The sequence below is a fragment of the Schistocerca piceifrons genome, chromosome 8 (genome assembly GCF_021461385.2).
Source record: "Schistocerca piceifrons isolate TAMUIC-IGC-003096 chromosome 8, iqSchPice1.1, whole genome shotgun sequence".
Lineage (NCBI taxonomy): Eukaryota > Metazoa > Arthropoda > Insecta > Orthoptera > Acrididae > Schistocerca > Schistocerca piceifrons.
In genome coordinates this window covers 274,152,787-274,296,965 of record NC_060145.1, presented here as the reverse complement: position 1 = coordinate 274,296,965, position 144,179 = coordinate 274,152,787, and the positions used below count along the sequence as shown (strand labels likewise).

Genomic DNA, 144,179 nt, shown 5'->3' with positions numbered 1-144,179 from the left:
ATACTGTGACTTGTGGATCAATAAAATGAAACATTTGTATAGTACTTAGAATAATAGGGACACTACAGAAGCATTAATGGGGAAGTTATGCCCTAACAAAATATGTGAATTGATAGGTCACAATAATAATATTAAAGACTTCTTGAATAGAGTGAGAGATATAGATAAATGGGAAACAAATTGTTCATTTCCTGTAAACAAAGATTCTTGAGTGGTACCAGGAGAACTGAGAGCTGACCAACAGAGTGAAACAAGTAAATGTGAGAGGTAGGGGAGCAAGAGATTGAATAAGTTCTGGAGATAACTGTAGAGGCCATGATAGAACAGGAGAATTTCAGATGAGAAGTGATATCCCACAACAGAGGGCCCATACTGGGGTAGGTCAAATGTTCAGATCTACCAATGTTACAAGTTGCCCTGGTGAGACAAGAAGTTTGGAGATGGGGAAGTCTGAATTTGGTGATGAAAGAGATAGTGCCGGAAGTTAGTTGTAGAAGTTTATTTATTTAATTTATTTAGTCCTTCAAATCCTACATGTATAGAATGTATACGAGGATATTGGAAATGGTAAGGTATTTACAAGATAAAATACAGTTTTTCTGGGTGTCTGTCAATATATTGTTTGATGAAAACTGATGTTTCGTAGATAAAAATGCAAGGAAGAGGAAGAACTGACAGTTTTTTTAATATGGATCTGCATGATTTCGTATTGTTTACCCCTTCAATAATTCTTAATATTCTTTTTAGCATCCTGAAAAGTTTAATATTTGTTGTTGCATTACTCCATAGGAGTAGTATACATGTAACAGGCTGGCTTTGCCACAACAAGTTTTTAAGAACCGTTTCATGTAACAGGTTTTGCTTAGTTTTCTTTGCAAATATTCAATGTGTACCTCCCATTTTGTGTTGTTCTGGAGCCAGAGTCCCAGAAATTTTGTGCTGTCAACACATTCAAGAACTCTGTCCCTAAGTTCTATTTCTATGTTTGGGTAGTGTCTTCCTTTTACATTATAGAAGTACAGTGCTACTGTCTTTTCTTTGTTTATAATTAGCTTGTTATAGCTGAACCACTGTTCTACACTGTTCATTGTGTGGATAGCGGAGTCTTTTAGTTTTTCTTATGTTTTACCACTAGTAAGGAAGCTTGTATCGCCTGCAAATTGGAAGGTAGTTTGGCAATACTTGTTGTACATAAGATCATTGACATAGAGGAGAAACAGAATGGGTCCTAATACTGATCCTTGAGGGACGCCATATTTCACATTTTCATATCCTGAATAGTAGTACCGGATTTTGTTATGGTCAGTATATTGCACTTCAACCACCTGTTTGCGACCACATAGGTATGTCTTGAGCCACTCATTGGATATACATCTAATTCCTAATTGGTCAAGCTTCTGCAGTAGGGCATTATGGTCAATGACGTCAAAAGCTTTAGATAAATCAAGACATATGCCTGTCACAAACTCACTTGCATCCAGTGTAGTTTAGATTTCATTAAGAAATTCAAATATTGCACTTTCAGTTGAATAGGCTTTCCTGAAGCCATGCTGTGAAGGAGACAGAATTTTATTTTTCTTTAGGAAATCGGACAATCTCTTATAAAAAAAATTCTAAAATTTTTGAAAATACAGGCAGTAGGGCTATTGGCCTATAATTTGAAACACATTCTGGATTTCCTTTTTTGAACAGTGGTTCCAGGCAATCCTGGATAATTTTGCTTTTGAGTGTTTGATGATAATTTCTTCAATTTTTCCGACGAGCAGTTTTTTCTCCATGTTGTTAACGTGCAATCCATGTAATGTGTGGAATCTGCGCCCAATATTGGTAACATTTACGAGCTCTGCATTTCTGAAATGTTTGCAAAGTAATGAAATTTGTTGGTTGGCATTGATTATTTCTTTATTTACACATGACCAAGACGGTATGTCATGCCGATTTGGGATGTTCAGCACTAAAACATTTGTGTGTGTCAACTGTCCTAAGCACGTTTTTAGTTCTTGTTTCGTTTTTATATACGTCATTTGACTCACCAATTAGCACAACAAAGTCTTCAGAGGATAAGTCAGCAACGTCTGCAGATCGTACATGCTTACAAACTTCCGACATAGAAGCACCAGGCTTTATGCAAGTGATTGTTTGTACACTGGACTGACCGTTCAGAAGGCGAGCAATTCCACGACCATGACTGTCTGCCATCACAACTACTTTTCTTCGTTTGGGTTTCTCTGCATGTTTAGAAGGCCCACCGGCGTTACAGCCAAACAATTTAGTATCAGCGCTGGACAAACACTTGATATTTAGGTCACGCCAGTGTTCAGGTCTTTCAGTTTCATTTTCTTTCATAACAGTACTTGAGTTGTTAGGCATTCTTTTGAATGTATCACTCCGCGTACTTGTAGTTTCATATTCAGCTCGGATGTCTGGAATTTCGTGGTTACTGTGAGGCAAGTTTGATGTAGGTTTACACTTCCCGGGCGTAAGTTTTTTTTAGTTCGCTCATCAGAATATTAATGGTTAATTGCAGACTACTTACACAATCATTTAACTTTCTTATTTCATCACTACAATTCGTGTACACGCTGTTTTTATCGGTGTAATTTTCACTTTTTTTCGCATGAACACTATGTATATCAACACTACCCGCCATCTTGCTTCCTTTGTAGAGCTAGTGGTTTCATGTATGGAAATGCTTTCCCAGATGTATGATGCAGTTGAAAAGTATGAAGAGGTGTTGGGAAGTGAAAGAAGAAGATAAAATAATACAGATTGAAAGTGTTGATAGTGAGGAAAGATATAGTGGTGAATGTACACACATCAAAAAAAGTTTTGCATCATCCCAATTCCCAGAACTCCTGAAGATAGACGTTGACTGTGGATATTGTATCAGAGACACAGTCCCTTTAACTGTTCAGAGATGTCAGTAAACTCACTCAAAGATGTAAACAACCATGCACGACAAAAAATGGTTCAAATGGCTCTGAGCACTATGGGACTTAACTTCTGAGGTCATCAGTCCCCTAGAACTTAGAACTACTTAAACCTAACTAACCTAAGGACATCACACACATTCATGACTGAGGCAGGATTCGAACCTGCGACCGTAGCGGTCACATGGTTCCCTACTGTAGGACCTAGAACCGCTCGGCCAACCCGGCCGGCCAACCATGCACGAGCACCGCCTATTAGACGATGGGGGTCCAACAGCTGATCAGTTCCAGTCATTCCACCAGGAAGGAGGTACTCGGCTCATCTTGTCTGTAGTTCAACCATGCCTAGATGGTCAATACTGCAGTTAGATCATATCCACATTGTTACTTTGTGCCAGGAAGGGCTCTCAACAAGGGAAGTGTTCAGGTGTCACGAAGTGAACCAAAGCGATGTTGTTTGGACATCGAGGAGAGACAGGAACTGTCGACAACATGCCTCACTCAGGCCGCCCAAGGGCTACTACTGCAGTGGGTGACCGCTACCTACGGATTATGGCTCAGAGGAACCCTGATAGCAATGCCACCACGTTGAATAATACTTTTTGTGCAGCCACAGGATGTCATGTTATGACTCAAACTGTGTGCAATAGGCTGCATGATGCGCAACTTCACTCCCGACATCCATGGCGAGGCCCATCTTTGCAGCCATGACACCGTGCAGCACTTGTACAGATGGGCTCAATAACATGCCAACTGGACTGCTCAGGATTAGCATCACATTCTCGTCACTGATGAGTGTTGCATATGCCTTTAACCAGACAATCGTCGGAGACGTGTTTGGAGGCAACCCGGTCAAGCACACTGTCCAGCGAGTACAGCAAGGTTGAGGTTCCCTTCTGTTATGGGGTGGCATTATATGGGGCCGATGTATGCTGCTGGTGGTCATGAAAGGCCCCGTAACAGCTATACGATATGTGAATGCCATCCTGCGACCAATAGTGCAGCCATATCAGCAGCATATTGGCGAGGCATTGGTCGCCATGGACGACAATTCGCGCCCCATTGTGCACATTTTGTGAATGACTTCCTTCAGGATAATGACATCACTCGGCTAGAGTGGCCAGCATGTTCTCCAGACATGAACCCTATCTAACATGCCTGGGACAGATTGGAAAGGGCTGTTTATGGACAACGTGGCCCACCAATCACTCTGAGGGATCATCGCCATTGAGGAGTGGGACAACCTGGACCAACAGTGCCTTGATGAACTTGTGGATGATATGCCGTGACAAATAGAGGCATGCATCAAGGCAAGAGGATGTGCTACTGGGTATTAGAGGTACCGGTGTGTACAGCAGTCTGGACCACCACCTCTGAAGGTCTCGCTGTATGATGATACAACAGGCAATGTGTTTTCTTATGAGCAATAAAAAGGGTGGAAATGATGATTATGTTGATCTCTATTCCAATTTTCTGTAGAGGTACCGGAACACTCGGAACCGAGGTAATGTAAAACTTTTTTTGATGTGCATAGTTGTGAAGTTGAAGAAGAAGAAGAAGAAGAGACACAAAGGGATGCATTTCTGTTGCACGGTAGCTTGCAGGAAAATAATCAGGAAGGAGAAATTGAAGGGGAGACTTTTACAAATTCCGTGAACAGTGATAGAGATACAGATGTGTAAGAAGAAGGTTAATGTTTTCATCATTGGTATTGCTAAGGGAATGGTAACTTGTAAGGAGATGGAAATAAGTTTCTGTGCAATTCAAAAAGTCAGTTGAAGAAGTAAATTCGAAGTTAGATTTTAGCGATTGGGGACATTACAATACTGAGAGAGATTTATTACACGAGGAAGAGGAGGTTGATGATGTTAAGGCTGGACAATAGTTGGTAACAATAATAGCCAATGATAGGGAAGAAAAAGCTCTTTTGGACTTAGGTAGTGAAATTAGTGCACTTGCTAAAGAATTTGGTAATTTAATAAACGAAAATAATGAAGTAATGGATGTGCCAATATCAGGACTGTAAACAGTGGTGCTACAGGTAAATTGAGTAAAGCTGTTTAGTATCAAATTATTGTGGAGTTTGAACTTGGGGCATAAGTCTGGTCCACAATTTTGTGTGCTAATTCGTCTAAGTGTTAATTTTATTTTAGGGAAGGGATCAATTAATGGAATTCAGAGCAGAGATAAATTGTGGAGAAGGTTTTATCAGTTTTGTTGGTGAAGAGTCAGAAGTGAAAGTAAGTTTCAATGGAGTGGTAATGGATAATAATAGTTTAGTAGGACTGTTAAAAGTAAATGTAATTACAATTGAGATTGATGTTGGTGATTTAGAATTGAACCTAGACTGTCATGGTAGTGGAGACGAGGTAGGAATAATGGAAGAATTGAAGAACCAATTGCAGAAAATAGAGGGATTGAATGAGCAACAGATAGAGGAGTTGTGAGAAGTTTTATGCGTGAACAGAGAGATATTCTCTGATAAAGTAGGTGGCGTTAAGAACTTTGAGTGCAAATTAAATGTGAAACCATGTGAACCTTTTGCAAGAAAACCTTTATCTATACTGTTTGCCATGACAGGAGCAGAGTACAAAGAAGCTGAGAGGATGACAGAGTGTGAGGTTACAGAGAGAAGTAAGAGTGAATACAATAGTCCACTGGTCATTATGGGTAAAAAGGATGGTAGTGTCCGTGCTAGAATGTTGAATATGATAGTTAGTAGAGAGACTGATTGCCCAGAGAATATAGAAGGGCATTGCAAAAATTCTACAAGATAAATTACATGACCAGTCTTGATTTGACAGCCCTTTACTGGCAAGTTCCACTTGCAGCTGAGTATAGGAAGTATACTGTCTTTCTGGTGAACAGAAAGAGTTACCATATACTGTGGTTAGATTTGGGTTGAATATTAGCGTATCAGTGTTCATATGAACTCTAGACCAAGTATTATTATTGGGGTTGATTTTCAAAATAACAGAGTATATGTGTGACTTTTAGTTGCCACTGAATCTTGGGAAGATCACTGTGGCTTGTTGAATGAACTATTTCATGCTTTGAGAGAAGGGAGCATGGCCATTAGCCTAAAATATGTGCATTTGTGAGAAATGAAACAAAATTCTTTGGTAGGATTGATCCTGAGATGGTGGAAGTAGTTAAGGAATGTCCATCTCTGAAGAATTGAAGACAGTTAGTCATATCTGTGTTTTGCGTAATTTTTATAGAAATTTTGTATCTGAAAAAGTGTTCAATAACCCATGTTTGAATAGACTGTTAAGTCCTAAGGTAGCTTTTGTTTGGACAAATGAGTGTCGGGTAGCTTTTAACCATCTTATGGAGGCTTTGAATGAGGACAGAATTTTATATCATCCTGATGTTAGTTGGCCTTTTTGTCTAGGGAGTGAATCTATTGGATATGACATTGGAGTAGAATTGTTTAAAGATTTTGGGGATGATGAGAAATAAGATCGTAGGATAATTGCCTTCACATGCAGGTCACTGATTAGACATGAGAGAAATTACTGCATGATGGAATGTGAAGCTTTGGTAATAATTTTGGGAGTCAAGAAGTTTGGAGATTATCTGTAGGGAGACAAAACTATCATTTACACTGACCACTGAGCCTTTATATTTTTTCAAGAAATTTAGACAAATCCATTGGCAGTTGATGGGGTGGACAGTGTTTATGAAACAATTTGAAACTGAGATGAAATATATGAATGGTGCACAGAACAAAGTAGGTGATGCATTACCAAGGCTACCACTGGGAGAAAATGGTGAGTTAGGACAAGATGTAGATGAGGATGATGTAAAACTATTTTGTATAAAAGGGTCAGGGAGAGAAGAAAATAGAAAGAATTTGTTAATATATGAGAATGTATCAGAATTATGATGAGATATGGAAGATGATGAAAAGTGACTTTTGTAAGCCAGATGGTTACGATAAACTGTCAAAATACTATAAGGTACATGGTGGAGCTTTGTTTAGGTGATCTAATGAACATTCCAAAGATTGGAAGGTGTGTTGGCCAGTGAGAACATAAATGATACAATTGATTCCATTCCATTTGAGTTTTGGACATGTAAGTACTAAGTGTACACAAAAACTAACTGAGTGCATAATTTTGAAAACATGATAAGGAAAGTAAACGACCACATTAAAGCATGACAAGTGTCATAGAGCCAAAGTTACTAACCAAATATCTAGACTTCCCATGCTAATTCCTAAACCAAATGGTTTGATGGAATTGTTGCAGTGGACTTTTATGGCCCATTCCCAAAGACAAAAGGATATTTCGCATATATCTTTGTAGTATTGGAAGTATTCCCTAAATTTATAAAATTCTATCCCTTGTGTAAAGCAATGGGCAAAACGATTTTGATTAAGTTAGAAAAGGACTATTTTGTCGAATTTGGTAAACTAAAAGCCACACTTTCGGATAACAGGTCATAGTTTATATGTAAAAAATGGAAGGAAGGTGTTACTGGCCACATAATAACACTAGTATATACCTCAGCATACCATCTGGCATGAAATCCTGCAGGGCATTGTATGAGAGAAATTGGATGGTTGTGCCACAAGTACTATAGGCACAATCACAGCTCTGGAGGGGAGGGGGATATTATAGAGCATATTGAAGATATAATGAATAATGTAGTTCATGATCTAACAGGATTTATTCCTTATGAGATTATGAAAGGAGAGAGCTTTGAGTTTTATGGAGAAGAAACTGGCTTTCCCTGTAGAGATGAACTATGTTGGCATGAAAAGAAAAAGGGGTGAAGCAGTTGGTGGAAAGGAAACTAGAGGAGAGAGAGAAGACATGGTGAGAAGATAAAGAAACTTGACATGAAAACAGGAGATTTAGTGTTAGTTAAGAAGTATGAAAAATCCAGAGAGATAAATAATGAAATATCAAATTTTTTTGATATGTATGGAGGTCTTTTTGAGGTAATGAGCATACCACCCCCAAATGCACTCTATTTAGTTTACCCAAAGTGAAGGAAGAAATTTGGTCTTAAGAACTTAGTGGATCTGAAACCTGTAAAGTTTGAGTGACACAACAATTACAGTGAATACAGTGAGTACCATAAATTTTCTCCTTCATTGGGCCAAATAGATGGAAGCCAGAAGGTGTGAAATCTGGGCTGTACGGTGGATTTGGAAGAGCAGTCCAGTAAATTGCAGTCTTGTGTGAGGCCTTGTGTTATCATGGGGAACAAGAACATTGTTTGCATTCTTGTGGTGACAAACACACTGCAGGTATTTCTTTGATTTCCTGAGGCTAGCACAGCTGTGTGATGCCAGCTGGCATGTGGGAGTTTGGACAGGTTTGTGTGACATGGTTGTGATGATGACGGAAGCCTCATCCAACACCTCACCACTCCTTTGTTCACTGCCAGGTAGACATTCTTCAAGCACTTATGATCTGCAGTGCTTTGGTCTTCAGCCAAAACAAACTCAACACCAGCAATCTGCTTTGAATGCAACTCCATTGTTGATGTCATTTTGAAGGCTACATATAGTGTCACTACCTACTGGAACTTCATGAATTCCACAATGTTCCATAAAAATTTCTGCATTTTTCCAGCGAAACTGGCTGAGGGAGAAAAAGTTGCATCGCTTATTGAATACCGCTCATATAATGCATATAATGGTCCATTTAGTTATCTGGGTCGTGCACCATCAATAAAGATAAATTTAAATGTGAATGTTAGCATTTTGGATGCAAACACAATCAACCTCTCCAAACCAAGTTTTGTCTATGTGATAAAACTGTGCCTATGCCATATTTGGGAACATCTGAAGAAGTAGCTAACATGTTATTTGGACAGTATGTGGTTGGCCATTTTGCGTCTTGTGAACTTCATTTTGTCAAATACCCATTTAACTCACTGGTTGAATTCGATTTAGTTCCTTTTCATAGACGTTTTCTTAGCAGTTTATGAATGAGTGCTGTATGTGAATGAGTTTTGGGTAATAATTTGGGATAGAACAGCTTGTAACTGATTGAGATCTTTGGGAGTTGGAAGGTTGTTAATTGCTTCAATGTGTTGCAATGTAGGTCTGATATCTGCTTATGACAGAATATGTTCTAAATACAGTGCTTATGGCTGGAAGAGTATGCACCTTTCTTTGTTACATTTTAAATTGCATGCCAGTAGAATCTTAAATATACATGTGGAGTTATGCATTAGTTGTCCACGATTTTTCCCTGAAGCAATTATATCACAGTATTAGTTGTTTTCCTAATTAACTGCTGTAAGTATGGCTGGTATAAACTTGGTGCACTGCCAATGCCAGAGGGCAGTCTCTTGTACATCCAAATAGAGTATTCATAACAAAGAGATTTTCCTCATGCAGAGCTATTTGTAAGTAAACCTCCTTTAATTTGGTCTTGCAAAATTTATGCTCCTAGCTAATTTAGATGCAACATCCATTCTTCCAGCTTCAGAATTGGATATGAATCTCTAGCTGATTGCACATTGACTGTCACCTTAAAATCACTGCAAATGCGGGGTGTGCCATTGGGTTTGTGTACCACAACAATTGGATACTAGTAGCTGAACTTATGATGCCATTATATTCACGGTGATCTAGGTCTTGTCCAACTTAGGCTTGCAACATTCATAGAATTTTGATACAGCATCTGGCTTCAGTGTTTTGCACTTTGGAGTTTTAATGCTAGTTGTTACTTCAGAAAAAATAGCACACTATTTTTGCAGCAGCTTTTGAATCTCTTCTTTGGAAAACAAATCACTATATGTGCTTGAGCATTGTCCTGCAAAATGATGGTCAGGTCTTGCAGAAAGTGTCAGCACTTCCGTCTCTGTGCTGTTCATTTTTGGACTACAGCCTACTACCAGCTTAGAGACAGAAGTAATGACATTTTCTTCAGGACCTGACCATCATTTTGCAGGACAATGCTCAAGCACATACAGTGTAAGCTGTTACTGATTTGTTTGACTAATGGGGCTGCTAAGTGCTATACCACCTACTGCACTCCCCTGACTTCAGCCCTCATAAGTTCAACTCGATTTCTAAGCTGAAGCAATCACTTCATGGCATTCACTTCAGAACTGCTTCAAATTCATTGGGCAATAGACCGCTCCACTCGAACTGTCAACACAACTGGCTCTGCTAAGAGTGTCCTACGACTTCCACATCACTGGCAACGGGTTATACACAATGCTGGTGACTACTTTGAAGGTCAGTAAATCTTTGAAAAATGTATCAATGTAGTATGAGCTGTAAATAAATAGTTGCCACTATTGAAGTTCCAACCCTCATATAAATTACATCACCACTTTTATCCCTACTTGTTCCCCAACATCATACCTATCAGTTCAATGATGCTAAGTGAGATGCAAAATATTTGCATAATTAACAACAGCTTATCAGTTTCAAGATTCATAGCAACTGAATTTACAAATGGTAAATCTAATTTACTTCTGAAACTTCTGATATTTTGGCAAAAAACAGTAATGAGATTGATAGGGTTACCTAAACTGCTCTGACATGTGTCACTTTGTGTTTTTGCAACATATAACACTGTTTCACTTGGAGCTCAGCTTTCTATATTATAATCTATGTTGGAGATGGAGATTTGTCCACTTCATGATGTTGCTGTGGTCATGTGGATGACAGAAAAGAGAATAAAATAAAAATAAAAATAAAAAAATAAAAAAAAGTAAAATAAATTTATATTTTGCTCTCTTTGAAACACATACATAGTTTTCTCAGCTATGCTTACAGTAGCAGAATTACAGGTCCTTTTGTATTAAGTGAGAAAAGCTGTTCTGTACCATGACAGAGGGGGAGAAGGGACTTAACATTCAAGGTATTGGTAATACAGTTTAAATTTGATAGAGGTAGGATTCAGTTCTGGTGAGGAAGGAGATTGAAGGGGGAGGGAAGTGGCAAGGTTCGTTAGTCTCTCCCCTGTCTCCTGGCGAACTAGTTACCCCCAGCCTCATCTTTAACATGCCACAGATGCCTGTGATTTTAATAACAATTATTATAATTGTAATATTGCACCAGTAACATGTTTAATATGATGTTGATGATGAAGTCCCATACTCTTTGACAGAGTGTAGGGGACGATGCAGGAGACCCACACCGCTGTACTAGGCAAGGTTCTAGTGGAGGTGGTTTGCCATTGCCTTCCTCTGATGTTTAATGTAATAACTATAAATTTGCAATTCAAAAAGTAATTAATTTTTAATGTAGTAATAATAAGAGAAATAATAAGTTCTTTACATCTGTTGATAGTACATTAATTTAGCATAACTTTCAAGAAATAGTAATTCAAAGAAATACAGCTTTTGAAAGGGATTCTTACAAAAATGTTAGAAAAACATGTGTAATGTGATTGAGTTAAGAACTATAGTAGCAAGAAACTAATGTCAATAGTCAGGCACTGTAAAATCATAGAGTGCACAAACCATTATCAACATTTCACTTAGAACCACTATTGTAACACAAGTCTTCAATCTACAGCTATATGAGTGGAATGTAGTGTCTTTCAGTGATTTCTCTTTGTTTGGAAATCAGTCTTTCTGTTATTTTTTTCCTCCATGATGGCTCTTTCCCTTTGAGTATTGCCTTACTCAACAGCCTATGGTTTGCTAGTCGTACCTCTGGACTCACAAACCATGTCAGATTTTTTGGCAGCAGATAAGGTTAACCTATGAATGAATGCTTTCCCTGTCTGCAATGATCTCTGCAGGGAGTCAGGCCACAAGCCGTCCGTATGAGCAGACCTACACCAAGAAACTAAAAAGTCCCTTGTGTTAAGTGTGGCTCGTAGTTGTTAGAATTTCTTGTCTTTTTCAGGACTGTTAACTTTCATTCTATTTTATTCTCTGAACACTCAGTGAGAAATTTGGAAATTTATATATTAAATAGTCAAGTTAGTCAGTAGCAGTTTTCAGGGTACATTAAAACAGTGGTAAATGCAGGAATTAGAAGATTATCTGATGTGGTGTTCAAAATCTATGAAGTAGAAGATGTTCCATTGGGATTCCACAAATTTATTGCCAGAATACTCCAAAGGTTGACAAAACAAATAAATGTTGTATTTTGTCATCAGTGTATCATTTCACAGCTATAAATTTATGTGTAAAATAATGGATGGTAAAAACTAAAAAAGGAAATACTGGAAGGACAAACTCCAGAAATGCAATTACCAATATGTTCTTAACAACACTAGGAAGAGGGGAAACTGTGAATTGAAATTAAATGTCATAAATACTCCACATGGGCATAGATTTCACCACGAATATATTCCAGTATTGATCATTTCTTCAACATTACATCACATCTCACTGATCAGAATTAAAAATTTAACTTGGAATGAAATTGTACTCCCGCTTTCTGTCTTGGTTCTTGAGTGACATTGCATACTGTGGTAGTTATAATTTGAATACAGCTGTCTTTTTGGTGCAGGACTGTGAAAGGATTTTCTTGGACTGTAAAATACATACTTTTTCTAGGACACTGGGAAAATCAAACCTTGGATGAAGTATACCAGGAAAACAGTGTAGACTGTAAGTTCTGTAAATTCTGTAAATTCTGTCCATTGTTTAAATTAATATTTGAAGAGATCTTTCCAAAAAATACAATTGAACTGCAGCAGCTAAGGAAAATAGATGGATAACAGTGGATATTAGAAAGTCCTCTCAGACACTTAAATCTTTCAGTTCTTTACAGCAACAGTGACCTAATACACACTTCTAGTCACAGGTATAAAAAATATTCAGGGAGGTGCTGTTTCCTGATAAAAACATCATTCAGTGAGCAAATAACATTTAATGCAGGAAGTAAAAGCAAGGTTGTGAGACATTTTGTAAAACACAAAACTGGAAAAAGCAGATACAAATATAATAATATACAAATAAACTCTGAGGGTAGAATAATAGAAAATCCTCAGGAGTTGCCAAACTTTGTAAATGACTATTCTGGTATTGCAGAGAGGTTGCAACAAAATCTTCCTAAAACTGATGTAGCATCCACAATGACTTACACATCAAGCACCATGAGGCTGTTTCTGACAACAGAGGTTGAAGGTAAGAAGGCAATACAGAAATTGAGAAAATAAGAAGTCAGCAGGCATCAGTGAAGTTGCAGTTTCCATTTCCAGAGTACCTAAAGTATGCAAGAGCTGTCCCTTTCTAAAGAAGGGTAATGCAAAGAGTATTGAAAACTACAGGCTAGTTTCACTGTCTGCATTCTCAAAAATAATCACATGTGTGATGTGTTGTGGAAGCAAAAAATTATGTAAATAATTAAGCCCAATTGAGCTCTGCAGTGTTCCATTCCTAAAGTTAATACATAAACTGGAGAACCTGGATCTCTCCTCATAAAGTAAGAATGAACCACATAGATGCTCGGCCAACTAAAACAAACTCTGTGATGACTACATACAAGAGACAAGCTATGTAACTTATTCCTTATCAAACAGGACTTTTTCACCATATTGCAAAAATTTGCCTCATGCTTATATTTTGTCATATGCATATTACACCAATGCACGCCAGGGATGTCTCTTGATGTATTTCTGCCTTAAGTCTAAATGAAGGCAGAGATTAGAGTGAGAAAATTACTTATAGTAAGACAGAACACAAGTTTAGGAATATTGAAAGTAGTAGATTTTGTAGTGATCAGCACATAGAAATGCATACTGGTGAATTAATACTAGAAAATGGTTAAATTTTCATTGTAACTGTGTATAGATCCCCATTACAAGGAAATACTGGTTTCTGATGCAGAGTGTAATATTTACAGGGCTTATTATTTTGGTCTTTCGAAGGTTAATTTTGAGGCCAGTAGCTCGGAAGGCATCTCTGGGTTCTCATATAATTTTTAACAGTTTGTTTGTGTTGCTGTTAAAGAAGGTGACATCATCTTCAAAGCAAAGATGCTGAGACATGTTCCATCTATGTTTTTTATTTAATTGGGACATGAAATTAGACTTGGAAGAGATTGGCAGGTGTAGAGATCACACAGTGAACTGGTCTCATCTAAATGGAATTTGATAAACTTTATTACATTCTTCATAAACTGACAATCCCTGTTAATTTAAAAAGTAAGGTTTATGACACCTTCATCTTGCCAGTAGCAACATACAGGCTCAAAATGTTGACACTTACAAGAAGCTGTACAAATTGACTGCAGGTCTATCAAAGGGCAATAAAGAGAGCAGTTCTTAGAGTGAGCCCAAGAGGCAGGATCAAGAATGATGAGATAAGGAGATGCATCCAGGTCTATGATGTTGTCAAATGGATAGTGAGACTGAAGTGGCATTGGGCAGGACACATGGCCAGGAACAACTTCAAACTGACCAAAATGCCCCGCTAAGATCAACATGGAGATCTTTGGAAGAGACTTATATCCAGGAGTGGATGTCGAGAGGATGAAGAAGAAGATAGATCACCACTGGTAAATTCCGAATTGTGAGGAATATGGATTCCCTACTATGCTATCTATCAAACATGAGTTGTGTTGTTATGGTCTTCAGTCCAGAGACTGGTTTCATGCAGCTCTCCATGATACCCTATCCTGAGTAATTAGCCAGCCATTGTGGTCAAGCGGTTCTAGACGCTTCAGTCCGGAACAGCACTGCTGCTACGGTCACAGGTTCAAATCCTTCCTCAGGCATGGATGGGTGTAATGTCCTTAGATTAGTTAGGTTTAAGAAGCTCTAAGTCTAGGGGACTGATGATGATCTGAGATGTTAAGACCCATAGTACTTAGAGCCATTTGAACCTGAGTAATTACTGCAACCTACATCCTTCTGAATCTGCTCAGTGTATTTAACCCTTGGTCTCCTTCTGTGATTTTTACCCTCCATGATTCCCTCCAATACTAAATTGGTGACCCCTTAATTGCTCAGAACATGTCCTACCAATCGATCCTATCTTATAGTCAAGTTGTGCCACAAATTCCTCATCTCCCCAATTCTATTCAGTACCTCCTCATTAGTTACAAGATCTACCCATCTAATCTTCAGCAGTTTTCTGTAGCACCACGTTTTGAAAGCTTCTATCCTCTTCTTGTCTAAACTATTTATCATCCATATGTCACTTCTATATGTTGCTACACTCCATGCAAATACTTTCAGAAAGGACTTCCTGACACTTAAATCTATATTTGATGTTAACAAATTTCTCTTCTTCAGAAATGCTTTCCTTGCCATTGCCAGTCTACATTTTATATCCTCTCTACTTCAACCATCATTAGTTATTTTGCTCCCCAAATAGCAAAACTCATCTACTACTTTAAGTGTCTCATTTCCTAATCTGATTCCCTCAGCATCACCTGACTTAATTCGACTACATTCCATTATCCTCCTTTTGCTTCTGTTGATGTTCATCTTATATCCTCCTTTCAAGACACTGCCCATTCTATTGAGCTGCTCTTCCAGGTCTTTTGCAGTCTCTGACAGAATTTCAATGTCATCAGCAAACCTCAAAGTTTTTATTTCTTCTCCATGGTTTTTAATTTCTACTTCACATTTTTCTTTTGGTTCCTTCACTGCTTGCTCAATATACAGATTGAATATTGTGGATAGGCTACTACCCTGTCTCACTCCCTTCCCAACCACTGCTTCCCTTTCATACCCCTCATCTCTTATAACTTCCATCTGATTTCTGTACAAATTGTAAATAGCCTTTCTCTCCCCATATTTGACCCCTGCCACCTTCAGAATTTGAAAGAGAGTATTCCAGTCAACATTGTCAAAAGCTTTCCCTAAGTCTACAAATGCTAGAAAAGTATTTTTGCCTTACCTTAATCTATCTTGTAAGATAAGTTATAGGGTCAGTATTGCCTTGTGTGTTCCAACATTTCAACAGAATCAAAACCGATCTTCCCCGAGGTTGGCTTCTACCAGTTTTTCCAGTTGTCTGTATAGAATTCGTGTCAGTATTTTTTTGCAGCCGTGATTTATTAAACTGATAGTTCAGTAATTTTCACACCCTTTTAACACCTGCTTTCTTTGGGATTCGAATTATTATATTCTTCTTGAAGTCTGAGGGTGTTTTGCCTGTCTCATACATCTTTCTCACCAGATGGTAGAGTTTTGTCATGGTTGGCTCTCCCAAGGTTATCAATAGTTCTAATAGAATGTTGTCTACTCCAGGGGCCTTGTTTCAACTCAAATCAGACAGGAATAAGCAGCTAATAACCTGCGGTGATTTCAAAGTGGATTTCCTAAGGTATTCTGATAGGAAAAATGATATTGGATCCTACAATTTGAACCCGGTAATTAACTTTCCAATATAAATGGATAAATACATTAGGGCCCTAATTGATAATGTTTTCTTTGATGAACCTCGAAACAAGAAAATAATGTATATCCAGCAACAAATGCTCTCTCTGAGCATGATGTACAGTTAGTTAGGATCAATAATAGAATGCCCTGCAGTATGGATACTCCTCACTGGAAATCAGTGAGAATAATTAGTGATTTGATGACAAAAATGTTTAAAGTTGTTTGACCAATGATGACCATGGCGAAATTTATAATGAACCGTGTTCTGACATCAACTTTAATCTACCCCATGATAAATTCATATCATTGTTTGAAAGTAGCTCTCTACATAATCTTATCACAAAGGTCACTAAACAATTGTGTAAAGAACCATGGATTACTAGAGAAAATAATGTATCTTGTGAAGGGAAAAGGGAGATGTATCTATTGGCAAGAACAAGTAATAATCCTGCAGTTGCACCATGACACAAAAACTACACAAATTTGCTATGAATTTTTTTAAAGACCAAGAAAAATGCACATTATGTCAGACATTAGTAATTCTGACAACAGATTTAAGGCTGTATGGAATGTAGTAAAACAAGAAACAGGACACCAAGCCACAAACAAGATAAATCCACTATTAACTTAAATGGAAGAGCTATAAAGGATCAGTGATGTGTAGCAGGCACATGTAATAATCATTTCTTAAATGCACAAAAAAATATAGGATGAACAGTTAAATGGAAAAATCAGAACAGTATGTTGGAAAGCATTACATAAAATTCAAACATATGTAGACCTCACTCACTTTTCCAGATGAAATTAAGAAAATTATATATAACCTCAAAAATTAAATCTTATCTGGATTTGGTAGTGTTTCCAACAGAGTACTAAAGACTTGTTTCCATATAACAAGCATTGTCTTTTCTGAAATATACAATGTATCACTAACGGAATGCATTTTTCCAGAGAGATAGAAATTTGCCATTGTCAAATCCTCCTTGTGATGGAAGAGACGTCAGTATCTACTGGCCCATTATAATCTGCCAAAATTTTTGAGGACATGAATTCTAGGATAGTATCCCACATGAGCAACAACAATATTCTTGGTAAATCATAGTTTGGTTTTCAGAAGAGTTGCTCAACTGAGAATGCCATTTATACCTCTAGTCATGAGATTTTACAAGCAGTACATAACAAGACAGCAACAGTTGGGATTTTTGTGACCTGTATCAGGGCATTTGACAGTGTGAACAACAATATTCTCCTGAATGAACCGAAATTTTAAGGTATTGATGATATAGCCAACCAATGGACAATGTCATAGATAACTAAAAGATTGCAGAAAGCTGTACTTAATAATTCGACCAATGTAATCAGAGGAGATCCTTGTGACTGTGGATGAACCACTTACAGGGTTCCAAAAGCTTGATCTTAGGCCCACTATTGTTTTTCATATATGTAAATGACATTCCATCCAATGTACAACAAACAGAATTAATTCTTTTTGCAGGTGACACTTATATTGCAAAACATACATACAGCAACAGAAGAAATGGGAAATAGTGTTATTGAAATAACTAGTGACTACTTCTCTGAGAATTGTCTCAAATCAGTTTTCAAGAGACAACCTATTTCATTCTGCAGATCTAGAGTTACCACTCCAGTGATAGGCATAACACATGGTGAGGAAATAATAAATAGAATGGAAACTTCAAATATTTTAAGTACCCATATTGATGGCAATTTCAACTGGAAAAAAAATGAAAACACATTTTGGAACTCTTAAGGTGACTTACAGGTACTTCAATCACATATACAGCTCTAATCATTGAATATCTTGAGGAGAGACAAATCAGTAAGTTGACATATTTTTCCATACTTTCTTCAGTAATGTTACGTGCAGTAGTGTTTTGGAGTAATTCAGCTTTCCTTCTTAAAGTGTTCATCACTGAAACATACGCTGTATGAATAATATGTGCTGACCCACAACCACCTTGTTGACATCTGTTTAAGGAGTTGGGCAATTTTAGTACTGGCTGAAAGTAAATTTATTCCCTCAGGAAGTGTGTTCAAAAGGAACAGTGATGTACACAATTACAATCACAGGATAAAAAATGATGCTCATTACTTTACATTAAGGTCATCATAAGCATAAAAAAAGTGCACAATGCTGCATCAAAACTTCTGATCACTTACCGAATGAAAGAAGCCCCACAGCTGTCAAAGATAAAACCAAAATAGTTGCTCCTTAGCAACTCCTTCCATTCTGTAGAAGGATACGTAAAAAGTAGTGAGTTGAAATTATTAACCAATGACTGAATAAAAAAAGGAAAGAAAAGAGAAAACATTTGTAAATAGTCAGCATATATCTATATTTACATATGAATGTGTAATGTGAATGTAAAATGACTCGTTTCACACTGTTACAATGATGGCACAAATTATCCATGGAACATGAAACTAATGAACTAAATAATACTAAGTATGACTAAAGCACAAAGTATAAGAGGAATAGTGAACAAGTAATCACAAGCTTGTCTGGAAAACAGGGTGCAAAATATAGAGATAGTTAACACATTTGCTGATGTTACAGTTTTAGTAAAACAGTTGTCAGACATTAAACACATAAACATAAGTTTTCTAAAGGGTAATGTGTTAGGTCCAATTCTGTTCTCAGTGTACATATAGCTCTCATTCCAGAGAGTATAAGACATGGAGAAAAAGTTCTCTTCCTGATGATAGCAACATTATAGTCGCTGATAAAACAGCAGAACTCCTATTAGACAAAGCAAATTAAATCATGAAGGATGTTTACAATTTGGCAATATCTGATAAGTTAACACTGAACATAGAGAAAACATAGAGTGAACACTAAAGCATGAAGAGGGTAAACAACACTGCTGTGTAAATATAGATTATAAATCTGTTGATCATGTAACAAGTGTAAAGCTTTTAGGGATAAATATGGATTTTCAATTAATGTGGAATGAACACAAAGATACTGGTAAAAATATAATCAGTGTGTTGTGCTCGTACAGTTCTATTGTTATTTTGTAGCAGCCAGTGTGTTGTGACCTACGATTCCCACAAACTATTCTCAGCTATGGGGTTATTTTCTTGGAATAAAGCACAGAAAATGGACACAGTTTTTAAACTGCAGAAAAGGGCATTAAGAATGACAACTAGTCATAGTCAGAATAACTGCAAAGAGCTACATATAAAAACTGAGTATATTTACTGCACCAAGTGACTACATTTACCAATCTGTTGTACAATTCAGAGAAAACATTTCTAATTATTTCACTAATAGTTCTATATATGACAATGGAAAAAGAGCCAGTTCAGAATTACATTGACCAAGGGGAAAAAAACAAAAAATTCAAAACAACATTTTCTGTGAGGGAATAAAATTGTTTAATAAGTTATCCAAGGAAATGAAAAACATGAATCCATAGATCTATCACAGCACTGCACTGAACATATATTTGAATGTTTTGCAGGGGCAGTTGAATTTAGTGACACTAAACTTCTAATTGTTGTTGATTATACATCCCCTAACTCTGACTTCGATCAAGGTAGAGAGGGCTCTTGATTCACTTTGTTGGAAGTACGTGTAATTAGTTATATGTGGTGACTTCAATGTAAATGGTGCAAGAAAAAGGATGTTGGTAGAGCTCTTAAATTCATATGATATGATGCAGACTGTGTGTTCTCCAACTAGGGTGCAGGGGAACAGTAGCACAACCACAGACAATATTTTTATTCATTCTTCATTACTAGATGGGCATTCTGTTAGTAAAAGCGTGAATGGCCTTTTAGACCATGATTTACAAATTGTAACACTAAAAGGTTTGGCACATGTAATTAAAAAGTATGTATGTATCCAACAGCAATAGAGAAATTTTAAACCTTGTCAAGGAACAAGAGTGGCAGGATATTTATAGTGCCGATAACATAGATGATAGATATAATGCATTCCTTAACATTCCACATGCTCTTTGAGAGTTGCTTTCCATTGGAACATTCTAAATGGTGTACTAGCAGTAATAGGTAGCCCAGGTGGCTGACTGGTGGGATAAGGATATCATGTAGAACAAAGTGGGAATTATATCAAAATGTTAGAAGTAGTCACAATTAAGCTGCAATAGCCCATTACAAACAGTATTGTAAGATGCTTAAAAATGTTATTAGGAAGTCAAAGAGTATGTGGTATGCAAATAGAACAGCTAATTCACAGGATAAAATTAAAATTGTATGGTCAGTTGTGAAGGAAGTGTCTGGTCAGCAACACAAGGCCGACGATATAAAGTCAGTTCGTAGTAAAAATATTTCTGTTACTGATAAATTAGATATATGTACAGTATTTAACAATCACTGTCTGAGCATTGCTAGTGAATTAAATACCAATTTACCTTCTACGGGGAATCATATAACTCTTGGCAAATGCCTTTCCAAGATTGATGTCTGAAATACTCCACTGTGATACACACACGCGGGAGATGGAGTCAATAATTAAATCACTGAAGACTTAGAACTCTCATGGTTATGATGGAGTGCCTAGCAGAATATTAAAGTACTGTGCTGCACATATTAGCGCTGTATTTAGCCATATTCATAATTTTTCCTTTAGGAATGGTCAGCTTTCTGAACGATTAAAGCACTCAGTTGTAAAGCCACTTTATAAAAAGGGAGAAAGGGATAATGTAGACAATTTTAGACCTATTTCTATGCCATCAGTATTTGCTAAAGTTATTGAAAAGGCTGTGTATGTAAGGATAATTGATCATGTTATATCACATGATTTGCTATCAAATATACTGTTTGGCTTTAGAAGTTGCTTAACAACTGAAAATGCTATATTCTCTTGTCTCTGTGAGGTACTGTATGGGTTAAACAAAAGGTTTCAAACTGCTAGGCATATTTTTTGATTTAACTAAGATGTTTAATTGTGTTGATCACAAAATATTGCTACAGAAGTTGGACCAGTATGAAATATGGGTAGTAGCTCACAGTTGGTTAACTTTAGGAACAGGCAGCAAAAGGTCATTACTCACAATGTAGAGAATGGCTGTGATGTAGGGTCTGAGTGGGGTATGGTCAAGTGTGGGGTGTCCAGGGGATCAGTGTTGGGGCCAGTACTGTTCCTTATTTATATGAATGACATACCCATTAGTATTATGAGTAACTCTAAAATATTTCTGTTTGCTGATGACACTACTTGGTAGTAAAGTATGTTGTGTGCAACATTGGCTCAGTTCCAAATAGTGCAGCTCATGACCTAAGTTCATGGCTTATAGAAAATAAACTAACTCGAAATCACAGTAAGACTCAGTTTTTACAGTTTCTAACACCACAATTCAACAAAACCTGACGTTTTAGTTTCACAGAATGGGAATATGATTACTGAAACCGAACAGTTCAAATTTCTGTCGTAACTCTTCCCATTCTGAAAGAATATTTTTGGCAATAAGTGGTGTAAGTCCATGAAACTCTTGTCGACCCCTGTTCACAAGTCTGGATAATTTGACATTGGCCTCTCAATATAGATATATATTCCTTACTGTCATTTCTTGTTAAAAATATTGGCTTATTCTCAAGAATAAGCAGCTTTCATTCAGTTAATACTTGTCAGAAATCAAACCTGCATTTGGATCGGACTTCCTTAACTATTATGCTGAAAGGTGTGCAGTATACTGTTGCATCCATTTTCAGTAAGCTACCACTCGAATTAAAAAATCTTAGTAGTAATCCATGAGCTTTCAAATTGAAACCGAAGAGTCTCCTCAAGAGTCACTCCTTCTATTCTGTCAAGGAGTTCCTTCAAAAAGTATTGTTGATTGCATTTACTTAAACTTATGGACTCACTTTTTTAGGCTTCATAAACATTTTATTTTTATCTGTTATTACTTTTATGTTGTAATTTCATGTACTGACATGTTCAGTGACCTTGGAGATTTGCTTCTCAATTTGGTCCTATGGAACTTGAAGTGGTAATAAAAAAATAAATGACTAAATAACACCTTTTTAAAAAAGGTAGCTAAAAGATTCTTTATTGGCAGTGCATACTATACAAGGAAAGTTGTGGTTAATAATGAAAGGGGATAACTACAACACTACACTTCAGTACAATACGTGATCACAAAATAATGATTTTACAAGAAAATCATGTGGCAACATCTGTAGGGCATAAGAGTAATGTCTTGTCATTTTCTTAAGGTTGACATCTCACTTATCATGGGGGGATGCTGTCTCACTTTCCCTGGTGGAATGGGGAGAGGATGTGGTGTTGCTGGGGTATAGTTGCATATTAACAGGCCTGGTGTGAGTTTTCTGAAGAGACTGGATAAGCTGCATGTTCGTGGTCCAGGAATCATCCGTGAATGCCCTTAGTGTTTGCAGCAATGAAGAACAAAACATTGTTTTTTATTATAACTTATCTGGAGCAAGTTATGTATAAATCAAAGAAGACTGTACAAAAGGGACCAACAGGATGGGAGCAATGTAATTGTTCTGATAATGACCAAGCGCTTGGGAGGATGGAGTTTGATCTGACTGGCAGTCCTGATTTAGGTTCCCCTTGGTTTTCCTAAATCATTTCGGGCAAATGCTACGAGGTTCCTTCATCAGTTTCACAGCTCATCTATCCTACCCTCATAACAGCATACTTCAATGTTCTCTCTCTCTCTCTCTCTCTCTGTGTGTGTGTGTGTGTGTGTGTGTGTGTGTGTGTGTGTGTGTGTGTGTGTGTGTGTGTGTGTGTGTGTGTGTGTACTTGAGATATTTAGTTTTGTTATAGTTGGTTGCTTGCTTGGTTTGGGAGAGGGGACCAAACAGCGAGGTCATTGGTCCCATTGAATTAGAGAAGGAAATTGGCTGTGCACTTTCAAAGGAACCATCCTGGCATTTGCCTGAAGTGATTTATGGAAATCATGGAAAACCTAAATCAGAATGGCTGGATGCAGGTTTGAACCATCATCCTCCCGAATGTGAGCCCAGTGTGCTGACTACTGCACCACCTCACTTGCTAGTTTCGTTATATTGTGATGACTGATGCCACATTATTGGGAGAAAAACCATGAATGAATGAATAAATAAATAAAATACACCAAAAACTTCCAATTATCTTGGATATTTTAGCATAATGCGGTGCTACATTTTCTCTTACCATGTAATGCTTGGTTATCAACAATTACTAAAACACATCTGCAGAAAAGCTAAAAAGATTTGATTCTTTAAATGCCACACGGTTCATTATTTTTTCTTTCTTACAACAAACACAGATGCTGTATAAAAATATATATAAAATAATTATTTTCAATGAATATTCACAATAATAAACTGTCTGTCATGTTGTACAATTCTGAACAGAAAATTAGAGGAAAAATGATTTATGTCATGTACAGGATGTGGTGATGATGCACATATTCACAAGTCTGCTTCACTTAAATAACTCACAATACTTTCTGATTTAGCGGAATAGACCAAGTGTTACTTGCATGACATGATGGAAATACAAAATGCAAAGATAGAAGGGAACAAATTTCAGAGAAGGTAAGTACTTACTGTAGCTACAAATATTAAGTCAGAGTTATAAAAACGGAAACTCAGTCATGTTATTTTTATCAGAAATGTAAGATGGGGCTGAATGTTTTCTTGGGGTCTTTAACTTATGGGTCACAAAGGCTTAAGGGACTAAAAAAACAAAACAGAACATGAAGTTAAAAGAGATAGTAACAGGTACTAATTTTTCTAGATGAGACTAAAAAGGTGGTAGAACTATTGAATGGCATGGAAAGATTGCCTAGCAGAGAGTTTGATTTTGAAGGAATGATTTAAAGGTTTACTACTTTGCTCCTAAAGGCAACATGTTAATAGAGACATGCTAATTAGTAAGGACACAAACAAATAATGAGGTGTACTGAAAGATGTATGTGAGCTGATTTGTGGGATATTTATTTCTAAAAGCTAACTACTACAATATAATTCAGTGAAATACAACCTCTTAATCATGGCAGGGGGGAGGGGGGGGGGGGAGTGGTTCCTTGCTCTTGGTGGAGTCTCTGAACAGGGCAAACTACAATGCAGTTAACACTATTTTGTCTGGGATGTCATCTGGTGGTACGAGAAGAAAAGCACTGTGAAGTGGGTGTTAACGGAGGCTTTCACTGGGATGACATTTGTAAGCAAGTATTATGTATCCATTGGAAAAAGTTTGAGAGTAAGCCAGACTCATGTTTCTGTCAGGGGAGCTAGTGCGATTGGAGAGAAAACTTGTTTCAGTGGCACACTTGGCAATAAACGTGTGCCAAAATGGCAGGGAATGAAACAGTAATAAACTCACCTCGTTGAACTACGCCACACAAAAGTATATTACACTGCACACAATAACGCATGAATTGGGCATCTGGCATCAGACTTTTACAGCCAGAGTCAGGGAAATTTGCTTGAGGGAACACAGCTCCGGAAGATGCTGTGGAAGACAAATTACCACTTCTCTTTTTATCAGGACTTAGCAAAAACTTAGGAACTCCTTCTGTCTGCATCCATCTTCAGCAGCAGTTGTGGAATTGTGCTGTCAGCATGAACTGGTGAAGATTTGACAGCTGATGACATAAGTCAAACAGCACTGCATTGGACAGTCTGCAGGGAGATGTTGCCTCACTGAAGCAGAAGAAGAGACTGCTCAAGTGACGGTTCAGTGTGCATGGCCCCCACAAAGCATTTCAGTCTAAGTTCTACTTGTGATGGAAGTGACCAGCGAGGGAGGTGTGGTAGTATCATGGCCAGCAGGAGCTTTGCTGATAGCTGGTTTTTAGTTGGTGCAGCCCATTGTCTGCTGCTGAAAATGGATGCAAACAGAAGGAGTCACCATACATTTTCCCCTTTCTGAAAGAAAAACACCAGTGCCAACCATTTGGATGTGTGTATGGAGCTGACCAAGGATGCTTTATGGGGTGCATGCATGGATTGTTACTGTTGTGCTTGTAGTCATGCTGTGGTTTCTGGGGAGATGAGGGGCATAGGCAGCTTCTGTGGGAAATAGCAGCGCTGCTCCTATGGTGCAGATGATAGCATTAGTGGTGACAGCACTCTGTCAGGAGTGATGGGTGCCTGTGGGGAGAAGAGGCGTCTGCATTGAACAGAAGTTGTGAAAAGGCCAGTGCAGTTGTGACATAAGTGTCCAAGGCACTGAAAGGCACGTCAGTCTTGCAGTCAGACAACAAGAGACTGGAAGCAGCGTCAGGGGTGGTGTCCACTAGCGGTGTATTGGACACAGCCTCAGGGTGGGCGTCAGCCAGTGGCATGTTGGGAACATCGTGTGGGACTGTGTTGGCCTGTGTCATTTCAGAAACAGTGTTAGTGGTGCTGTGACTAGGGCCAGTGGTGGGTGGGGACAACTCCACCTGAATGGTGCTGTGCTCACTGGCTGGAGGGATCTCCAGGACATAGGCTGGCTTGAGCCTGTCTGTGGCTATGGTTGTTGCAGCCCTGTTCAGATGAATGGAGAATGCCTTGTCAACTGCGGGCCTGAATACTGTGAGTGGAGCAGTGACTGGTGTATGTCCAATGAAAGCATTACGTGTGTGCATGCTGTGATGTCATGGTAGATGATGTTATGGTGCACACCATGCTGTTGCAGAGTTGTTGGTCACAGCTGGGCTATGAAGCTGTGGAGCTGCTGGATGAAATGTGGTATGATGCTGTTGGTGGGAAGGGGGGTTCATTCTAAAAAATTTGCTGAGAGTGGCGAGTGGCTGTTCATATAATAATTGCTCAGCAGCAGAAGTTCCCAGGTTGGTTTTATGTGCAATGCACAGGCCTAGAAGTGTCATGGATAGTGCAGCAGACCATTCAGAAGAATAACGTGTAAGAGCAACTGTAACTGTATGGTGAAACCGCTCCAGCACTTAGTTAGCTGCAGGGTTGCAGCTGCTAGTACAGTAGAAACTGCAGCCACAGGAGACTATCAGTGATTGGAAGAGGATGGAGTTGAACTGACACCTGTAATCTGTAGTGATGTCATCCTGCCATCCAAAGCAGGGACACCCAGTTCATAACTAAGGCTACAGCTATAGTTTCAGCTGAAAAGTCAGGGACAGTGGTGGTCTCAGGCCAGAACATAAATCAGTCAGTAATTGTCAGCAGACATCAAGAGCCATCGGAGGAGGGTAGTGGACTGACAATGTCGAGGTGTACACATGTAAACCAGTGTTGTGTGGGGGAAAAGGTGCCTGCAGGGGAGTAAACATGCCATCCAATGATGACATGTGGGTACAGAATACAGGACCAGGCCAAGTTGCTGTACGGTCTCCAACCGCGCGACCGCTACGGTCGCAGGTTCGAATCCTGCCTCGGGCGTGGATGTGTGTTATGTCCTTAGGCTAGTTAGGTTTATGTAATTCTAAGTTCTAGGGGACTGATGACCAAAGAATTTAAGTCCCATAGTGCTCAGAGCCATTTGAACCATTTTTGAACCCAGTTGCTGCAGTCATGTTGACTGCCCAGTTAGATAAAATGTTGTTTCAGAAGGGTGACAGAAATGTAGATGCTTGGGTATGCAAGGGCATGGACATTGTCAAATGCCAGTTTTTGAAAGGCAGGAGGGCGAAAGTGTGGGAGTGATCGTTGGAACCACCAGATTGTGGAGGATCCATGAGGATGTCATACCAAATCTATGGTCAGAGCCAGGTATGGATCTTAGCTGTAGGTTCAGGCCAGAGTCAGTGTTCTGTAGGGCATGGGTTAGGTCTGGGTCACTCTCCTGAGCAGTGGCTAGAGTATTGTAGTCCAAGGGCTAGGTAGTGAATTGTGTGAAGTACTCCTGTAGCTGAAACTGTCAGGGTGAGATCTGGTCTGTGTCTTTCCTGCGAAAACTGCAGCTGAAGGTTGGAAATAGCAGGCAGCATTGGACTGTGAGTAGCTCACAGCTATGTGCACCCCAATGGCGACATGCATCAGTGAGCTAGAATGAAAAGAAGACTAGCAGTTGCCAGATATTGTCCATGCATTGCTGTAAGATCGCCAAGAGAGCTGTCTGGCTCACATCCACCACAATTACGAGGGGGCACTAGTGCGGTGGTGGGTCACAAGAACTACATTGACAAAGTCCAATGGCCTGGGTCCAAGGGACAAGTTTGTTGCTTTTTTTCTATTGCCACGGAGTGCTGTAGTAATGGGCTCTTGGGTGACAGCAGTGTCCTTCAGATGGTGACAGAAAGGATCATGCCGATGCAGTGCCAGTGCCCTTTGAACATAGTATGGAGTCGAAAGTCCATTACTGCCTATATCAATGTCAGGGTGGGAGTGGTAGCTGGTGGTAGAGGATAAGTGTTCCAGGAATTCGACTTCACTCGCCCCGAAAACGCATTTTTCAGTGTTGAGAATCACTCCAGCTTTCTGTAGGCGGGGAAAAATTTCGTCTGGGTATTGGTGGTGTTCAGTAGGTCCCTGGGGTAGATGGGTATATCATCTAGGTGGGTGTGTAACACTACCATCTGCTACTGTTATACTATAACCTCTAAGAGGGCGGCAGTTCATATAATGAAATTATTTTTATTCAAGCAAGTATAGTATAAAGAAGCAGAGCAGTGTTACCCTCTGAGAGGAATTTTGTTATGTTGACCATGTTGTATCTAACAGAGGTGGCTTATCGGAAGTGAAAGTCAAAATTATGTAAGTATTTAAACAGTAACAAACAATATTCAAAAAAATAAAGAAAATGGTCGCCAGCCTAATTAGGCGAGATAATGATTGATATTCTTGTTCAAGAAACTAGGTATGAGTAACTTTAACGGACAAACCCAACCTATACTTTGCCAACGCGAGTGCAGTGAACTCTGGCACCTGAATACAGTATGTTCACGTTAAGGTTGGAGCTACCAGATCAGAACAAACTCTTTGCATATACATAACAGATAACAAAACACACTATTACCTTGAGGACTTAGTCAAAGTGAATGGTCTCGAGAACATTACTATTAATATTCACTGTAGAATCATAAAATGGACATAGGTTCAATATTATGTTTCAAACATTTTCTTATCTGAAAAAAAAATTATATATGTAGTTCACTGCAAAATTATGAACTGGTCATATGTTAAGTCTCTCTCAGCTAAATACTTTTCTATTTAGAATGAAAGTTAAATGTATTCCACTAACATATAATTTCTCATTGAATTTTGAATAAAAGAAGTTACTAGTATCATAGATAATGGTCTTTCTATTAATTGTTATTTATCATGAGCATAAAGGATACACTGTGGATCCTATTACACTATTTATATGCACTTTTAATACACAAGAAGAACCCAATATTGTACAGAATTTCACTTGAATAGCAAGAGTAATTGAAACTTTCTATATTTAAGTAATTTTGTGCATTTAAACTACTTTCAATGGAGGGGGGCCTTAATCTTGACCACTGTAGCAGAGCGAACTTACCACACTTTCAATACGCCAAAGAAACAAGCTCTTAACGAGTATGAAGATATAACTTTTAACAGTAATAGTCCTCAACTTTTACTGCAGTAGAACACAACTTGATGTGGTTATAAGACAATAACTCACTTTTGGGCGATTTTCAGCAGATCGTTTGATTTGCAAAACTCTATAAGCCACAGTTGTGAGAACATTCACTTTAGAAGGTGGCAACAAAATATTAATAAGCAGTTTTAATAGAAAAATTATTTTCAGCAAGCATTATTCACTATATTACTCAGTTCTGCTAAAACATTGAGCTTTAATGTTCTTTCAGTAAGGACACTCGGTAATCACTTTAGCATGGGAAGGACCCTAAGTGGTTGTGTGACTGAGGATAAAAAAATCAAGGTTGGTATAAGAGTTCGAGTATAAGTTACCTTATGTTTGTGCACACTAAAACAACCAATGAGCTGATCCTTCACTGTACATTACAGTGATTGCACAATGTGGTGGCGATTGCATGTTGGTAGGTGGATTTGCAGGTCGAACTGCTGGACTCTTGTCATTTCTTGATGGCGATTATAGATATCAATTCCAGAATAATTCCAGCTATTTATCCATCCATTCGAGGCATTGGAAAGCGGCAAGGAAAGCCTCTCTCGGCACCAGCACATTATACAACTTTTACATGAGCAGTTGACAGTTTGGTGGCTCGTCCCCGACTGACTCTTGGTTCCACCTTTCCTACCTAGGCCAACCACAATTTGCGCTCGCTACACAGTTCTGTTCCCGAGGGGAACCACAACACCTTTTACATACAAAATAACTAAGAACCCTAAGTGAAGGTCAGTAGTTTACATAAAAGCAAACAAACATTTTAAATATAACAGAACATTTGCATATATTGGTAGTTCTACACAAAATTATTTAAATAAAATTATTTAATTTTAAAGATAACCAAAGAGATTATATGAGGAAGACAAAAGATCATTACAGAGATTATACTTCATTACAGCATTGAATTAATCGTACACTAATTACAGAAGTTCAATTGTGGGATTTTGAACAAAATAGAAAGCTAAATGAATCAACAAAAGGTATGTAATATCTAAGCTATTATGTTACAGATGGAACACCCCAGTGCGCCCTGAGGATGCTGTACAAAAGTCTGTCAAGTTCGTGCAGCATTTTGGAGGCTGAATGTCATGAATGCACTCTCAAACAAACTGAAGATGTGATTATAGCTGTCTTCTCAGTGTCCTCTGGAGTGACTGGGATTTGTTGGGTTGTTTAGGGGAGGAGACCAGACTGCGAGGTCATTGGTCTCATCAGATTTGGGAAGGACAGGGAAGTAAGTCGGCTGTGCTCTTTCAAAGGACCCATCCTGGCATTTGCCTGGAGCAATTTAGGGAAATCATAGAAAACCTAACTCAGGATGGCCAGACCCGGGATTGAACCATCGTTCTCCCGAATGCAAGTCCAGCGTTCTAGCCACTCCGCCACCTCGCTTGGGTTGGGATTTGTGTGCAGGCTTTAGCACAATCTGTCGCAGTGAAAATAGTGACTCTGAGATGGCATTGTTGTAGGTGTGGAGGAGTGGGACAGTATAGCAATCAGTGCAGGCGTTAAGTTTACAGTAATCACTACAAGGGCTCCTGGAGTCTCGCTAGGAGTGAGGTAAAGAGCTGAGGCCCTAGGGCTTTTGGAAGGGCGAAGAATACCAGTGGAAACCAGCTCTTTAAACTCCTTTTATGCAGTTTGCATTTTTGTGCTTGTGGAAGTGGAGGGGGCGAGTCTAGCAGAAAACTGGGGAAGCAGGGCTAGTGGCGATGTAATGCACAGTATCATGCTGAATGTTCTGGGGGCCACTGGGTGGGTGAATGAGGAGGCAAAATTCTGCAAGAAGCTGAGTGTATTGGCCCGAAATTGCCAGAATGGGAACTGCAGCAGATTGATCTACCAGAGGTTCTATAGACTAAAGGACACTTCGCTAGGTCGGTCAACAGATGTAAATCAAGGAAGTTGGCGCCCAGCGTGAGGTCAGTAACGTCCACGACTGTGAAGATCCACAAGCATTCAAGCTGAAGGCATAAATCGAGTGGGTATGCACCCAGTAAGTAGGGATGGTTGAGTTGTTGCCGACAGTGATGAGGAGGGGAGAGGGGGGCCGGGATTTAGGAGTAGTTTTCGCAAAACATGGATATGTTACACTTGGCATTGATGAGGTAGTGGACAGGGGAACTAGCATCATTCAGATCCCGTATGAATGGGCGCTGTGAAGTGTTACAGGAACCGCGTGTGCCTGCTGCCAGTGGCTGCCGAGATTTGGGAATGAGGAGCACAGATGTCTTCAGTTGGCGGTGCTCTCACCAAACCCATCCTGGTACCAGCAAGCTGTACCTAGTTGACAGTGGTCATCAGAGGGGTGGTTGAACTGCGCCGGTATGTGCAGCTGTTTTCATCTGGACCAGTATTATGTGGGTGAGAGCAGTCAGTACCTGGCAGTGATTGTGTAAGATGTAGGTGGGTGATGCTTAAGTGCTGCTGTCTCAGAGCTCAGGCACATGAGAATCTGGTAGACGTTAGGAACCTGTGTGCTGGGTGGACAGTCGTTAGCAGCAGATGGTGCGAGTGACATCACACATGCAGGGGCTTGGGATGAGGCAGGAGGGGTGGTTAAATAGCTGTGAAGCTGGGAGCTGCCAGACGAAGCTGCAGGGTGACAGCTGGTCTTCTGCACTGCAGCCAGAAAGGAATTCAGGGTTCTGAACAGCTTTTTGGCCAAGAATGTTGCATCGCCTACTGATAAATGGATGTGCAAGGCCAGGGCAGTCTATATGGGGGCGAGAAGGGGCACAAGCCAGTAATTTAGGAGCAATCCCCTGTGGAGGATATGTAGTATGGCAAGTACTCTGATGTGATCCATCAACAGGGACGGGCACATGTCACCATACTGCTTGGATGATAACAGATTACATACCTGTTGCAGCTCTGAAGGTGCAGAGTTGGATGTGAGGTGCCCTTTCAGTTAAATGTAGCTGCCAGAGGGAGTGGGTGTTACAAAACATTCTGGACTTCAGTGGTGATGGTGGTGCTCAGGTCAAGGTAGCCAACAACCATCTCAAATTTCATTTCATCACTTATGATAGAGCACCCTTGGAAAACTGCCTCAATGGAAGCAAACCATAGGTGTGGATCTGCAACTGAGCTGTCACACAATGTGGGAGTCAGTCTGCATAGTCAGTGTGTTGCCCAGTTGGCCAGCTGAGTCAACTGGTTCTGACACCTCCGAAGTGCTCATAGTTGCTGTGCTGGGAGAGGTAATAGTGGGTTGCTGGTTAGAGACACTATTGGGCATGAAAACTGCAGGAGTAAGAACATGTGGCAGTGACCTTATGACCTAACAGTACAAACAACGTGTCTGTATGTGGGTTAGTGCTGGTAGACAATACTGCGGAGAAGGAAATAAGTGGGACATGCACAGTGTGGGCCAAGTAATACAATCTCCACTGTGTGTTGCTGTGGAAAGCAGGGATCAGTACGCTGCATGGTAAAACTGTGATTTGTCCTAATGTGCTGTACAGGAGCGTATGGTATAGCACGTCGCCCACTTTGCAAGCAGTAAGGGTAGTTGGAAAGTGGCGTTGTGAGCTGTGTGCAGGGCTAAGGTGGCAGTGTGTGTAGATGGAGTGCATGCATGTGGGGATGCGGAAGGGAAGTAACAGTGTGTTTGGAGGGTGGGGGGGCATGCATAGATGATGTTGTGGGAAAGGAAGCAGTGAATGAGGGAGCGATTGGGATGTAGGACTGAAAGTTCTGAAAGTGAACAAATTACCAAATCTAGGCAGAATGCCAATTTGTTTTTACAAAGAGGATTCTATGACATTGTTCCCTTGCCTAACTTACATTTATCATAAATCTCTCACCCAGCACAAAGTCTCAATTGACTGGAAAAAAGCATGGATGACTCCTGTATGTAAGAAGGGTAAAAGAATGGGCCCACAAAATTGTGAACCAGTATCCTTAAATTCTGTTTGCTGCAGAAGCCTTGAACATATTCCCAGTTCCGATATAATAAACTGTCTTGAGACTGAGAAGCAAACAATACCAATAATTAATACACCTGTACAATAGTTCCACTGCCGAATTTCACCAGGAGTTTTTCTCTGTGTTGCATAAAATACAGATCAAAACATTTAAAAGAAATATTTTGCAGTGAAAGTAAAACAACAAAACAGCCAATAATGAATTTGAACTGTATTGTGTATTCGGTAGTTGGTGTATCTTCGAATCTTCTAGATTGTTTAGTTGTGATTCATTAATTTTTTTCATTTCTGACACGATTTTATTTATTTATATTTTTATTTATTTATTTATTTAATTTTGATTCTGTGACATCTTGTATACACTTAGGACAAGTCAATAAAGACTGCAAATGAGATAAAGATTATATATACACACACAATAATATACAATAATATGATTTATCACATTTGCTACTTTGGACAAGTTTGATGTAAACACAAATATTATATACAGAACCACAATAATAGAATTTTTCACAAGTTTGGAGTAAATGCAAATGAAATACAATATCTTCCATACAAGTATTGTGATTTGCCAAACAGGTGATTGGTACATTATGTTTGATAAATTTATGTTATGAGATTCCATTTAAATTGGAGTACAAGCTGTGATTTATCAGATACGACTTCAGCTTTTTTTATTAACAAGCTTTCTTCCTTGAATATGGATTCACTACAGGGTGCATTCCCCCAGAATACTATTCTGCATCTGATTGCTGACTGGAAATGTGCATGACATGCCTGTATTGCTGTTTCTCTGTCACAACTTGTGTTAAGTATCTGTTGGATATAAGAGACTGATGACAATTTTGCTTAATAATTTTAATGTGTGCTCTATTTTATGTTGCTCTGCAGATATATTCCTAAGAATTTCACATCATTAACCAATTTTAAAATTTCGTAATTTCTTTTCATTGAGTGGTCTTTTGTTGCATATGAAAGTTTCTGGCTACCATTTTTTCAATGTTTATAATAAGTTTATTTCTTTCAAAACACTGTGTTAGCTCCAGCCATGATGTGTCTGTAGATGTGTGAAGTTCTTTTTGAATTACACCGGTAATCAAAATACTGTTCTTATCAGCAAATAAATCTTTCTGTTTGGAATGGACAGTTTCATTCAGGTCATCTATATACAAAAGGAAAAGAATTGGGCCCAGTGTCAACCCTTGTGGCACACCATATTTCATTGTAGCTTTTTTGAATGTGTATGATGTCATTCTTATAATGTTTCCAGTAATTTTATCCTGTTTAAGAACAACTTTTTGTTGTCAGTTAGTAAGATATGGCCTAATCCATTCAATTGGAATACCTCTACTTCCCTTTCTTTCCAATTTATATAATACAATCGAGTGATCTATAATATCACATGATTTGGATAGGTCTGATAAGATTCCAGTAGCCATTATTTTTCGTCTATAGCTTTTATGATAGCATGCAGGAATTCATAGATTGCTGTGGGTGTAGATCTTGCGTGCCTGAAAGCATGCTTATGATTTGACAGCAAGGAGTTTATGTTAGTAAACTCTAGCAAACTGTTGTAAAAGAGCTTTCCAAATCTTTGAGAAGCCACTAAGCTAAACTAATCTGAAGCTCTAATTGTTAACATTGTCTGTGGCCCACTTTTTGTGCAAGGGCATTACTCTCGCAACCTGAAGGAGATTTGGAGATGGACCAGTAAAGAAGGAGTAATTAATAATATGCTTCAGTGCTTGTACAATATAATATCCTTTTTTATTTATAACATGGCACAGAATATCATCAAAGCCACATGAAGGTCTCTTTAATGATCTAATTGCCAGTTTGAGCTCATAATAACAATAACAATAATAATAATAATAATAATAATAATAGCTTTATTCAACATTGAATGGTACACTGCACATGTACAAAGAAACAGTAATGATTAAAGTTATTTGTACAATACACAAGACAATGTTTCTGAATATCTCATTAATTTACAACAAAATTACAATCAGATATTTACTGATTTCTATTCACATAATTTCACAAAGCATTTGCTGTTCTTCATATAAGTATTGCACTCTTTTCATTTGTTGAAAGGGTGTTTTACTAAAAATTTCTTAAGCTGATGTTTCAGTTTAACTGTAGGAAGAGCCATGACTGCACTAGGCAGTGCATTAGCTAATTTTATACCTGCGCACTGTGGACCTTGTTCGTAAAGTGCTGTTCTGTGGCTGCCAATGTAAAATCTTTCTTTATTTCTAGTATTGTACTGGTGGAAATCTGAAAAAGTGTGTGGGTGCAGTCTTTTCATGAGGAGGAGGAGGAGCTTAGTGTTTAACGTCCCGTCGACAACGAGGTCATTAGAGACGGAGCGCAAGCTCGGGTGGGGGAAGGATAGGGAAGGAAATCGGCCGTGCCCTTTCAAAGGAACCATCCCGGCATTTACCTGAAGCGATTTAGGGAAATCACGGAAAACCTAAATCAGGATGGCTGGAGACGGGATTGAACCGTCGTCCTCCCGAATTCTTTTCATGAGCAATATGGATTTTAGAATATATGTGTTTATAACAGTTAACACCCCTGTTTTTGGAAACAAGTTGCAACAAGATTCCCTATATTTTATTCACACCCCTTTTTTGAAGAATGAGTAGCTTATCTAGCTTGCCCCCAAATTTCAATACTGTAGTTCAAGTGAGAAGAGAAATGAGCATGGTATGCAGTCTTTAGGACTGCAGCGTCTTTACAGAACTTGCTACTAGTAATGATTGCAAATATATATTTTGACAACTTAGTTGCTAAGGAGTCAATATCTATGTCCCCTTTCAGGTTGCTTTGGATTGTTACACCAAGGAATTTTACACTAGGCTCTTTCTTTACCAATTCATTGCCATTGTATAATTTCATTTCACTATTCAAACTACTTTTGTTAAACTCCATCAAACATGTTTTATTCGTGCTTACATTTAAGGGGCTTTCATTAGAAAACTGAACAATTTCTTTTGTCACATTATTACACTTGGCCTCTAGTTCATTACATGATTACTTTTTACACACAATGGACATATCATCGCCATACAGAACAATTTTGGAATTTATAGTACAGTATTTAATATCATTTACATAGATCAAGATCAGAAGAGGCCCAACACCGCGTAGACCCACTGAGGGGTTTGTAGTTTCCAGTGTGGTGCATATTAAGAGTTTAAAATTTACTTTGGATGAAATCATTTGCTATTTTGCTGTAGTATCACTTTTTTGCATCTTTAATAACTTTCTTGTATATCATACTGTACTCTCTGATGTAATTTTGCATCTCTAATGAAACAGTATTTTGTTTTTTGTATGATTGCAGAAATCTTTTCTTTGCACTGGAGATTTTTATACCTATAGTGATCGAACTTTTGTTTCTAGCAGGTTTGAATTATGCTGCTTAAATGGGAAGGCTATGCAAAAATAGTACTGATATGTTCAGTGGAAGTTACTAAAAATCCTAATTACCTCTGTTTTGTTGAACACTTCATCGCATGTTTCCTGACTTAATAGCTGGCAAAAGTTTGCAATATTACCATTACTGAGATCCCTGCACTTGGTCATTTTGATCACATCACTTCAATGTTAGCTACAGAGCCTCATGATCATTGTAGCCATGTTTAGTACTTTATTATTGTATGAAGAGTGGGTTTCTTGGATAAAAATTTGGTCTAGTGCTGTTTTACAATGGTTATAGATTCTTGTTGGTGCATTTACTGTGGGGATTAAATTGAACCTCTTTGCCTCTTGTTCAGTAATTCATCTCTTCATTTTGATGGTTTCAGAAAATCAATATTATAGACACCATAAATCAACATCATTTCAAATTTACCCAGGAAGTCCCCAAAGTCAGCATCAGATGCTTTCTATACATTTACAATGGTAAGCTGGATGTCAGTAAATTCATTTGAAATACTTTTTCCTTAATCAAATCAGAATGTATTTGGATTTCTTTATACCTTAGATTCCGCTTTGCAGAGATAGATGTTTATAATGAGATCTGTAGAATGAACTGCTTAGGAGAAAACCAAGTATATTTACAGTTTCTGTGATTCATTACACAGATAACATCAACCTTTAGCCCAGAGCCTAGTATTGGTTCTAGTTCTTGTAATTTGTTTGTAAGTGATTGAACATTATGATGTGTTACATGAATTGGGAGAAAATTGGTTTTGTTTTTCTTATTAATACTACTTTGTCATATCCGATGAATCATTTGCCTCAGATAACACCCTGACTCTCTTTATTTTGTGTTCTACCTTGTCCTGCTTTCTGCTAAAATATCATTCAGATGGAAAAGAGGCTCTTATTTTTCTTCTGCTCACCTCATTGGACACTGCTGCCGGTGTTGTTTCTTGTGTGTTTGTTTCTGTAGGAGAGGTTGGAACTGCTGACTTCAGCTTCAAAGTGTTAGCATGAATTTTCGTGGGACACATTGCTAGAAAGGTATGTGGTATCGACACTGTTTGTGGACTGTCAGTTTGAGAAGAATTCTCTGTTGATTTTCCTGAGGTTTGGGACACTTCAGTGCACTTTGTATGAACATGACTAGCACTTTCTGGAACTGTTGGGATTGTCTGGCAGCTGAACTAGTTGTATGATGAGTATTCTTTATAATTTCCATGATTTTTTTAGCAGTTTTCCCCCCTCTCATTAAGATGCATATCATGCCCGGTAAAGGGTTCATGGTCCATATCCCCTGTGAGTAGAAAAATATGCTGTGAAAGGATAGGCAGACTTTGTAATATGAGTACAGTCTTATATGATGTCTTCGAGAGTTGTCAGCCGAGTAATGTCGTCGTCTCGTAACAACGTTTTGATGGAATGCATCATCATTTTCAGGCAAAGATGATGGAGATGCATTTCATCGAAACGTTGTTACGAGACGATGATGTTACTCGGCTGACAACACGTGAAGAGTGAAGGCTTCATATATGAAATTCACCGAGGAAGTCTGCACTCACGAGTGCAGTCTGTTTGCTTTCTCAATCTCTTTGTTTACACAGGAGAAATTTGGAAGGTCATATCTGTGCAGAATTCCTACAACATTTTTTTTCTTCTCCAGTAACATCAGCATTTTCCTGAAGTATCTTGCACTTCCTTGAGATAATTTTTAAAAACATCATTGGTACCTGCTATTAATACCATGCACCATCTGTTATTGGAGCAGTTCTTGATAATTTCACTTATAGGAGCTCCTGGTTTATTAAAACTAGTGGAGTTTACACTTTACTATATTTACTGGTCAAAAGAGGAAAGCTGGTAATATTAAACTCGTTGCTATTAAACTAGAGTGTGTAGTGTCTCTGTTTGTATGTCTGTGAAGTACTATGTTCCGTACGGCGTCGACGGCCCCCAACAACGTACATAATTTCGTACACGTAGACAAGTTACTCTCATGGTGTAGAAGCAGCTACCGACCCCGACGGTTGCCTGGAAAATTCTTGAAATGTAAGAGGAATTGAGACTTCTATACGATCTTTTTGAATTGGAACACTGCCATTCGCATTTGGTCATTCGATGATTGTCTGCGAGTGAAATGAGTTCTTTTTAGTAGAGAAAACCTTCTGTATGCTTTTGACCATGTTATTGAAGCATGTTCTACGGCAAACATCGACCACCAAATGTTAGAAGTCCTATACAAGTTTGTAGTACATAATAGTTCATCACAGAATCTTTTGATCAAAATTAAATAAACGCAATTACCTTTGGAAAACAAGAGATTGTATTATAGCCGTTACTAAAATCCACATTAACATTAAATATCGCATGTGAATCTCGAAAAAACACCCACACAAATTATACAATATGGCGGCTAACAATGACTGTTTCATCGCACACACTTCCTACACGTCCTCTCGTTATCCCGTCTCGTAAAAAAGTCCCGTCACATTCCTATTTTCTTACTTTCTTCACTTACCATGGAGCAACTCTAATTCACGGAATAAATATTTCGCTCGCGCAGGCGAAACGTGCCACCTCGCGATATGTATTTATTTTTTTAACCAGTAACACTAGGAAGGTCGTTGAACCATGACTTTCATCAGCTATTACGGGCCAAGGGATATTATAACACGTTGATCATTTTTCGTGATTCCTCTGCCATGAGTTAGCCTTCATCCACAGTTGTATTGGTCAGCCCTTCAGATGCACCAAGTTCTTCAAATCTCCAAAGGATAAATGCCCTTCTCTGCCGGTATGTGGAAATATATACAACTCCATGGATGTGTGTTCACTAGGAAGGTCGTTGAACCATGACTTTCATCAGCTATTACGGACCAAGGGATATTATAACATGTTGATCATTTTTCGTGGTTCCTCTGCCATGAGTCAGCCTTCATCCACAGTTGTATTGGTCAGCCCTTCAGATGCACCAAGTTCTTCAAATCTCTAAAGGATAAATGCCCTTCTCTGCCGGTATGTGGAAATATATACAACTCCATGGATGTGTGTTCAGGTCTACGCTGGAACTACAAATAGAAGGTACACAAAAATATTTTTGACTAGGAAACCTAGACAAATCAGTTGCAGTAGAGCATGCTCTTTAGCCAGGAAACCATTTACAATGGCTGTGTGGCTACACAGAAAATCTATCGAAATACGTACTGATGGGGAGAATTTTAACAGAAAAGAAGAAGCTATGAAAAGTAATGATATATGGACAGTAGCTCTACAGAATCAACAGGTAAGTTTGATAGTTAAGTTTGATCTCTGACAGGGATTACCTATGCCAATAGCCTATAACCTTCTAACACACTCCACTTTTATGCTATTTCTGTCACTCTCTAATGTCTGTCCGTCAGTCAACAATGCTTAGTGTAACCAGGAGCAACTCTGAAGATGTCCAGCTCATCTCTGGTTGAAATGCCAGAAATGGAAAAGTGTTTCATGTACAATGAACATATAACCTGAAAGATTCACCACATACTAAAAAGTTGGTTGCAAACTTCATCATTATATTATCAGTGTGTGTTCAGTAAAAATGTTTATCACTAAAATCTGGTAGCTTGTTCTGTTCATGACAGAAATATTTCCCAAATATGCTAAATTACATAGTGAAAATTAATGGATAAACTGATGCATTCATTAAATTTCACCTGAATGCATGCATAATTGATGTAATAAATCTTGCACTGCTCATTGTAAACAAAAACAGTTTGACAGTTTATTGGTATAAGATTTAACAAGTTTACCATGAACAAGTTGCTTATTACATTTACAGAAACAAACACCGCTTCTAGAATATTTTGATGCTGTACTTCATCTCCTCCTATCTTTTAACATTTTTTCAGTCTCTAGTTCTACTAAACTGAACCATCTGATGCTTCACAACCAAATAAAGTATGATAATCTGGGACCTGACTCCAGAAACATACATTGTTCCTTAGTACAGTGCAATGCAAACAATAGACATACCACAGCAGAGAGAAAGGCTCTTCCTGGAACCAACAGTTTGTTTTACAGAATGATCCACCCTCACCTCCTTCTTAAACTTTCCAACACTGTGGTACAATTCCACTTATCCCATCCTCTGATAAGACTTTTGCACAAGTTTTCCTTTTACATTATTATTGGCTTTGTCCATAGTAGTGGTAGCTCATGGAGCTCAGTCTGCAGATTTTCTGGGAGATACACTACTGGGTTACAAATAAACAATGGAAAATGCCTAAAAATAACATACAAAATACTGTATTCTTGTAGGGCTTCACAATGTCAAGTTTGTGGAGTACACAGTCTTTATTTTCAATATACAATGGAAGTGATATCATGGCATTACTGAGTGGGAGACTGATGTATTTCAGCAGCCTAGAGCAAGTGTTTTTGGATGATGCCACTTCAATGACTTACTTGGGATCTGTACTTGGTTGAATCGAAAGAAGACATCAAAGCAGTTCAGTGGTGGGCTACTAGATTTGTTATCAGTAGGTTTGAAAAGCATATTATTGTTATAGGGATGATTTGGGAAGTGAAATGGGAAGCCCTGGAGGGAAGGCAATGTTCTTTTTGAGAAACACTGTTGAGAAATTTAGAGAACCAGCATTTGAAGCTGACTGCCACATGATTCTACTAATGCCAACATGCATTTTCGTAAGGACCATGAAGATAAGATACGAGAAATTAGGGCTCACGCAGAGGTGTATAGACAGTCATTTTCCCCTCACTCTATTTGTGAGTGGAACAGGAAAGGAAATGACTAGAAATGGTATAGGGAACCCTCTGCCATGCACAGTACTCTGGGTTGTGGTGTACCATTGGAGGGATCATTATGGCACAGTTGAGATGGATCAAGGCCTATAAAGCAGTAAAGGAGAAGGAGGGAGGAGAAAACACATCTTGCCAGTCTGAGAACCAGGTCCAGAGAGTGCCATCTTGCTGCTTTGGCAGTATCTCTCCATACAATATGTGAGTCTGTTTCCAAACAGGCTGTTACCAGAGACACACAAAGAGATGTGACCTGTGAGAAACCCTTACCAGGAGGAGCTGCTTCTGTGCTGAAATATATAGGCTGGTTTCATATGCAGGCCATGCAAAAGATTGCCAGTTATGGACTACAAAACCATTGAGAAAATAATTTTAAGCTATCAATCGCCTTCAATAGAGGGAGACTTGTGAAGGGTATTAATACTTATGACTTGTACAAAATGTTTTTGGGACTTGAAGTGAAGAATGTGACAAAGTGCACTGAAGGGTAGAGTACTTAATTTATTACTGACCAAAATTTGCACATGATTCCAGGCTGATGAGGAGCTACATCCAGAAGCAATTAACAACTTCCCTTGACAAGAGTGGGTGGATGTATTACTCATTAATGGTTCTTTTACTCACACACTGCTGATTTTTATTGTTAAAGTTTTATTGCTATAGTATCGGAACTGAAGTTTGCCCTTTGATGGCATGTATATACCTTAATATGCATAAGTCGATATGAGCTTGAGCAATGTACCAATACACAGAAAGTGGAACGTAGTAGTCCTGTTCACTTGTGTGTCATTTAGCACTGAATTCAGCAGATGGTACACAACTTCATGGAGCAAGGACATACGTACCTGGGATGAAGGGGGGGGGGGGGGGGCTTCCCATAGCTGTCAGGTAAAGGAAAGCATATACTGTAGTCAGGTTTCTTCTTTGAAGAAAATGAAGGAGAAGTCAGCATTATATAAGTCTTAAACATGGTCAGCAATGGAATTTTCTGATGGCTACTTAAGAGTCATCATTTCTCTTCCAAAATATTAAAAATACTCCATGCCTGCAGATCTTACTCATACCCCCTCCAAAAAAACCTATTGTGCTGGTGCCCTTGTCATGCAGTGCATGTCAGTATTGTGTGCATGACATGCATTGTGTGAGGCCTTGTTGGTATGACTCAAATGCTATTTTCAAACGTCTACATGAACATTGGCAGAGTGTATCAACTAATAAATAGTTATTGATGACAGAGACAGATGAATGAATGAATAAAGAAAAAACTGTTTTTTTATATATTGTTAAATTTTCTCAGGATTGAATGTTACATTGGAGGTTTATTGCTTGGTAGTGTCACAGGACAAATCACATCATCATTACACATATTGTTTCTCAAATTGAAAATCCTTGTATGTATAAAGTACATAGTAAAATAAGAATAGAAACCCAATTGTTTGGAATGACTACTGCTGAAACAGACATCTCTTATCATTTTGAAGATGTATGGAAAATTATGAATGTCTTTTATTAATGAAATAACTTATGTGACATTAATGACCATTATTGCCGATATGCAATGGTGACACAAATGGCTGATCTCTGTTGTAGTATTTCCTAATTTTACCCTTTTCCTTGTGAGATCTGCCTTCAAAAATGTGTGAATTTGTCAATGAGAAATTGTGTGAAACTCATTTCTTACCAATACTTCATATGAAGCTAATTACATATTTTTCATGAATACTATATTGACATAATCAACTAAATATTATGATTTCCTACCAGTGGAAAATAAAACCATAGGGAATTTATTATAACTAATAAGGCAACACTTTTTTATAGCAGCAGCTTTATTTCTGTTTCACTTCTCATGTAGCTGTATATGCTAGTACATTTTAATAACTGTGAATTATTTCTCTGTTACCACAGTGAATAATATGGTTAGTAAATTATTTATTACAGCACAAATTATCTGTAATTCTGGGACCCAGAGATTCCAACAATTTAAGACTATTTGTACAGTAACCAAGATACGAACCCTACCTGAAAATAGTAGTAGTCACATACGAGTCACGTAAGCTACAAATATTTTAATAGTAATGGTAATGCACATAACAAAAACAGCATTCTCACTAGCTTTAGAGCACTAGTTTTTTTCCAGCAATAACACACACACACACACACACACACACACACACACACACACACACACACACACTCACATTATCAGTGCCTTCTCTGCCCGATAAGAATGGAGATACTATCGAAGACAGCGCTGCTAAAGCAGATTTACTAAACACAGCCTTCCGAAATGACTTCACAAAGAAGATGAAGTAAATATTCCAGAATTCGAATCGAGAACAGCTGCCAACATGAGTAATGTAGAAGTAAATATCCTCGGAGTAGTGAAGCAACTTAAATCACTTAATAAAAGCAAGTCTTCTGGTCCAGACTGTATACCAATTAGGTTCCTTTCGGAGTATGCTGATGCATTAGCTCTATTCTTAACAATCATATACAACCGTTCGCTCGACGAAAGATCCGTACCCAAAGACTGGAAAGCTGCACAGGTCACACCAATATTCAAGAAAGGTAATGGGTGTAATCCACTTAATTACAGGCCCATATCATTAAAGTCGATATGCACCAGGATTTTGGAACATATGTATCATGTTCAAATATTATGAATTACCTCGAAGAAAACGGTCTATTGACACACAGTCAACATGGGTTTAGAAAACATCGTTCCTGTGAAACACAACTAGCTCTTTATTCGCATGAAGTGTTGAGTGCTATTTCAGATCGATTCCGTATTTCTAGATTTCAGGAGGGCTTTTGACACTGTACCACTCAAGCGGCTTGTAATCAAATTGAGTGCTTATGGAATATCGTCTCAGATATGTGACTGATTTCGTGTCAGAAATGTCACAGTTCGTAGTAATTGGCGGAAAGTCATCGAGTAAAACAGAAGTGATTTCTTGCGTTCCCCAAGGCAGTGTTATAGGCCCTTTGCTGTTCCTTATCTATATGTATGATTTGGGAGACAATCTGAGCAGCCGTCTTCGGTTGTTTGCAGATGACGCTGTCGTTTATCGACTAATAATGTCATCAGAAGATCAAAACAAACCGAAAACGATTTAGAAAAGATATCTGAATGGTGCGAAAAGTGGCAGTTGACCCTAAATAACGAAAAGTATGACGTCATGAGTGTTAAAAGGAACTCATTAAACTTCGGTTACACGATAAATCAGTCTAATCTAAAAGCCGTAAATTCAACTAAATACCTAGGTATTACAATTACGAACAACTTAAATTGGAAGGAACACATAGAAAATGTTGTGGGGAAGGCTAACCAAATGCTGCGTTTTATTGGGAGGACAATTTGAAAATGTAACAGACCTACTAAGGAGACTGCCTACACTACGCTTGTCCGTCGACTTTTAGTATACTGCTGCCCTGCGTGGGATCCTTACCAGGTAGTACTGACGGAGTACATCGAAAATGTTCAAAGAAAGGCAGAACGTTTTGTATTATCGCGAAATATGGGAGAGAGTGTCACAGAATGGGCTGGAAATTATTAAAAGAAAGGCGTTTTTCGTTGCGACGGTATCCTCTGACGAAATTCCAATCACAAACTTTCTCCTCCGAATGCGAAAATATTTTGTTGACACCCACCTACATAGGGCAGAACGATCACCACTATAAAATAAGGGAAATCAGAGTTCGTATGGAAAGATATAGGTGTTCATTCTTTCCGCTCGCTATACGAGATTGGGATAATAGAGAATTGTGAAGGTGGTTGGATGAACCCTCTGCCAGGCACTTAAATGTGATTTGCAGAGTATCTATGTAGATGTAGACACGCATGACTGCTGCAAGGGAGTGCAGGGCAAAGACATTAACATCAGATATAACAACTGGAACATTTGTGTCATGACTTTAGCACAGCTCAGTGACCTGAAGATGTTCTATGAACAAAACCAATAGTAACATAATAAATGTGCAATAAACGAGCTGAGGTGGTTTTCATACTCATTAACATTAGTGCCAGTTGTGGTGTTCGTCATGATCAAGGTTATCAGTTGTTCCCATTTGCTACCAAACTTAGCTTTCAGTATTGTGTGCAATAAATATCTTCATTGAATGTATCAAGAAAATGAAACCATTTCAAATTCAATTACAAGTGACTTTCTGAGGTCTTTTAACTAAGTGTGTTATGTCTGCTCAGTTTGACTAGTTTTTCATTTTTTATTTATGTTTTAAGCTTTCTTTGGTTTTATTTTCATTTTCCTTTTGGTGCCCTGGGCCCCTCAGCCTTGAGGGGGGAGTAGGGTGACTCCAGATACAGTGCAATGGTTGCCCAAGCCTAGGTAAGTATTTGAACTATGGAAGAATGCTGATACTTTGGAAAAAGTTATTGCCTACTCAGTTTTACTATATAGCTGCGGTTCATCAGATTAGTGGGTTGTGACAGTATTTTTGAAAGAAAATATATTCCTACACCTGTAAATATTAAGTTTGATTTAAAATAAATTATTACTCGTTATGTAGCTTTATAAAAATATTGCTACTTGGTTTGTTGCAAACTGAATCTAGATATTCAGATAATTTACCAAAAGAATGGCTAATAAGTGACACATAAAGATTTATTTCGGTGACATACATTTAAAAAACTTAAAACAAAGAATACGAATTAATTCAATACTGACACCATCTATTTGTATCATTTTACAGGTGCTAACAGCTTTTGTCATTCATACGCAGAAGATGCAACAGAAATGAAACACAACAATCACATTGCCATAGACAAGCAAGTGAGCAGCTCACTAGGAAAGAACCTAATGCCAATTATTGTCCAACTGCTTAGGTTTTGCCCTAAACTGGCATTTACATTTTCCTATAAAATATCCCACAACTTCTCTGGAAAATCAGGAGGATGTAGTACACATCAAAAAAATTTCATTCTAGCAGACAAGTTAGTCAGAAGGGCAGTTGCAAAACAGTATCTGAAGTTACATTGTTACTTTTCTGAAAAACTATGAAGGCCATGTGATCTGAATACTTCAGCTTTTGTTTTGTAAATTTCAAAAATCCAGAAGATTTAAGAAACAGTCCTTAGCAGTAGTATCAACACATATTTATTGACGCTTACGTAAAGTGGGAACGGCCGTTTTTGCCATTACCATAAATCAAATTTAGCTGACTATAACCTTCAGATTTTAATGTCCAAAAGGGCTTAAACAGGCTACCTTTCACCCAGTTTTAATGGTGACCAGCACTAACAGAGTTTTGTACAGTACACAAAAGTTGAGGAAATTTAGTTGTGGTACTTCAAAGCTACAAAATTATCATTACATTAACAGTATATTCTGATGTTTTTACAATCGAGATATTTTCGAAAACAGGAAGCTTAGACAATAGTGAAAGTAATTTCCACTAAGCTTACCCATAATAAATTGTAACTAAACATTTTTGGTGGGACGTTCAATTGAAAATTTTAAATTCTGTCAATAGGAGACGATTCAGCGAGAAAATGGTGACTGTGTCCCGTTTTTTTTCTGCTCCTCCTCTCACCTCCATGCGATTTGACAAATGAAAGAAAAATTTCTTGACATCAGTAAGATTTCGAGTCTGATTGCTCAAGTAAGGCCGTTTTCGTGTACATAGCAGGTGTGCCCTCAACTCCTGAGTTCTTCCTTAAAATATATTTGTGTTGATGAATAGTAGACGATGCACAAACACGATGGGGTGTGTGGGAGAGCACGTCCGCTGCCATTTCAGTCGAGCGATAGCTGCCTGAAGGATCCTTCCAATCCAAAGAGGTCGGTCATTGTCTTGGGCTTGCCGGGCCTCTTCGATTCGTCCACGCCGAACTGTGCGTCTTCTTTGAAGAAGCTGCTGTAGCTCTCCACCTTAGCCTTCCAGGCCTCTGGAATGAAGCAGAGTCGTCACATAGTGGGTAGTAAACCTGAGACACGACACCAAAACATTGTTGTTGCCTAGTAATATCACTAGCACAAAAAAAAAACGTGCCAAATATTGTCACAACAAGGAGAGATAACTCTGAAATGAGACCTTAATAATACGTGGACGAACAAGCTGGACTTAAAAAGAAAAACAAATATTTCACAATGGTCATCAGAGTAACTAAGAAGGAAACGGGAAAGACATAAGTGAAAAAATGGCTGTTATGGGTCCTGTCACAAATAACTCCTATTTTACTTTATTTTATTACACATCATTATATCAACGTAAAGTTTGCAGCTTTAGCCGGTGCAGTTTTGGGCAAGGAGCGGCATGTACTGGGTGATTGTAATTAAACTGCAGCTACTCAAAGAAGTTCATTGTGCACTGTAATTATCGTATGACTGCGAAACTTGGTAGATATTCTAATGCGTTAACGTAAGTACAATTTACGTTGGGAAAAAATTAGTTCCACTTTTGACCACCAAGTACAAACTTGGCGCTGCGAATGCAAGAAAGCGTATAGAAATGTATCCATATGTGTTTGATTAGAACTGGGACGTGCGCAGAAAAGGACAAACAAATGAGAGAGGCGTACCGTTGATTTCACTTTTTAACTGCCACTTACGTAATTTGTTCAATATGAGCACCGGAGACGTTGATGATATGCTGCGTCCAAAAAACGAAGTGATCAGTAGTTGGAGGTCATTAGAGACCGAGCACAAGGTCGGATTAGGGAAGGATGGGGAAGGAAGTCGGCCGTGCCCTTTCAGGGGAACCATCCCGGCATTTGCCTGAAGCGATTTAGGGAAATCGCGGAAAACCTAAACCAGGATGGCCGGAAGCGGATTTGAACCGTTTTCCTCCCGTATGCGAGTCCAGTGTGCTAACGACTGCGCCACCACGCTAGGTGATCGGTAGTTGCTCGCAGTAGCTGCGGTGGAGTACAAGCAGCGTGTTCATGTATACTGGCCTTCAGGTCAGGTAGACATCAAACGTGCCGCTGGTAAATGCGTTCTTTTAGGTATCCCCAGAGCCAGAAATCTCATGGATTCAGATCAGTTGATGTTGCACGCCATGCATTTGGAAAATCTCTGGAGATAAGACCTTCGTGAAATGTTGCATTAACCAGTTCTCTCCCTGGGTAAGCGACATGAGGCGCTTCCCCATCTTGCATGAAAACAGTGGTTCCCACACAGCTGTGCTCTTCCAAAGCAGGCATAACGTGCTGTACAAGGAATTATTGATAATGTGCAAACGTTAAGGTACACCTCACAGCTGCTCTGGGTGTATTCCCTTGAAAGAAGAACGGACCGAGGATAAAGGGGCTTGTGAATTCACATAACACAGCCAAATAAGGCGAGTGCAATGGCTCTTGGCGCACAACACGTAGTTTAACAGAACCACAAATTCGGTAGTTCTGTATATTCACTGCACCCTGTAGAGTAAAATGTGGCTCCTCAGTTCATAGAATACCCAGCCACATGTTATGAGCTTCGATCCATGCCAGAAACCGAAGGGTTAATTTTAAACTTTGCTGCGGATTGTGTGGTTTCATTTGCCGCACTGTCTGGAACTTATGCAGGTACCAGTGTCAAATAGACTGCAACACTTTCTGTACTCTTTGACCATGGAATGAACAATTCTCGCCGACCATTGTGGCCGAGCGGTTCTAGGCGCTTCAGTCCGGAACCGCGCTGCTGCTACGGTCGCAGGTTCTAGTCCTGCCTCGGGCATGGATATGTATGATGTCCTTAGGTCAGTTAGGTTTAGGTAGTTGTAAGTCTAGGGGACTGATGACCTCAGATGTTAAGTCCCATAGTGCTCAGAGCCATTTTCATTTGAACAGTTCTCATGGTAGTTAGCAACCTCGTAGATCTTATGCAGGTACAAAACTTTTCGTAGTGTTGACCACGCAATGGACAGCTCTCACGGCAGCAACCGAGATCTCGCAAATAACCTCCACTTGTATAGGACGCTTTCCTCTTCCAGCTGCCACAGCAAGCTTACCTGTATTTCTGAATTTCATTATCATCTCCTTTAAACCATTTAATGACATCGGGCCTCTCCAGTTCCACTAACAGCGCACGGTCCCTCTTCTCGATAACCACACTGTTCACTCGCGTTATAGCTTGTGAAATGACAGTTGGATGTCGTACAGTGTACAGTGACAAATTCGCTGCTCATACCCACAACCTAAATTAATTTTTTTCAGCTTAAGTTGGTTCAGCATTAACATATTAGCATATGTACCAAGTTTCGCTGTCATACGGTAGTTATAGACCACACAAGACCTCTGTGAGTAACTGCTCTTTATAAACACCCAGTGTAAAAGGGTTTACTCAGATGGCGAATGTCAGATGTATTAGGTGTGTACTACAAAGTATTTATCGAGGCGGATAAACACTGAAACTCATGAGCGAGAAACGATGTGAGCGTCATGTTAACGAGTCAATTACAGTTATCTCTTTTGTTTATTACGCTATTACGTAACATAAACACTGTATTTCGTAGTTAACGTAGGCATACTAACCTTTTGTAGTATTAAGTAATTTCATTGAGTTATTCTTAAATTAAAGCTACATCTTTCCCCTTCGCAGACACCCTTCTCCTCGAAAAGGCAAATTTAAAGCTGCCCCTCAAACACTCAGTATTACTGACACAATAATATTGTGTCAGTATTTTGCACGGAAGTGACAGGCCAAGAACGAAACAACAATACTGCGCAATATTTACTTCCGGGAAGCATCAGTTAGTACTCATCCTTCATCTACATCTACATCGATAGTCTTCAAAGCACTGTGAAGTGCACAGCGGAGGATACGCCCCATTGTGCCAGTCACAAGGATTTTTTCTCGCTTCCTTTAAGTACGGAGCGCGGTAAGATCGATTATTTAAATGCCTCCGTGCAGGCTGTAATTAATCTAATGTTTCCCTAGTGAGCCATACGGGCGTAATGTGTGGGGAGTTTTAGTACATTCCTAGTCATAATTTACAGCTTGTCCTTGAAACTTTGTAAGTATGCTTTCTTGGGATAGTTTATGTCTGTCTAACTTCAGGAGTCTCCCAAATCAGTTCCTTCAGCATCTCTGTGACACCCTCCCAGGGTCTACATCTACATCTACATCTACAATGATACTCCGCAAGCCACCCAACGGTGTGTGGCGGAGGGCACTTTACGTGCCACTGTCATTACCTCCCTTTCCTGTTCCAGTCGCGTATGGTTCGCGGGAAGAACGCCTGTCTGAAAGCCTCCGTGCGCGCTCTAATCTCTCTAATTTTACATTCGTGATCTCCTCGGGAGGTATAAGTAGGGGGAAGCAATATATTCGATACCTCATCCAGAAACGCACCCTCTCGAAACCTGGCGAGCAAGCTACACCGCGATGCAGAGCGCCTCTCTTGCAGAGTCTGCCACTTGAGTTTATTAAACATCTCCGTAACGCTATCACGGTTACCAAATAACCCTGTGACGAAACGCGCCGCTCTTCTTTGGATCTTCTCTATCTCCTCCGTCAACCCGACCTGGTACGGATCCCACACTGATGAGCAATACTCAAGTATAGGTCGAACGAGTGTTTTGTAAGTCACCTCCTTTGTTGATGGACTACATTTTCTAAGCACTCTCCCAATGAATCTCAACCTGGTACCCGCCTTACCAACAATTAATTTTATATGATCATTCCACTTCAAATCGTTCCGCACGCATACTCCCAGATATTTTACAGAAGTAACTGCTACCAGTGTTTGTTCCGCTATCATATAATCATACAATAAAGGAGCCTTCTTTCAATGTATTCGCAATACATTACATTTGTCTATGTTAAGGGTCAGTTGCCACTCCCTGCACCAAGTGCCTATCCGCTGCAGATCTTCCTGCATTTCGCTACAATTTTCTAATGCTGCAACTTCTCTGTATACTACAGCATCATCCGCGAAAAGCCGCATGGAACTTCCGACACTATCTACTAGGTCATTTATATATATTGTGAAAAGCAATGGTCCCATAACACTCCCCTGTGGCACGCCAGAGGTTACTTTAACGTCTGTAGACGTCTCTCCATTGATAACAACATGCTGTGTTCTGTTTGCTAAAAACTCTTCAATCCAGCCACACAGCTGGTCTGATATTCCGTAGGCTCTTACTTTGTTTATCAGGCGACAGTGCGGAACTGTATCGAACGCCTTCCGGAAGTCAAGAAAAATAGCATCTACCTGGGAGCCTGTATCTAATATTTTCTGGGTCTCATGAACAAATAAAGCGAGTTGGGTCTCACACGATCGCTGTTTCCGGAATCCATGTTGATTCCTACATAGTAGATTCTGGGTTTCCAGAAATGACATGATACGCGAGCCAAAAACATGTTCTAAAATTCTACAACAGATCGACGTCAGAGATATAGGTCTATAGTTTTGCGCATCTGCTCGATGACCCTTCTTGAAGACTGGGACTATCTGTGCTATTTTCCAATCATTTGGAACCCTCCGTTCCTCTAGAGACTTGCGGTACACGGCTGTTAGAAGGGGGGCAAGTTCTTTCGCGTACTCTGTGTAGAATCGAATTGGTATCCCGTCAGGTCCAGTGGACTTTCCTCTATTGAGTGATTCCAGTTGCTTTTCTATTCCTTGGACACTTATTTCGATGTCAGCCATTTTTTCGTTTGTGCGAGGATTTAGAGAAGGAACTGCAGTGCGGTCTTCCTCTGTGAAACAGCTTTGGAAAAAGGTGTTTAGTATTTCAGCTTTACGCGTGTCATCCTCTGTTTCAATGCCATCATCATCCCGTAGTGTCTGGATATGCTGTTTCGAGCCACTTACTGATTTAACGTAAGACCAGAACTTCCTAGGATTTTCTGTCAAGTCGGTACATAGAATTTTACTTTCGAATTCAATGAACGCTTCGCGCATAGCCCTCCTTACGCTAACTTTGACATCGATTAGCTTCTGTTTGTCTGAGAGGTTTTGGCTGCGTTTAAACTTGGAGTGGAGCTCTCTTTGCTTTCGCAGTAGTTTCCTAACTTTGTTGTTGTACCACGGTGGGTTTTTCCCGTCCCTCACAGTTTTACTCGGCACGTACCTGTCTAAAACGCATTTTACGATTGCCTTGAACTTTTTCCATAAACACTCAACATTATCAGTGTCGGAACAGAAATTTTCGTTTTGATCTGTTAGGTAGTCTGAAATCTGCCTTCTATTACTCTTGCTAAACAGATAAACCTTCCTCCCTTTTTTTATATTCCTATTAACTTCCATATTCAGGGATGCTGCAACGGCCTTATGATCATTGATTCCCTGTTCTGTACATACAGAGTCGAAAAGTTCGGGTCTGTTTGTTATCAGTAGGTCCAAGATGTTATCTCCACGAGTCGGTTCTCTGTTTAATTGCTCGAGGTAATTTTCGGATAGTGCACTCAGTATAATGTCACTCGATGCTCTGTCCCTACCAGCCGTCCTAAACATCTGAGTGTCCCAGTCTATATCTGGTAAATTGAAATCTCCACCTACGACTATAACATGCTGAGAAAATTTATGTGAAATGTATTCCAAATTTTCTCTCAGTTGTTCTGCCACTAATGCTGCCGAGTCGGGAGGTCGGTAAAAGGAGCCAATTATTAACCTAGTTCGGTTGTTTAGTGTAACCTCCACCCATAATAATTCACAGGAACTATCCACTTCTACTTCACTACAGGATAAACTACTACTAACAGCGACGAACACTCCACCACCGGTTGCATGCAATCTATCCTTTCTAAACACCGTCTGTACCTTTGTAAAAATTTCGGCAGAATTTATCTCTGGCTTAAGCCAGCTTCCTGTACCTATAACGATTTCAGCTTCGGTGCTTTCTATCAGCGCTTGAAGTTCCGGTACTTTACCAACGCAGCTTCGACAGTTGACAATTACAATACCGATTGCTGCTTGGTCCCCGCATGTCCTGACTTTGCCCCGCACCCGTTGAGGCTGTTGCCCTTTCTGTACTTGCCCAAGGCCATCTAACCTAAAAAACCGCCCAGCCCACGCCACACAACCCCTGCTACCCGTGTAGCCGCTTGTTGCGTGTAGTGGACTCCTGACCTATCCAGCGGAACCCGAAACCCCACCACCCTATGGCGCAAGTCGAGGAATCTGCAGCCCACACGGTCGCAGAACCGTCTCAGCCTCTGATTCAGACCATCCACTCGGCTCTATACCAAAGGTCCGCAGTCAGTCCTGTCGACGATGCTCCAGATGGTGAGCTCTGCTTTCATCCCGCTAGCGAGACTGGCAGTCTTCACCAAATCAGATAGCCGCCGGAAGCCAGAGAGGATTTCCTCCGATCCATAGCGACACACATCATTGGTGCCGACATGAGCGACCACCTGCAGATGGGTGCACCCTGTACCCTTCATGGCATCCGGAAGGACCCTTTCCACATCTGGAATGACTCCCCCCGGTATGCACACGGAGTGCACATTGGTTTTCTTCCCCTCTCTTGCTGCCATTTCCCTAAGGGGCCCCATTACGCGCCTGACGTTGGAGCTCCCAACTACCAGTAAGCCCACCCTCTGCAACTCACACAAACCTGCGACCATTCGCTTTAACCTTCTCTGCATAAGTTGAACATCCCCCGTTATTCTCGTTTAGCATGGGTCGCACATATTTGGGCAATATTCTAGGAAAGGTTCCATGAGTGGCTTGTGAGCAATCGCCTTTGTAGACTGGTTGCGTTTCCCTAGTATTCTACTAATAAACCCAAGTCTGACACCTGCTTTGGCTTTATGTGATCATTCCAGTTCAAAATGGTTCAAATGGCTCTGAGCGCTATGGGACTTAACTTCTCAGGTCATCAATCCCCTAGCACTTAGAACTACTTAAAACTAACTAGCCTAAGGACATCACACACATCCATGCCCAAGGCAGGATTCGAACCTGCTACCGTAGCGGTCGCGCGGTTCCAGACTGTAGCGCCTAGAACAGCTTGGCCACTCCGGCCAGCCATTCCATTTCATGTCCTATAAAGTGTTACTACCAGGTACATGCATGAGTTTACTGGTTGCAACTGTGAATTAGTGATACTATTAGGATAATTACAGCCCACACTGGACCTCAGTGAGTAGCTGCACTTTAATTATAAGCACCAGGTATCAAGATAACTTGCTACGTTGTCCCTACCAAATACTATCGCACTTTTGATAATACTCATAGATGTGGAACTGAGCGAAATGCATTTCGGAAATCGATAAACACTGATTCTACCTCGCTGCCTTGATCCAAGGCTTTCACTGTGTCATGTGAGAAACGCGTGAGTTGAGTTTTGTATGGTCACTGCTTTCGGAATCTATGTTGGTTGGCATGGAGGAGGTCACTCTGTTGGAGATAACTCATTACGTTTGAGCTCAGAATGTGTTCTAAGGTTCTATGACAAATAGATGGAAAATGATAATTAAATGGACACCCTAGCTGCAAACAGGCGTTGATGTACTTCATTGGGGACATGTTGAAAATGTGTGCCCCGACAGAGACTCGACCCCGGGATCTCCTGCTTACATGGCAGACGCTCTATCCATCTGAGCCACCGCGGGCACAGAGGATGGTGTGTCTCCAGGGACGTATCCCCTGCACGCTCCCCGTGAGATCCACATTCCCAACATGTCCACACCACTACATTCATAGTGCGCCTAATAGATGTTTGCCCATAATACTCATTACTCGTGGCAGATTAATCTACCAAGTCCCGTACGAGTTCGGGCATAGCGTGTGCGTTCGCACAAGAAGGTCAATGGCCGGGAAGCCAACATGTCCCCAATGAAGTACATCAACGGCTGTTTGCAGCTAGGGTGTCCATTTAATTATCATTTCATTTCTAGCAAAGCTGCATGGTCATCCACGGTAACTGTTCTTTCGGGAACAGATACTATCGTCATATATAGATATCAAGGACAATGGACGGTAGTTTTGTGGAACATGACGACTACCCTTCATGTAGACGGATGTAACTTGTACTTTGTTCCAACTTCTGGGCCAGGCTTTTTGTTCGAAGGATCTCCGATAGATTATGGATAAAATTTAGAAAGCCGCAAATTCACTACAGAATCTGATGGGGATTCCATCTGGCCCTGGCCGGCCGGAGTGGCCGTGCGGTTCTAGGCACTACAGTCTGGAGCCGAGCGACCGCTACGGTCGCAGGTTCGAATCCTGCCTCGGGCATGGATGTGTGTGATGTCCTTAGGTTAGTTAGGTTTAATTAGTCCTAAGTTCTGGGCGACTGATGACCTCAGAAGTTAAGCCGCATAGTGCTCAGAGCCAGAGCCATCTGGCCCTGGTGCTTCAGTTTTAATGATTTCAGTTGTTTTTCAATGCCATTACAACTAACACTAATTTTACTCACCTTTTCTGGGGTAAGAGGATTAAATTGGGGTATATCGCATTGGTTTTCCTTTGTAAAGGAAGCATGTCTGCTTTTGCTTTGCTACCCTGAATTTCAGTGTTTGTCTCATGCACAATTGCTTGGATGCTATCTTTGGTGCCATTAACGGCCTTTGCATATGACCAGAATTTCTTTAGGTTTTGTAAAAGATAGTTTCATAGAGTACAAGTCGGTAGTAAACTATCTGGACCATTCATATTTTGCGATAGAGTTGCTTGTGTTTTGTAAAAGATCATTTCATAATGTACATGTCGGCGCTGGACGACCTGGAACTGGCATACGTTGCGCTAAAGTTGCTAGCTTCGCAGAACACAAGCAGAAATTATGCGGAACTGATGAAACAAGTCTGAAAAGCATCCAGTGAACATTTCAGTGCACGAACATAGATTCTTAATCCACAAGAACAACTAATTACAAATTTAGAAAGAGAACTTTGTAACTCATCATGTAAGTGCGCTGTTTTCAATGAATTTCGTTGCTGTAATATTTGTTTTGCAAATGAAATAAAACAATTATGCGGAATAAAAACTTACTGATCTTATGTCTGCGCTGTGACAACTGATGCAAAAATAAATAAATAAATAAAAGTGTATGCTCACTGGACAACTGACCGGACCTTATTAGCCAGTTTTGACAACTGCAACAAATAATTTAAACATTACTGCTTACTGCTATGACTCCATGATCTACAGTTTATTTTATTATTTTGGACTACGAGGTACCTGGCGTTTCCTGATAAATCAGGAATTTTATTTCTCACGCACCATAAGCTGGTTTCACTCACATAATCCAAACCAATTCCTTCTCTTTTGTCATTTACTTTTGGCAATTCTTTACGGAAAATCATTCGGAGCGAACTGAATTTCTCACAGTCTCGGCAGAAACTGCGCGGTACCACCCACATCACTTTCACGATACAATATAACGCACAATGCATTGAGCGAGCATTAATATTTTTGAATCACTGCAGTCTTCACTAATAAGGGCATCTTAATACACTGTCCAGTCACATTGGACCACCGCCTACGTTCGACGTCAACGTGGAATGACCACTCACAGGTGGCAGGAGGTAGCAGTAGCAGTGGAGAGTATATAAAGCCTGTCGAAGGGACGTGCAAGACACTGCAGTCGTTGTCAGAATGCGGTAACGAAGCAACTTATCTGACGTCCATAAGAGCATTATCATTGGCTTTCGGCCTGAGGGTGGGAGCATTTCTGAAACGGAAAATTCTGTAAACTGTTCATGAGCCGCTGTGCTTAAAGTGTACGAGGTGCATTCAAGTTCTAAGGCCTCCGATTTTTTTTCTAATTAACTACTCACCCGAAATCGATGAAACTGGCGTTGATTCTCGATGTAATCGCCCGTCAGACGTACACATTTTTCACAACGCTGACGCCATGATTCCATGGCAGCGGCGAAGGCTTCTTTAGGAGTCTGTTTTGACCACTGGAAAATCACTGCGGCAATAGCAGCACGGCTGGTGAATGTGTGGCCACGGAGAGTGTCTTTCATTGTTGGAAAAAGCCAAACGTCACTAGGAGCCAGGTCAGGTGAGTAGGGAGCATGAGGAATCACTTCAAAGTTGTTATCACGAAGAAACTGTTGCGTAACGTTAGCTCGATGTGCGGGTGCGTTGTCTTGGTGAAACAGCACACGCTCAGCGCAGCCCTTCCCAGACGTTTTTGTTGCAGTGCAGGAAGGAATTTGTTTTTCACAACATTTTCGGAGGATGCACCTATTACTGTAGTGCTCTTTGGAACGCAATGGGTAAGGATTACGCCCTCGCTGTCCCAGAACATGGACACCATCATTTTTTCAGCACTGGCGGTTACCCGAAATTTTTTTGGTGGCGGTGAATCTGTGTGCTTCCATTGAGCTGACTGGCGCTTTGTTTCTGGATTGAAAAATGGCATCCACGTCTCATCCATTGTCACAGCCGACGAAAAGAAAGTCCCATTCATGCTGTCATTGCGCGTCAACATTGCTTGGCAACATGCCACACGGGCAGCCATGTGGTCGTCCGTCAGCATTCGTGGCACCCACCTGGATGACACTTTTCGCATTTTCAGGTCGTCATGCAGGATTGTGTGCACAGAACCAACAGAAATGCCAACTCGGGAGGCGAGCTGTTCAACAGTCATTCGGCGATCCCCCAAAACAATTCTCCCCACTTTCTCGCCGACCGCGGTGGTCTCGCGGTTCTCGGCGCTCAGTCCGGAACCGCGCGACTGCTACGATCGCAGGTTCGAATCCTGCCTCGGGCATGGGTGAGTGTGATGTCCTTAGGTTACTTAGGTTTAAGCAGTTCTAAGTTCTAGGGGACTGATGACCACAGATGTTAAGTCCCATAGTGCTCAGAGCCATTTGAACCATTTGAACCAACTTTCTCGATCATGTCGTCAGACCGACTTGTGCGAGCCCGGGGTTGTTTCGGTTTGTTGTCACACGATGTTCTGCCTTCATTAAACTGTCGCACCCACGAACGCACTTTCGACACATCCATAACTCCATCACCACATGTCTCCTTCAACTGTCGATGAATTTCAATTGGTTTCACACCACGCAAATTCAGAAAACGAATGATTGCACGCTGTTCAAGTAAGGAAAAGTCGCCATTTTAAGTATTTAAAACAGTTCTCATTCTCGCCACTGGCGGTAAAATTCCATTTGCCGTACGGTGCTGCCATCTCTGGGACGTATTGACAATGAACGCAGCCTCATTTTAAAACAAATCGCATGTTTCTATCTCTTTCCAGTCCGGAGAAAAAAAATCGGAGGCCTTAGAACTTGAATGCACCTCGTACTGCCCATTGCAAAACGGCGCTATCGAAAAGTGGCGCCGAGGCAACTGGTGGTGCACCACGGGCCGTAGATGACAGGGCTGAACATTATCTGCAGAGATGTGTATGGGCGAATACACGTGCAGCCATTGAGTAACTGAATACACCTATTAAAAAAGCAGATAAAAATTCATTTGCGCCTTCCTGAGAGACAACCTCCACTCATTTCAAATTAACAATGTAAGTGTAGACCAGGTGTGGCTTAAATTCAAAGAAATAGTATCATAAGCAATTGAGAGATTTATACCAAATAAATTAACAAACGGCGGAGCTGATCCTCCTTGGTACACAAAACGGGTTAGAACACTGCTGCAGAAACAACGAAACAAACATGCAAAATTTAAACAGACGCAAAATCCCCAAGATTGACGATCTTTTATAGAAGCTCAAAACTTAGCGCGGACTTCAATGCGAGATGCTTATAACTGTTTCCACAACGAAACTTCGTCTCGAAACCTGGCACAAAATCCAAAGACATTCTGGTAGTATGTGAAGTATGTTAGCGGCAAGAAATAATCAATGCCTTCTCTGCGGGATGGCAATGGAGATACTAACGAAGACAGTGCTGCCAAAGCAGAGTTACTAAACACAGCCTTCCGAAATGCCTTCACAAAAGAAAACGAAGTAAATATTCCAGAATTCGAATCGAGAACAGCTGCCAACACGAGTAACGTGGAAGTAAATATCCTCGGAGTAGTGAAGCAACTTAAATCACTTAATAAAAGCAAGTCTTCTGGTCCAGACTGTATACCAAATAGGTTCCTTTCGGAGTATGCTGATGCGTTAGCTCCATTCTTAACAATCATATACAACCGTTCGCTCGACGAAAGATCCGTACCCAAAGACTGGAAAGCTGCACAGGTCACACCAATATTCAAGAAAGGTAATGGGTGTAATCCACTAATTACAGGCCCATATCATTAAAGTCGATATGCACCAGGATTTTGGAACATGTATTATGTTCAAACATTATGAATTACCTCGAAGAAAACGGTCTATTGACACACAGTCGACATGGGTTTAGAAAACATCGTTCCTGTGAAACACAACTAGCTCTTTATTCGCATGAAGTGTTGAGTGCTATTGACAAGGGTTTTCAGATAGATTCCCTATTTCTAGATTTCCGGAAGGCTTTTGACACTGTACCACTCAAGCGGCTTGTAATCAAATTGAGTGCTTATGGAATATCGTCTCAGATATGTGACTGATTTCGTGTCAGAAATGTCACAGTTCGTAGTAATTGACGTAAAGTCATCGAGTAAAACAGAAGTGATTTCTTGCGTTCCCCAAGGTGTGTTATAGGCCATTTGCTGTTCCTTATCTATATATACGATTTGGGAGACAATCTGAGCAGCCGTCTTCGGTTGTTTGCAGATGACGCTGTCGTTTATCGACTAATAATGTCATCAGAAGATCAAAACAAACCATAAAAAGATTTAGAAAAGATATCTGAATGTTGCGAAAAGTGGCAGTTGACCCTAAATAACGAAAAGTGTGAAGTCATGAGTGCTAAAAGGAACTCATTAAACTTCGGTTACACGATAAATTAGTCTAATCTAAAAGCCGTAAATTCAACTAAATACCTAGGTATTACAATTACGAACAACTTAAATTGGAAGAAGCACATAGAAAATGTTATGGGGAAGGTTAACCAAAGACTGCGTTTTATTGGCAGGACACTTAGAAAATGTATCAGAGCTACTAAGGAGACTGCCTACACTACGCTTGTCCGTCCTCTTTTAGAATACTGCTGCGCGGTGTGGGATCCTCACCAGGTAGGACTGACGGAGTACATCGAAAAAGTTCAAAGAAAGGCAGCACGTTTTGTATTATTGCGAAATAAGGGAGAGAGTGTCACAGAAATGATACAGGATTTGGACTGGACATCATTAAAAGAATGGCGTTTTTCGCTGCGACGGAATCTTCTCACGAAATTCTAGTCACCAACTTTCTCCTCCGAATGCGAAAATATTTTGTTGACACCGACCTACAAAGGGAGGAACGATCACCACGATAAAGTAAGGGAAATCAGAGCTCGTACGGAAAAATATACGTGTTCGTTCTTTCCGCGCGCTATACGTGATTGGAATAATAGAGAATTGTGAAGGTGGTTCCATGAACCCTCTGCCAGGCACTTTGCACTGTGATTTGCAGAGTATCCACGTAGATGTAGGTGTAGACCGCCCAGATGAAGCAGGGGGCTTGAAACATCGTGTTCTCAAAGACGACAGTCTCCTGGTTCATGCACCCATGCTGACGACCCTTATCAGCGACGAAGGCTGGAATATGCACGACAATACCGCAGCTATATGCCCACTGAGTGGCAACAGGCGACCTTTTCAAATGAACCACGTTTTATACTCCGTCGGGCAGATGGCCACTGGCTTATACGGCGTGAAACGCCTGAAAGCAAATACCCTGCAATCGGGAGAGAGCGTTATGAGCTATGGAATTGTTTCGTTGCGTTCCCTGGGTGATCTCGTCATTTTGGAAGGCACAATTGACCAACACAAGCATGCATCTATCCCTGAGCGGCCATATCCACTGCTATATGACGTTTGTTTTTCCTCAGCACAATGTCACCTACCAGGAGGTCAATGCAACGTGTCATACAGTTCGCGGCGCACGTGCGTGGTTCGAAGATCACAGGGAAGAATTTACCGTACTACCTGACCAACAAAGTCCCCAGATAAAACCCAATCGAGAAACTTTAGCACCACCTCGATCGAGCTATATGCGCCATGGATCCTCAATCGAAAAACGTAGGGCAGCTCTGGCCACAGTATCCGAATCGGCATGGATCTACATACCTGTCGGTACTTTCTTGAACCTCTATGATTCTCTTGCTGCACGTCTCGCGGCAGTCTGCCCTGCGTAATGTGGTTATTCAGATTTTTGACAGGTGATGACACTGATGTATCTGGACAATGTATAATGCAAAGGAGAAGTGGGTAGTAGAAAGGGTCCACTGTCTGTCTCTCTGATCTTGCAGTACTTAGCAGCACTTTATGAATTTTCCCAAGTGGTGCCAATGTCGATCTGTTTTACAGGCAACTAATTGGATGCATTCAGTGTTGTTAGTTTGTGCATGCATCTGTTATCTTGGCTTGCATCTATACTCTTGAAACCATTGTGAACTGCGTGGGAGTGGGTACTTGACAATGTACAAGATATTAGGGCTTCTTCCAGTGCCATTCGTGTACTGAGCGCGGGCAGAATGATTGTTTAAACGTCTCTGTGCATGCTATAATTAATGTAATCACGTCTACATCTACACTTACCTCTACATGGTTACTCTGCGATTCACACTTAAGTGCCTGGTAGAGGGTTCATCGAACCATTTTCATACTGCTTCTCTACCATTCTACTCTCGAATGGCGCGTGGGAAAAAGGAACACCTAAATCTTTCCGTTCGAGCTCTGATTTCTCTTATTTTATTATGGTGATCATTTCTCCCTACGTAGATGGGTGTCAATAAAATATTTTCGCATTTGGAAGAGAAAGTTGGTGATTGAAATTTCGTAAATAGATCTCGCCGCAAAGAAAATCGCCTTTGTTTCAGTGACTGCTACCCCAACTCGCGTATCGGATCAGTGACACTCTCACCCCTATTGCGCTATAACACGAAACGAGCTGCCCTTCTTTGCACTTTTTCGATGTCCTCCGTCAATCCTACTGGTAAGAATCCCACACCGCGCAGCAGTATTCCAGCAGAGGACGGACAAGTGTAATGTAGGCTGTCTCTCTAGTGGGTTTGTCGCATGTCCTAAGTGTTCTGCCAACAAAACGCAGTCTTTGTTTCGCCTTCCCCACAATATTATCTATGTGGTCTGTCGAATTTAAGTTGCTTCTAATTTCTAGGTATTTAGTCGAATTGACAGCCCTTAGATTCGTGCGATTTATCGTATACCCAAAATTTATCGGATTCCTTTTAGTACCCATGTGGATGACCTCGCACTTTTCTTAGTTTAGTGCGAATTACCACTTTTCGCACCGTACAGAAAATCTCTCTAGATCATTTTGTAATTGGAATGGATGGTCTGATGATTTTACTAGACGGTAAATTACAGCAAACAATCTAATAGGACTGCTCAGATTATCACCTAGATCATTTATGTAAATCAGGAACAGCAGATGGCCTATGACACTACCTTGCGGAACGCCAGATTTCACTTCTGTTCTACTCGATGATTTACCGTCTATCACTAAGAATTGTGATCTCTCTGAGAGGAAATCACGAAACCAGTCACACAACTGAGACGACACTCCATATGCACGCAATGTAATTAATAGACGCTTGTGAGGCACGGTATCAAAAGTCTTCTGGAAATCTAGGAATATGGAATCGATCTGAGATCCCTTGTCGACAGCACTCATTACTTCATGTGTTGCACAAGAACGATATTTTCTGAATCCGTGTTGGTTATGTATCAATAAGTCATTTTCTTCACGGTGTTCGAGTGCAGCATATGCTCCAAAATCCTACTGCAAATTGAGGTCAGTGGTATGGGTCTGTAATTCAATGGTTTACTCCTATATCCTTTCTCGTCAGGACAGTTATGGGAGAAATACTGTGGAGTTGTAGCACAGTCCTCACTTAAATCTAAGTGATCCCCCTCCCTGTTCTACTCGCGAATGGGGCGTGGGACAGAATGATTGTTGGAAATACTCTGCATTAACTCGTCATGAAGATTTCGTGAGATGTATGTGGGAGCAGTAATATGTTGTCCCACTGTCTCGAAATTTCAATAGTAAACTTCTTTGTTCCGCACAACGCCTCTAACGTCTGCCACTGGAGTTTGTTGAGCATCTCTGTAACGCTCTCGCTCCGACTAAAAGATCCCGTGACAAACGCGCCGCTCTCCGTTGGAGCCTCTCTGTCTCTTCTATCAGTCCTACCTGGTGTGCGTCCCACACTGATGAACAGCACTAAAGAAGCAGTCGAACAATCGCCTTGTAAGCCACTTCCTACGTGGATGAATTACATTTCCTTGACCTTCTTCCTATGAATCTGAGTTTGGCAGCTGATTTTCTCACTATTTGTTTTGTGTGGTCATCCCACTTAAGTAGTCCGCTTCGATAGCTGAGTGGTGCCGACACGGTGGCTCAGCGTGTTCAGTCAGAGAGCTGGTTGACCTCTGTAATAAAAAACTGAGTTGAAGGATCAACAAACGAACTTTAACGGATGTCATGTGACGTCCGCAACGACCAAACACAACGATCAACAACGAAAAAAAAAAGTGTTCAGCGTGACGGATTGCCGTCCTACCGGTCCGGGCTCGATTTCCGGCTGGGTCGGAGATTTTCTCTGTTCAGGGACTGGATGTTGTGCTGTCTTCATCATTTCATCCCCATCCGGCGCGCAGGTCTCCCAATGTGGCGTCGACTGTAATAAGACCTGCACCAAGGCGGCCGGACCTGCCCCCCAACGGGCCTCCCGGCCAATGACGCGAAACGCTCATTTCCATTTTCCATTCCACTTAAGGTCGATCTGGATAGTTACTCTTAGATATTTTACGGCAGATACTGTTACCAGCGATTTTTCAAAATAGTGTAGCTGTACAGTAGTGGCTTTCTTTTCCTCTGTACGCGCAATACGTTACATTTATTTACGTTCATGATCAGTTGACAGAGCCTGCATCATTCATCAGTCCTCTGCAGATCATTCTGCAAATCGATACTATCATCTGGCACTGCAGTTTTGTTATAGACAACCGCATAATCTGCGAAAAGCCTTAAAGAGCATCCGATGCTTTCTACTAAATGATTTATATATATATTGTAAACAGTAACGGTCCTATCACACTTCCTTGGTGTACTCCGCAAATTGCCTATAGACGTATTGATATTGTTCCGTTAAGAGCGACCTGTTGAGTTCTGTCTGCAAGGAAGTCGTGTATCCAGCCACAAATATCGTCCGACATTCGGCAAGCTTAATAACCGGCAGTGCCGGACGATATGAACTGCCTTCCTGAAGTCAAGAAACAAGCTCTCGTAACTGATTGCCGTTATTTACAGCGCTATGGATGTGATGGAGGAACAGAGGGAATTGAGTTTTGCAATATCTCTGTTTGCCAATCCATGTTGATTTTTATAGAAGAGATTTTCTTCCCCAAAAACGACATAATTTTGGAACATAAAACAAATATGTTCCATAATTCTACAACCCATTGTCGTCAAAGATATTGGTCTATAATTGTGTGTATCTGCGTTTCGACCGTTCCAGAAAACAGGAGCGGCTTAGCCTTTTTCCAGTCGCTTGCTCCAGCGAACGACGATAAACTGCTACTAGTAGGGGAGAAAGTTCTTTCGCATAACGTTTGTGGAATCTTATAGGTATCTCATCTGCTAATGATGCCTTTTCACTGCTAAGCAACTGAAGTTTCTTTTCTATTCTGAGATCGGTTATCTGCAATATCTGCTATTCCGACGTTCGTACGACTGACTGACTGAAAGGAGGGGCCGTGTTCCTATCTTCTGCGGTGAAACAACTTCGAAAGCCCGAATTCCGTATTTCGGTCTTCTCTCTGTTATCCTCCGTTTCGGTGCCTGTAAGGTCAATGAGTGACAGAGTAGGTGATTTCTAACCGCTGACTGATTTTGTATGAGACCAAAACCTTTTAGGGTTTTTAGTCAGATTGGTTGACAAATTTTTGCTTTCAAAGACATTAAACGCTTATCTCATCCCCCTCCCTTCGCTCATTTTCGCTTCTTTCAGCATTTGTTTGTCTGATAGGTTTTGTCTATTCTTGAACATGTGACGAAGGTCGCTTCGTTTACGTAGCAGCTTTGTAACACGGCTATTAAACCACGAAGCTTCTTTGCACTGAATGTGGGGGCTGATGTCTCCTTACGCACATTTTTACAACAATAACAGCTACTACTGCTAGGATTGTCACAGAAAACTGTCGCTAGTCTGTTACGTATGTACGCTCCTAAAGGTTCTTGTTTTTAAAAACCAATTACTGAAACATACTGTGTTTGCACTAAACTAACACTAATTATTTCCGCGCACCATACTCGTATGAAACCGCAAGAATAATAAGTAATACAAAGGGAAGTACCCTCTATGATGCACTTCACAGTGGTATGCGGAGTAAAGATATAGATGTAGAATTCAAAGGAACAACAAAAATATTAACTAATTCTTGAAACACGACGTCTCAAACGAAAAGAACTGCCTGTAGTACCATATTAGTCTACTGTTGGAATATCTTCTACGGGTATAATTAGTTTCTGGATATTACTGAAAACTTTCAATGACAGCTTTTTTGAGGGAACATCGCGTCAGCGTAGTTTTAGAAAATAAATTACAAATATTTAGAATTAACTTAAATGCACAAACTTAATTTTAAAAAGGAAAGTCTCTACTTATTTAATCTGAAAAAATTAATTTTCTGAGTCAGGTATCGCACAGAAATATGCTTCCAGTAAACGGTGATGCAGTCAGCCAAAGAAGGTGAAATCTCCCAGAGGTTCTGAGCTATGCGATTTCGCCGACAGCGTCCATCATTGTCTAAAAATGCTACCAAGTTTTTTCTGTGAATGCGTTTGATAATTTCCAGAACAGACAGCAGCACGAAGAGAAAGACACTCCTCCGCCTTCTTGCAGGAAAAACTTTAACTAAAAATGCCCTCACTGGATTCAGCAGTCAAAGAATAAGTAGCCACGGCTTGTCTGTGCTTCTGACTCTCTTACTGCAGCACACTGAGATCCCTTTGCCTCCAACAAATGGTAGTTCACGAGGCGCCGCATTTTGAGAACCGCTCGCTGGATTAGCAGTCTTCTATTTTCAGAACTAAGCTTCCAAATTATCTCTGCTATTTGTTGTATGTCACGTTGTGCTGCTCGAGATAAAAGTACTTAGGCTGATAAACACTTTGAACCTCTTGGCGAAAAGCTACCGGATAATGAAATCGACAAAAGGATACCAAGACAAAGCGGGGTAACTTGACCTTAGATACCGGCGATGTGGAACTGATAGTTGTAAGGAATCCCACACGATAACGGGAAGTAAGTGTGTTTCAAGCCACTGAACGAATGCTGAAACAGACAAACAAAGCTGTTAAGATACGGAATCTGTGCAAAGGGTCTGAGAACTGTTCACTCGTCTGGCCGTGTGACCTGACGCCACGAGATGACGGAATGCTGAATCACGGCAGTGAACTTGTCTCGCAGCTATCAAATTTCGGTAGTTCCAGCAACGGAATTTATGAGGAATATCCGGGAAGGGCGTAAGCCACTGTTAGCTCGTTTCTGTCTAAATAGCAGAAGTGTGTGTTAAATAAAATCTTGTGTTGTGTTAATTACAATAGACTCGCGCTGATTATAACCTCTATGAATTGAATTTCTCGGTAAATCGAACTAGTTGTCCAGTTCCTTGAAAGAACCTCAATGAATCGAACAAATTCTGTGTGTTGTGGTACAATCGATAAATCGCAGCGATTATCTTGACAGACCGCCCCAGACTCACTATATTTCGAAGACAGAGGACTGTCTAACACTTGTAATAACTTACTACGTCACGATCGCATAGGCACATAAAATAGTTACTTCGGCTAGCAGTTACTATCTTCAGAGGTGCTTCACACACTAAACAGTTTTTTTTAATCATGTGACGAATTACGTACTTTCATTCAAGTGTTAGATGACTTCATTATGTTTAAAATGACTAACAATATTTATATATGCGTCTATACGATGTATAAATAAATGTTAGGCATCTATGCAATCGTGACGTAAGAAATTATTATACAAACATTTATAAAGATCGCATACTTCAAAGTGGAAATACATTTTTTTTTTAATTCGATAATTCGAACAAATAGTGAAAGCTGCTAACAGTCTATGTTCCATGAGTATAAAATCGTTTTTATGTCTTATGGCTGCATCAGAAAGGCGTGGATGACAACAGAATTGCTCAGTGAGCGGTCATTGAGGTTGAACAAAAAAACGAAAAACTAGAAGCTGAAAATCCTGTTTTCTTCTGGACATTTGCGAAGTTCATAACAACTCTCAACATTTATATAATGTGATTTTATTCCTCATGAGACGACCACATCGAAATTAAAACATTTGACAAACGAATAATTCAAAACAATAAAACTTTGCACCTCAAAAAGTTCTGACGTGTTAGGTAGCACTAAGCCCCAAAATAACAGTATGGCCGTTGCTAGTAAGGCATGGAAAAATGTTACTCTGATGAAGATTTCTAACAGTTTTAAGAAAGGTAGGTTCATCAAGGAGTAACAAAATCAGCTGCAATGCATCTATTACACCAGAAGAAGCAAAGTCGTCACTGGGAACGTTGCGCTGATAGATCCTTAGAATGGAAGTAGACTGGTATATTTTCAGCTTTGGCTAGAATAGAAAATGCGCTTGACCAAACATACTGGAAGTCCCTGTGCTAAAGAAAGACCACTGATTCCTTGCCAAAATAAAACTGAAGTATTTGCGGAAATTTTGTTTTCATCATGTCATGAATAACACAGTTGGTTTAGATGTCTGAAATTTTTGTAATAAGTGAATTTCATAATTTTTTGACTCTTCTCGTGTTTTACAGTCCTTTTTTGACAGCAATTAGAGTTTAATTTTTCAATAACGTTTTTCCTTAAAGTAAAACTGCTCTCCAGCATTCTTTAGTAGAGTTTTAAATTCTTTGTCGTGTCCGCATTGCACGTTACGACACACGCAGCCACAGTTTGTTTCTGACGAACAAAGAAAAATTTTGTAGTGAGTAGATTATACTTTACTGCTGCATTTGATGATTTCTGTTTGCTTTCGGGAACTTCAGTACACCAGAAACAAAATAGCATGCTGAGCAAGAGGTAAGTTACTTTTATTTCAGGGCAGATCTGACTTTCCATTCTTGTAAGCAAACAGTACGTGGCCAGAATTTTTAATTGTTGTGCTAAGTAAGCAGATTCATTTAGAGTGAACATTGAAGATAATCACAACAGTTATTTTCTTCTGAGTTGAGGAGTATTTTTATTTTCTTATATTTCAAGTCAGATATTCCACTTCATGTTACGTAGCTTTCATGACGTGCTTCAGTATTGAGTTTGTAACATAGTTTTCCCTGAATACACGACTAATTTCTTTTGGGATTTAATTAGATTCATTGCCATTGTTTAAAATTCAGCGTTTCACTAAGATTAAAGTTTTTTTCACAACATTGTTCACAAGCGTAATACAGGACCAACCAACAGTCATTATTGCTCAGCAGGTACGTACAACCGGAGAAAGTTTTTGAAAAAGAATATTCAGCATTTCATGCACAGATAAATTACATAAAAAGCTTACAAATTAATTGACTCCCTGCGACATTCTGTCATCCCGCAATGTTGGTCGGAGTAGCCCGAAGAACTCCCGTCCCACGCGTAGGCTGCCGATAACACCACAACACAAACGGCCTCGTCTCGAGTGGGGTCATGATCAAGAAATATGGACTAGATATTAATGACGTCGCGTTGTGTTTAGCGATAAACCCCAGTTCAGTACTGTCTTGGATGACCATCGTCCCTGAGTATGGAAAAATGCAGGGGGCCCATTCTTCCAATGTTTTGGAGCGGCATAGTACTCATACTCGTGGAGTGATGGCGTTGGGAGCCATCGGGTATGACATTAGGCCAAGAATGGTAGTGGTTCAGCGAACTCTGTTGGCACACGGTACGTCTCGGACATACTGCATCCTCATCTGTTACGTTTCATGCGACAGTACATTGGTACTATTTTTCAACAGGACAATGCACGTCTACACACGGCACACGTCTCTGCGAACTGGCTGCATTATATTGTGTTGGGGTGCTCCCGTTGCCAGCAAGGTTCGCAGATCTCTCCCCATTAGAACATGTGTGGTGCCATTTGGACGTCAACTCCGTCCCACTACCAGTATCCAGGATACAAGAGGCAGCTTACATCAGGAGGGGGTGCAACGGATATATGACATGCTTCCCAACGGAATCAGTGGACGCACCCAGTTAAGAGGGCTGCAACGTCATACTGATAAGTGGCGCAAACTGCAAAGTTCATCATAAATTTAATTCCATATTATTGCAATAACTGAAATAACACCACATATTCACAAACTGCGGAGTTTCAATCCTTTACCTCCTCCGCTTCTGGGTACTTCAATTTTTTTGGCAGGCAATGTCTATAAAAATTAATTAAATAGAAAACGAAATCAACTTCCTTTTGTTCTCTTTTGTAGCCGTTACTTTTTACTTATCCTTGTAAAAGATGCGAATGTTACTGAAACTACTGTGAATTTTGTAATTTTATTTTTGTAGGAGATACCTTTATTTCGGCTTTTCATGATTCCATCCAACTCTATCAGCCAAACTTCATTTAAATCGAGCTGTTAACTATTCGAACAGTTTTTGAAGTCCCTTGATCTTCGAATTATCGAGAGCTGACTGTATTTGGAAAATAAGTAGCCACATTCTAATTGTATCTTGAGGTTTGGAGTGGAAATGTCGTCTTTCACGGTTAACTTACTTTGGATGTCCTCTTTAATTTTGGTTTCCAAAACTATATGTATTAGGAGAAGTATTGCTACCCAGTTGTAATTATCTGGTTTCGTCTTTTGCTCTCGACTCAACCATCGCGTTCAGATGCCTTAAATGAAAAGATCATCATCTAGTTCATTGGTCTCACTGTTAGTTTTGCTCTTTCCTTCAGTAGTTAACTTCCTCCTTGTTGATGAAGTTGATTCAAAATGGTTAAAATGGTTCTGAGCACTATGGGACTTAAAATCTAAGGTCATCAGTCCCCTAGAACTTAGAACTACTTAAACATCACAAGCATCCATGCCCCAGGCAGGATTCGAACCTGCGACCGTAGCGGTCGCCCGGTTCCGGACTGAAGTGGCTAGAACCGCTCATCCACAGCTGCCGGTGACGAAGTTGAATTGAATGTGTAGCCCTCACATCTATGTTCTTCAGTGCGCTAACACCGGGTGACTCAATACTTTTTTTTTCAAGGGCTATTTGGCAGACGTCCTGTTATAGTTGAAATCAAAGCTTTGTCAGTATCTATGTGTTGCAGACAAAGCTGCAATTTATACATACATACTGATCTCTTCTGTAGTTTAGTACATGGCTTGCAGGTCGTCGGTTGTGTCACATCAGTTCTAAAGCTAGCTTGTTTCTTAGCATCTAGTCCAATGATCGTTCTATACGTGTGGTAATAATTTTAGTGAATATTGCGAACGTAACGGGGAGGAGGCTGATAGGTCAATAGTTTCAGTATGTCTCGTCTGTCTCCTAACTTGTGAAACAGGGCAACTGCAATTTTTGTAGTATTAGTGAATTGTCTTCTGCTGCAGACTTCGCGTAAATAATTTTGGACGTTCAATTTAAACTACATCCCCTCTAAATTTTACTATTTCTGTTAGAGCGCTGTATTTTACAGCGTGTCTCTCCCGAGAGCCGTCAGTCGCATTTTCTCTGGATTTTCGGCATATACAGGGTGCGGCAGCGTTCGTAGTAGGATATTAAAAACACACCATCAGGCAGTAACTGTAATTTATTTATTACATTTTACGTCAATTAATAGTTAAAGGTATGCCATTTGATAATGTGTAAGTCATTGTCCATTGCGAGGGTTAATTTTTGAATATGACTCCTGTCAAATGATGCTCCCTTTGCACAACACATTCACCTAGGTGGCGTTGGAAGCTTTCCATAACTCGGCGTAACGTATTCACTGGGACATTGTCGACGGCAGTTCTGATGCGATCCTGCAACTCAGGAATGGTGGTACAACGTGTTCGGAACACTTCTTACTTCAGGCAGCCCCAAAGGAAAAAGCCTGCACATGAAAGGTCAGGTGAGCGAGTCAGCCAGGAAATGTCACCAAAACGGGAAATTACTCTGCCGGGAAATGTCTCTCGCAAGAAATCCATGCAAATTCTGGCTGTATGCGAGGTACCTCCGTCTTGTTGAAACCATATTTGTTCCACATCCACATCGACCACACTTAATTGGAGAACAACGAAGTTTTACAGCATCTTTAGGTAGCGTTCACTGGTGACAGTTACAGCCACACCGATGTCATCCTCAAAGAAGTAGGGCCAATAATCCCAAAGGAAACAACTCCACACCACACTGTGACACGAGAACTGCGCAAGGGCTTGACGTGCAGTTCATGCGGGTTTACATCACTCCAATAACGTATATTCTGTTTATTCACTGAACCATATAACTCGATATGATCTTCATCTGGCATCAGAATTGTGTGCAACATTTGTGGATTTTGGCGAAGGAGATCACGCATGGTTAAGCAGACTGTTTCACGTGAAACCCAATCACGAGGCGTAATTTCCTGAAAATCGGCAGCTTATATGGGTGAAAATAGAAATCTTCGTGCAATATTCTCCTGAATGAGCGATCGAGCGTATGCAGAGTTTGCGCATGACAACGAGCAGACCTTTTAGGCTACGAAATAGTGCAGCACGAACATTTTCCACGGCTTCTGGTGTCCGCACAGTTCTTTCACCTCTTCCCGGTTTGCCACTGCAAACAGAACCTGTTGTTCGAAATGCACGTACCCACCTCACAATGGTCCGTCCATCTGGAACTTTCCCATGACGTCTCAAGTTGAAACGTTGGCGAAATAGACTCTGGGTAGCAACAACAGAGTCGTTATTCTTGAAATAACTTTCAACAACAAAGGCACGAAGCTGTGCACTCCACCGCTCCATATCACTGTCACACTCGAGATGGCAGCTCATTAGTACACGAATGCGGCACGAGCTGGCGCGCATTCCTGCAGTACGTCATTGTACTACCCAAGTCAAATTACGCTATAAAGGCTGCCGTACCCTGTATTTGCATTTTAGTTTCTGCAGTGTGTATCTGGAGTCAGCTCAGACAGATACTGTCACCACGTATTTCATGCGACGTCCAGTGTCGACGGGAAGAGCCGGTTTGTTTCCCGTTAGAATCAAAATTAATTTTAAAACGTTATTTTACGTGTCCTTTCGATAGAGCGACCCCATATTGGTCTAGTGCGACATTTGTTAACAGGGACAGTAAAACACGAAGTATAACCATTACTCCAGCAGCGCGATCTGATAGTGCCCTGGGTGTTGCTGACCACGGCTGCCATGCAGCAGCGCTGCCAAATCGCTGTTGGAGAAATTGATGTACTTCGTGTTTTACTGTCCCTCTTAAATAAATATCGCACGTGACCAATGTCGGACCGCTCTGTCGAAAGGGCCCGTAAAATTCCGTTTTAAATATAATTTTCTTTGTAATGGGAAACAAAGCGAAGCTCTTACATGGACACTGGGCGTCGATGGAATACGTGATGAGCAGTATTAGTCTGGGTTGACTCCATTTAAGTACTGCAAAAACGAAACTGCAAATATCTCTTGAGAAGCGCCGGACAAAATGCGCCTGACGACTGTTAGGACAAACACCCGGTATATTACACAATCCACAATCGATTAGGTTAGTATATGTTCAATGCCTTTTATCTTAATCATCTCTGAGAAATACATCATTTTTCTTCAGCCAGTTACAGTAACGTTGCATATCAGTCATTACGAGCCGGCCGCTGTGGTCAAGCGGTTCTAGACACTTCATTCCGGAACCAAGTGGCTGCTACAGTCGCAGGTTCGAATCCTGCCTCGGGCATGGATGTGTGTGATGTCCTTATGTTAGTTAGGTTTAAGTAATTCAAAGTCTAGGGAACTGATGACCTCCGATGTTAAGCCCCATAGTGCTTAGAGCCATTTGAACTCATTACGAACTAGCTCAGTGTAATACAGTTAAACGATCTTTTGTACTTACTCTGCATTTCCTCGATCGGACCCGCTTCCCCGCCGTACTCCTGAGGAAGGATTTTCTTCGGAATATGTTCGTACAGCGTCTCCATGCTCGAGTGAATAAACACCTGAAATACAGTATGTATGTAATATATCTGTTTTTAATCAAGTTTCAGAGTATCTCTCGTGTTCCTTCAAATTTCAATTTTATCGATGTTATTTGCTTCTAGAATTTGTGTTCATATTATTCGTTAACAAACTGTATATGTTGCAATTGTGTGACATTTCCAGTAGTCCATTAATACACCAGTAGAAAAACAAACGGATAGTGTGAACTACGTAAATGTGCAACACTGCTTTCTGCTCTGTAAATCCATAAATTTACGTGATCCAGACATACATGAGTGGGTGCAGATCAGCATTCTACAAGATGAAAACAATAACTTCTAAGAAAAAATAAATAAAAACCTGTTAGTTTTCCTGGGAAATTTCCCTAGTTACTTACATAATGCGCTTTATTTTCTGTATGGGTATTGGGAAAACGAAAATAATTATTTGTTTTCCACTCGAATGCATTTGTGTTACTGTAGCATAGAGCTCTGCAATCTTCCAAACCAGCCATTCAGATAATCTACAGATGGAACTGCTAATGAGATACTATTTTAAAGAATTATATTATTAATAGCTATTTTATTTTTGGTGGCAGGCCGACGGTGTCAGTTTTAGATTAAATTTCAGAATTTAGATTCGGTTGTCAGCATTCTTATATCCTATTGAAATAAATTGCTGTGGAATTCCAACTCATACTGTAGCGAATACGTTACTCATTTACGTAACGCCTTCTTCTGCTTTCCGAGAAACAGAACAAAGAAACACAATAAGTTGATTTTAGATACAGTGTACATTGTTTATCTATACATAGTTGTCTATACATACTTTGTGGAGACAGAGTTTTGGTCAATACTGATATTATAAAGAAGTTCGTCAGTACTGATATTATAAAGAAGGTCGTAAGTGTACTTAAAATACATTATCTCATTAAAAGTATACGGACATTAGTATGGGCTGTGTCCACCATTCGCCTTTATGACATTTTGAACTCTGCTGAGCACACTTTCAATGAGGTATCTGAATGTCTGTGATGGAATGGCAGTCCATTCTTCCTCAGAAGCTGAAACCAGATAAAGTATAGATTTTGAATGCTGGGCCTGGAGCGAAGTCGACGTAATAACTGATCCCAAAGGTGTTCAGTTGAGTTCAGGTCGGGTCCCTGGATGGTCAGTCAATTTCAGGAATATTATTGTTCAAAAAACCATTGCGCATCAAATGATTCTTTATCAAAGGGTACACTGTCATGCCGATACAAATAATTGTCTCCGAGCTGTTTGTCTATTGTACGTAGTATACAATGCTTTAAAATGTGTTCATATCCTTCCGCATTTAGCGTTTTCTGAAGCACAGTAAGGGGATGTACCCTAAACGTGAAAGAAACTCCCATACCATAACACAACCTCCATCACACTTCACTGTTGGCACGGTAAATGGCGGCAGGTAATTTTTTCTAGGCGTTTGCCAAACCCAAATCCCTCCATCCGAGTGCCACAGGGTATAGCGTGATTCATCGCTCAAAATCACTCTTTTCCATTTACTCACAGTCCAGCGAAGTCGTTCTTTACACGATTACAAGCGGCACTTAGCAGTGACTACGGAAACGTGTGTCTAATGAAGTGCTGATCGACAATTGTATTTCACGTTCTCCATATTTGGAGATTTAAAAATTCCTCATGTTCTTTCAAGATTTTTGGAGTAAAGTGCAAAATGGTTTATATCCTGTGTCGGGCCTGGGTATGAAGTTGTTCAACCGAACTCTCTTATTTTAGCCACATTCCGTTGGCCACTGGTATGTGACATTTGTTTTCTCTGTCTAGCTTCTGTGCTTCGCTAAGGAAATGCACGATGTTTTGTACGTTGCTCGCCGTGTCACAGAGTCATTGTGTTATTAATGGAGCTAGTGACGTGCTTTGATTTCCGTCTTCCGTATTCCGGCACGAAATATTTAAACGTAAAGGCATTACATTACCGTTTGTGAATATTACAAGTTCTGGTAGGAGTCACAAATAAGGAAGGAACATGAACTGAATTAAGTGCATGAATGGGTCATTGGGAATGAAATCAATGAAAATGCAGTGACATGTAATAAAAGTAAAAAGCGCTCAGATGCGTTGAACAAGTAGAGTAAATAATTCGTCGTGATAATTGAAAGTTGCCTTTATTAGTAGGGATGATACCGTTAACTGCATTTAAAGGTTTTATTTTATTTATAAACGATTTCGATGTTACATTTGACAATCTTCGGGTCCCAGAAAACGCTATACTTATCTTTTATCGTGTTGTTGTTGTGGTCTTCATTCCAAAGAATGGTTTGATGCAGTTCTCCAAGCTACTCTATCCTGTGCAATTTCTTCATCTGCAAATAATTACTGCAGTGTATATCTTTCAGGATATGCTTTCTGTATTCACCCCTTGGGCTCCCTCTACGATTTTTTGTCTATCATATCTCCCTCCACTATTAAAGTGGTGATCCCTTGATGTCTCAGAATTTGTCCTATCGACCAATTCCTCCTCTTAGTCAAACTGTGTTACAAATATTTTTCTCTTCTACTTTATCGAGCACGTCATCATAATTTTCGTCATCTCCACATCTAATCTTCAGCATTCTTCTGTAGTTCCACATTTCAAAAGCTTCTATTCTCTTCCTGTTTAAACTGTTTGTCGTTCACATTTCACTTCCACACATGGCTGCATTTCAGACAAATAACATCAGAAAAGATTTCCTAACACCTGAGTCTGTATTCGATATTAACAGGTTTCTCTCCGTCAGAAATGCTTTTCCTGTCGTTGCGTCTACCATTTATATGCTCTACATTGGCCATTATCAGTTATTTTGCTACCTACGTTGCAAATCTTATCTACAACTTTAAGTGCGTCGTTTTCTAATCTAATTCCCTCAGCATCACCTTATTTAATTCGACTACATTCCATTATCCTTGTTTTGCACGAATGGTCACAGGTTTGTTTAATCCATTGGAGAGTGTCACAGATCTACTGAAGGGACTGAAATGGCAGACTCCTGAAGAGAGACGTAAACCATCCCGAGGAAACCTATTAACAAAGTTTCAAGAACCGGCTGTAAATGGTTACTCTAGGGATATACTACAACCCCCTTCATTCCGCGTATCGTGAGGACAAGATTAGAATAATTACTGCACGGACAGATGCATTCGAACAATCATTCTTCCCGTGCTCAATACGTGAATGGAACGGGAAGAAACCCTAATAACTGGCACAGTGGGACGTACCCTTTCCCATACACCTCACGGTGGTTTGCTGAGTATAGATATAGATGTAGATGTAGATATTCATCTTTTATTCTCCTTTCAAGACACTGTCAATTCCGTTCAACTGCTCCTCCAAGTCCTATGCTGTCTCTGACCAAATTACAGTATCGTCGGCAAATCTCGAAGTTTTCATTTTTTCTCCTTGGACTTTAACTCCTCCCCTAATTTTTCTTTTGGTTTTCTTTACTGCTTGTTCAATGTACAGATTGAATAAGATCGAGGAATACCTACAATGCTGTCTCACTCCCTTTTCAACGCTTCCCTTTTACGTCCCTCGACTCTTATAACTGCCATCTGGTTTTTGTTCAAGTTGTAAATAGTCTTTCGCTCTCTACATTTTACCCATGATACCTTCAGAATTTCAGAGAGAGTATTGTAGTCAACATTTTCAAAATCTCTCTCTAGTCTACAAACGCTATAAACTTTGGTTAGCCTTTCCTTAACCTATGCCGGCCAGTGTGGCCACGCGGTTAAAGGCGCTTCAGTCTGGAACCGCGCGACCGCTACGGTCGCAGGTTCGAATCCTGCCTCGGGCATGGATGTGTGTGATGTCCTTAGGTTAGTTAGGTTTAAGTAGTTCTAAGTTCTAGGGGACTGATGACCTCAGATGTTAAGTCCCATAGTGCTCAGAGCCATTTGAACCATTTTTGAACCTTAACCTATGTCCTAAGAGAAGTCCTAGCGTTAGTACTGCCTCGCGCGTTGCTACATTTCTCCGGAATTCAAACTGATCTTGCCCGAGGTCGGCATCTACCAGTTTTTTCCATTCTTTAGTAAAGAATTCGTGTTATTATTTTGCAGCCTTGGCTTATTAAACTGATTGTTCGGTAACATTTACACCTATCAGCACCTGCTTTATTTGGAGATTTAATTATTACTTTCTTCTTGATGGCTGAGGGTATTTCGTCTGTCTCACACATGTTGCACACCAGATGGAATAGTTTTGTTATGGCTGGCTTTCCCGAGGCTAGATCTGACGGAATGTCATTTACGCCAGGGGACCTTGTTTCGACTTAGGACTTTAGTGCTCTGTCAAATTTTTCTCGCAGTACTGTAGCTCCCATTTAATTTTCGTCTACGTCCTCTTCCCATGCTATAATATTGCCTTCAAGTTCATCTCTCTTGCATACGACCTCTGTATACTCCTTTCACCTTTTAGCTTTCCCTTGCTTACTTACCAATGGTTTTCCAGCTGAGCTCTTGATATTCAAGCAACTGCTCCTCTTTTCCCCAAAGACCACTTTAGTTTCCATGTAGGCGGTATCTATCTTTCCCTGAGCGGAATATGCTTCTAAATCCTTACATTTTTCCTCTAGTCATTTGTGATAGCCAATTTTCTCTTCTTTCCACTTTCATTTTTCAGACTTTTGTGTTCTCTGTCTCCTGCTTAATTTGGTGCATTTTTGTATTTTCTCTTTTCATCAGTGCCATTCAATATCTCCTGTGATACCCAAGGATCTCTACTTGGCATTGTCTTTTTACCTATTTGCTCCTTTGCTGCTTTCTCTATTTTATCTCTTAAGGTTAACCATTCGTCCTCTACTTTACTAATTTCCCCTGTTATAGTCAGTCGTTGCTTAATGCTCCCTCTAAAATTCTCAACATTGTTCTTTCAAATTATCCACATCTGACCTCCTTAATTTCCTAAATTTACAGTTTCTTCAGTTTTAATCTATAGTTCATCAGCAATAAATTGTGATCAGAGTGCACATCTGCCCCTGGAAATGTCTTACAGTCTCAAATCTGGTTCCTAAATCTCTGTATAACCATTATTTAATCAATCTAAAAACTTATGGTGTCTCTATGTCTCTTACACGTATACGATCTTCTTTTACGATTCTTAAACCAAGTCTTAGCGATGATTAAGCTACGCTCTGTTCAGAACTCTACCAGGTGGCTTCCTTTTCCATTTTTTCCCCCCAGTCCATATTCATCCACTATTTTTCCTCCTCTTCCTTTTCTTATTATCGAATTCTAGCCCCCCATCACAATTAAATTTTCCTTTGCCCTAACTATCTGAATAGTTTCTTTTATCTCATCATACATTTTTTCATTCTCTTCATCATCAGCGGAGTTCGATGGTATATTAACTCGTAGTACTGTGGTGAGTGTGGACTTAGTGTCTATCGTGGGTATAGTAATGCAGTCACTGTGCCGTTCATAGTAGCTTACCCGCATTCATATCTTCTTATTTATTATTAATCCTACTCCCGCATTACCCTTATTTAATTCTGTATTTATAACCATATACTCATCTGACCATAAGTCCTTTTCCTTCTGCCACCGAACTTCGCTAAGCCACGCTAGCGTGACTTCAACCTATCCATTTCCCTTTTCTAACCTACTTGCCCGATTAAGGGATCTAACATTCGAAGCTCCAGTTTTGTTTCTCCTGATGACGACATATTGCTAGATCTGCATTAACTCCATTCAAAGAAAATAATTCCAGGTATGTGCATGTGATCATCAAAGTATTAAAAACTTGAAATGTAACATATAGCTAAGGTCGGGTAGTGTGTTTGCGACATGCTGGATGTGTTTCCATTAGAATGGGATCATACACTCACGTGTACATATAGAAATTGTAGTTCCTTATTTTAATGCTGTTAGTGAATGGCCAGTTTTAAAAGTAAGTTTAGATTGTTTTACACTACGTTTTATGACCAAATATATATTTACTGAATTCAAGGATCCGAAAATGGTGTAATGTAACGTCAGACTCAATTTCAAATCAAGTAAGACATACAGATACAGCTGAGGGTGTTATCCCTACGACATAAAGATATAGTAAAAGTTGTCGTACCGTAATCTATCGAAAGATGGATGCGCGAAGGTTGAAAACTTGTATCCTACCGAGACTTGAACCCTTGTCTCCTGATTTTTGCAAGTAGTCGCCTTACCCAGTAGGATATATGAGCATTACTTGAGCATGAATCCAGGTCTGACGCGGATTTTGAATATCTTCAATTTTTCCTGCAATGATTTCTGCAAAGAAATACCACACATTGTATGTTATGATAACATGGTTGAGGGAACGCAGTCATAGGAGAATCGTGGCTTTCCCTGTCGCAGAGGATATGTATCAACTGAATTAAATTCACTAAATGAATATTCAAAGTTAGCTGCTATTAGTTTTATTATTCTTTGTGTAGTAGGCCTATTTCGATAGTACTACCATTTTCAAGTACACCTGCAGATATAACAGCTGGTAAAACTCATTTACTTTGGCAATATTTGTATATGGAGTCAACTGAACGTGTACACTTACGCATAGCTGGGCGAGACGTACAGGCTGCATTAGTGACGAATCCTTTTGTCAATTGCCGATGTTTTTATGATGGTAAAATAAACTCACATAGTAATTTGGCTGCTACTTGACATTTCTCAATGAGGCTGTACGTTTACAAAGTTGTTATATATAGTCAGCGGTATTGTCTGACTGCATATAATTTAGTTGTTTATGTGATCTTTAGTTGTTTATTTTTTATCTGTTATCATATTCCATAATATCAATAAAATTTTCAAGGCAATATTTATGTTGGAAGTTGGTCTGCCCGGCTAGTATGTCGTGCGAATATTTTTTTCCAGTTCTTGTAGTATGTACATAGTGAGTCTTCCTAGTATTATGAATTCAAACAATACCACTGACTAGATATAGCCAGTTTGTAAGCATCTAGTATCATCGAGAACTGTCAACTAGCTACCAAATATTTTACCATCATAAAAAATTTCTACAATTGACAAAAAGATTCATCAGTGATGGATGTATGTTTCGCCCAGCTGAATGTAAGTATACATGTACAATTAACTTCATATACAAATATCGCAAAAGAAAATGAATTTCATTGTACGTATATAATATTCGCGTGTGTGCTTGACAATAACAGTATTGTCGAAACAGGCGTATTGTACGAAACATAATAAAATTATTAGTAGTTTACTTGGAAGATTTCAAATTAAAACATCATATTACGACAAGTTTCATGCTGTGGACTAAACTATGCAATAAATAAATGTATTTACTAATATGATGTCATTGCAAACCACTAAGATATGCGGAACGTGAAATGTAATGAGTATGCAGTGACAAAAATCTATGACAACGTTTCATTTGACATGATATATTCATTACGATGCACGTTCAGAATTTCTGTATGGTTTTCGTTGATATCACTTTATAATAACGCATCTCTATTGACTTCATTTCCATTCACTCTATTTATTTCATTTCAGTGAATTTAATCCAGTGTATATCTCTGTGGCGTGATAAGCCAAGTACTCCCTAGATTCTGTTTTGCTCGTGTTGCTATTTCCACACACCTCAAGGGTGCGCCTCTGGTGATAGCCTTCGTTCTCAAATCGTGCAATGCAAGCTAGACGAAATCAAATAGGCTAATGGGCACGAGAAACAGGAACCCAGCGGTCGAATCCCTGAGTTGTACAAATCTGGAATTCTCACGACGTATTCTTTGTGAGATGGGAATAACAAAGATAAAAGATACGTTGGCCCGTGGGTCGGAGCCCACGTTAAGCTGTAGGACCCCACTAAGTGGCCGCGTAAGTTACTTCAAAGGTCGGAGGAAGACAACAGTACACCTCTTCCAACAGGGTCGTGCCTATTAAAGCACAAAGCACGAAGCAGAACACTAGGGTTGATAACAGTCTTACCTTTTTAAGTGACAGGACTCTAGTTACATTCAGTATGACCCGTCATATGTTGGTACTGGTCATTCCAGCCATATTAATGTGGCTATCGCCCATGTTCGACATCAACGTGCAATAACCACTCAGACTGCGAGTGGAAGCACTAGCAGTGGGGTATATATTACGCGCGTCTGGGGGACGTGGAAAACAGTGCAGTTGTTGTCTTAATGTGAAAATGGAGCGATTTATCTGACGTCCAAGAGGGCATGATCCTTAGCTTTCGGGCCAAGGCTGGAAGCAGTTTCGAAGCGGCTAAGTCTGTAAACTGTTCACGTGGCGCCGTGGTTAACGTGCACCTCTCATGGCGAAAAGACGCTATCTAAAACCGGCACCGAGGCAACTGTGGCGCACGACGTGCCATAGTGGTGAACGTCGGCTGTTGAGATGTGTACAAGTGAATATGTGTCAACTGTTGATCAATTGACCTCCCGGATGAACCAAGGCCAACCAACTGGGTCTCCTCAACGACCGTTCAGCGGACGTTGCTGCGTATGGGCCTTCGTTGCGTGCGTCTCGTTCATGCACCCATGCCGACTACTGTTCATCGGCGACGGAGGCTGGCATTTGAACGCCAGTACAACAACTGGGTGTCTACTGAGTGGTGACAAGTGGCCTTCTCACATGAATCACGTTATGTTCCATCCGACAGATGGCCGTTGGTGTGTATGGTGTGAAACGTCCGAAATCAGACACATTGCAAAAATCATAGTAATGCTCCAGGCTGGAGCAGGCAGGGCTATAACTTGGAGGGTGTCTTGGTGGCATTCCCTTGGTGATCTCGTCGTTCTGGAAGGCACAGTGGGTAAAAACAAGTCTGCATCTATCCTTGGGGGACCATGTCCACCCCTATTTGAGTTTGTTTTTCCTCGTCACGATGGCATCTACCAGTAGGGCTATGCAACGTCTCACACAGCTTGTGGTGTGGGTGCGTGATTAGAAGGTCATCGGATGTGTTTACCGTACCCTCCTGGCCACCAGACATCCCGGTTTTAAACCCAAGAGAGAATCAATGGGGCCACTTCCATCAGTCTGTTCGTACCATGGATCCTCAGCCGAGAAACCTAGGGCAGCCCGCCCGGTTAGCCGAGCGATCTAACGCACGGCTTTCCGGAGCGGGAAGGAGCGCCTGGTCCCTGGCACGAATCCGCCCGGCGGACTTGTGTCGAGGTCCGGTGAGCCGGCCAGTGTGCGGAAGTTTTCTAGGCGGTTTTCCATCTGCCTCGGCGAATGCGGGCTGGTTCCCCCTTATTCCACCTCAGCTACACTAAGTCAGCGATTGCTGCGCAGACAAGTTCTCCACGTATGCGTACACCGCCATTACTCTACCACGTAAACATAGGGGTTACACTCGTCTGGTGTGAGACGTTCCCTGGGGGGTCCACCGGGGGCCGAAACGCACATTAACCCTGGGTTTGGTGTGGGGCGGCGGAGGTTTCGTGGGGTCGCGGGCCACTGCGGCTGCGGTGGGGACGGAGCCTCTCCGTCGTTTCTAGGTCCCCGGTTAACATACAACATACTACCTAGCGCAGATGGTCTCAACACTGGAGTCGCTGTGACTCCACTTTCCTGTCGGTATCTTCCAGAACCTCATTGATTCTCTTCGTGCAAGTCTCATAGCGGTCCGCCCTGCAAAGCCTTGTCATTCAGGCTTTTGACAGGTGGACAGCGTAAATATCAAACCATTAGTTCTGTTCACTGAAGTGACTTTCATGTCGAATAAACTCAAAATTTTCACTAAGAGCCACTGGGGATATATACGACCCTTGGAAAAAAGTTTTAGTCTCATAAAAATTGAAGATATAATATGAAGGGTTCTAGTTCTTCCTTTCGTGTCAGTTTGAAGGCTGATAGCCACTATGTAGATATGCGACATGGATAAAACAGTTCAAGACTGAAGTTATACATACCCTTCGTCTCAGCTTCTCCTTCATGAAGCTCTGGAACAGGCTAATAAACTTTTCGACACCAGGAGGAACGTTTATTATGTGCGTTCCCTTGGGTCGCAGAGGGTAGGCCTCCTGAAAAAGCCAGAAAAAGCATTAGCCCCTCTCTTGCAATTAGTTTGTTAATTCAGCACCACTATGGTGCTGTTAACTGTTCAGTGGAAAGAAAAGATCTAGCAGTTTCTAATGCAAAGTTGACTCCTTTCAATCTGTATTTACAACTGTTTGCACAAGTTACACACAGACAAATAAATGCCATTGTGCACAAACTTACAAGTGAATTACAGGTTACGTTGCTGCAGTAGTCAGAACAATAATGCATAACCATACCAGACATTCTGAGTTGCAGAGAAATAGTTACAGTTTGTGATTTAGAACTGGTTAATTATTTCAGAGACATCGGCGGTTTGGACCCCTAGAAGCTAACTTCAGATCTCTATTGGTTCATGACAGTGTAACAAGTCACAAACAGGGTGATCATCACTAAAAGACAACGATAAGAAATCTGAAAATGCTTTGCTCAGTGTGCTGTCATCCGTCATCATCTCGTCTCAGTTCAGTTCTCTAAGTTCACGGAGAAAGGAAATAAATCTGCATCTCCTCTGTTCATCTCCCACTGCACCCACGGTAAAAGCTAAAAAAAATCGCTCGTAGTACCATACTCCTGTCCTGGAAATCTCCATAAAATAGCAGTTTTATATCTCGATGATCTGTTAATTCCCAGGTGATTGCAAACGCCAAAATGTTTCAGAAACGTGTAAATGTGCTAGAACTACGTGAGAAAGTTCAGTCGCAGGAATGATCACGATGGTCCGAGAGCACACTGAAACTACTGCCTTAGACTGTTTTCCAAAACTTCCACTGTTTAAAGTTTGAAATCAACATTGTGTTTACGATCAGAATTGCTATATGATTGCATCTATGTTTCTGTAACTTGTTTCGACAAACATCGATATCTTACAGGTGCAAAACATAACAGTTTAGAATAACATAAAACTATGGCAATCAGATTTTCAAGCGTTATGTATTTCATGTACATATGGGTTTATGAAATTCGAAATGCACTGCACCAACCGGCACAATTTTTGTGCTATCGTCAGTTGTTTATATTTCACGCCCGACGAATGACAGCATTTTGCCCAAAGTTACTAGAAATACGAATTAGGTGGTAAACAAAATGTCTTCATATCTTATTCTGAGGTGTAATGTATAGGGGAATAAATGTATGGCCTACACACAACAAATTGACTCTTACTTATTGTTCTTACAGATCTTTAACTATCTGGCAAACGCTACTGCTAATCACTTTTGTCCGTCTAGGTGTAACGATTTCTGTGGCTATGAGTATTTAAAGAACAGTTAAAGACGTGTGATATAAGCAAAGATAAAGAAGAAAGATGGAATTCGGCAGAAAATTGACAAGCGGTACGATAAATGTCATGCATTTCAGTAGTGGTGGTGGCATTAGTAAAGACGAAAACAGCTGGAAGTGATAAAGACTGATGTGTATATTACAGATAATACCTGGTGTTGGACGAGGAGTTATACGGATGCAGATGTTAGCACTGGCAAGAAAGAAATGATATTGCTACGGTGTGGTCACAACAAAATTGCCTAAGAAAAATAATGTCGGTATTTATTGACAACGTCAGCTAAACAGATAAGACATCATTAGAAAACTATATGAAACGCGTCTGAAGACAGAAAACGTTTCTCAAGTTAAATATAGCCTTGAAATAACTCCAACAAAATCAAATGTTGGTTAGCTGTGCGAGTGGGATTAAAAGTGTCGAAAGAGAGTGTTATCAAAAAGGACCTGGTTGTTTATCCTTATAAATTTTCTGTTGTGTGTAAAATAAATCTTTCAGGCTAACCTGTCTGTGTTCAGTTACTCAAGAGGTTTATGAATGAACGGCATCGGGACGTGTGGAACTTAAGTGTTTCTTTTCTTGGGATGAGACCTGATTGAGACTCTACGGATATGAGAACTCGTACAACACGCTACAAAATTCACCAAAAAATTGTTATCGGTACGCTGAACAGCATTTGTCTGATATTAATACTAATGTTTCAGGGGGTGCCCAATTTCCGAGATAGCTTTATGTTGGCCAATCGATACCAAAGTCAGTCCAAACACACATGACAACAAAAATAAAAGAAAATGTTTTAAAGTGAGAAATTGGAGTATATGTAGTCTACTGTTTGCAGACGACCAGCTGATTGTAGGTGGTAACGAAGAAGACGAAAGAACATAAATTAAATGTTTAGAAAATTAGTGGAAGATTACTAGGTGTAGAGTACGGAGATAAATGTTGAAAAGAGTGGTATACGCTTATGTTAGTGGAAGGGCACGACTTACGAAACTATCTATATCGAAACGCCGTAATCCACCTTACGGTCCGTGACGGAGGGTACCCTGTACCACTGGTACTCCTTTCTTGTTGCACTCGCAAGTAGAACGAGGGAAAATACTTCCTTATGAATCCTAATTTCTTATATTACCTTATATTAGCTCTGAATATAATTGCTCGATTTGTAACCACTCTTTCTCATGTAATTGCAATTGTATGATGATTGCTACAATAAAGATTGTTGATCCAATTCTTGATACTTCATTTCATTACCTTGTCTCTGTGATCCTTACGCGCAATATGTTTTGGCGGCAGTATATTCGTTCGGCAGTCAGCTTAAAATGCTGCTTCTCTAAATGTTCTCAATAGTGCTCCTCGAAAAGAACGTCGCCTTTCCACCAGTGAGTCCACCATTTGAGTTCCCGAAGCAGCTCCGTAACACATGCGTGTTGTTCGAACCTTTCAGTAACAAATATAGCAGCCTGCTGAAGCGCTTCGAAGTCCTTCTTTAATCGGACCTGGTGCGGATTCCAAACACTCCAGCAGTCCTCAAGAACAGCTCACACTAGTGTCATATATGTGGTCACCTTTACAGATGAACCACACTTTCCTAGAATTCTCGCAATACACCGAAGTCGACCATTCGCCTTTCCTGTCTCAATCCTCACGTGCTCGTTCCATTTAATATCGCTTTGCAACGTAACGCCCATGTATTTAAACGACTTGACTGTGTCAAGCATGACACCACTAATGCTGTATCGGAACATTACGAGTTTGTTTTTCCTACTCATCCACATGAAATTACATTTTTCCACATTTAGAGGTAACACCCATTCATCACACCAACTAGAAATTTTGTCTAAGTCATCTTGTATCCTCCTACGGTCACTCAACTTCGACACTTTACCGTACGCCACAGTATCACATTGCTGTCCACCCTGCCCGCCAAATCATTTATATAGAGACTAATAACGGTCCTATCGCGATTCTCTGGGCTGGGGCACTCCTGCCGATATCCTTGTCTCTGATGAACACTCGCCGTCGATGATAACATAGTGGGGAATTATTAAAAACATACCGTCATTACCTCGCTATTTATAGCAAAATGTGAAAACCACATACTGTCGGAGATCAGTTAATTTTATCAGCCACTGAACAAGTTTTAAAGACTGTTCCACACAAACCTGCTTATGATATACTCAAAAGAATTCTTTTGAGCACCAATCAACTTCACCTGATTATGAAGCATTGTTGTTGGAGTATATTACTTTTGTTGTAGGATAAGAAATCTAGGAAGAAATTATCATCGCGAGAACAGTGACAACAGACCCCAAAGGTCAATCAGTATTTAATGATGTCAAAGATAATTTCATAGGCTAAGTGATCCCTTTATCAAACAGTTTAAGAGGCAGCAGATGGAGCACCTGACATATCTAGGCGCTTTCGTGGATTTACAAGTCAGTTTAAACAAAAGGTGCTTGCAATAAACTGCGTCATCCGTCGAAACCCTTAGTTGCTAAAAATCTGAGTGGTATACTGCATCAGTCTTTTCAATTTGACATTAACGCAGAGAACAAAATTCGAAGTCACGCGTTGAATTCTATGTGATGTAGACAGTTATGTGAAGAAAATGACGAGAACTGTGATCAGTTACCCTTTCACACTGAAGTACGCTGGCTGTCAAAAGGCTGATGTTCGATAAGATTTTTCTCACTTTTTGAGACTGTTTCTAGATGCTGAAATTCCAATTTTGAAAGAATATTTCATTAAATGGAAAACATATCTTGCTTATTTAACAGATTTGTATCCTAAATTTAATGAGGTTAATCTGCAGTTACAAGGTGCGAGTTTCAATGTGACAAAAACAAAGACTATAATTTCAGTTTTTCTTGTTAGAATGAAACTAATGAAGCAAAACATTCACAGAGACTTTGAAACTAGGTTTGAAGGTGTTTTAAATATAGAAATATCACAGTGGATTACCAGTTCGTGCAGTGATATCATATTATATGAAAACTGATGGGAATAAGCAGTAAAAAAAAAAGAACCGAAGGTACAGTTTAGAAACGGATATCAGCAGATGGCTTCAGAGCGACATACCTTTACTTACCTTGTATTATGAGCTATCATGAGAAAGGGTTTCAGCTCAGTTTAGGTTGCCAATATTTCTTTCTTTCTTTCTTTCTTTCTTCTTTTTCGCAAACTTGAAAATCTGTGGCCGAGGATATTTAAAGTTAAACATAACTAAACTGAAGCCAGATTTGCTAATAAACCTTCTGGTTCGACTCAACTCCCCACTAAAAGCATCTGTCTGTTAATTGTAACAGATCTGCATTTTGTTTTGTTTAAATTAATAATTGTATAACGCTTAACTTTTTAAAAACATTTTCACTCTGGCTTCTACAGTGAAACCTAGCAAAGTAAGTAACACTGTACCAGCTGCCAGAAACAAATCTGAAATTGATGAACTTGAAAAAAAAAAAATTTCAGTAAGGCAGGGGCCGTACCAAAAACAGAAAAATTGGAAGGTAGCCTATGAGACGAAAAGGTTAGCGGACCTCTGTGGCTGACGTTCTTCCTTCACATACAAGCCATTACACGATCTTCTCGAAGACTGCTACCATTCAAGTGCAGTTTCCGAACGACGAACAGGTTGTATAATCTTTAATTATATCCAGAATGTAGATGGTGTTATTCCCGCCCAAGGGTGTGCCGTTGAAATGAATTGCAAATCATGTGCATGTCGTCATCATAACGTTACAAGTTTTATGGATAGCCGTGTAGAATACCTTAGAAATTACGGATATGGGGACCTCCAGGCAGGCGGAAAAGATGTAAAACGAAGAAGGAATGGAGTGCGGGAACTGTAGAGGCAATACAGAAAAGGCAGATGACAGGAAATTATAGCTAATATAAAAATGGTGCTGTAAACCAACCTATATAATGTGTAAGAAGTTGCAGGGACCACTGGACGTGACCGATGCAGATGGTACTCGACACGAATATACAGACGCGCTGTCCGAAGATAGCCACTTTCACTTACTTGGAAACAGGTAGCCACACGCTTCATGAAGTAGGGTGTAATGGCAGTCATATGGCCAAGCGTGATGTCTTTCATGTCTTGGATGACCACTTGACCACAGATGATGGCTTCGTCGTCCTCCAGAAGTGATATGTCGAGTCCCAGGAAGTTGGTCCGGAAGGCAGCTTCGGCGGAAACTGTTCCGGCCGGAAGTTTTCCCACGTTCATCAGGATCACACGCCTGCCCTGGGCATCTGTCTGTGGCAGTTTCGTTAACACCCTGGAGATATGCACAGTGGTAATTATTAGCAGGCAACAACATTCTCATCATGGGCATCATCTACACGAATTAGATTATGCTTAAATAAAATATACACCTTTGACTTATTTCCACTTCCCAGAGATTACTCGCAATGAATAGTGTGAACGATGGTTTATGGAATGTAAACAATTACATTTGACGAAGTTAACCTCAAAAATCTCTGGTGTCAGTGTACAACAAGGACTATCTGGAGCCGGCCAGTGTGGCCGAGCGGTTCTAGGCGCTACCGTCTGGAACCGCGCGACCGCTACGGTCGCAGGTTCGGATCCTGCCTCGGGCATGGATGTGTGTGATATCCTTAGGTTAGTTAGGTTTAAGTAGTCCCATAGTGCTCAGGGCCATTTGAACCATTTGAATATCCGGGAAGTAGCCTTCTGTAGGACGCAGATACACTACCTGACAAAAAAAATTCAAACACGCAGAAGACATAGTTGGATGACAATGTAACACATATATACCAACGGGCGTATGTAAATGATTACGGGAGAGTTGCAATTTTTTGTGACTGGTAGAACGGCATGCACAGAAAACAAGTCTTCTTCGTATTCAGTACTGCTATCATGCCTGGTAGGGTATATAAGGGACGTGAACAGTGTCATATATGTTGAGTGGTCTCTGTAAAGGACACGTAGATGTCTTCTATCCGTAAGAGACAACACCGTCAGCATCTGGCAGAGTTTGAAAGGGCCTTCGTTGACGGTCTCCATTTGATTGGCTGGTCAAAACGTGCAACATCCATATTTGTGGGACATTTGGATGTGACAATGGCCAGATGTTGGACTACACTGAAACGTGAGGGCAGTCATATTCGTCGTTAAGGCTCCAGACGACCGCCTCTGACTACCACAAGGGACGTTCGCCATATTGTGCACCAGGCTCATCTTAACCCCCCTACATCCGCTTTTACCATCAGAGAACAAGAGATGGAATCCTTGCAACATTCTGTGTAATCCAATTCCATTGGTCAGACTAATAAGAGCTGGATTTAGAAATTATCGTCCCATGCGTTGGTTGTGTTAACGCCAAAACTCAAACGGCAGCGTTCGGAGCGGTGCCGTGGACAGAAAGCATGTGTTGTTGATGAATGCCGTCGCATTGTTTTCAGTGGTGAATGACGGTTCTGCAGTACTCGTCATGACCATCGCTGGGTAGTATAGCGGCCACCTGGGAACAGGTCTCATTCTTCCATCGTTTTGAAGAGGCGCGTCGGTGTTACTCCGGCTGTGATAGTGTAGGGAGCCATCAGCTATGAATTCTAGTCACTGCTGATACTGAATGAACTCTGTCAGTAGAACTGTACGTCACGGACATCTTACGTCCTCTTGTGATACTTTTCATGCGACACTGTTGTGGTGCCATTTTTCAACAGGACAATGTTCTTTCATGGATGGCACTTGTCTCCATGAACTCCTTACTGATGCTGAGGTATTCTCGTGGTTAGTGAGATCCCCAGATCTGTCCCGGATAGAAAATGCGTAGGAACACCTCGGACGCCAACTCCGCCCTAGTGCCACTATCCAGAATACCACGAACCAGTTATGGCGACTGTGGGCCAGCTAGTCTCAGGAGTGGATACAACAGCTTTAAGACACCCCCTTTTCAACAGAATCAGTGCTTACATCCAGGCCAAATGACGTGCAACATCGTACTGCTAAAAGGGCTCATACCAGCAAGTTCTTTGTTAATTTGACTCAATTTTGGAATCACTGAGATGACAGCACATACCCTCTCGGCCTTTTCGTTTCTTTCTCCTCTTCTGGATGCTGCACTATTTATGCCAGGCAGTGTAAAATACTGGAGCAGTTAATGCAAATTAATTAGAAAAGTCCTAAAATTATCCCTATTTTTGATACTCTTCTTAATTACGATGCGTTCAAACATGAGGATGGTCTCCATCGACTTGTATTATCGAGCATACGGACAGGCTGCTTTCCCGATGTTGACCAATTACGTGCAGAAGACAAACTGAGACGAAACTATTGATTCCGCCTCATTACTGAGTCGCACTGTACCCTGTGACAGTGGTTAGTCATTCTTGTAAGTATGGTATGGTACAGTGAGCCTCTGGAAAAGTCATGGACGCCACTGTATTGATTTATTTAATTATTTCACTGTGTAAATCTTTTCCCTTATCCTTATTATGTTCCTATAAATTATTGAATGAGTGTTTGTTTTGATTGTGGGAAGGATATGCATGCTTTACCTAGATTTTGGTGACAAGCTAATTACTGTGGGGAGCGGACAAAGATGCACCTGTAGCAGCAGAGTCTTAGAGGGTTGGTAGGATAGCCCTCAGGGAAGAGCAGAGTGACCGTTAGGGGCGCTCCGCCATTTTTCGGCATTTGGTTCCCGGTCTGGCCAGAGAGTGAACGGAAGCTATGCTGGGCTCCGTCAAGTAGTTTCGAAAGTTTAAGAGGATGAGTTATATTATTGTTGAGATTGCTAGTCCGTTCCTTTTCAACAAAATTATAGTCAGTGTTATGTGGCGATCACCTTTTCTAGTACTTTTACAGATAAACTCAGTGGTTAGAAGTTTGGTATCTTATCGAGAGCATGGAGTACAGTAGAATACAGTAATACAAAGTCGATGTCGAGGTGCCTTCACCACGTTTGGTTTTATTTGAATTCTGCCATCAATTATCTCGCCTTTAAAACACAGGACAGCGAAAAATATTTTTAGAAAAACTTTTCTAATTTTGATAGCTGATCTTCAAAGATTTTTATGAACTGAATCCAAACCTAACCTTAGTTTTTTGCATCAGACATAGTTTTCGAGCAATATGCTTTTTATTATGTAGTATAAAATCCTGTGCTATACGGTAAACGGGGAAATTAATGAAACACTTTGTTACAACATAAGCATGGTTTCTATTTACAGGAAGCTACTTAAAACAATGATATGTGTTAATATAGGTTTCACTTGTCAGCTGGAATTGGTTTGTATTTCCTTTCTCTTTTTTCATTGAAGCTTCTTGTGTAGCTTCTTCTACGATGAGTCGCTTGCTGAACTCGGTGAGGTGACCAACAGTAGTACCCCATCATGTTGGTGTTCCAGCGACCTTGGTACCATTGTGTAATAATACAGCCTTTAAACTAGTTTTGGATGAATCAATAAACAGCCTCCAGTCTTCCTTTTGGTATTCAATACCATAATTCATCAGACCAGGAATGTCTGAGCAGTACACTAAATCACCTTCTGTTTGAAAAAACTTGGAAAATTACTGCTCTCTCTTTCTATATATGTATATGCTGATTCCAACTGCCAATAAGTTCTTTTTCTTTAATCTAGAGCAAAGCAATTCAGCTTTTTCTTTCGTTAAGCCTATATTCCTAACCAAATCGTTAAGCTCGGTCTGAGTAAACAATTTGGGCTGTAGACTTTCTGTATTACAGTGGAATTCATCATCATCTGGTTCATCTATATCAGATAGTACATCAGAAAATACTTTTGTTGGAGTAGAATTTAAATCATCTGATGGTTCAGGAAATGGCAAATCTACACCATGCCCAACTGGTCAGATGGCGGATGGAAGGTTATTAACTTCTTGTTTTTCGAATCATGACCAGTAATATCAACACTGCAAAAGTAGCAATCATCAGAATGATTTTTTGGCCCCCTCCAGATCACAGGAACAGCAAATCTAAAGGCTTTTTTCTCCTTTTTGGATCATTTTCTCAGATCTTCAACACACACATAACATACCTTATTTGGCGCCCAAGATTTATCTTGATCAGCAAGTTTAGATCGAAAGTTAGATAGATAAACCTTTTTCACAAAGTCTGTCATGTTTCTTTGGTGTGTTTTAATCACAAATTAACCAAAAATATAAGAAACACTGTCAGCAGAGTTTTACAACCACTATTAGACATTGTACTGGGCATATGTACAGGAAACAGGAAAGTGAGGTTAGGCTGACAGTAAACAAAACACCGTCTGTTAACACAAAAATAGAATCGACCTTTTTTTGCCAGGGAATGTTTTTCAGCAGTGCTGCCAACGTCATCTAAATTCCTATACCTCCTTTTTAAATTATTTTGACTACATAATAAGCTGATAAATTCTTTAAAAAATCGCTTAATTTAATAAATTTAACCGCAAAATGTGAAGAAATGGTGAGTGATACAGTTTTTTAAGTATCATTTTTTTGATTTCCTTCTTTGGCCTATGTAATTAACGTAAAGTAGTTTGCGAAATATTCATCGAATTTTCTTTGCAGCATTTGCCTCGCGCAATGTGTTTGATATAACCATGTTGTCGCCACTGTACAGCAAAAGGTACTGGAGATTATAGTACTATTTCTGGTTAGACATTTTGGGTATGAATTGTGCGAGATACTGGCGTGCGAAATTCATTGCTAATCTTTTATTTCTGGCCTGCAGGTCATTGTTTCCACACTGCCGCGTGAGTAGTTCCGCAAGGAGACTTGACCACCTGCGTCCTTAGTGAAGTTCAGATAGGAGATGCGTGTGAAATTTAATTTTATAACAAAACCCAAAATTATCCACATAAATTTAAGAGCCATTGATTTCGGACTACCGACTTGTAGTTCGGTGCACAAATCAATGAACAAAGGACGTTCTTGAGGTAATTCAGACTATAATTTGCGTGTGTCTCGTGTAAAGTTTTGATTATTGTTCAACAACGATCGACTAAGGTGAGTTCCAGTGTACCGCCTTGTGTTCCACTGTGGTGCTGGCTGCAGAATGATTGCAAAATAATCGTTCTTGTTGAAATTCATATTATGACAAATAAGTGCATGTGAAGACTTTAGTAGGATGTAATAAATTTTATATATGCGTAATTTAAGAATATTTTTGTCTGTTTAACCCCATGGTCCACATTACGCTATTTTATCGCGTGCTCCCGTCAAAATCAAATAGTGCCAGTAACTACGTTCGGTTGCAATTTAATTAAAAGCATTTCTAGTAGACTGAGAATGAATGAGAGCAATAGAAAGAACAGTAGTAACACAATGCTCATTCCCTGTTCCCACGCATATTTTAAATTACAAGACTGATACGTTAGACATTGGCGTCATCAGCGCGAGAAAAAGACAGTAAATAATATTCTGTTTTTTAAATGAGCTATGACTTGCATGCCGCAATAAATTGATTATTCAGCTGAGAATCTTTGGTTTCGTAGTCAATAATTTAAGCCCCAAAAACAATTCTGACACGAATTCTGATTAGTTATTCAAAATGATGAATTATAATCAATCAGTCAAATATCTTGGTAAAGTCAGTGAAAGATAGACAGTGTCTGATTGTAAAACAAATATCTTCTAAATTCTTTGGTTGCTTGAGCCCTCCCTACCATTATCCGTTGTGCATAGATTAACGTTTTGTTTTTCATTTAACAGTCCAATAATTATTTTGGGCTGACTTCTTTTCATGAAATCAAAAGCATGAAATCAAGGAAGGTAGCAAAAGTAAATGTCCTCGTTGCCAAATAAGTGAATACAGTCTGACAATGATCTTCCTATGAATTCGAAGCAAAGAAATAAAGTCGGACGTAACTAAATGCAAAGAAGCAAATCGGAAGCGAACGGTAATCGTTCAAAATAACGTAGTGATTCGTCCTGACCGCCAACATACACCACGTCAAAAATGCACAAAGCAGCTCCCTCATGAGTCGCCAGTGTCGGCCAGTACAATCCCATCTTTAATTACAATCAGTAAAGAAGTTAATCTCAGTCACACGACGAATTTTATTTACGCTTCTTTTAAGGGATTAGAGGAGCAGGAGGGAAGTCAGTATATTAAACTTCACGTTGAATTGCTCCAGCAGTATCATATATCCTGATACACTCTATTTGCGGTAGTGACCTAAACATTAGTTAATCATTTCACACTGTGACCCCGCCAGTAAACGCCAAAGAATTTCCTGGGAACGTCGTCTGGTCCCCATGACACCAAGCATTCAGCAGGTAAGCTTCACAGTACTCTTTCTGATTTCCCGACAGTGATGCCTGGCTTCACTGCTTTTGCCCTGCGTCTTCAATGTCTCCCAGCGGAGAATATCCTAAAGATCGGGACTAAGCTTAAACAATACAAAACTTTAGACTGCTCAGGCCGAGTACTCGACTAGTATGTATTCAAGCCATTACGTGAACTGAAATAAGAGTCGAAAGCTGAATAAATGAAAGTGAAATGCAGTGCAAATGGTAGTACATAAGAATGAAAGTTGTTTTCGCCTCCTTCTTGTAAAAGACGTCCTATATTCGAGAATGTTGTGACATGTTGGTACTGATAACATGTTGGTTTCGTGTGTAAAAGTTGATGGCGAGCAACTGAAAAGATTGGATGATACAACTATTCAGAACATGAAGAAATACTCAAGTAATGCTGCGCAGATATAACGTAAAAAAAAGGATTTGTATCGTGAATGTTGTTGTTGTTGTTGTTGTTGTTGTGGTCTTCAGTCCTGAGACTGGTTTGATGCAGCTCTCCATGCTACCCTATCCTGCGCAAACTTCTTCATCTCCCAGTACTTACTGCAACCCACATCCTTCTGAATCTGCTTAGTGTATTTATCTCTTGGTCTCCCTCTACGATTTTTACCCTCCACGCTGCCCTCCATTGCTAAATTTGTGATCCCTTGATGCCTCAGAACATGTCCTACTAACCGGTCCCTTCTTTTTGTCAAGTTGTGCCACATACTCCTTTTTCTCCAATTCTATTCAATACTTCATCATTAGTTATGTGATCTACCCATCTAATCTTCAGCATTCTTCTGTAGCACCACATTTCGAAAGCTTCTATTCTCTTCTTGTCCAAACTATTTATCGTCCATGTTTCCCTTTCACACATGACTACACTCCATACAAATACTTTCAGAAACGACTTCCTGAACACTTAAATCTATACTCGATGTTAACAAATATCTCTTCTTCAGAAACGCTTTCCTTGCCATCGCCAGTCTACATTTTATATCTTTTCTACTTCGACCATCATTAGTTATTTTGCTCCCCAAATAGCAAAACTCCTTTACTACTTTAAGTGTCTCATTTCCTAATCTAATTCTCTCAGCATCACCCGACTTAATTCGACTACATTCCATTATCCTCGTTTTGCTTTTGTTGATGTTCATCTTATATCTCCTTTCAAGACACTGTCCATTCCGTTTAACTGCTCTTCCAAGTCCTTTGCTGTCTCTGATAGAATTACAGTGTCATCGGCGAATCTCAAAGTTTTTATTTCTTCTCCATGGATTTGTGAATACGTTACTGCAAATCACTGATTTGTAGCTGCAAGGTAAGATAGCAGATGTAAAATTTTTAGCAGGCCACGTTAGCTATTTAGACTACCTATGAATAAGAGCACATCATTTCTGATAAGCAGTAGCCTTTTACCCACTGGTGCTTTCTATTTCAGCACACTGACACAAATTCCTAAGTGCTGCTGTGTTGACAATGGTGTCTTGCAGCAGTGTCTTACTTGTGTAGTGATGTTCCCACAAAGACATCGGAGCAGTTTCCAACGAATTTTACAGAGTGTATCTCCAAAAAGTTTAAATTCTTGGTGGAGATGATCTGCACATAACGCAATGCTGTGATATTGATGAAATAAATTTTAAATCATAGCTCTTTTGGGAGGGCGATAGTGTACTGGTCGCCATACATATTATAATGATTAATGTGCAACTTGTACGAAGGTTGTTATGATTCAAAATTGCACGTAGAATACCGAGGGGTGGTTTTCATTCCACAAGATTAAACTTTCGAGTCTACCGTTTTGTTTGATTGCACGAAGAAGAACGATATTAATTTGTAGACTGAGAGTATGAGCTTACTGGTATAAGAAAGGGGCAATTAACAGGAATACTATGCAGTATTTCAGTATTTTACTCCCTGTACAAAGTTTAAGTTAGAACAACGAGTTCTTAGCGGCAGAAGCTAACTGTAGTTGTTTAAAAGCCATTATGTTTTTCAAATAGTAACAACTGGGCGAATAGACGTGAGAACTTTATACAATCCCCAACTTGCAGAACTGAAATAGTCTAGTCTTTTAAGACACCGTACATCCTTGTAAAGGAAAATTCCTAAAATTCAATTATGCACCAATACAGACACCTTTGTATCCAACTTCAAAGATAAGAACAAATTTAACTGCTGTGCTGTTTTTTAATCCGTCTCCTTCTGTTACTCATAAAGAATCTGGGCCCAAAAAATAAACTAAACTTTCAAAACATGTACAATATCTGTTGAACCTATTATGACATGGCGCAATTTTGTCACTGAAAAACTTGGCTGAATGGACGGAGGTTAAAGAACAAAAATCAGGTGCGAATTACATCAAACTCCTCTCATACATATTTTTTTTTGCAGCTACTAAGCGATTGATCTCAAGAAATTTCAGTATGCGGATTGAGCTAAGAGATACATTTCGCTCTTACGCAGACATGTAATGCCATTACTGGAGCAGTTGCTGCTTGGTAAAGTATAAACGGGTGCTTTAAATGACAGATTTGGAAGCAAGTATATCGTTTATGGTCACCGAGAGTTTGAAATAAGGTAACTCAATAGTACAGAACTAATGTTAATGAGTTTTGAAGTTAGGTGTTAGCCGAGACATTCTACGGAGTTAAGTGGTGCAGTGTTTAGCATGCTGGACTCGCACTGGGTAGGACAGCGCTTCAAATTCCCGACCAGATATCCAGATTTAGGTCTTCCGTAATTTACCTTAATGACTTAAGACGAATGCGGAGATCGTTCCTTTGAAAGGGTACGACTTCTTTCTTTGCCAACATTCCGCAATCAGAGCTTGTGATATGTTGTCCCTAATGACATTGTCATCGATGGAACGTTAAAACTTCAGGTTCCTTTTCCTTGGGAACATTATGATTAATAATTATTTTTAATAAGCCTAGTATTGTCGAAACATTAAACATTCGAAACATTTAATACTAGATGTGGATGAAGAAGGTATTGAGATTTTATGTTAGTTGCTGCTGTGCACATAGCCATACTAATAAACTTATGTGTGTGTACTGTAAAGTTTCTCTGGCTGTAGATGCTAATTTCACAGCCGAGATAAACATTTTTATTCTGGCAAGCGAGGAGTGGCTTGACGTTATTATATAAGTTTGTTGTATATACGTTGTCACAAAGAATATATTTGCCGAAGTAGGAAACTTATTTCTCCAGAAACACAACCAATCACACATTCAATAGCAACCACTAAAATGTTCTGCTGCAGTAAAACTTTCTGAACAAACGAAACTATTTATTTGTGTGTCATCACTGCATAAGCCAAGTATAAGGTTTCTGTTTAAGCCTATCTACACTGTCACCGTGTAATTGAAATATTATAGAAAGAAAGTTACTGACACATTAAAAAAGATAAATGTGACGGATTGTATAAATTGTAATTTGCTAAGATTTTATTTGAAAGACGAAAGCGCAGTGGTTTTCTAGAAATGGCCCTATTACATTGTAGGAGCACGCCCTTCATTTCCTCCGACCTTTGAGACTCAGATAGTCAGTTCGAAGTGTTACTTGCAATGTTTCACACACACACACACACACACAAATCATAGCCAGGACGATAGAAGTGGTAAGTGACAAACAAGTATCCTAAGACTGACTGAGGATTTATCCACAGGCCCATCCATTTGCAGTCTGCTACCCAGCAAGCCATGCTATCGTGGTTTTTGCCCACTAGCTCCCTTTCTAGTCCACCTTACTGTTGACAGAATGTATTCCGTCGTCTTTAGCGGTTGACTTCACTAAAACATTCTTGAAATCATAAACCTTTTTAAGAAGAAGTCCCCAAAACTAAAACTCTTCTAGCAAAATTAGATTCTTCTTGAAACATATAACCTATTTGGATAAAAAAAAAAACAATCTTAGCAACCAAGACGTTTGTGGAAACCAAAAGTCTTCTTTTAAAATGAAAATAATTCTCCAATTGAAAATTTTCTCGTAGGTTAAAGTTACTTTGCAGTCTAAAATCTTCCTGAAATATAAAATTAATCTTTTAAGGATAAATATTTGTCGTAAGTGAACTAAATGACGTCATTTTTTATGAGGAATAAACACCATGTTTCGTTTACTAATTAAAATCTGTAGAGGAAAACCGATAAGAATCCCCAAATTTAGATTTAAATTTCTGATCTGTGATACAAGGAGACAAGGAAAGGGAGCCCTAAAATTACACCGTAGGGTATTCCTTACTGGAGTAAAAACTACAACATTGTTACATTTTGATGACTCTTGTCAGTAAAATCCTAGGCTTCCGGGATAGCATTTATGCCTTTCGGTGAATGCTTGCACAGGACAGAAACCGTGTTACTTCTAACCCACCACTATTACTTCATAGTTTGTACTAGGAACAGACGATCACGTCAAATCGTAATTGATGAAATAAGCTTTTCCGGTAAAACTGAACAAATTTTGAATTTGAATACAGAAAATAGTTAGCCGTAGGGCCTATAATTCGTAATTAACGTGGCATGTAATTGCTATAATACTATTATTCTTATTATGAGGAAATCATCAGATATATCAGATATCAGTGTAGCAGTTAAATAGTAGCATCCGTAGTTTTACATTGTCCTGTCCTTTTTGTCAAGTAGAGTTGCTACATGGTACGGCTGCAAATTTTTGCTCACTGCCGCCCACGATATTAATGAGGGGTTTAAGAATGTTCTGAGGCACATGTACGCTACTGGCCATTAAAATTGCTACACCACGAAGATGACGTGCTATAGACGCGAAATTTAGCCGACACGAAGGAGATGCTGCGATATGCAAATGATTAGCTTTACAGAGCATTCACACAAGGTCGGCGCCGGTGGCGACACCTATAACGTGCTAACATGAGGAAAGATTCCAACCGATTTCTCATACACAAACAGCAGTTGACCGACGTTGCCTGGTGAAACATTTTTGTGATCCCTCGTGTAAGGAGGACAAATGCGTACCATAACGTTTGCGACTTTGATAAAGGTCGGATTGCGGTTTAACTTATAGCGACATTACTGCTCGCGTTGGTCGATATCCAATGACTGTTAGCAGAATATCGAATCGGGGGATTCAGGAGGGTAATACGGAACGCCGTGCTGGATCCCAACGGCCTCGTATCACTAGCAGTCGAGATGACAGGCATCTTATCCGCATGGCTGTAGGGGATCGTGCAGCCGCGTCTCGATCCCTGAGTCAACAGATGGGGACGTTTACAAGACAACAACCATCTGCACGAACAGTTCGACGACGTTTGCAGCAACATGGACTATCACCTCGGAGACCATGGCTGCGGTTACCCTTGACGCTGCATCACAGACAGGAGCGCCTGCGATGGTGTACTTAACGACGAACCTGGGTGCACGAATGGCAAAACGTCATTTTTTCGGATGAATCCAGGTTCTGTTTACAGCATCATGATGGTCGTATCCGTGTTTGGCGACATCGCGGTGAACGCACATTGGAAGCGTGTATTCGTCATCGCCATACTGGCGTATCATCCGGCGTGATGTTATGGGGTTCCACTGGTTACACGTCTCGGTCACCTTTTGTTCGCACTGACGGCACTTTGAACAGTGGACGTTACATTTCAGATGTGTTACGACTCATGGCTCTACCCTTCATTCGATCCCTGCGAAACCCTACAATTCAGCGGGATAATGCACGAACGCATGTTGCAGGTCCTGTATGGGCCTTTCTGGATACAGGAAATGTTCAACTGCTGCCCTGATCAGCACATTCTCCAGATCTGTCAGCAACTAAAAACATCTGGTCAATGGTGGCCGAGCAACTGGCTCGTCACAATACGCCAGTCACTACTCTTGATGAACTGTTTTATTGTGTTGAAGCTGCGCGGGCAGCTATAACTGTACACATCATCCAAGCTCTGTTTGACTGAATGCCCAGGCGTATCAAGGCCGTTATTACGGTCAGAGGTGGTCGTTCTGGGTACTGATTTTTCAGGATCTATGCACTCAAATTGCGTGAAAATGTAATCAAATGTCAGTTCTAGTATAATATATTTGTCCAATGAATACCCATTTATCATCTGCATTTCTTCTTGGTGTAGCAATTTTAATGGCCAGTAGTGAATTATTAATGGGAGGAAGATACGTGAAGCTAGTTATAGGTACTTACAGTGGTGCTAAACTGCTCATCCAGAGCGAGCAAAATGAGAGAGCTCTAGGTCAAGTTTGTTCAGACGGTCGCTTACCCGGCTGAGAGGATCTTCTGTATGTCGGCAGAGAAGGGGTCCCGGTTGGCGAACAGCTCTGGCAGGTGCCGGCGCACCGTGTAGTACATGTCGAGCTTCTCCTTGGTGCGCTCCAGCGAGAACTTGCAGCCGCGGAGGAACGTCAGCAGCCACTGGTCGTCTGCAAGCAAAGTCTGCAGCTGTCGTACGCCGAGAGATACATGTCCCATACCGCAGACCAATTCCTTGCTATTCTACAGTTACAGATTTCACTTGGGCGGAACTCGTAAACGAATATTCTGGTAATGCAATGATCACATTTGTTGTCTTAAGCCGGTGTATGAATAAGTGTTTCGAATATTCTATTGGAATTACCTTACAGTCGAACATTAGAGATGCAGGCAATGGTTTGAGAATGAACGCTCTGTTTCGAAATTAGTCACCGTTAAACATTATATCCATCCGTGACAGAACACTAAATAAACAGCAAATAGTCCAGGCGTCTCAAATGAATTTTTCCTCTGGACTTGAACACGACAGGAAGATATTGACCCATCAGCTTCGGTGGAGGTAAGGTTAGCGGTCTGAGAACAATAAGTAGTTGTTTCAATCGTCATTTCTCTGATCTCTTATCTCTTCGCTGAAAATATGTGATTGGGACTAATTGTGAAGATTGCAGAATGAAGTTAACGCTTATATGTCGATAGATGGTGCTTTTAGTTGTTTTGACTTGTGGATCCTGATGATTCTCACATTCTCGCGTTCTACTGCTACGGAGATGGTCTCGGGATCTAACGATGATGATAAATTATTTACACAACGCCTCAAACTCCTGAAGAAAGCTTAAGTGTCAGTAGGGTAACCCAACTGGTGAGGCCTATTACAAGGCCACATGGGGCATCATTGCAGTTACGTAGGTGGAAAGAAGTGGCTCTAACGGGACTAACAATTGTTCACCAACCTATAACATATGACCATCTCCAGAATGGAAGAGAAGCTCTGGTTTTTGCTGCTTGTGGTATGTCAGTTACTGTGTACCACATCTTGCCTGATTGTGTTTAGTACACGGAAAAGTAGAATAGAAAATTGTCTTTCTAGTGACCTGCTATCATTTTCTGGAGACAATGAGTTGAATGAGGAAAAAGTTTTGAAGTTTTGCTTACATACAACTAGACTGGTTCAAATGGCTCTGAGCACAATGGGACTTAACATCTGAGGTCATGAGTCCCCTAGAACTTACAACTACTTAAACCAAACTAACCTAAGGATATCACACACATCCATGCCCAAGGCAGGATTCGCACCTGCGACCGTAGCAGCAGCGCGGTTCCGGACTGAAGCGCTTAGAAACGCTCGGCTCAAAATGTGTGTGAAATCTTATGGGACTTAACTGCTAAGGTCATCAGTCCCTAAGCTTACACACTACTTAATCCAAATTATCCTAAGGACAAACACACACACCCATGCCCGAGGGAGGACTCGAACCTCCGCCGGGACCAGCCGCACAGTCCATGACTGCAGCGCCTTAGAGCGCGCTGCTAATCCCGCGCGGCGACGCTCGGCCACAGCGACAACTACACTGTTTTAAGGTATTTCAGAGAGGCTGCTTACTATATACCTCTAAATGATAAACCTACACTGTGACGTTTAGTGATAACAGATGGCATCTCTAAGCATGTTAGAATTCTGTTCTTAAGTTTAATTACGACCAGAACTAAAGTTTTTGCCGCGGGTGAAACTTTTCGTCCGTGAAACAGACCACAATCTTGTCACAACATATCTCGTAAACTGTACTGAATGAACTCACATATTTTTTTGGTGATTAACAACTCAACACCCTTCGCAACGGCCCCTTTCAAAAGTTTGATATCACAATGTGTTTGCTCTTTATAATATTCGCAAAACGCCATTTCGCTGTAGTTTTGTCGCTATGTAACAATAAAAAGGAAGCTTAAAGCCCTTACCTGCTAGAAAGAGCGTGCAACCTTTCTGTAATTATGGTAAAGACCTCTTTAATGTCTCCAAGCATGTCAAGAATGTATTGATCATTCATTTAGAGCCGGAAATTTTGTCTTGAATACGCGTAATGGCTCTGAGCACTATGGGACTTAACATCTATGGTCATCAGTCCCCTTGAACTTAGAAGTACTTAAACCTAACTAACCTAAGGATGTAACACAACACCCAGCCATCACGAGGCAGAGAAGAATACGCGTAATATTCGTGTACCGGAAGGCTTCGTGCTTGAGTCGTGACAAACACAGTGCTTTGCGTGCGGAAGTGGCAATATAATGGCAGCCGGCAGTGCCAATTTCCCATTGGTGTATTGCCGCCGAAAGCAGTCCGGTTCTTTTGCTGCCGAATAGTAACTATACTTCGATCAAACTAAATTTGTGATTGGCGTTTCAGCGAATCCAGTGGTAGGAACCAGCCACCCGCCAATCGTACAGGGGTTGGACAAAAATATGAAAACACTGCGAGAAATGCATACTTGAAAATAAATGCAGATGCAAGACAAGCCTAGAGATTGCAAGGTTGTATTTGACCATGAACTGCACCTGTGCAATGTCGTGAATACATTGCGAGCGTCAGTCGTGGTCGGAACAGTGTTCTATGTAATTGTGAGTGCATTGTGTTGAAGCTGAGTGAATTCGAACGTGGCCAAATTGCTTGCACACGTACGGTGGGAGCATCCGTAACCAAGAGGCACCGTATCGAAGATTTTCATCGCATACAGGGAAAGTTAAAAGAAAGAGTCATCCAATAACTCACTATGCGCACGGTCACTGAAGAGGAATGTGACAAAATATAAGAGGACGACAGATGCATAAGTCGATGAAGAACTGAATGTCGATCTACCGAACCCTTTCAGCACCGAAACAGCACAAAGGGAACTGCAAAGCTGCGAAATACAAAGCGAGATGCATTCCAGAACCCCTCATCAGTGGTACAAATGCCTGTATCAAGAAAACGTGGTGCCGAAGTCATTAAACCAGGACTATGGAACAGCAGAGGAGTATCGTTTGGTCGGATGAGTCTTGCCCCACACTGTTTCAAACTTCAGGCCCAGTTTACGTTTGGCGTATGCCGTCCCAAGGCTGCGATGCACATTGCTTGCTGCTAAGAGTGTAACGCCGTGGCGTTCCGGTGATGATCTGAGCAGCCATATATTGGTATTCCGTGGGCTCCATGGTAACTCTGCAAGGTCGCATTACTAACAAGGATTATTTGACCATTTTTGTTGATCACATTGTAATATTTCTGGCTTATTCAGTCATCATATTACGCTCCAGGAAGCTATTCCCAGGGCAGTGGAGATGCAAAAAGCATAGAGATGACGCAATGCGAGATGAGGTACCGGTGACGTTAGATTCGGTACCATTCCCGTGAGAAAGACCGCCTGCATGATGCTGCTGCTCTGTGATTGGCTGCTGTGTTCGGCGGTAGGGCGCAAAAACGTTAAACTTTAGTTGCTACTATTAATTAAACCTGTCATCCAAATTACTTCATTTTTTTAAAATAAACATCTCTCAATAGCCAGCTTTCAGTCAGTCATTTCAAAATTATTAAAATCAAAGTATTACTAAAACAAAAGACTGACGATATTACTGCCGATGCACTTCGGTGACGTTTGGGTCACGCCTTGCTGGCTTGGAGCGGGATGTGTCTCGGGCAGTCCGGCTCTACAGTTCTGACCGTTCCAGTAGATAGACATGTTGTCTGCTATAGCAGTATTTGTTTCATGCAATTTTATTTACTACAGTTCCAACCGGCGCTAGGTACAGACATATTGTCTGAAATAGTAGTATTTGATTCATGTAATTTTATTCTCCAGTTCTGACGGTTCCAGTAGGCAGACATGTTGTCTGTGGCAGGATGTATTTAATGTTATTTTAGCCAGATATAATGACTGTGGAAAGATATGTTCAATACGTTGTGATCAAGAATAGTTTCTCGTGTCTACATCAATAAAAACGCGAGTAGCATACCAAATGAGTTACAGTTAACTCGTAGCAACAGTTCCCCGCGAAGTTAATTTCAGCCTCAAGAAAAAGAATCCACGTCCTGCGTGCTGATTTCTGCGCTAGGGACATCATCATCAAGAATACAGCAGGTTGGTGATGTGTACAAGAACTTATGTATTCCACACAGGGCAGTGGAAACAACTAGGCACCTCACGTGTACTGCATACAGAGTACAAATGTGCTCAATGACGCGTCATCTGCAGTAATGCAGAGGAGGTAAAGAAGGATGAAAGTAATAACCCTATTTCACTTTTGTTCCTTTCTCTTGCCGTAACGTGCGACCCAGTTAAAATATTGGTGCCCCAATGGCGATGCTGCGTTCCAAGAAGACAGAGCCGCTGTTGCCATAGCCCGCATCGTCCACGACTGTTTTTGTAATCACAACGATGAACTGAAACTTCCTGGCAGATTAAAACTGTGTGCCCGACCGAGACTCGAACTCGGGACCTTTGCCTTTCGCGGGCAAGTGCTCTACCATCTGAGCTACCGAAGCACGACTCACGCCCGGTGCTCACAGCTTTACTTCTGCCAGTACCTCGTCTCCTACCTTCCAAACTCCGCTGCAGAGTGAAAATCTCATTCTGGAAACATCCCCCAGGCTGTGGCTAAGCCATGTCTCCGCAATATCCTTTCTTTCAGGAGTGCTAGTTCTGCAGGTTCGCAGGAGAGCTTCTGTAAAGTTTGGAAGGTAGGAGACGAGGTACTGGCAGAAGTAAAGCTGTGAGCACCGGGCGTGAGTCGTGCTTCGGTCGCTCAGATGGTAGAGCACTTGCCCGCGAAAGGCAAAGGTCCCGAGTTCGAGTCTCGGTCGGGCACACAGATTTAATCTGCCAGGAAGTTTCATATCGGCGCACACTCCGCTGCAGAGTGAAAATCTCATTCTGGAAACATCCCCCAGGCTGTGGCTAAGCCATGTCTCCGCAATATCCTTTCTTTCAGGAGTGCTAGTTCTGCAGGTTCGCAGGAGAGCTTCTGTAAAGTTTGGAAGGTAGGAGACGAGGTACTGGCAGAAGTAAAGCTGTGAGCACCGGGCGTGAGTCGTGCTTCGGTAGCTCAGGTGGTAGAGCACTTGCCCGCGAAAGGCAAAGGTCCCGAGTTCGAGTCTCGGTCGGGCACACAGTTTTAATCTGCCAGGAAGTTTCATATCAGCGCACACTCCGCTGCAGAGTGAAAATCTCATTCTGGAAACATCCCCCAGGCTGTGGCTAAGCCATGTCTCCGCAATATCCTTTCTTTCAGGAGTGCTAGTTCTGCAGGTTCGCAGGAGAGCTTCTGTAAAGTTTGGAAGGTAGGAGACGAGGTACTGGCAGAAGTAAAGCTGTGAGCAGCGGGCGTGAGTCGTGCTTCGGTAGCTCAGATGGTAGAGCACTTGCCCGCGAAAGGCAAAGGTCCCGAGTTCGAGTCTCGGTCGGGCACACAGTTTTAATCTGCCAGGAAGTTTCATATCAGCGCACACTCCGCTGCAGAGTGAAAATCTCATTCTGGAAACATCCCCCAGGCTGTGGCTAAGCCATGTCTCAGCAATATCCTTTCTTTCAGGAGTGCTAGTTCTGCAGGTTCGCAGGAGAGCTTCTGTAAAGTTTGGAAGGTAGGAGACGAGGTACTGGCAGAAGTAAAGCTGTGAGCACCGGGCGTGAGTCGTGCTTCGGTAGCTCAGATGGTAGAGCACTTGCCCGCGAAAGGCAAAGGTCCCGAGTTCGAGTCTCGGTCGGGCACACAGTTTTAATCTGCCAGGAAGTTTCATATCAGCGCACACTCCGCTGCAGAGTGAAAATCTCATTCTGGAAACATCCCCCAGGCTGTGGCTAAGCCATGTCTCCGCAATATCCTTTCTTTCAGGAGTGCTAGTTCTGCAGGTTCGCAGGAGAGCTTCTGTAAAGTTTGGAAGGTAGGAGACGAGGTACTGGCAGAAGTAAAGCTGTGAGCAGCGGGCGTGAGTCGTGCTTCGGTAGCTCAGATGGTAGAGCACTTGCCCGCGAAAGGCAAAGGTCCCGAGTTCGAGTCTCGGTCGGGCACACAGTTTTAATCTGCCAGGAAGTTTCATATCAGCGCACACTCCGCTGCAGAGTGAAAATCTCATTCTGGAAACATCCCCCAGGCTGTGGCTAAGCCATGTCTCCGCAATATCCTTTCTTTCAGGAGTGCTAGTTCTGCAGGTTCGCAGGAGAGCTTCTGTAAAGTTTGGAAGGTAGGAGACGAGGTACTGGCAGAAGTAAAGCTGTGAGCAGCGGGCGTGAGTCGTGCTTCGGTAGCTCAGATGGTAGAGCACTTGCCCGCGAAAGGCAAAGGTCCCGAGTTCGAGTCTCGGTCGGGCACACAGTTTTAATCTGCCAGGAAGTTTCATATCAGCGCACACTCCGCTGCAGAGTGAAAATCTCATTCTGGAAACATCCCCCAGGCTGTGGCTAAGCCATGTCTCCGCAATATCCTTTCTTTCAGGAGTGCTAGTTCTGCAGGTTCGCAGGAGAGCTTCTGTAAAGTTTGGAAGGTAGGAGACGAGGTACTGGCAGAAGTAAAGCTGTGAGCACCGGGCGTGAGTCGTGCTTCGGTAGCTCAGATGGTAGAGCACTTGCCCGCGAAAGCAAAGGTCCCGAGTTCGAGTCTCGGTCGGGCACACAGTTTTAATCTGCCAGGAAGTTTCATATCAGCGCACACTCCGCTGCAGAGTGAAAATCTCATTCTGGAAACATCCCCCAGGCTGTGGCTAAGCCATGTCTCCGCAATATCCTTTCTTTCAGGAGTGCTAGTTCTGCAGGTTCGCAGGAGAGCTTCTGTAAAGTTTGGAAGGTAGGAGACGAGGTACTGGCAGAAGTAAAGCTGTGAGCAGCGGGCGTGAGTCGTGCTTCGGTTGCTCAGATGGTAGAGCACTTGCCCGCGAAAGGCAAAGGTCCCGAGTTCGAGTCTCGGTCGGGCACACAGTTTTAATCTGCCAGGAAGTTTCATATCAGCGCACACTCCGCTGCAGAGTGAAAATCTCATTCTGGAAACATCCCCCAGGCTGTGGCTAAGCCATGTCTCCGCAATATCCTTTCTTTCAGGAGTGCTAGTTCTGCAGGTTCGCAGGAGAGCTTCTGTAAAGTTTGGAAGGTAGGAGACGAGGTACTGGCAGAAGTAAAGCTGTGAGCAGCGGGCGTGAGTCGTGCTTCGGTAGCTCAGATGGTAGAGCACTTGCCCGCGAAAGGCAAAGGTCCCGAGTTCGAGTCTCGGTCGGGCACACAGTTTTAATCTGCCAGGAAGTTTCATATCAGCGCACACTCCGCTGCAGAGTGAAAATCTCATTCTGGACAACGATGAACTGGCGCATTTCACCTGGCCACTAAAGCTACCAATTTTGCTGAGCCTTTATAGTCTGTTTTTGAGAGAAGTGTAGGTGATCGACATCCATCTCCATTATCGTTACCTGAACGTTCAACTATACTAATGGCCATTAAAATTGCTACACCACGAAGATGACGTGCTATAGACGCGAAATTTAACCGACAGGAAGAACATGCTGTGATATGCAAATGATTAGCTTTTCAGAGCATTCACACAACGTTGGTGCCGGTGGCGACACCTACAACGTGCTGACATGAGGAAAGTTTCCAACCGATTTCTCATACACAAACAGCACTTGACCGGCGTTGCCTCGTGAAACGTTGTTGTGATCCCTCGTGTAAGGAGATCGTGGCTGCCGTTACCCTTGACGCTGCATCACAGGAGCGCCTGCGATGGTATACTTAACGACGAACCTGGGTGCAGGAATGACACAACGTCATGTTTTCGGATAAATCCAGGTTCTGTTTACAGCATCATGATGGTGTTTGGCGACATCGCGGTGAACGCACATTGGTAGCGTGTATTCGTCATCGCCATACTGGCGTATCACCCGGCGTGATGGTATAGGGTGCCATTGGTTACACATCTCGGTCACCTCTTGTTCGCATTGACGGCACTTTGAACAGTGGAATTTACATTTCAGATGTGTTACGACCCGTGGCTCTACCCTTCATTCGATCCCTGCGAAACCCTACATTTCTGCAGGATAATGCACGATCGCATGTTGCAGGTCCTGTACGGGCCTTCCTGGATACAGAAAATGTTCGACTGCTGCCCTGGCCAGCATACTCTCCAGATCTCTCACCAACTGAAAACGTCTGGTCAATGGTGGCCGAGCAACTGGCTCGTCACAATGCGCCAGTCACTGCTCTTGATAAACTGTTGTATCGTGTTGAAGCTGCGCGGGCAGCTATAACTGTACACCCCATCCAATCTCTGTTTGACTCAATGCCCAGGCGTATCAAGGCTGTTATTACGGTCAGAGGTGGTCGTTCTGGGTACTGGTTTTTCAGGATCTATGCACTCAAATTGCGTGAAAATGTAATCAAATGTCAGTTCTAGTATAATATATTTGTCCAATGAATACCCGTTTATCATGTGCATTTCTTCTTGGTGTAGCATTGTTAATGGCCAATAGTGTATTTTGCAGGCAGTATGGTATAAGGTTCCTTAGAAAACGATACAGAACCTGTACTTGCCCATTCCGAGACGAATGGGAGCTGTTCTGATTGCTAATGTTTTCTCTACTTCATATTAGGCGTGATAATGTATTGTGCTTTTGGTGTTTCCATATTTTCGTTCACTCCGGCAGTTCTTACTCGAGCGACACACGCCGACTCTGTCGCCTATTCTGCAGATACAGGCAGAACCATGGACAGTGTGGATGGCTGCACGTCACCCGCTCCGTAGGACTTCAATCTGCTAGTTACAAAGTTATTTTATTCGAGCTTTATTTTTAACCGGTTAGTAGCAATCGCACTCTTGCCCTGCTTCGGCCAGTGTCGATTGCAGAGTTTCCACATTCGATGTACTTCTCGACGGTACTTCGAGTTTTGTAGTCTTGGCAACGGCAGAAAAGTGATGTGAGTTGGTGAGGTGGTGTGGTGAAGTCTGAAGAGACGTACGGAACTAAATCTATAGTAGCTCTCTCAAATTTTCTTCATAATATGGTAGGAGGAAATGTTTCCTATACTCGCCTATCTCTTGTCTGCTGCGAATGGTTCAATGTTCAACATATCGAGGAGTGAAATGAAGGCGTTCTGTAGCCTGTTTTTGTCTCTGTTTGTTATCCTCATTACTCTAAAGGCTAGAGATCGACATGGATGAATGATTGTTTTTCAGGTATCCACAGATAGTCACCTTAGATGATATAGCGAGATCATGGATAGTCGCGAACAAAAATATTGAAGTAGCGATTTGTGTTGATTACACCGAAGTTATGAAAATATTATTTTTATCACAAAATTTTAATAAGTCAACCATTATCCGTTTTCCTATCGTTGACTATACTAGCACTCGGTATGCTATCCTCTGAACATTTGAACTTTGGTTTGTGGGGCACTCAACTGCGTGGTTATTAGCGCCCGTACAATTTCCCAATATTTATTCAGTCCAATGTCGTCGCCACTTTCACGAATGATGATCGGATGATGAGGACAACTACGATTGTAGTTGGTGGCGACTTTAATTCACCAATATGTTGGCGAAAATACATGTTTAATACAGGAGGTACGCATAAAATATCAGTCGAAATTGTGCTAAACGCATTCTCTGAAAATTATTTGGAGCAGTTAGTTCATGAACACACGCGAATAGTAAATGGTTGTGAAAACACACTTGAGCTCTTAGCAACAAATAATCCTGAGTTAACAACGTGCATCGAAACGGATACAGGGGGGTTGCCGTAGCGAGATTGAATACTAAACCCACCAAATCCTCCATAAACAAACGAAAAATATACCTATTCAAAAAAGCAGATAAAAATTTACTTGATGTCTTCACGAGAGACAATCTCCACTTCTTCTAGATTAACAACGTAAGTGTAGACCAGATGTGGCTTGAATTCTGATAAATAGCATCGGCACAATTGAGAGATTTATACCAAATAAATTAACAAACGGCGGAGCTGATCCTCCTTGGTACACAAAACAGGTTAGAACACTGTTGTAGAAACAAAAAAAAAAACATGTCGGATTTAAACAGAAGCAAAGTCCCAAAGATTGGTGATCTTTTACGGAAGCTCAAAATTTAGCACGGACTTCAATGCGAGATGTTTATAATAGTTTCCACAACGAAACTTTGTCCCGAAACCTGGCAGAAAATACAAAGAGATTCTGGTCGTATGTGAAGTATGCTAGCGGCAAGACACAGTCATTGCCTCCTTCCCGCGATAGCAATGGAGTTACTATCGCAGACAGTGCTGCCAAAGCAGAGTTACTAAACACAGCGTTCCGAAATGCCTTCACAAGACGACGAAGTAAATATTCCAGAATTAGAATGAAGAACTAAAAGTGAGGTCATCCACATGAGTGCCAAAAGGAGTCCACCAAACTTCGGCGTGATATATCACTCAAATCTAAAGGTCGTAAATTCAACTAAATACCTAGGAATTACAATTACGAAAAAGGAAAATCAGAGCTCGTACGGAAGGATATAGGTGTTCCTTCTTTCCGTGTGCTATACGAGATTGGAATAATAGAGAATTATGAAGGGGTGTCAATGAATCCTCTGCCAGACACTTAAATGTGACTTGCAAAGTATCCATGTAGATGTATGTGTAGACAACACAAACACCCAGTCCCCGAGTGGAGAAAATGCTCAACCCTCTCGGGAATCGAACCCGGGACCCCTTGATCAACAGGCAGCGGACATCCTCTAAATGTGTGGGTTATACCTTTTGAGATTAGAGATTTAGAGATTAGTGTGGTTGCGTTTCTGCCGCCACAAGAAATATTGGAGCGACGTTACTAAGGGATAGACATGAAGCCACCACTAACAAACTACTGTTTTCATTGGGACAGAGGATATCCAGTGGTTCACGTTTAATAATTTAGAAGGGGCAATCAAAAATTTTATGTTTGAGGCGTTGCTGCAGCGTATAAGAAACGTAGCACGAAACCGATGCTGGTATAAAAGCACTGACTTGTAAGTGAGGGATTAGTGCGGCATTCGTGCCTTTCCGACGCGCGTGCGGTAAATGCGGACGTGCACTATGGCGATGTTATTTCCAGATGCATTCAAATAGGACCAACATCCTGTTATTTCTTCCTTGGTTGTCGAAAGACAAACAGCTGTAGACATCCACTGAAAAATGAAGAATTTGTATGGGGCAGCATGTCTGTCGAAAATCACCGTTGTGGAAAGGTGCGCTAAGGGGCAGTTCTGCTACATGATAACGCTCGTTCCAATATCGCGTATACTGTAACGCAGAAGTTACGCCAACTCAAGTCCTAATCTCTTCCCATTATCACGCCTTCGTTCTCTTAAATAAGGCCTTGGTGTGTCGACGACTCCTATCGGACGAAGATGGGCAGCAGTCAGGTACGGTCTTCTTCACGCAGCAGGACACTGTGTTTTACCAAATGGGTGTTTTGTAGTTGGTGTGTCGGTGGAATGATTGCCTCGGTGCTCACGGCGATTTTACCTGATTGGCATACTGATCCTGGACTGTACGGCCTTCGAACTGAAACTTTTGATCACATTTTCCAATTACAATAAATAAATTAATGGAAACGCATGATGTCTATAAACAGCCAAGTTCTTCACGTTTCCTTTGGTAGTGGAAGTTCTTCAGAAACAGGTGGATGAAGTCTCTTACAGAATTCTACAGAAAAGAATCACGCATTTCTAATAACTGAAAGGTCCACGCGATCTCATTACTATCTTCTAATCAAAGTGCTCAAACAGAAATGAGTGTAACACATATAACCACCTCTTCAAAAATGTTCAAATGTGTGGGAATTCCTAAGGGACCAAACTGCTGAGGTCATCGGCTCCCAGACTTACACACTACTTCAACTAGCTTACGCTAATGACAACACATGCCCGAGGGAGGACTCGAACCTCCGGCGGGAGAGACCGAGCAGTTCGTCACATGGCCCCTCTAACCGCGCGTCCACTCCGCGCCGTGACACCTCTTCCTTCAGTCAAAGGTATACAAGTTGTTTCAAAGTTTTTGTTAGGGGTGGCGTATTGCGTTGTGGGGAAAAACTTTTTTTAACACAAAGTGTTCGCTGACGCTTCCCAGCAAAGCATCCATCATCCCTGAACGAAGTGATTTCACTGAACTACCTGGTATTATCAGGTGTATTGCGCGCTTACCACCCCAGTTGAGGCGTAGCGCCGTATACCGATCCTGCCTTGGAGGCGGTTAAGTAGGAGATGTGTCTCAGAGCTGGATAGTGACAGATGGTGACGCGAGACTGGACGCGCACGTAGTTTATGTATCAGCCGTTAGAGGACAGTATTGGATAGGGGACTGTGATTTAGTTTTGATTGTACCTACTAGAGTGCACTAAAGTAATAGAATGTTTTCCATAAACTGTTCTATTATTTTTATAAACTGTTATTATGTCTTTTTGTGTATGTAAAATGTTATAAATGTGTTTTAGCAGTATGAGTGATGCGTGAGTGTGGTTTAAGGTTAATATGAAGATAATTGTTTAACGAGTTATGTAGTGGGATTTAGTGTGGGAACATTTCGAAAAACTATGGATGTGGACAAAGGGGATTTTTGTAGAATAGATTTGTAAAGTAAGTTTATGGTAAAGGGAAAGTTAATTCAGGTATAAATAACAATAATAAATAACATTATGCATAAACAAAACTTCAGCATATTAGATAATTACCGGCAACGGTGACCGACCGGTTCTAGGCGCTTCAGTCTGGAACCGCGTGACTGCTACGGTCGCAGGTTCGAATCCTGCCTTGGGCATTGATGTGTGTGCTGTCCTTAGGTTAGTTAGGTTTAAGTAGTTCTAAGTTATAGGGGACTGTTGACCTCTGATGTTAAGTCCCATTGTGCTCAGAGCCATTTGAACCACTTTTTAGATAATTACGTCGGTAAAAAGTGCAGTCGTTAGATTTACTATTTTGCGATTGGTTATTGATGAAAAGCGCGGACTGACGCGGGAGAATGTTGTTTTGATATTGGCTGTTGAGTAAACTGACCAATGGTAAAGCAATATTCTTCGCGCGCCTTCCTCTGCTGGAAGAGAAGACATAGAGTATTCTAGAGAGGAGTCGGAGCCTAGCCATGAAACAGTTCAGACGTGTGTAGTAGTGTCGGATCTAGCAGTGTTCATACATCGAAGGTGTTTTAAAGTGACGGCATAATTATTCCGATGGGTGTGTAGTGAATTTTATGACGAGAAAAGACATATATTCCGCGTCGCGTATTGACCAGGTCGGTGGCTAAAAACTGTGACTGCATCTGGTACCGACAGACTTAATATTTGTCGAGCATTCTCAATCAAAAACAATCCGTATTTTTGCAGCTACTACGTTTTCGGGAAATGCAACACCATAAACTTGCTAACGTGAGTGAAAGGGATTGTGAGTGACTGTGTTAAGACTAGCACGGGCTTGGCAGTGATACGTATTCACCTAAGTTTCAGAATATATTAATTAAGGACAAAATTTCCAACCTTTTATTTCGTGTGAAAACTTTCTCCCGAAACGTAGATTAGTGACTTAAATTGCAGCCTGGTTCACGTGGAAGTACAGTAGGTTTCACTCGGCTTCCCTACTGATGATCTGCTGAGACAATGTTCACAGGTAGGTGCAGGTTCGTCGTAAAGGAACGAAAGGAACCGCGCCGCCGCATAGTAAACTCTTAGGTTGTTTCTTAATATGAAAAGTTTAAGAACGATTGTCTCTAAGCAGAGAAAGAGTATTTTAGAACGAACCATGAACTTTAATTTTGCTAAGCCCACCCCCTTTTCATACGGAACAAACGGCTGTATTATAAGAAACATACAAGGGAAACGGCAAAGAGTGCCTCAGATTGCACCCTAAGCACTCTTACATAATTCTCAACATACTCACCTAACACAAGCAATGGTGGCAGCCATTGATACTTCAGTTTCAACTTACCCATACGCGCCTTGATGTGCGGTTGTTTCTTCAGCCAGTCTTTGATGTGCTGGATGTCTTGGTCCCTCCTCTTCGGGTCTTCATTCAGCTCCTTCTGGGCTCTTGCTAGCAGCTCCGGGCTTAGCTCTCGGTAACCCATCTGCAACAGTATAGGTGCATATAAAATAACAAAACTCAATATTACAAAAAGCGATCTTGCCATGCAGTAAAGGATCTGGATGAATAACACTTTGCAAGCTGCCTACCTTCTGAAGTATTCGGAGTACATGAAAATATGTACCCAGAAACATGCCCTTAATAAGTACCCTCTTCGACATAAGTGTAGTCCCTAAAAACGATTTGTAAGGCTACCTGACTGTAATTTTAAAAAGAAAGGATAGGTACAACTTACTTTGCGCAACGAAAGAGTAAGTTAACGTCTGAGTTAATTCTATGGTCATACCCACTTGTAATAATTGGTAACCTACCTTATAGGCAAATTATGTGCAGTGAGCATGATGGCTCAATCTGTTAACCTAATCTTTTCTAAATGAGTAATATAAGGTGACGTATCGCCAACTCTCTATGAATCTCCTGATTGTGACGCACTGACTGCTCCGAAAAGCGTACAACGAAACTATAAACTGTACTGCTGCTTCCAGTTTCGAGAAACGTGTATACTGAGTGGGCTCACTACGACTGGTATTCCTGCTGAACACAGACAGACAGTGAGGGTGTGTGCTACAGACTTGTTAAAAATTCAGAAACTATAGATATTAAGAATCCAAGTTACTATCAAGAAATAACAATATCGTTGGAAAATTTTATAATAATCCAACATTTGTTATTACAATAGTAATACTTAAATTTAACTCCATCTGAACAGATTTTGGATGGCTCAATTGTGCCCTCCGACCACCGTGTCATCCTCAGCCATCAGGCATCACTAGATGCGGATATGGAGGGGCATCTGGTCAGCACAGCACTCTCCAGCTCATTGTTCAGTCTTCGTGGCTGGTGCCACTACTTCTCAGTTAAGTAGCCCCTCAGTTGGCATCACAAGGGCTGAGTGTATTCCATGTGCCAACAGCACTGATTCAAGCGATAATTATTTCATCTAAAACATAGTGATTGCTACAATAAAGCTTGAAATCGTGTGTGCGTAAACACATGGTGTAATAGCTCACCACAAAAGAAAAAAATTGATAAAAAGAATTGCATATGTATTAAAAACGGTTCGAAGCATTTTACTAGACGAGAGTGTGATGGATTCCAAGGCCCTAGTATTCGGACGGACTAATGGAAACTCGTCTCTCTGCCATGCACCTCAAAAACTGACCACCTCATCGATTAACGAACGTTAAGATCTAACACAGTTAATGCACATTAAAGATCTGGACATGTTACAGTCACGGCAAGCTGCCTGATGCTGGCGAGGATCTCACTATACAGATGCAACACACAATCTGAGACTGCCAAACAGAAAGGGGCTTCAAAGACCCTTAATTCATTAGTCATCCATAGCAGCGCCGCTGCGCCCGGAAAGCGCCGAGAAGAAAGAAACACATACCGTTTTGACTGGCTGAATACAAGAGCGCAGGTAGTTTCTCGTTCGTATTAGAGATGGGTAGTTCGCGAACGAACGGGTGCAAAGGAACGGTTCACCAAGATGAACGAAAGGACCGAGGAACGAATTCCAAGGAACGATCGGTTCATAGTTCACTTCGGTCGCGGCGGTCTGCTTATAGTTCCCGGGAACGAGGAACGATCGGTTCATAGTTCAGTTCGATCGCGGCGGTCTGCTTATAGTTCCCGAGAACGAGGAACGTTCGGTTCATAGTTCACTTCGGTCGCGGCGGTCACTTCGACAGTTCTCGTTCCAGCCTCGGTCGCGTGCTCGTCTCAGTCTCGGTTTCCCTCGGCCGCACTCGTCGTTCTTCGCATGACCACCTGTCTCAGTTTCACTTCCGACTGCTCCTAGTTAGTTCAGTATACAGTTGTTCGTTTCGTTCACTGCGCTCGCCCATTTTACATATGTTCCAAACTGTTCTTCCACTTGGATTTGGCTATTCAGCGTCCACGACCGGTAATCAAAACGTATTTTACAGTTACGTAAATTACATAAAAGTTACGTTGTATGTAATAGGTATGTCTTTTCAGGTAACAAAAGGGAATATCAGCTCACTTCATTATATCGATGAACAGCAGAAGACATACTTATAACAAGGCAAGTTTTTTTGTTATTCATATATTTTTTGGTTTCATCGACTTGATGTAGCAACTAACTTTCAATAATTTGCTTAATTTTTTGTGTAAGAAAATTCATATAAAACGATTTTCGTGTATCTTTCATATACAAAACATTACATTTAGGAAGGCTCTTATTATTTTTATGTTCGGTTGTTTCCAATTTGCATTACATGCTAGTTTGGTTTCTTTGAAAAAAAAAAAGTGGGCTGTGTGTCATTTTGGCTCAGTAGGAAAAGCGGTGCCTCTCCATTTGAAAAGACAAAGATTGCCATAAAATCGTATTTACTTATTATCTCAAAAACATTTGTTCAGAAGGAGCTTTCAAAGCAAAAACTTTATTACTGCGAACTTAATTATTATTATTATTGCTGCATTAACTTTAATAATGCAACATAAAAACCTAATTTTTAATAGGCATGTGACCCAAGTATGATGATAAAACCAAATTTTATTTTATGCTTCCATAAAGTTTCTACTTCGCCTACGAACTCAGAGACAACGTGAAGTATATATAGGGTGTAAACAATTATTGTTTACAACGTAGCATACATAGCTACGTAGTGAAAGTCGAAACGAAGAATTTTATACAAGACACTTGTGGTCTATTAAGGTGCGAAACAGCCACCAACAGGTTTACAAGACTACATGCGCGTCGCGTGAGATTTTCATGTTCTCTTCTCCAGCTCTCTACACATCGTCATCGATTGTTTTGCAATTGCTGCTTCCATTAGCTTGTTATTTCTTCACTGCCTAATTATTACATGCTTGTCTGTTGTATCTGCTCGTAACTGACAACACATCGTCCGTAATTGGCGAGCAGTCTGTACTTGGGGCCGGTTTTCCGTGCGCCACCTTATATTATTTCCCTGCGATCAGCCACAGAACGCTACAGTTGACTAAACGAGAGGTTCTGCAGAATCACAGAAATTACTTCTAAAAGTGTGTAAGAATTCTGTAATGAATAAAAACTCTATACTCCAGGGGAGAGGCAAGTGCCCCCTCTTGGTGCCCTCCATCCTTCAGTCACCTACACTACTAGATTTCAGTTTTTCATAAGAACCATACCAAGCACAAACGAACGGTGAACGAGTAAAAATGAACGGTTCCCAAAAAAGAACGATCAGCAGTGAACTAGTTCCCAAGGATGAACGAGTTTTCCCATCTCTAGTTCAAATGGCTCTGAGCACTATGGGACTTGACATCTGACGTCATCAGTCCTCTAGAACTTAGAACTACTTAAACCTAACTAACCTAAGGACATCACATACGTCCATGCCCGAGGCAGGATTCGAACCTGCGACCGCAGGAGTCGCGCGGTTCCAGACTGAAGCACCTAGAACCGCTCGGCCACTCCGGCCGGCTCGTATATCGTGCCCGAAATTTTATGGACCATTCGCGTCGCGATTCGATCGCGCGCACGCTCGTGTTATAAGGTATTGTATTGTTTAGTACTGTTGCAAGAACAGCGCCAATCTCGACTCATAGAACATCCATTGAACAGTGATTTTTTTGTGTTCTATGTACCGTGTTTTTGCATTGGATGCCATCATTTAGGCAGCTACCTTATACGTCACAACGGACACGTACTTGGAGTACAAATACTAATCACGTCCACTGCGGAATAATATTAATTGTGGACAGTGCAGTCCCACCCTGTGCGAGTGTTTAACAGAATACAGTGAATTTTCCCGGTAGAGAGAGAGAGAGAGAGAGAGAGAGAGAGCTTGAAGGTGGTTCATTGAACCCCCTCCAGGCACTTAATTGTGAATAGCATAGTAACCATGTAGATGTTACATCAGGGCCACCCTGTACTAATTAGATGAATGAGTTGTGCACAGTTTTAACTAAAGTATATGAGCCTATCGAATTATACAAATTAAAAACTATCTCTAGTATAATGTGCGGTGTGCAGAGTATAACAGACGAATACTGATAATCTTCGAGGGGTGATACGGGGTGTCTCGAGCAACAGACTGAGGACAGCAGACCTTGTCCTGAAAAGGTCACGCAATGATAGTACAGAACGTTGAAGCTTCGGCGCAACATCTGCCGTTGTGCCACCTCTTCGAAACCTAACGTAAATTTGTACAGCCTACAGTACTGACAGACCTGGATGCTTTTGTCGTCTTCTAACGCCCAGAAAGCTTTCAAGCTCAGCCCACTGTGAGAAGTCCCCTAGACGGACAACTACACTACTGGTCATTGAAATTGCTACACCACGAAGATGACGTGCTACAGACGCGAAATTTAGCCGACAGGAAGAAGATGCTGTGATATGCAAATCATTAGCTTTTTAGAGCATACACAAAAGGTTGGCGCCGGTGGCAACACCTAAAACGTGCTGACATGAGGAAAGTTTCCAACCTCTTTCTCATACACAAACTGCAGTTGACTGGGGTTGCCTGGTGAAACGTTGTTGTGATGCCTCGTGTAAGGAGGAGAAATGCGTACCATCACATTTCCGACTTTGACAAAGGTCGGACTGCAGCCTATCGCGATTGCGGTTTATCGTATCGCGACATTGATGCTCGCGTTGGTCGAGATCCAATGACTGTTAGCGGAATGTGGTATCGGTGGGTTCAGGAGGGTAATACGGAACGCCGTGCTGGATCCTAACGGCCTCGTATCACTAGCAGTCGAGATGACAGGTATCTTATCCGCATGGCTGTAACGGATCATGCAGCCACGTCTCGATCCCTGAGTCAATAGATGGGGAGGTTTGCAAGACAACAACCATCTGTACGAACAGTTCGACAACGTTTGCAGCTGCATGGACTATCAGGTCGGAGACCATGGCTGCGGTTACCCTTGACGCTGTGTCACAGACAGGAGCACCTGCGATGGTGTACTCAACGACGAACCTGGGTGCACGAATGGCAAAACGTCATTTTTTCGGATGAATCCAGGTTCTGTTTACAGCATCATGATGGTCACATCCGTGTTTGGCGACATCGCGGTGAGCGCACATTGGAAACGTGTATTCGTCATCGCCATACTGGCTTATCACCTGGTGTGCCATTGGTTACACGTCTCGGTCACCTCTTGTTCGCACTGACGGCACTTTGAACAGTGGACGTTACATTTCAGATGTGTTACGACGCATGGCTCTACCCTTCATTCGATCCCTGCAAAACCCTACAATTCAGCAGGATAATGCACGCATGTTGCAGGTCCTGTATGGGCCTTTCTGGATACAGAAATTGTTCAACTGCTGCCCTGATCAGCACATTCTCCAGATCTGTCACCAAATGAAAACATCTGGTCAATGGTGGCCGAGCAACTGGCTCGTCACAATACGCCAGTCACTACTCCTGATGAACTGTTGTATCGTGTTGAAGCTGCATGGGCAGCTGTACCTGTACACGCCATCCAAGCTCTGTTTGACTCAGTGCCCAGGCGTATCAAGGCGGTTATTACAGACAGAGGTGTTTGTTCTGGGCACTGATATCTAAGGATCTATGGACCCAAATTGCGTGAAAATGTAGTCACATGTCAGGTCTAGTATAATATATTTGTCCAATGAATACCCGTTTATCATCTGCATTTCTTCTTGGTGTAGGAATTTTAATGGCCAGTAGTGTAACTAAACCTTACTAACCTAAGGACATCGTACTCATCCATGCCCGAGGCAGGATTCGACCCTGCGACCGTTGCAGCAACGTGGTTCCGGGATGAAGCGCCTAGAATTGCTCGGCCACAACGGCTGGCTCTGATGCTCCTCAGGTGCTTTATGTATACCTTACCAGGCCCGGTAACAACACTAAACACGAACAGCTTTAATGCAGTCCGGTGGCCGTTTTACCAGTCACAGTGACTTGCAAACGTAATACTTTACATACCCGCCGATTGTGTGTAGATGGGCGAAGTTGCATTGACGTCCGACTATATATTCTTGTCAGAGAGTGTATTTTGACCACAGTGCGTACTTAGTTGTTATTAGTTAGAAAGTATGTCTGCATCACTCAGGCTACGTAAATACAGTCTGCTTGGCATATATTATTTAAAATATTTCCGAAATTATTCTGTTATGTCCAGTACTTTAAGTTTCTTAACCTGAATGCAGACGGAATATCATGCTGCTGCGTATTTGCCCATCAGGCTATTGGCGTTAAGGTCTCACAGTCCAGCGATAAGTTTGCGATTGACTTTATCAGCCCACGGATTACCATCACGAATGCGATAGTTTTCCTTCACGCACACGCTTCGTAATGTATCCATGTATTCAGCCTGGAGTGATTCATATAGTAATATGCTAAGTGTACAGCAAACCGTTTCAGTCCATGAGTACATACATGCGTCTGTCATTTACAAGACCACACACGCCTCTGCTTGTGTTGTTTTGAGACTGAATGGCCGGACACTGTTCTGAAATGTAGCCCCCCCCCCCCCCCCTTCGCCCCTTTTCACGCAGCCCTCTCGCTGGCGCCTCCTATCTTGGCGAAGATGGGATTAAATGTACTTTTCATCCAAATTAATCCACAGTGAGAAGATCTTCAAGGAAGTATAACATTTCAAACAACTTTACAAAGCAAAGATATAAGATGATGTACCTTCCACAGATCCCAAGTGACGTCGTCTTCGTGGATGCGGACTAAGAAAAAAAAAAAAAAAAAAAAAGAAGGGAACGTCTTAAACATATTGTTAATCGAAAGGGAATAACTAGCTTTATCACAAAACATGTAAATGAACTATACAATGAGGTGCATAAACAATGACAGATAAAATTCGCAACAACAAGGACTTGTGCGACATAAACGAAAGTTGGTAGGCGCGTTTTTACATGTGAAAGACGATATATATTCAAATTTTGCACCAGCCTCTTAAGAGTGGCAATAGTAGCGCCAATATGAGGATGCAAATCAGGTTTGCTTGAAATACACGCTGTAACGGTCGTGAGCGGTGACTTGTGTTGGTTAAGAATGTCCTTAAGGTGATAAAGATGGCATTATCAGCAGCACCTCACTGAGTTTGAGCGAGGTCCTGTACGAGAAGTTGGTTCTTCCTTCTGCGATACTGCAGAAACACGTGGCAGGAATGTAGCCACTGTACACGATTACTGTCAGCGGTGGTCACGCAAGAAGACCGGGCTCTGGACGGCCACATGGCACTGCCCAGAGGGAATACCATCGTGTTCGGAGTATGGCTCTGGCGCATAGTACTGCATCTTCAGCAGCAATTTGAGCGGCACTTTGCACCACACTGACACAACCAACTGTTGCAAATCTGTTACCTCAAGGACTGGTCCAATCCTTCAGCCTGTTCGCGTGCCCTCCATTGACCCCAAACCACCGTCACTTGCGACTTCATCGGAGGGCACGGTGGAGGTCTGTTGTGTTTTCTGATGAAGGCTGATTCTGCCTCGGTGTCAGTGATGGCTATGTGTGGGTTAGAAGGAGGCCAGCTGTCTGCGTGCTAGACATACTGGAACTGCACTTTGAGTTATGGTCTAGGGTGTGATTTCTTATGACAGCGGGAGGAATCTCGGGGTTATCGCATGTACCATGACAACAAATACGCTACTGGCCATTAAAATTGCTCCACCAAGAAGATATGCAGATGACAAACGGGTATTCACTGGACAAATATATTATGCTACAACTGATATATGATTACATTTTCACGCAATTTGGGTACATAAATCCTGAGAAATCAGTACCCAGAGCAACCACATTTGGCCACAATAACGGCCTTCATACGCCTGGGCATTGAATAAAACAGAGCTTTGATGGCGTGTGCAGGTACAGCTGCCCATGCAGCTTCAACACGATTCCACAGTTCATCGAGAGTAATCACTGGCGTATCGTGACGAGCCAGTTGCTCGGCCACCATTGACCAGACGTTTTCAATTGGTGGCAGATCTGGAGAATTTGCGGGCTAGGGCAGCAGTCGAACATTTTCTATATCCAGAAAGACCCGTACAGGACCTGCAACATGCGGTCGTGCATTATCCTGCTGAAATGTTGGGTTCCACAGCGATCGAATGAAGGGTAGAGCCACGGGTCGTAACACATCTGAAATGTAACGTCCACTGTTCAAAGTCCCGTCAGTGCGAACAAGAGGTGACCGAGACGTGTAACCAATGGCACCCCATCCCATCACACCAGGTGGTAAGCCAGTATGGCGATGACGAATACACGTTTCCAATGTGCGCTCACCGCGATGTCGCCAAACACGGATGTGACCATCATGATGCTGTAAACAGAACCTGGATTCATCCGAAAAAATGATGTTTTGCCATTCGTGCACCCAGGTTCGTTGTTGAGTACACCATCGCAGGTGCTCCTGTCTGTGACACAGTCCATGCAGCTGCAAACGTTGTCGAACTGTTCGTGCAGATGGTTGTTGTCTTGCAAACCTCCCCATCTATTGACTCAGGGATCGAGACGTGGCTGCATGATCCGTTACAGCCATGGGGATAAGATGCCTATCATCTCGACTGCTAGTGATACGAGGCCGTTAGGATCCAGCACGGCGTTCCGTATTACCCTCCTGAACCCACCGACCCATATTCTGCTAACTGTCATTGGATCTCGACCAACGCGAGCAGCAATGTCGCGATACGATAAACCGCAATCACGATAGGCTACAATCCAACTTTTATCAAAGTCGGAAACGTGATGGTACGCATTTCTCCTCCTTACACGAGGAAACACAACAACGTTTCACCAGGCAACGTCAGTCAACTGCTGTTTCTGTATGAAAAATCGATTGGAAACTTTCCTCATGTCAGCACGTTGCAGGTGTCGCCACCGGCACCAACCTTGTCTGGATGCTCTGTAAAGCTAATGATTTGCATATCACGGCATCGTCTTCCTGTCGGTTAAATTTCCCATCTGTAGCATGTCATCTTCGTGGTGTAGCAATTTTAATGGCCAGCAGTGTATGTATGTAAATCTGGTGACTAGATCTGTTGTGTAGCCATTCATGAACAGGATACCAGGGGGTATTTTCCAATCGGATAACGCTCGCTCACATACCGCTGTCATAACGTGTTCTATGGAGTGTCGACATATTTTCTAGGCCTGTGATCACCAGATCTGTCTCCAGTCGAACACATGTGGGACATCATCCGACGACAACTCCAGCATCGTCCATAACCAGCATTAACCGCATTTACTGACTGACCAAGTGCAAGAGACATGGAACTCCGTCTCACAAAGTGGTGTCCGGCATCTGCACAAAACAATACACGCACGTTTACACGCTTGTATTCAACAATATGGCGGTTACACCGGTTATTAATGTAACAGTAGTTCTTATTTGCAATGGCTTATCTCTCGCTTTGATTAACCTGTGATGTTGCAATGTTAATCACTGAAATACGTTTACTAGACGTACGTATTCCCGAAACTTCAATATTGTACATCAAATATTTTTTGCTTCTATGTTTTTTTCCGTCAGTGTACATTTCTATCGAAGCAATGCACCGTCAAAGAGAAAAATAGGTTTACAACACTGATGTACATTGGCCACATTACTGCACTGAAGAAGTAAAGGAGTCAGATTTTGCTTAATCCGTAATTTGATATTATTAATAACTTATATACACATTCGTCGCTTCTGTTAAGAAATTCGTCGATGGAGTAGAATTTTGCCACTAATAAATCTTTAGGCTCTTCTTAAACTGAACTTTGTTAAGAGATAATGGTTTTATGACTACTAGCAAGTTATTGAAATTGTGTGTTCCTGAGTAATGGACACTTTTCTCGAACAAAATAACTGCTTCAAATATTTCTAAAGACTATTCAAATTTCTAGTAATGATTCCATGAACTGAGTAGCTGGTTTGAAGAAGTAATTTATTATTTATGACAAATTTTTAAGGAATAAATTCAGGGTGTCACACGAGGAATGATCAATATTCAAGGGCCGCGCGGGATTAGCCGAGCGGTCAAGGCGCTGCAGTCATGGACTGTGCGGCTGGTGCCGGCGGAGGTTCGAGTCCCCCCTCGGGCATGGGTGTGTGTATTTGTCCTTAGGATAATTTAGGTTAAGTAGTGTGTAAGCTTAGGAACTGATGACCTTAGCAGTTCAGTCCCATAAGATTTCACACACACACACACAATATTCAAGGATATATTGGGAACAATAATTCGAAGCAAAAATGTTACACGTGGGCTCTAAAAGGTATACATTAGACCACTTAGCACTTCCTCATCTTCGATATTGCGAAACGAATGTCTTGTAATGAAAGCTCTTTGCTTTCCATATTTTGGGAAGAGGTACTATGGAACAAAACAAGAAGAAATTGTCCAGTAAACATGGACTTTAAAATGCATACCTTAAGAGCTATGAGCACTGGTTTAGTAGAACAGAGGCGTTTCACAGTAGTAAAGATGAGCGAGTTCTTATAGCTGTTAAGGTATGTAGCTTCGAGCACATGTATACATGACTTTTCTTCCTCGTTTGGTCAACACTGCCATCTCTCGAAGATGAAGAAGTGCTGATAGCTCTAATGTATGCACTGTAGAGCTCATGTTTACTAATTTTTTTTGCTTCGAGTTATCGTTCCTGTCACATCACTGACTATTGACCATTCCTTCTGTGGCAGCCTGTGCACTATGAGTCAATAGTTAGTTTCCACAGTTCCTCGAAAAAAGCCTTTGCAGGATGTTCTCGAGTTTACACCACTAATAAATCGTATTATACGTTGTTGAACTTGGAAAACTTAAGCTTAACTTCATGAGTACCCCAAAAATTGATCTCATCTTATATGACACTACGGAATGCAAGTAAGCGAAGTATGCTAGCATTGAAAAATAATGATTTGTACAGACACTTCAGGAGATTTGAGGTACGTTCCTCACAGTTGAATTTATTATGAAGCTGTAATCACTGTCAAACTCTTCTATCTACTTGTCTTCATATTTTGGGTGTAAACTGGAGAGAAATCTTACGCACGTTCTGAACTGGATATAACACGTTTTTTTAAAGTTTAGTGACAGAGTACTAGCTAGAAAACATTTATCAATGTTCATGAAAATTTCATTAACCACTCTTTCAAAAACTAGACTTGAATTGCTTTTTATTGCATCATCTGCAAACAAATAAGACTTGGTGTTTGGTAATGTTACTGATGAAAGGTTATTGATATACGCAAGAAAAAATAGGGACGCCAAGATGATACCTTGTGGGGACACAACAGTAATAAATTCCCAGGTGCATTATGCTTGATAGCTTAATACCGGACTCTGTCCTATTAGGACCTTTTGTTTACTATCAGAGACGTACGATTTTAAGGTTTTTAGTTGCCGAAAATCGGCGATACGGGTTGGCCGGGCTCGACCACGTTTGTTTACATGGGTGTTGGCAAGCATACAGTACGACTAACACTAGTCTTGAAATGACGAGTTTGGACTTACAACTCTAGCTAAAACGTGTACCTATATAAGATGCTGCTGTCGGTGGTGTGCGTAAACTCCTCACAATGTAAGATACTGGTGTATTTACGATTGCTATTATTGGCCTTTCAAAGCTGTTATCAGTCCGAAAGTAGGTCTGTACTTCCCTTAAGTACCTACTGGAGGTGGTGTACCACCACCTTCCTCCCACTTCTGAACGAACTAGCCCAGCCAGTAGTAGGACCCTGAGCTACAGCATAAGTTGGCATTCTTCATGATAGTAAATAATTACCAGAGGTGGAAGAAGTGACATGTAACAGAAAAGAATCCTTGCACAACAGGGATTCAACCCCGAACTTCGGCAGTCTAAAGCTGAGTCCCAGAGCCATTTTTATGTTATATTTATTTTGTTGTTGTGGATATTGTAAATTATTCACTTACGTCTATTACTCAAGTCCATGCATTACGGACTTCGAACATCTAATTCTTTCTTACACATACCAAGTTTTGCTTTTGTCTGCAATTTGCAAGAACGTTTTACTTTTTCATTTTTCTTGGTTCTACAAATGAATAATAATCTCTCAGAACAGGGCATTACTATGGTAAGGGAAGGAAGCATAGAACGTAGCTCTCCGTCGACACTGAGATTATTAGAGACTAAGTACAGACGCAGATAGTATTAGAATATTTCTTAAAATGCAGATCTTTTACGCTCTCGCAGTCGTATACATGATGACGAGCGTACTTAATTATTCAATTTCGGAGACAACGGAATGTGCTACATCCAGTGAGTGGTATAAAAGGTTGCGATACAACACCTACTGCATACCATTTTCATGAACATTATCACAAGCTAGTGAGTGGTATAAAAGGCTACGATACAACACCTACGGTACACTATTGTCATGAACATCTTCACAAGACATACGTGAATTATGCCATGAACAACCACCCACGCCAGCCCCAACATCTTCACGAGACATACGTGAATTATGCCATGAACAACCACCCACGGTACACTATTGTCATGAACATCTTCACAAGACATACGTGAATTATGCCATGAACAACCACCCACTCTAGCCCCGCTGCTGGTAAAACATACCCAATTCAAGGCAGCGCCACATGTGAAACAACACATGTCACTTATTAGCTGACATGCCTGGACTGCACAGCCCCTTACATCGGTATGACGACAACTAAACTGGCTGAGCGCATGAACGGACAAAGACGAACTGTCCGCCTTGGAGATGCCCAATACCCAGTAGCAGAGCATGCCCTCCGGCATAATTCTAGAGACCTAGGAACCTGCTACACCTTACATGCCATTTGGCTTCTCCCACCCAACACAGTCCCTCGGAACTGCGGAGATGGGAACTTGCACTCCAACACATCCTTTCATCCACCATCCCCCTGGACTGAACCTACGTTAACCAACCTCACTCCCATTTACTCTTCAGTCTTCTCCTCTTTCCCTTTCCTCTTCAGCCATGCACGCATTTTTTCACCCTACATAGTTGTGTTTGTCTTTATACTACATACCTCTTTACTTCTTTATGCATCCTCTTTGGTTTGAAGCTGGCGCAGTACTTACAGTAGAATATCTTTGACTTCCCTCTGACAACCATGCCTCCATCCTTGCTACCCTCCCTGTTTACCTTTCCATGTTGCTTCATAACCTGGGTTGTGAGTAACTGAATCCACTTTCCCTTCTTCCCTTTTTTCCCCTCTCTCCTCCCTGACGAAGGAACAAAGTTCCGAAAGCAAGGAACGTAAATTTTCTGTTCTGTTTTGTGTATCTATCGGCTGTACTGAGCTGAGGTAAGTACTGGCCAGCCCCTCTATCTCTTTGTTAGTATTTGTTTCACATCTTTGTATGAGATTTTCCATTAATAATAATAAAAGAATTGTATTAAGACAAAAAGTACATCATATGTGCAACTATGTAGATCAAATAAACGTTCAACGCGCCAAGACTATACTCGGATGTTGAAAGACTGAATCCAATGGAGCACCTCGTCGGATGCTTCATGCAGTTTATTGATCCACCAGGGAAACATCTGCTACGACACTCATTTACAGTGGGGCTCATTGTCTGGATATCACCAGTGTCACACGTACTATCAATACAAAAGCCCCACTTGTGTAAATTGTATTTGACGTACCTTCCCCAGCTCGGGAGCTGTGCACCCCAGTTGAATTCAGTGGAGAGATTTTGGACTTCTTCTTCACATGCTGCTCTTCTGGATTTGAGGCCTTTCCTAGATGCCAAGAGTAAATTTTCGTAAGGAGGGGCCGAATGACTTTTAGAAATTTGCTGACAAAGGTTATAGAAAACGGCCTTTCGTTGCAGGTGAGACGGACAGATGGTCGGTTGTATTGGAAGTCAGTATGTAGGTTTAGATCTGATTGTGCCAGTAGTGGTCCTCACAGATACATTTAAATGAATGTCAACTTTCTTCAAATGGGCTTTGCTGAGCCAAACTGGTGCGCAATAGTTTGCTCCAGGGTATACAACTGTTGTACTATTTGCCAGGTTCACCAGTGTTTGTGCCTTCTTAGCTGTGCTGGAAAGGTGTTTATGAGACGTCAGCATTTTGCCTAACGTGCCACTAAGGTATTTTGCCTTTTCGTTGTATTTGACTATGTCGACTTGTCGGCTGATCATAGCTGATGCCAGGCAATTAGGGAGGTGAGAAAGACATTTTTAAAAACACATATTACCGGGAAACGTCAGCAGCGTCCCCAAACGGATAAGGCCTTAGTGCCCTATTTTATCTGTACTGACCTAAAGCTGCTACTCTTAAGCGGTGTTTTGTTGCCCTCTTGCCTTCTTTATCTGGGATTCATTTTCACAGTAACTTTTATTATTGTCTTCTGGTTATTATGAAGTCGAGAGTATCTTCTTTTACGTCAAAGCCCACTTTCTTCAATAGGCTAATCCTAAATTATCGGTTAACAGAGCCGAAAGGCTTTTGTAAACCAGTTAGTGTGAAACAGAATTTCTAATTATTTCTAGAGTTAGTTATACACCATGGGCAGAACGGTGGCTCTGGTGGTCTAGCAGGCTGAGCACTCGACTCAGGCTACGGAGGTCCCTAATTCGATCTTGGATAGAGGAAGGGATTTTTCCTCGTTCCAGCCCCACCAGAACGGCTCCAGATCTCCTCATCAAATGTCCACCGAGGTTCTTTACGGGGGTAAAAGGGGTCAGGACGGTAGGCTTGTCACCTTGTCCCTCCCACTGCCGTGGGGCAGAATTGCCGTTCCCCACCTAGAGTGAAGCCAACAGCCCGATCACGATCTTCGCCACATACATTACGTTACCTTATCGTTGGCAGACTAGAACTATCCTCTCGTTCAAAATATTTTCTGTAAACAGCTCTGTAGAGCTTCAATGAAATTGAAGAATAATATAACCAAAATATCCACGGGTTTGCTGCCGGTCTATAGTGTCCAACGGGCACAATATTTCGGCGATCATACATGTCGCCATCATCAGGTGAACTGACGGACTGAGCTCCTGTGAACGTGCCGGCACGGAGCTCCGTACGCTATGGCTGCTCAGAGGGAACTGGGTTCGGTCGCGGCGGCGGCCGATTTAAATACCCTCCGCCCGCGGCGCGCTCCCTCCGCCGTCCGCGCCCCGCGCCACGGTCGCGCGGTGGAACAGATTGCGACGGCGTCTGAGATGACGTCGGAGTGATGGCTCTGTCCGCCGTGATCGTCACAACTATACGTTTGCTCGATTTACTCTTGATTAACCCGATCGCTGGTTCCCAAGCCTTGCTAAGATTATAGCCACAGTCACGGTTTATGAGGTCGTCATTGGTGCGAATTTCGATGGCCGCTCTAACAACGCTGTCCCAGTATCTCGACGTCTGTACCAGAATCCTCGTGCGGTCATATTCCATGGCGTGATTTTCCGACAAACAATGTTCAGCGACCGCCGACTTGCTCGGATACATCAGGCGAGTGTGCCTCTGGTGTTCACGGCATCGATCCTCGACGGTACGCATCGTCTGACCAATATACGACTTGCCACATTGACACGGAATCTGGTACACGCCGGCCTTCCTCAAACCGAGGTCATCTTTGGCGCTCCCCACCAGTGCACGAGTTTTATTTGGAGGACAAAACACAGTTCCGACCCGGTGTTTCTTCAGAATGCGAGCGATTTTCCCCGAGAGTGCGCCTGTGTATGGAATAAATGCAGTGCCTACCTCCTCCCTCGTGACTTCATCCATCTCAAGAGGTTGTGCTGCAGTGGTTGGGCGGAGAGCACGTTGAATCTGCCACTCTGAGTACCCATTTTTTCTAAATACAGTTCTCAGATGTTCCAATTCCTGGGGTAGACTCTCTGCGTCAGAGATAGTGCGCGCCCTATGTACTAGAGTTTTAAGTACCCCATTCCTCTGTGAAGGGTGGTGGCAGCTGTCTGCGTGCAAATACAGATCAGTGTGCGTAGTCTTCCGATACACCCCATGACCTAGGGTGCCGTCAGCCCTCCTCTTGGCCAAGACGTCAAGGAAAGGTAATTTACCCTCCGTTTCAGTCTCCATAGTGAATTTGATATTGGGGTGTATGGAGTTTAGATGTGTAAGGAAGTCAAGGAGTTTATCCATACCATGTGGCCAGATGACGAACGTGTCGTCCACGTAACGGAAAAAGCAAGTAGGTTTCCATACGGATGACGACAGGGCTTCCTCCTCGAAGTTCTCCATGTACAAATTCGCTACCACCGGTGAGAGTGGGCTACCCATGGCGACTCCCTCCGTTTGTTCGTTAGAGAGGCCATCGAAATTCGCACCAATGACGACCTCATAAACCGTGACTGTGGCTATAATCTTAGCAAGGCTTGGGAACCAGCGATCGGGTTAATTAAGAGTAAATCGAGCAAACGTATAGTTGTGACGACCACGGCGGACAGAGCCATCACTCCGACGTCATCTCAGACGCCGTCGCAATCTATTCCACCGCGCGACCGTGGCGCGGGGCGCGGACGGCGGAGGGAGCGCGCCGCGGGCGGAGGGTATTTAAATCGGCCGCCGCCGCGACCGAACCCAGTTCCCTCTGAGCAGCCATAGCGTACGGATCTCCGTGCCGGCACGTTCACAGGAGCTCAGTCCGTCAGTTCACCTGATGATGGCGACATGTATGATCGCCGAAATATTGTGCCCGTTGGACACTATAGACCGGCAGCACACCCGTGGATATTTTGACTATCAAATACGCCGGGAGAAACTCAAGAATCACAATAATATAACCAACCACCAAAAGCTGATGCAGTTGGTATTTATTCATCGAGTACCGGTTTTGGCCAAGCGATCATCTTGAGGTCATGTGACAGCGACTTGCACATATGCAGATGGTGATGCTATCGTGTACACAAAGTATAAAAGGGCAGTGTGTTGATGGAGCTGTAATTTCCACCCACTTATCTATGGCCGCATGACGGGAATTAACAGACTCTGAACGCGGAATGATAATTGGAACTAAGCATATGGGATATTCCGTTTCGGAAATCGTTGGAGAATCCGATATTCCAAGACCCACATTGTCAAGAGTGTGCTGGGAATACCAGTTCCGGGCATCACATCTCACCACTGACAACGCAGTGGCCGATGGCCTTCACTTAACTAACTAGAACTGTCAGTGCTAACAGACAAGCAACACTGCGTGAAATAACCGCAGAAATAGGTACGAGATGTGCGACGGATGTATCTGCTAGGACAGTGCGGCGAAATTTGGCGTTAATTGGCTGTAGCAGCAGACGAGTGGCTCGAGTGCCTTTGATAACAGCACGACCTCGCCTGCAGCCTCTCTCCCGGGCTCGTGGCCATAGCCGTTGAATCCTAGACGAATGGAAAACCGTGGCCTGATCAGATGAGTCCCGATTTCAGTCGATAAGAGCTGATGACAGGATTCGAGTGTGGCGAAGCCCACACGAAGCCACGAACCCAAGCTGTCAACAAGGAACTGTGGAAGCAGACGGTGGCTCCATAATGGTGTTGGCTCTGTTTACGTCTACGTCTACATTTATACTCTGCAAGCCACCCAACGGTGTGTGGCGAAGGGCACTTTACGTGCCACTGTCATTACCTCCCTTTCCTGTTCCAGTCGCGTATGGTTCGCGGGAAGAAGGACTGTCTGAAAGCCTCCGTGCGCGCTCTAATCTCTCTAATTTTACATTCGTGATCTCCTCGGGAGGTATAAGTAGGGGGAAGCAATATATTCGATACCTCATCCAGAAACGCACCCTCTCGAAACCTGGCGAGCAAGCTACACCGCGATGCAGAGCGCCTCTCTTGCAGAGTCTGCCACTTGAGTTTATTAAACATCTCCGTGACGCTATCACGGTTACCAAATAACCCTGTGACGAAACGCGCCGCTCTTCTTTGGATCTTCTCTATCTCCTCCGTCAAACCGATCTGGTACGGATCCCACACTGATGAGCAATACTCAAGTATGGGTCGAACGAGTGTTTTGTAAGCCACCTCCTTTGTTGATGGACTACATTTTCTAAGGACTCTCCCAATGAATCTCAACCTGGTACCCGCCTTACCAACAATTAATTTTATATGATCATTCCACTTCAAATCGTTCCGCACGCATACTCCCAGATATTTTACAGAAGTAACTGCTACCAGTGTTTGTTCCGCTATCATATAATCATACAATAAAGGATCCTTCTTTCTATGTATTCGCAATACATTACATTTGTCTATGTTAAGGGTCAGTTGCCACTCCCTGCACCAAGTGCCTATCCGCTGCAGATCTTCCTGCATTTCGCTACAATTTTCTAATGCTACAACTTCTCTGCATACTACAGCATCATCCGCGAAAAGCCGCATGGAACTTCCAACACTATCTACTAGGTCATTTATATATATTGGGAAAAGCAATGGTCCCATAACACTCCCCTGTGGCACGCCAGAGGTTACTTTAACGTCTGTAGACGTCTCTCCATTGATAATGGAATGGCCCGCTCTTCTGGTCCAACTGAACCAATTATTGACTAGAAATCGTTATGTTCGGCTACTTGGAGACCATCTACAGCCATTCATAGGCTTCATATTTCCAAACAACGGTGGAATTTTTGTGGATGACAGTGCTTCATGTCACCGGGCCACATATCTCGTGATTAGTTTGAGGAACGTTCTGGGCGATTCGAGTGAATGATTTAGCCACAGAGATCACCCGATGTGAATCCGATCGAACAGATATGGGACATAATCGCAATGTCAGTTCGTGTGCAAAATTCCGCACCGGCAACACTTTCGCAATTATGGACGGCTATATAGGCAGCATGGCGCAATATTCCTTCACGGGACTTCCAGAGACTTGAGTCCATGTCACGTCTAGTTGCTACGCCGGGCAAAAGGAGGTCCGACACGAAATTAGTAGGTACCCCGTTATTATTATTATTATTATTATTTCGTGTATTATTTCGTGGGAACCTGGTTGCGCTAGCGCTCACATCTGGTTGTGATTTCGAGAACTTTTCAAACTACTCTCGCCAAAACCAGATTGCCTTGAAGATGGTGATTTGACCGAAATAGGTTGTCGATACAAAATAATTACGCATTACAGCAGCGTCTGGTGGTCCATGATGCCGTTCTTTGGGTATTATTTTGTTCTTCACTTTCTGAAAGCGAATTACACCTCTTCTACAACTTCTTCTGTCTCTGTAATTCTAATGTCAATGATTTGCAGAAAGATCTTCAAAGTATTCTACAAATTAATAGATTTCATGATACTTGGTGCAAATTACCTACAGGTATCAAGCACTCTCACAACTTTTCCTCTTGCTTTTATGGAGCCATGTACCGAGTGAGGTGGCGCATTGGTAAAACGCTCAACTCGCGTCCGGAACAGGAGTAGTTGAAACCCCTATCCGGCCATTCAGATTTACATTATCCGTCTATTCCTTAAATCAGTGAAATTGAATGCCTGGATGGTCCCTTTCCCATTTTTCCGCAACGTGAGTTCGTGGTCCGTCTCTTACAACTCCTCATCAACGAGACAGAGGCCATCACACGCTCAATATTTATTGCACTGTATTCTGCATGCTGAATGCAATATTCAGTATTGCACAATACTGTTCAAAAATGGCTCTGAGCACTATGGGACTCAACTGCTGAGGTCATTAGTCCCCTAGAACTTAGAACTAGTTAAACCTAACTAACCTAAGGACATCACAAACATCCATGCCCGAGGCAGGATTCGAACCTGCGACCGTAGCGGTCTTGCGGTTCCAGACTGCAGCGCCTTTAACCGCACGGCCACTTCGGCCGGCTGCACAATACTGTCTTAGAGCTATATTGTCTGTTTGCGTAATATATCGAAGAAGACTACAGAACTTCAAAAATATTGAGGCTCGTTCAGTATATTGTGCAATGTAATTACCGTGTATACACGTCAGTTCCTGTCGAGACCGAGAGAAATTCAATTTGCTCCGAATAGTTTTCGAAAAGAACTGGAAAAATAAATGACAAACGACCAGAAAGTAGGGTGGAAAATATGCTGTATATGCTGACACCATGAGCTAATTTGAAGAAATGAAGTTGCTGATTGGTCAGGAAATGCCGGATACTTTGTTATCCACAATAGCAGAGGAAACTGAAAAATCTTGGTGTCATGCCAATAACCTGAAATGTTAATTTTACTTGTAACAGTTATCAGAACTGGGAAGGAAGATTAGGTCGGCTGAGGAGTGAGCGTTAAGTTTATTTCCCTTGCAACAGTTGTCTCAGACACGAGATCATTAAGCTTTCATTCAGGATATTGTTTTATTTCGTTTACAACAGCAGTTACGATGCAGAAGTACATAGGAAATAACACATGTAAACGATAAATTACACAGTTCACTCGAGATCGTAGTTTTGTGCTGCGAGATTTTCGCATAAATTCTTCAAAGTTCTTGCCGCTGCAGACATGTCGACCTCGAACTCTCGACAACTTCTTCTGTCATCACTGCCAGGAGGTTAGATTTGAATATGCCTTCAGGTGTTAGATGGCCTAATTAAATCATGGAGATTAATTTCCACGGGATTTCGCCTTGTGGAGGACAAATCTAGTCTCTCTAGTTGTATGTAGTCATCTGTTTGATTTATTCAACGATTCGTCCGTCTCCCCTTCTGCTCTTTACATTTGCCTCCGATTTAACGTTTCTTCCTACTAACTAGTTCATATTTTTCTACGTTTATATGGTCTGCCAGGTACAAAACTTCAGTGCCTAAGCGGAGTATCTTAGGTTCCTGCTAATTTTCAAATATGAGACACCAGTTAATTTCGGGAAGTAACAAACGGTCTTCGATTTTCTTCATCGCACAATACATGCTATTCTTTAAGAATATGTAAAAATCGTGTACTGTACGGAGATGTTTACCTGGTGCCCAAAAAGGTCGTGACCATTGGCTTACGGGTCAAGGGTGGAAGCATTTCGAAACAGCTAAGTTTGTAAATCGTTCGCGAGCCACTGTGGTTACGTGGACCGCGCGTGGCAAAATGACGCCGAGGCAATTGTTATACACTACGGGTCAGAGATGACAAGAGTGAACGACGGCTGCGGAGATGTGTATGGACGAATAAACGAGTTGCTCTTGGTCAACTGACCGCCCAGATAAACCTAGGGGCTACTGGCAGCGACTCCTCATCGACCGTCCAGTGAAAGTGGCAGTGCATAAGCCTCCGCAGTAGACGCATGGTTCATGTACCCATGCTGACTGCTGTTCATCAGCTTCGAAGTCTTGAATTTACACCCCAGTACTGGATATGGGCGCCCACTGATTGGCGACAGCTGGCCATTTCAGATGAATCCGATTTTATGCTCCACCAGACAGATGGCAGTTGACGTGTACGTCTTGAAATGTCTGAAAGCAAACATCCTGCGACAGTTTTTGTCTGGGAAATGTTTCCATGGCATTCCCTGGTGATCTCGTAAGTCCGGAGGTACAGTGGATAAGCAAAAGCGTACATCTATCATTGGAGACCATGTCCATCGCTATATGAAGTTTTCTTTGCTCGATACCAGGACATCTACGAACAGGACAATGAAACTTGTACATAGCTCGTAGGGTACGCGCGTGCTTCGAAAAACACCAGAATGAGTTCACTGTACTCTCCTGGTCACCAAGCTCCCAGGAGAATCTGTGGGACCACCTCAATCCAGCTGTTCACGCCATGAATCCTCAACGGGGACACCTTGCGCAGCTGGCCACGGCACTGGAGTCGGCATGGCTCCACATCTCGGCCCGTACCTTCCAGAACCTCACTGACTCTCTTCCTGCACGTCTCGCAGCGGTTCAGGCTGCAAAAGATCGTTCTTCAGACATTTGACAGGTGGTCACATTGATGTGTCTGGACAGAGTATATGATATCATCACATGTGTCTATCCTATTGAGGCACTATTAACTACACTCCTGGAAATTGAAATAAGAACACCGAGAATTCATTGTCCCAGGAAGGTGAAACTTTATTGACACATTCCTGGGGTCAGATGCATCACAAGATCACACTGACAGAACCACAGGCACATAGACACAGGCAACTGAGCATGCACAATGTCGGCACTAGTACAGTGTATATCCACCTTTCGCAGCAATGCAGGCTGCTATTCTCCCATGGAGACGATCGTAGAGATGCTGGATGTAGTCCTGTGGAACGGCTTGCCATGCCATTTCCACCTGGCGCCTCAGTTGGACCAGCGTTCGTGCTGGACGTGCAGACCGCGTCAGACGACGCTTCATCCAGTCCCAAACATGCTCAATGGGGGACAGATCCGGAGATCTTGCTGGCCAGGGTAGTTGACTTACACCTTCTAGAGCACGTTGGGTGGCACGGGATACATGCGGACGTGCATTGTCCTGTTGGAACAGCAAGTTCCCTTGCCGGTCTAGGAATGGTAGAACGATGGGTTCGATGACGGTTTGGATGTACCGTGCACTATTCAGTGTCCCCTCGACGATCACTAGTGGTGTACGGCCAGTGTAGGAGATCGCTCCCCACACCATGATGCCGGGTGTTGGCCCTGTGTGCCTTGGTCGTATGCAGTCCTGATTGTGGCGCTCACCTGCACGGCGCCAAACACGCATACGACCATCATTGGCACCAAGGCAGAAGCGACTCTCATCGCTGAAGACGACACGTCTCCATTCGTCCCTCCATTCACGCCTGTCGCGACACCACTGGAGGCGGGCTGCACGATGTTGGGGCGTGAGCGGAAGACGGCCTAACGGTGTGCGGGACCGTAGCCCAGCTTCATGGAGACGGTTGCGAATGGTCCTCGCCGATACCCCAGGAGCAACAGTGTCCCAAATTTGCTGGGAAGTGGTGGTGCGGACCCCTATGGCACTGCGTAGGATCCTACGGTCTTGGCGTGCATCCGTGCGTCGCTGCGGTCCGGTCCCAGGTCGACGGGCACGTGCACCTTCCGCTGACCATTGGCGACAACATCGATGAACTGTGGAGACCTCACGCCCCACGTGTTGAGCAATTCGGCGGTACGTCCACGCGGCCTCCCGCATGCCCACTATACGCCCTCGCTCAGAGTCCGTCAACTGCACATACGGTTCACGTCCACAATGTCGCGGCATGCTACCAGTGTTAAAGACTGCGATGGAGCTCCGTATGCCACGGCAAACTGGCTGACACTGACGGCGGCGGTGCACAAATGCTGCGCAGCTAGCGCCATTCGACGGCCAGCACCGCGGTTCCTGGTGTGTCCGCTGTGCCGTGCGTGTGATCATTGCTTGTACAGCCATCTCGCAGTGTCCGGAGCAAGTATGGTGGGTCTGACACACCGGTGTCAATGTGTTCTTTTTTCCATTTCCAGGAGCGTATGTGATCAACAGTATCTGGACACCCCCAAAAACATATGTTTTTCATATTAGGTGCATTGTGCTGGCACCTACTGCCAGGTACTCCATATCAGCGACCTCAGTAATCATTAGACATCGTGAGAGAGCAGAATGGGGCGCATCGCGGATCTCATAGACTGCGAATGTCGTCACGTGATTGGGTGCCACCTGTGTCATACGTCTGTACGCAAGATTTCCTCACTCCTAAACATCCGTAGGTCCACTGTTTCCAACGTGATAGTGAAGTGGAAACATGAAGGGATACGTACAGCACAAAAGCGTACAGGCTGACCTCGTCTGTTGACTGACAGAGACCGCCGACAATTAAAGACGGTCTTAATGTGTAATAGGCGGACATCTATTCAGACCATCACACAGGAATTCCAAACTGCATCAAGATCCACTGCAAGTACTATGACAGTTAGGCGGGAGCTGAGAAAACTTGAATTTAATGGTCCAGCGGCTGCTCATAAGCCACACATCACGCCGGCAAATGCCAAACGACGTCTCGCTTCGTGTAAGGAGCGTAAACATTAGACGATTGAACAGTGGAAAAACGTTGTGTGGAGTGACGAATCACGGTACACAATGTGGTGATCCGATGGCAGGCTGTGGGTATGGCAGAGTCCTGTGAACATCATTTGCCAGCGTGTGTAGTGCCAAAAGTAAAATTCGTAGGCGGTGGTGTTATGGTGTGATCGTGTATTGCATGGAGGGGGCTTGCACCCCTTGTTGTTTTGCACTATCACAGCACAGGCCAACATTGATGTTTTAAGCACCTTCTTGCTTCCCACTGTTGAAGAGAAATTTGGGGATGGCGATTGCATCTTTCAACACAAGCGAGCACCTGTCATAATGCACGGCCTGTGGGGGAGTGGTTACACGACAACAACATCCATGTAATGGAATGGCGTGCACACAGTCCTGACCTTGAATCCTATAGAGCACCTCTTTGATGTTTTGGAACAGCGACTTCGTGCCAGACCTCACCGACCGATATCGATACCTTAGTGCAGCACTCCGTGAAGAATGGTCTGCCATTCCCCAAGAAACCATCCAGCGCCTGATTGAACGTATGCCTGCGAGAGTGGAAGCTGTCATCAAGGCTAAGGTGGGCTAACACCAAACTGAATTCCAGCATTACCGATGGAGGGCGTCACGAACTTGTAAGTCATTTTCAGCCAGGTGTCCGGATATTTTTGATCACGGAAGCTTAAAAGTGACGCTTCATTTCATGCAAAAAGCAATTCCTGTAGAATCTCCCACCTAAAACGTTTGCATTGGCACTCTGTTACTGGTGAATTCAAAGGGCTCCTATGGACATATTCGTGTTTGGTTGTCACACTACAGGATCAGGTCCATAAACGTACTAGCAGTGCACTGGCTGGTTTCCTCAGCTGCATCCCCCTTAGACAAGCTACATGTCTCTCCAGTTGACAGCATCCAGAATTATGATACCTAGCCATAAGATTTCTATAATACTTCCGCCTCGTATTGCTATGAAATGGCAGGCAAAGTAATCTGAAAGCTCTTATTGGTTCTAATGGACACCAATAAATATGCAGCGAAGGAACACGCTTTGTAAAAACTTTAAGTGGAGTTTGATGGCCATATCTTTTTGTAGTAGCTGCAAAAAAAAAAAAAAAAAAACTTAACTCTGAGACAGTACAGACAAAAGCCAGAAAATGTAGCTACAGCTTTAATGCAACTCTGGAAAATATTATATTTAAATAATTCGATTAGTTTCCATAAAATGCCACTGTGAGTTTTACCTGATATGAAAGCTTCTATCCAGTCGACTGTCCTGCGATATTGCGTAAATGCATACCTTAATAATTAGGCAATAATGATATACTACATCAAATGCCTTCAGAATGTCAACGAACAAAGCTTCTAACTGACCATTGTGTTACTCGGCTACTCAACCTTAACTAAAGACGTTATACTGCAATATGAAATTGATTTTAAGATACTAAATAGGTTTAATGTCACTAATGCGAGGTTTCTTAGAGAAATTTAAAAATAATTTTAAATATATATTTTTAAAAAGACTCCATCTCTGCGTTGTTAGACTTTAACTTTTTGTGTTTCCATACATGTTTCGTCGTTTGTACGTCTCATTTGTTTTTCTTTTTGCGGAGATTAAATGAAGTCTTTGATTCGCAAACAATGAAAAAAGAAAGAATGATACCCACAGGAGTTTGAAACCTCAGCAAGATCGTTATACATTAAGAATTAACGTGTTCCTTTTCGATGATTCTACGTGAATAATCGTGGTAGAGTTTATACTGCCACAGCCCAGAAATCAAACAATTATTTAACAGTGCATATCTAAGCTGAGACGCAAAGAAGCAAAGCAGTACTGAAAATCATAAATAAAACCTGTTCCACTTCTTAGCAATGTTACTTCATAAATTCTTGTGCACCACTGTCTTCTCTTCTCTTCTCTTCTCTTCTCTTCTCTTCTCTTCTCTTCTCTTCTCTTCTCTTCTTCTATCAATCGATCTCCAACACTCTCTCTCGTCAATATTTTTCAGTCGAGTGGTACGTGATTGTCACAGTCCTTTCCCCACTGTCTATTGCATCGTTTACTAGACTTTGAAGGGAATCTTCGAATTACAGTGAAACAATGAAATGGTTTTCACATAACTGATCTCTTTTTCAGCTTCACGAACGTCACTATTTTAGGGAATTACGTTACATTCTTCTCCCTTCTACAAGTACTGGATGACTGTAACGGCAATTTCCGAACACCATGTATTTTAGAAAGCAGATACATTACTCTAGTAGAAACAATTAGGGAAGGGGGCGAGAGAAACCAAGCAGAAATGAAGAGAACAGAATTATAAGCATTATTCACGTGGTCAGTAGTAGGCCAATGTTGATTCAGGAAGGTCAGAACCATCGAGATAATACTGACAAACGAACAGAAATGTAATGTAAGTAAGATATTCGACAGTCTTCAGAGAAATAGCTTTCAATATGACTTTTCAACCTCACAGGCAATGCATAGCTGCCTGTTGCTTTGATTGCTCAAGAAACACTTCAGCGCGCCAAACGAGAAATTTAGGATCCCACTTTTCTGCGTAGGACATCATACATTGCTCTCTCGATATCACGGGGTGTCGATGCCGTAGACATTGTGTACTGCGTATCTTGAAACCATAGTGTTGTGTGCAACGACAGTGCTTACGAGAGAGAGTTCATGCAGTTCAATAACATTTCGTATCCTGAACAGAAGGCCGTGATAGGAGTTCATTACTGACCGTTTTTATGTTATAGGCCATTTCATACAAATGTTACACGGAAGGAACACCTTTGCTGGCTTCAAAAAAATTTAATTTTACGTACTTTCGTATGAGGGTTACTAGTATCCTCTACGGAAAGCAAGTCGCAGTCACTCAGGTGACAGCCTTGCACTACGTCGGCCAGTAGTACTCAGTTGTTTGCTGAGTCAGGCTCTTAATGATTTTCCCCGCCGGTCGATAAGAAGAAGTTATATAACAATAACAGCGGAGGACGTAGCACAAAGGGCGAGACGACGGCCACGTATCTGCACTGGACTTCAGCAGATAAGTCTCCTGTCGCACGATATAGTGCGCCTCATCTCGTGACAAGGCAGTTACCTCCTTTGTAGAAAAGCTAAAGCCACACTTCAAAACATCCGTAGCCCACGAGTTCTTAAAGCTCGCATTCCCAGTTCGCACTAATTTCTCTTCAATACAGTTTCGTTTCTAAAGGAATGTTCACGTCAGATGTAGCTTTCGAATACATGGTGACGTACTCACAACATGAATTAGTCTGTATCTGAACACTTTGTAGTAAATATACGGTTAAAATAGCTCTAAGCACTATGGGACTTAACATCTGAGGTCATCAGTCTCCTAGACTTAGAACTGCTTAAACCTAAATAACCTAAGGACATTACACACAGCCATGCCCGAGGCAGGATTCGAACCTGCGACCGCAGCAGCAGCGCAGTTCCGGACTAAAGCGCCTAGAACTGCTCGGCCACAGCGGCCGGCAGTAAATATATTCTTCTTCTTCTTTTAGTGATCAACCTTGAGGTTGGTTTGCAGCAGAGCGGCATTCCTCTCTTCTGTCTGCCTTCCAATTCATTTCCACGTATGTGTTACATCCAACGACATTCGTGATCTGTTGCATGTATGATATCCTTGGTCGCCCCCGCCGATTCCTTCCCTCACTAGCTCTTTCTGTTATTGTTCAAATGATGTTGTGTCGTAGGATGTGCCCTACAAGTTTGTCTCTTCTTGTTCGGATGTGCCTCCACAGAGATCTGGTTTCCTGTACTCTTTTAAGCACCTCTTCATTTGTTACTTTGGCTTTCCAGCTGATCTTCATCGTCCTTCTATAGCACCACATCTCCAGGGCCTCTAGCCGTCTTCTCTCTTCTCTTCCAATTGTCCAAGTTTCACAACCGTAAATACACTCCTGGAAATGGAAAAAAGAACACATTGACACCGGTGTGTCAGACCCACCATACTTGCTCCGGATACTGCGAGAGGGCTGTACAAGCAATGATCACACGCACGGCACAGCGGACACACCAGGAACCGCGGTGTTGGCCGTCGAATGGCGCTAGCTGCGCAGCATTTGTGCACCGCCGCCGTCAGTGTCAGCCAGTTTGCCGTGGCATACGGAGCTCCATCGCAGTCTTTAACACTGGTAGCATGCCGCGACAGCGTGGACGTGAACCATATGTGCAGCTGACGGACTTTGAGCGAGGGCGTATAGTGGGCATGCGGGTGCCGGGTGGACGTACCGCCGAATTGCTCAACACGTGGGGCGTGAGGTCTCCACAGTACATCGATGTTGTCGCCAGTGGTCGGCGTAAGGTGCACGTGCCCGTCGACCTGGGACCGGACCGCAGCGACGCACGGATGCACGCCAAGACCGTAGGATCCTACGCAGTGCCGTAGGGGACCGCACCGCCACTTCCCAGCAAATTAGGGACACTGTTGCTCCTGGGGTATCGGCGAGGACCATTCGCAACCGTCTCCGTGAAGCTGGGCTACGGTCCCGCACACCGTTAGGCCGCCTCCAGTGGTGTCGCGACAGGCGTGAATGGAGGGACGAATGGAAACGTGTCGTCTTCAGCGATGAGAGTCGCTTCTGCCTTGGTGCCAATGATGGTCGTATGCGTGTTTGGCGCCGTGCAGGTGAGCGCCACAATCAGGACTGCATACGACCGAGGCACACAGGGCCAACACCCGGCATCATGGTGTGGGGAGCGATCTCCTACACTGGCCGTACACCACTGGTGATCGTCGAGGGGACACTGAATAGTGCACGGTACATCCAGACCGTCATCGAACCCATCGTTCTACCATTCCTAGACCGGAAAGGGAACTTGCTGTTCCAACAGGACAATGCACGTCCGCATGTATCCCGTGCCACCCAACGTGCTCTAGAAGGTGTAAGTCAACTACCCTGGCCAGCAAGATCTCCGGATCTGTCCCCCATTGAGCATGTTTGGGACTGGATGAAGCGTCGTCTCACGCGGTCTGCACGTCCAGCACGAACGCTGGTCCAGCTGAGGCGCCAGGTGGAAATGGCATGGCAAGCCGTTCCACAGGACTACATCCAGCATCTCTACGATCGTCTCCATGGGAGAATAGGAGCCTGCATTGCTGCGAAAGGTGGATATACACTGTACTAGTGCCGACATTGTGCATGCTCTGTCGCCTGTGTCTATGTGCCTGTGGTTCTGTCAGTGTGATCATGTGATGTATCTGACCCCAGGAATGTGTCAATAAAGTTTTCCCTTCCTGGGACAATGAATTCACGGTGTTCTTATTTCAATTTCCAGGAGTGTATATATGAAGCACGATAATCACACAGACTCAGTCGAAGTTAATACCGTTTGGTTATAATTAAAGTGCAGCTACTAACAGAGTCCAGTGTGGGCTGTAATTGTCGTATGGCAGCGAAACTCAGTAGATATTCTAATGCGTTAATGGGAAAACGATGTACGCTGGAAAAAAAACGAAGTCCAATTTTGGTCACCAGGTGAAAATCTGGAGCTGCGATTGCAAGAAAGACGT

The 144,179-nt window shown here is 41.8% G+C and overlaps 1 protein-coding gene across 1 annotated transcript; it reads right to left on the bottom strand.

The window, feature by feature from the left end:
• Window positions 1-46,644: 46,644 nt before the first annotated feature.
• Window positions 46,645-127,222, bottom strand: LOC124712270 (alpha-tocopherol transfer protein-like). Its single transcript, XM_047242565.1, has 7 exons — window positions 127,181-127,222; window positions 114,684-114,822; window positions 100,768-100,927; window positions 88,290-88,548; window positions 82,860-82,970; window positions 72,876-72,978; window positions 46,645-46,796 (listed from the first exon to the last, which is right to left on the bottom strand). Exons 1-7 carry the CDS (start codon window positions 127,220-127,222, stop codon window positions 46,645-46,647), a joined length of 966 nt encoding a protein of 321 aa, XP_047098521.1.
• Window positions 127,223-144,179: the final 16,957 nt, after the last annotated feature.

Coding starts and splice junctions, on each gene's coding strand:
- LOC124712270 (XM_047242565.1), bottom strand. CDS start 127,222: ATGTTGGGGCTGGCGTGGGTGGTTGTTCATGGCATAATTCAC. Junction 114,823..127,180: donor TTGTTCATGGCATAATTCAC/GTATGTCTTGTG, acceptor ATACTGTTGCAG/ATGGGTTACCGAGAGCTAAG. Junction 88,549..100,767: donor CAGAAGATCCTCTCAGCCGG/GTAAGCGACCGT, acceptor GCATATCTCCAG/GGTGTTAACGAAACTGCCAC.